General features: G+C 41.5%; 3 protein-coding genes across 10 annotated transcripts in view; 2 read left to right on the forward strand and 1 right to left on the reverse strand.

Annotated features, from left to right (window-relative positions):
• Nucleotides 1–887: 887 nt before the first annotated feature.
• On the forward strand, nucleotides 888–83,527 carry LOC140196296 (protein FAM131A-like). Of its 4 annotated transcripts, none has more exons than XM_072255250.1 (6): nucleotides 888–1,202; nucleotides 5,143–5,282; nucleotides 47,551–47,644; nucleotides 54,407–54,589; nucleotides 74,152–74,280; nucleotides 81,090–83,527. In XM_072255250.1, the coding sequence occupies exons 1-6, from the start codon at nucleotides 1,172–1,174 to the stop codon at nucleotides 81,587–81,589; spliced, it is 1,077 nt and encodes a 358-aa protein (XP_072111351.1). In that variant the 5' UTR covers nucleotides 888–1,171; the 3' UTR covers nucleotides 81,590–83,527. The 4 variants fall into 4 exon arrangements, with proteins under 4 accessions (XP_072111351.1, XP_072111353.1, XP_072111352.1 ...); XM_072255252.1 differs by having other exon boundaries at nucleotides 955–1,018; XM_072255251.1 differs by lacking the exon at nucleotides 888–1,202 and adding an exon at nucleotides 4,841–4,931.
• Nucleotides 83,528–117,642: 34,115 nt separating this feature from the next.
• LOC140196297 (heat shock protein beta-7-like) lies at nucleotides 117,643–123,434 on the forward strand. The gene is made up of 3 exons (XM_072255254.1): nucleotides 117,643–117,920; nucleotides 122,113–122,258; nucleotides 123,188–123,434. The coding sequence occupies exons 1-3, from the start codon at nucleotides 117,728–117,730 to the stop codon at nucleotides 123,371–123,373; spliced, it is 525 nt and encodes a 174-aa protein (XP_072111355.1). The 5' UTR covers nucleotides 117,643–117,727; the 3' UTR covers nucleotides 123,374–123,434.
• Nucleotides 123,435–139,845: 16,411 nt separating this feature from the next.
• Nucleotides 139,846–144,179, reverse strand: part of LOC140196298 (chloride channel protein 2-like) — a 558,437-nt gene continuing 554,103 nt past the window's right edge. For all 5 annotated transcript variants that reach the window (XM_072255256.1, XM_072255259.1, XM_072255257.1 and 2 more), the window contains one exon: nucleotides 139,846–144,179. This exon is cut by the window's right edge and continues 1,624 nt beyond it. The gene's annotated coding sequence lies outside the window, so the exon portion shown is untranslated.

Below are 144,179 nucleotides of genomic sequence, written 5' to 3' on the forward strand. Positions count from 1 at the left end.
TTTGTGGAATGTGACCTTTAGTGGAGTATTAAGTTTGAGGCATGACTGGTAACCAACGAGTAAGAAGCGAATAACTGAGTGAGGCGAATCTACAATATTACGAAAGGAAGACCATACCAAAATATGTTTTAACTAAGCTGTTGTACTGTTGGACACGTTGTGCATCACCTGGACACTTCTCCAGAGCAATTCCACAGGGAGTTGATGCAAAGACTAAAACAAAGCCGAGAAAACCTGGGAGAGGTGTGGCGTGTTCATGAACACCAAGATCTCTCCACTGGGGTGCAGATGGTCACGCTGCCTCCGGAAGTGCTCCATTTCACCTGAGACCTTTTTGCGGATATCAGGAAGTAATGGAAAATCCAGTTTCAGTCACTCTTCGCAATGGGATCCAATTGATTGATTTTCAAACTCCAACATCGCCTTCGTTGTTCAATCCTGGACAAAGGTCTGTTCCAGTAGCAATCTGAGACAGGGAGAGTAGGCGAGAGTTCCTGAGCTTTAGGCTACCTCCAAACGTTCAGAATTTTCGCTCCCTCAAATGATGAAAGTAGTTTCCTCAATTTTTCACTGTGGGCAAGCTTGCTTGAGTTTTTCCATGCATTCCTTGAACTGGAGAGATTTATCAGCCATTTTACTTATCCAATGCAAGACAAAGCATATTAAATAGATAATAAATATCCTTTTATTATTTCAATATGAAATGTTGGCCGGGACGGCACCGTTGGTTACGCGCTCTCGCTGGATGCTGCGTGGGCTTTTGTACTTCCCGCAGACCGCCGGCAGGGACCATCAGCCGCCGCTTTGTCCTCTAACGACGAGATGCAGAAGAACGAGTGAACAGCGGCACCCCCGCCCATCCACCGTCCATAAAAGATCACACCAGCAGCCAGGGCTCCCTTACAGTCCGCCGCACCCCACACAAACCCGCCCGTGTGACGTGCTAAGGTGAATGTCCACGAACGAGAGCCCAAGGGAGCCGAGCCCATCAACCCAAGCTGGAGGCAAACTCATCTAGGTATTCATCGGCGCGTTTGAAAGACTTCAGCGCCGCGATTTCATTGCTACGGAGGCTTAATCGTTCAGATCGGGCGAGTTAATTTCCACGAGGTACTGTGGAAATGTTCCCAGTCTGGAACAAGGGTTAATTTTTCATCTAAAAGCGCCGATTATGGGCTGTATTGGCTCCAAAACAACTATTGGTAAGAAGCTTTGCTTTCTTATTGTGCTCTGGGCTGCGCAGAGTTCAATTGCACGGCCTCTAATCGTAAGCAAATGGTTGTAGGCTGTTGGGATTGGCGTTGAGAGCGAGCAATGAAGCGAGGTTTGGACCGTAAAGCGTGCATCACCCCACACCTTCAGTGGGCCACCGCAGCCCATTTCTGCCAGGGGGCTCTTTCTACACGCAGATTCTTGTCACTTAGTCAGAGGGAGTAATTATCTTATTGTATACGGCAAAATAACTCAGATGGAGCCACACAGCCATTCAATACCCGATCATAATTTTCCAGTACCAATTACACTCAGAAGCATGTTTATTTATGAGCCCCGAAGATGTTCTATGCGAATGGACATTAATTGCCTTTATTTTAAAAGTCATCTTGTAACATTCCTTTCGAAATCGAACGATCTGTTTCTATTTCGATGTCGCCCTAGTCCTCCCGTTCCAATTTTGAAATCTGCCGATTTAGTATCGTATCGACTCTGATTTTCGAACGAAGCAAGCAGCAGAATTTCACTCGCTGCAAATGCAGTGTCACTCTCCGTTTTACTTTGGAACTCAGACTGGAGAGTTTGGCAGCAAGCGAGAGAAAATGATTGGAAACAGGTCTCAGTGTGCTGAAAGAGAGCGGTTTGAAATCCAAGTTAAACGACCAGTTATCTTTCAGAGAAGCGGGCCACAATTTAGGATGAGATGAACAGATACAGTGCACCTCACACGCCCACATTTTATTTTCATTTACTACTTCAAAACCGATGGCACCAGCAAGGAGTCATTTTTGGACTTTGTACTATAGACTCTGTAACCAGCACAGGCGCCAGAATTACATGCGTGTTTATTATACGAGTGTTTAATTAACTTTGCACACGCTGATTCGCAGCATTGGTAGAAGAAATAGCAAGAATAGAATAGGTGGCGGCCACAGCTGGCGACATCTTTCCCTTGGGCGTGGCCCTGCTGGAGCCGTTGATTCTCCCATTGATATTTCTCATTCGCCGCACATCTGCCTGATCTACGCGGTACAGAAATGTACGGCGACTGACAAATGATCCGCGGTGAGTATCCTCCCGGCACCGCCCGCGGCGCCTCCACGTTAGTGGGAAGCGATGGGCTCATCAGATCGAGAGAGCCCCAACCGCTGCGAAGATGAGCCGCGGCCTCAACGCGAATCAATCTTGCTTCATCGATGCCACAACACGATCAATACATTTCACCACATCATTCAAGGACTGTTGAGACAGGCACATGTCCAGTGCGTAGACCACGAGCAGTCCTTATCAGAGCAATCCCTTTTCATTTTAAATTTGACATTTAAACCAGTTTGACATATTTTTGATGCGCACGTGTCTTGACCATTACTGTTGTAGGATAATCAACAAACACCGGGAGTTTCAGACTGTCCTCACGCACAATTCCCGTTTAATGATAAAGAGTTTGGGAGCAGTGATAAACGGCTTATTTTCTCCCCAAGGAACGTCAATAATTTATTTGGATAAGGAATACGTTATCATGAAAGCAGCTTCCCGAGTCTCACCAGAGACATAACATCGTTCCCATCGCTTTTTCAGCTGCTGTCTGATTAATAAGCATTGCAACTATATCCCGGAAGAATATTTCCTATCAGTTGCCTGTTGTGCTCAATGAAGTTTTAAACATCAAGACTGCAGAGAGTGGATGGAAGTCTAGAGAGATATTATATCAGCAAGATGATTTAATGAGCATATATCTCGCCTAGATCCTGTGATTTCAGTTCGCTAGACTTGGGGTTTCAGGTGGCCCGTGGGGCTGATTTAACAGCAGTCGTACTGAGTTTCAGTTTCTCCGGCGATTCGAATGTACCGAAGGATCTGGCGCTCGTTTCTTTCGTTATACCATTAAATACCCATCTTCAGTTCTTTCACACTGTTACCTTTTCCGCCACTCATTTTGGTTAGTAAGACCATAGGATATAGGAGCTGAATTAGGCTATTTGGTCCAGTCTGCTCTGCTATTTCATCATGGCTGATCCAATTTTCCTCTCAGCCCCAGTTTCCTCCCTTCACCCGTATCCCTTCATGCCCTGAAGTAAAAACGACCTGCCTTGAAATGAATTGAAAACTCGCGTCCTGCAAGGGTCTAACCATCTGCTGGTTTTCACGTCTCCCTGTAAACCTTGGCGTTAGTTCCTGATTTTCATCTGCCTGAGTAAAGGTTAGTGGGTCCCCTCTGTGAGGCCTGGCAGATTGATGATCCCTAACCGAACAAAACCAAGTTAGACCTTCGTCCTTAAGTATAAAAACAATCTGAGATTAAACTACTTGTTGAGCTAACTCGCGAACTGCTTCAATGCACAAGTTTGCATTACAGGCTAGGCTAGCCTCCCAGTTACAGCACATAACCTTCACGACCAAGTATGGTTATGAAACAAACAATTAGAGCAGGAACACTGAGATTAATAACCAGTTTGAGATGGAAAGGGTGGGTAAGATCTGATTCCGTGGACAAGTTATGCTCGAGTCACCTCTTGGTGCTGGGTTATCTCTTGGAGATCCCCCAGGATTCGGATTGGACGCGTGTTGTTGCCCTGTTCAATTTGCTAACTGGAACAGTTTAAGATACATTAAAACAAAACAGACCTGAAAAGGCGCCAGTGGTTATTCACTTAAATTCTGCTTTTATTGAAGTTAATTGCATGTGGAGTGAATCCACTATTTGTCCCTGACCTGGTTCGATAGATTATTCCAAACATTGTTTCGTGAGCAAACATTCTTTATACTCATTCCAGCTCGCAACGAAAACCTGCTTTAATGATGTCATTTGAAAGAATAGTTATATATACTGTACTGTAAATACGGGGAAATGATTTCAAAAACGGAGGCAACAATCTTACTAATTTATTTGTTAAATTCAGGCTCATGGAATATTGAACAATCTAAATAGTATCGCTGGCATAATCTTTGGATTGCAATCCAATACAGTATATTTAATTGAACAACGCATACTTATGTACTGTCACGGGTTTTGTCAGCGGTAGCTTTTCTAACGCTTTAACAAGAATGGGAGGCTTATCCGCGTTGTGTATTTCGGCCACAGACTAAATAATTTACCGACTACATCCTACGTTAGAGACAGATTTGATTTCAAGCTGCAAGTAGTAAAATATATTTAATAATAAAATCTGTATTTATTCGACCGTAATTATTGGCCCCCATGGCATTAACAGAAGGCACATTGCCGCCACCGTCGCTGGCTTCCTTCTGAATGACCAGTTAGGACAAATAATATCAACGCAATCGCATTGATAGCTTCAGACTGTCTGGGATAACCGTCCAGCCGCGGCTGATTGTCAAATATTACGATGTAATTCTGAACATAACGCGCAGATTGTAGAGACATCTTTGTCAAGATTCCAATTAGGTATTACTTTAAGCACCCAGCTCCTGCACGTTGAGATTGCTTGCTGCGCCCTTTGCTTCCTTTATGCATTGCCTGCGTAGGAGTTGCAAGCAAAATTGCAAATCGATGCGTTTCCTTGGCAACGTGCACTGCCGTGTCCCAATGTTGTGCTAATCTTCCCTGAATGTCAGCATGCTATTGTGTTCTGGAGAGAGCGAATCAGCGGGGCTGCAGCAGCGACGTGCGCACACAGAGCTGTAGGAGGTGCTGTGATAACCGCGTTCGCTCTGGGATACATAAACATTGATTCATGCACGGCCGGTTAGTTTACAAGGTATTGCATCGAAAGGATTGATAAAGTTCTATGAAATCTGTTTTCCGAAAGCTAGAATGTGGAACGGGCTCGCTCATAATTAATCCTAGCGCGTTAAAGTCGACTCGTAGCTGTCAGTTTTGCCAAGCAGTTAGTTGTGTATTTTGTCGTGGCTAAAGCTAGTATTTATCCAATGTGCTGGATGAATGGAGTGTTGCTTTCTCTTTCACAGTGGCAGTCGATACTACCTTACGCGTGGAGTGGAAGGAAGTCAAGTCGGCCGCAGCTCTCTTTCCGCTGGGAAATACTACGACCTCTCTGGTGCGAAGGCTGGCACACCAGACATCAATCGACAGCCCGGAAACTGCCGAGGTACTGCTCCGTTCCATTTGGATGTGTGTTGATAGAACCAAAGTATAACTCAAGGCATGACTGCAGAACAGGGGGATCAATTTTAAACTGCTCTTTATCAATGTTTGCACAGTGACAGCAAATATTTAAGTATCGGTAGGAAACTAGGTGAGATGTTTTTGAAATATATGCACCTGCATCTATTACAGGTATAAATCTTTCATTTAAGTAAACTTTCATGTTGATGTGGAACCTAGTTAGACGAATGTTGGGATTTGTGCATTTGAGTGATTTTGATGAAGATGTTTTATTTGAATGGAGTTACAGACTTCATTTTAATGGAATTCTCTGAGCAGTTTACACCGGACGGATAACAAGAAGCGGGAACAAAGAACTAGGCAGCGTTTGTGAGAGTAAAACGGTCGATGTTTGACTTTCATTGGAGCTGGAAAAATGAGAAATCAAATGTTTTAAGCTACGGAGAAGGGGAGGGGGCGAAGAGATGGAAGGTCAGCGATAGGGTGGAGACCCAGACAAACAGAGGGACACCTGTGAGGCTGAGAGAACTTGCTGAAGCTGGTTTAGCAAATCTGGTCTGTCCGGCAGAGCTATCAGTAAAACAAAACAAACGCAAACAGAGGCGAAACAGAAAAAAAATTGGACGCAACATACAAAACAGTATCTGTTGTAAAGGAAAAGGGCTAATTATCAGCAGGCGAAGTAGGATCTGTGGAGAGAATATTAATCGTTCAGATTGATGAAAGATTTAAAATCAGGACTGACTAGTTCTGATACAAAGCAGAAAAAGCTGACTATCTGAGATTGTTATTGGAGTCTTGAAGGCTGTAAGATGTTCAGTCAGAAGGTGAGCTTTCCTTCAAGCTTGCGTTGGGCTTTTTAGAACTCGGTGAGAGACGGAAACATAGAGATGTCAAAGGGTGAGAAGGAGGGAGAACTAAAATTTCTGGCAACCGGAAATTTGATCATTTCTACAGACGGAGCAAATGTGTTATGCAAAGTAGTCACCAACGCATGGTAAAGTGCACCACACAGTGAGCACTGAAGGCAGCGTAATACATTGGAGTCAATCACCTGGAAGGAATGTTTGGGTTTCTGGGAGAAGGGAAGTGGTGAAACGGGGTTGCTGCTTCTTCTGCGGTTGTAAGTGTGAACCAGAGAGGTTCTCAATGAAGAGGGGAGGGAAAGTAAGTCTGGTTATAGCTTCATACTGAAGCAAGCAGAAATTGCGGCGGGCGCTCAGTTGAATGAACATCGACCAGTACAGCACAGCACAGGAACCCATGGCTCATGATCTCTGTGGTCATTAATCCCACTTGCCGGCACTTGATGTATTTCCTTCTTTTTCCTGCCCACCCGTGTGCCTGTCCAAGTGCCTCTAAAATATCTATTTTCACTACTTTCCCTGCCGGTGAGTTCCAGGCACCTGCCACTCTTTGCGTAAAAATGCCTCATGAATCTTCTTTAAACTCTCTCCTCTCATCTTAAACCCACACCGAGGGAAACAGACCCTATTCTATCCTTTCTGCGCCTCTCAGAACTTTATATACTTGTATCAGGTCACCCCTCAGCGTTCGATGCTCCAGAGAAACCAGTCCCAGTTTGTCCAACCTTTCCTAATAGTCTGTAGTCTGGGTAACATCCTGGTGATCCTCTCTACACTCTGTCCAAAGGTTCCACATCCTTCCCAAAATGTGAAGATCAGGTCAGCGCTCCAAATGAGGTCTAACTAAAATTTTACACAGTTACAACAGGACTCGTTGACTTTTATACTCATCGCCTCAACTGATGAAGGCAGTATGTTGTATCATTTCTTTACCACCCTATCTACTTGCAATGACACTTTCAGGGGGCTCTGGACGCTCTCCAAGATTCCTCTGTATATCAATGCTCAATGCAGAGGCTGGTGGGGTGGAGGCTGAAGACAAGAGGAACCCATCCCTTGCTCTGGGTGGGAGGAAAGGGCAGTGAGATCAGAGGTGCAGGAACTGGAACAATTGCAGTTGAGAGTTCTGTCAGTTATGATGGTTAAGGTCAAAGAAGGCATCTCCTGAGAGCTTGTGTGGAAGGTGCCATCAGAGCAGAGATGAGAGAGCCAGAGAAACTGGAAGAATGGATTGAGTCTTTATGGGAAAAGGGTGAGAGGAGATGGAATCAAGATAGATGTTTCTGGGCTTGTAATGAATATGGATCACTATTCACTGAGATTGATTTAGGTATTTTTAAACTAGAATGAAAAGATTTAGCACAGTAAATGGCCCTTCTAGCTGAACGAGCCCATGCTGCCCAGTTACACCATGTGACCAGTCATCTTACTCACCCCTATGCCTTGGGAATGTGGGGGAGACCAGCACAGCTTCAGGAGACCATATGGTCATGGGGAAGCCACGCTAACTCCTTGAACCTGGCTTGCTTGTGCTGTAATAATGTTGTGCTAAACGCTATGCTTGAGAAAGAGAATTTGAGAAGGGGAACAGAAAGTCAGAGATAGACCATGTGGAAGGGAGAGATGAGTGGGTATTGGCAACAAGGATAACAAAACCTTTGGTTCAGTATGAAAGCTGGAAGCCGATCAATCATCACTGTATCAAAAGAAGTTTCTCCACTGCTCTAACTCACTGAAACCTAAAACCCCACCCCCCATGAACTTGTGGCATGTCACTCACTGAGGGCTAACCCCTATACCCCTATATTGAGGTAATGGTGTTGTACCTGCTGAATCCAGCACTCTGACACCTCATCATATCTTCCTCGATGTACTATGGTCCTACCACGGAACATCAGGCCATTGATTCCTAAAGTTATTGCTTTATCTTCATCTGGATTGCTGGAGTTATGTCTAACAGGCCAGAAGAAGCATCACAACACAAAAGGTTGAATCTCTATTTCCCGCCATAGATGTTCCCTGACCTGTTGACTCCTCCAGCGCTATTGTTGCTCTTCTTGGTCCTACTCAGTGTTCCTCCCTCACCCCTTTTTCTTGGTACACTCATGACAGTATTGACAATGTTTCCCGTTGCCATACAGAGCTTGTAAAATTTTCCTGCCACTTTCACATGATCTATCTCTAATTCCTTCTTTCCTTTTCTTGACTTATCATATCTATCTTGTGGAGAGTTTAATGACTAAATTCAAGTCCACAGACTCCTGCAGTATCTTGCAAATGCCTCCTAACTTTCTTTGTTTATGAGCACTTTCTATTCTCCCTAACATACATGAGTATATAATGAAGACAATTTCTTTGTCCATGCTGTTGAGACATCTTTAGAAGGCCTGCTCTTTACCTTGATTGACTGGATTCTCATTTGGTTCTTTTCCATTTCCCTCATGTCAGTTTTCAGTCCATCTTATCTCAATCAGAGGAAGGATAATTTTCCCTATAACCTCACTTCCATCCACCAACTTTATTCAATGGACTCTGCTACACTCTTTTTACTCAGATATCACCACTAGATACATTTTTCTCCTCTCGATCATTCTGTACTCTTTGGGACCCTTCTCAACCATGTTCACCTGGCATTATTTACCACAGATGTAGAATTTGAACATTGAAGAGTACAGAACAGGAATTGGCCGTTTGGCCCACCATATCTGAACTGGTCATAATGCCAATCTGAACTAATCCATTTGCCTGCACTTGATCCTTTTCCCTCTGTTCCTTGCCCATTCATGTGTTTATCTTAATGCCTCTTAAATCATCTGATTCCATCACCTCCCCTGGCAATATGTTCCAGACATTTAGCAGCCTCTCTGTAAAAATATACTTGCTTTGCACATCTTTTATCTCCTCCCCCACCTTAAAGCTTTTGTACAGCTGCAACGCGACTTCCTGAGTTTTATATTCATTGCCCTGAACGTTAAGCAGAATGTATTCTTTCTTTACCAACCTATCTTCTGTTTACATTTTCTCCAGTCCGATGGACCATGATTATCAAGTGTTCCCCTCTCATACAGTACCACCACCACATGCATCATTTGATTTCTCAGTCTACACCCTTTTACAAACTTCATGTTTGCCCTCTGCACCCCTCTTTCCACACTCAACTCTCACCTTCTCTGGGGCTTAACACATGCATATTTCCTAGCTTTTCCAAGGCCTGATAGGTTATCAGACCGAAACATTTACTGTCTGCACATGTTGTCTGACTGTAGAATATTTTTAGCATATTCTGTCCTGTATTTGAGCTTAGTTAACAGACTTGAATTAAATGAATCAAACTTTTACCTGTTATGGTGAAAAATGTGTATGTAGCTTCAAAAAGTATAATATAGATTGAACAAGAGTACTTCTGAGGTAATTATTAGGTAGCCGTACACTTGAATAAGCCGCTGCTGGTGCAGTGGTATCTGCATCAGACTTCAAGGTGAGGGGTCCCGGGTTTGAATCTGGCCAGCTTCCTGCACATGTTGCATCTGTGCTGGGTTGAGCATTGAGCTAACAACTCAGCCTCATAAAAACCAGACAAATGCTAAAGAAATGACAAAAAAAAATTGCCACGGCGTGGAGAGAAACAACATTGGATGAATAAATTGAGATATTTGAGTGTGGGTTAAGTGTCATGCAACAGTTCATGATAGACTGTCATTAACAGGTTTTGTAAAGCTGTTAACAGTAATGGTGTTTTACTATTGATTTCATAGGGAAACTTTGCATTTCATTCTTTCCAAATATATTTGTTGTGGCCTTTAGTTGCACATCTATAGATATTAAACAAAGAAGAGCTGACATGGCAAGCGTGGTTCTGTCAGTGTATTAATGGAAAACTAGGAGATGTCTGATGAATTAAACAAGCATTTTTCACCAGGCTACATTACTGAGTATACAAGTACCTTCCTGAAACCAGCTGTGAATTAAATGTAAAAGGGAAGAGGGAAGTCAGGAACACTACACTGATGAGGGGAGTGGTACTGAACAAATTCCTGGTCTCTGAAGTTGCTGGGCCCTAACTGACTTCATTTCAAGGTTTTAAAGGAAATGACTACTGAATAGTTTATTCTTTGGCTTTAATTATTGTCGATTCCCTAGATTTTGGGTAGGTTCCGTTAAGTTGGAAATTGGAAAATGTATTCCTTTACCTAAAAATGAAGGCAGATTGAAGGCAGGAAACAACAGACCAGTGAGTATTTTTCGGTTGTTAGACAACGCACTTGGAAAAATTCAGAGTAAACAGGCAAAGTTGACATGGCATTGTGAAAGGAAAGTCACATTTGCCCAATTTATTGGAGTTCTTGAAGAAGAAATATATGCTGTGAATAAGGAGCATGCATTGAAATTTCTGCAAGTGATTTGATAAACCTGTCAACTGTGGAAAATAAATTCATGATGTAGGGGCCTGGATAAAAGATTGACTTGCTAACAGGACGTGAAGAGCAGGCATAAATTGATCTTTTTTTTTCTGGTTGGTAAGACATAATGAGTTGTGGCCCACAGAGGTCAGTATTGGGACCTCTACTTCTTATAATTTATATTAATAATATGGGTGTAGGCACTGAAGGTATGATTGCTAAATTTACAGAGATGGGTTGGAGCATACAGTGTGAAGGAGGTATAAGGAGGCTACAAAAGAATATAGATAGCTTATGTGAGAGGACAAATGAAGTACAATGTAAGAAAATCTGAATTGCCTCCTTCAGAAAAATTATAAGAAATTATATTTTCTAAATAACAAGTGATTGCAGAGGGACCTGAGTGTCTTAGTGCATGATTTGATAAAAGCTGGTATGCAGGCAAAAGCAGTTAGCAAAGATAACAGAACAACATTGTTTATTGTGACATGAATTGAATACAGAAGTAGCAAAGTTATGGTTCAGGTAAGGACATTGGTGAGACCACAACTGGAGTTCTGTGTACAGTACTGGTCTCTTTATTTAAGGAAGGATCTTCATGCATGGGAAGCATTTAGGAAAAGATTTACAGGTATGATTCCCGGAATGAGTGGGTTGTCTTATTTGGAAAGTTTGGACAGGCTAGAACTGTAATCTCTGGAGGGGGGCTTTATTGAAATAAACAAGATTCTTTGAGGCCCTTATGGTATAAAAAGAGGATGTTTTCTAAAATCAGGGGTCTCTGTTTTAAAATAAGGGATCACCCATTTTAGAAAGTGATGAGATGTAACTTGGCCTCCCACTAAGCTGAGAATCACTGAAGCTCTCTTCCTCAAAGGGTAATGGAAGCAGAGTCTCTGAAAAGTTTGAAGCAGAGGTAGATGCTTGCTTGAGAATCAGAGGAGTGAAGAATTTCTATGGTTAGACAGCAGTGCGGGGTAAGATTACTATCAGATCAGCCATGATTGCACTGAATGACAGAGCGGTACAAAGGGCCGAGTGGCGTACTCGTGCCCTCAATTCGTGTGTTTGTAGGGATATGAGTGTCCTGGTAGGTGTACAGCCTGTGAGTACATGTTTATCCATCCAAAACTGATACATTGATATAACTAATTAAATACTGCTCTAGTAATCTCCCACTCCCCCCGATGCATTATTTTAAGACTTATTCTCGTAAAATGCAAAAGCAAATTTCGTTTTAGTTTAACAATGTGGGTTCCAAACATTTTGGATGTTTTACAAAAGAGTCCCACAGCGCAGTATTTCATTATCTACTGTGACATCAATGTTTATGGATGGAAGAACACTTACTGCATATTTGATGCACACTTCCACTATCTAAAGTTTTTATTACTGTGCAAAGTAACTTTTCTTATGTAGTTTATGTTTAGATGCTTGGTATTTGACTATAATTTTTCTTACCAAGTTTATAAACGTTTTTTGGTAATGCACTCAATAAATATACTTTATATATTCTATTTTAACACAATTGTTAGGCTGTATAATATTATTTTATTCTGTACTGCATTCCCCATATTTCATGAAATTCCGTCAGACTCTGTATTGATCAAAGAAGTTATATGCAATCCAGTCTCATTTTGAAGCCTCTGTTTTTATTATGACAATGCATCAAATATTTCAAAAGCAGCTTAAAATTGCTAAAAGTAGAAGTTGGAAATAACACTTCATCTGTTATGGAGCATCTGGGATCTGAGTGATCAGGGCAAGGACTTGTATATTTCATTAACCAGAGTGTGAGTGGGCCAGTGAAAGAGTGGAGCTTTGAGGCTTTGACTCGAGAGGCTTCGACGAGAAGAGGCGGAGGACAAGCTAGCTCGCAGTTAGTTTTTACGATGTCTCCTGAGATGGTGATGTGTCTCTCATGTGAGCTGTGGCAGTCTTGGGGGAACTCCTCTCTCCCGCAGAGTCACATCTGTCAGAAGTGCATACGGCTGGGCGATCTGGAAGACCGTGTGAGGAATCTGGAGCAGCAGCTGGATGACCTTCGACTGATAAGGGAGAATGAGGCAGTCATAGATGAGAGCTAGTCACACCTAGGCTGTCGGAAGCAGGTTGTTGGGTGACAGTCAGAGGGGGGAAAGCGAAGGTGAGCAGACAGGTAGTGCAGAGCACCCCTGTAGCCGTTCCCCTGAATAATAAGTTTACCATCCTGGATACTGTTGGCGGGGACGACCGACCAGGTGTGAGCCACGGTGGCAGGGCCTCTGGCACTGAGTCTGACCCTGTGGTGCAGAAGGGTGGGACGGAGAAGAGGAGAGCTGTCGTCATTGGAGACTCTATAGTCAGGGGAGCAGACAGGAGATTTTGTGGACGTGAGAAGGACACCCGCATGGTTTGTTGCCTCCCGGGTGCCAGGGTCCGGGATGTCTCTGACCGGGTGCACGACATCCTGGTACGAGAGGGAAAGCAACCAGAAGTCGTGATACATGTTGGGACCAACGACATAGGCAGGAAGAGGGATGAGGTCCTGAAGTGTGAGTTTCAGGAATTAGGCAGAAGGCTGAAGAACAGGACCTCAAGGGTGACGTTCTCAGGATTGCTGCCAGTGCTACGTGACAGAAATGGTAAGAATTGGAGGAAATGGGAGTTGAATGCGTGGCTGAGGAGTTGGTGCAGGGAGCAGGGTTTTAGATTTTTAGATCATTGGGATCTCTTCAGGGGAAGGTGGGACCTGTACAGATTGGATGGCTTGCGCCTGAACTCGAGGGGAAGCAATATCCTTGCAGGTAGGTTTGCTAGCATGGTTCAGGAGGGTTTAAACTAATTTGCGAGGGGGATGGGACCCAGAGCGATAGAGCAGTGAAAGAAGTGCATGGATTAAAGCCAGATCTAACATACAGAGAGGCTTTGAGGAAAGAGAAGCAGAATAAACAGTGTAAAGACAGTAAGGTAGAAGGGCTGAAATGTGTGTACCTCAATGCAAGAAGCATCAGGAACAAAGGTGATGAACTGAGAGCTTGGATACATACATGGAATTATGATGTAGTGGCCATTACAGAGACTTGGCTGGCACCAGGGCAGGAATGGATTCTCAATATTCCTGGATTTCAGTGCTTTAAAAGGGATAGCGAGGGAGGAAAAAGGGGAGGAGGGGTGGTATTACTGGTCAGGGATACTATTACAGCTACAGAAAAGGTGGGTAATGTAGCAGGATCCTCTTTTGAGTCAATATGGGTGGAAGTCAGGAACAGGAAGGGAGCAGTTACTCTACTGGGGGTATTCTATAGGCCCCCCTGGTAGGAGCAGAGATACAGAGGAGGAGATTGGGAGGCCGATTTTGGAAAGGTGCAAAAATAACAGGGTTGTTATCATGGGTGACTTTAACTTCCCTAATATTGATTGGCACCTGATTAGTTCCAAGGGTTTAGATGGGGCAGAATTTGTTAAGTGTGTCCAGGATGGATTCCTGTTACAATATGTGGACAGGCCGACCAGGGGGAATGCCATACTAGATCTAGTACTAGGTAATGAACCGGGTCAGGTCACAGATCTCTCAGTGGGTGAGCATCTGGGGGACAGTGACCACCGCTCCCTGGCCTTTATAATTATCATGGAAAAGGATAGAATCAAAGAGGACAGGAAAATTTTTAATTGGGGAAAGGCAAATTATGAGGCTATAAGGCTAGAACTTGCGGGTGTGAATTGGGATGATGTTTTTGCAGGGAAATGTACTATGGACATGTGGTCGATGTTTAGAGATCTCTTGCGGGATGTTAGGGATAAATTTGTCCCGGTGAGGAAGATAAAGAATGGTAGGGTGAAGGAACCATGGGTGACAAGTGAGGTGGAAAATCTAGTCAGGAGGAAGAAGGCAGCATACATGAGGTTTAGGAAGCAAGGATCAGATGGGTCTATTGAGGAATATAGGGAAGCAAGAAAGGAGCTTAAGAAGGGGCTGAGAAGAGCAAGAAGGGGACATGAGAAGGCTTTGGCGAGTAGGGTAAAGGAAAACCCCAAGGCATTCTTCAATTATGTGAAGAAAAAAAGGATGACAGGAGTGAAGGTAGGACCGATTAGAGATAAAGGTAGGAAGATGTGCCTGGAGGCTGTGGAAGTCAGTGAAGTCCTCAATGAATACTTCTCTTCGGTATTCACCAATGAGAGGGAACTTGATGATGGTGAGGACAATATGAGTGAGGTTGATGTTCTGGAGCATGCTGATATTAAGGGAGAGGAGGTGTTGGAGTTGTTAAAATACATCAGGACAGATAAGTCCCCGGGGCCTGACGGAATATTCCCCCGGCTGCTCCACGAGGCGATAGAAGCGATTGCTGAGCCTCTGGCTAGGATCTTTATGTCCTCGTTGCCCACGGGAATGGTACCGGAGGATTGGAGGGAGGCGAATGTTGTTCCCTTGTTCAAAAAAGGTAGTAGGGATAGTCCGGGTAATTATAGACCAGTGAGCCTTACGTCTGTGGTGGGAAAGCTGTTGGAAAAGCTTCTTAGAGATAGGATCTATAGGCATTTAGAGAATCATGGTCTGATCAGCGACAGTCAGCATGGCTTTGTGAAGGGCAGATCGTGTCTACCAAGCCTGATAGAGTTCTTTGAGGAGGTGACCAGGCATATAGATGAGGGTAGTGCAGTGGATGTGATCTATATGGATTTCAGTAAGGCATTTGACAAGGTTCCACACGGTAGGCTTATTCAGAAAGTTAGAAGGCATGGGATCCAGGGAAGTTTGGCCAGGTGGATTCAGAATTGGCTTGCTTGCAGAAGGAAGAGGGTGGTGGTGGAGGGAGTACATTCAGATTGGAGGATTGTGACTAGTGGTGTCCCACAAGGATCTGTTCTGGGACCACTACTTTTCGTGATTTTTATTAACGACCTGGATGTGGGGGTAGAAGGGTGGGTTGGCAAGTTTGCAGATGACACAAAGGTTGGTGGTGTTGTAGATACTGTAGAGGATTGTCAAAGATTGCAGAGAGACATTGATAGGTTGCAGAAGTGGGCTGAGAAGTGGCAGATGGAGTTCAATCCGGAGAAGTGTGAGGTGGTACACTTTGGAAGGAGAAACTCCAAGGCAGAGTACAAAGTAAATGGCAGGATACTTGGTAGCGTGGAGGAGCAGAAGGATCTCGGGGTACATGTCCACAGATCCCTGAAAGTTGCCTCACAGGTGGATAGGGTAGTTAAGAAAGCTTATGGGGTGTTAGCTTTCATAAGTCGAGGGATAGAGTTTAAGAGTCACAATGTAATGATGCAGCTCTGTAAAACTCTGGTTAGGCCACACTTGGGAGTACTGTGTCCAGTTCTGGTCACCTCACTATAGGAAGGATGTGGAAGCATTGGAAAGGGTACAGAGGAGATTTACCAGGATGCTGCCTGGTTTAGAAAGTATGCATTATGATCAGAGATTAAGGGAGCTAGGGCTTTACTCTTTGGAGAGAAGGAGGATGAGAGGAGACATGATAGAGGTGTACAAGATAATAATAGATAGAGTGGATAGTCAGCGCCTCTTCCCCAGGGCACCACTGCTCAATACAAGAGGACATGGCTTTAAGGTAAGGGGTGGGAAGTTCAAGGGGAATATTAGAGGAAGGTTTTTCACTCAGAGAGTGGTTGGTGCGTGGAATGCACTGGCTGAGTCAGTGGTGGAGGCAGATACACTAGTGAAGTTTAAGAGACTGCTAGACAGGTATATGGAGGAATCTAAGGTGGGGGCTTATATGGGAGGCAGGGTTTAAGGGTCGGCACAACATTGTGGGCCGAAGGGCCTGTACTGTGCTGTACTATTCTATGTTCTATGTTCAATAAAATGGAATGATTGTGCAGCACAGGTCTGAACTGGGAAATCTAAGTTTAAAAAACAGTGAATTCACTTATCAACTTCGAGTTAGGAAGAGAATTGAAAGTTAATTTTGTTTTGTTTTAAATTTAAAAAAAATAAGCACTCAATTCTATTAAAACTTGAAGAGGTGAGACCTCATGGCCAAAGAGTTTGAATGGCAAAACCATGTAATTAGCCTCAAAACTATTTCTTGTGATGAATTTACTTCATATTTATTGTGCAGGTGCAGGGACTGACACTATTCTTTGTACTTGTAACTGTAGACAGGAGCTAGATGATGCCTTTGTGAGGCAGGCTGCCAGGTGATGCATCTTGAACAAACATTTCAATGTTTCAGTTTAATCAGCTTATGTTTGTACCTGTATTTCCTGCAGAATTTGGACATGAAAAAGGCACTTAGACTTGCCATCATTTTGATAGTTTTTTTGGGCCACTTTATGGAAATAGAAATAGAAAACATACAGCACAATAAAGGCCCTGCAGCTCACAAAGCTGTGCCGAGCATGTCCCTACCTTAGAACAACCTAGGCTTTACCATAGCCCTCTATTTTTCTAAGGTCCACATAGCCACCCAAGAGTCTCTTAAAAGACCCTATTGTTTCCACCTCCACCACCACCGTCGGCAGCCCACTCCACGCACTCGCACCTCTCTGCGTAAAAAACTTACCCCTGACATCTGATCTATAATCTACTTCTAAGCACCTTAAAACTATGCCCTCTCATGCTAGCCATTTCAGCCCTGTGGAAAACCCTCTGACTATCCACATGATCAATGCCTCTCATCATCTTGTACACCTCTATCAAGTCACCTCTCGTCCTCTGTTGCTCCAAGGAGAAAAGGCCGAGTTCACTCAACCTATTCTCATAAGGCATGCTCCCCAATCCAGGCAACATCCTTGTAAATCTCCTCGGCACCCTTTCTATGGCTTCCACATCCTTCCTGTAGTGAGGCGACCAGAATTGAGTACAGTACTCCAAGTACTGATGAAGGCCAATGCACCGTATGGCTTCTTAACCACAGAGTCAACCTACACAGCAGCTTTGAGTGTCCTATGGACTCGGACCCCAAGATCCCTCTGATCCTCCACACTGCCAAGAGTCTTACCATTAATACAATATTCTGCCATCATATTTGACCTATCAAAATGAACCACCTCACACTTATCTGGGTTGAACTCCATCTGCCACTTCTCAGCCCAGTTTTGCATCTTATCAATGTCCCATTGTAACCTCTGACAGCCTTCCACATTATCCACAATACCCCTGACCTTTCTGTCATCAGCAAATTTACTAACCCATCCCTCCACTTCCTCGTCCAGGTAATTTATAAAAATCACAAAGAGTAGGGGTTCCAGAACAGATCCCTGAGGCACATCGCTGGTCACTGGCCTCCATGCAGAATATGACCCGTCTACAACCACTCTGCTTTCTGTGGGCAAGCCAGTTCTGGATCCACAAAGCAATATCCCCTTGGATCTCATGCCTCCTTACTTTCTCAATAAGCCTTGCATGGGATACCTTATCAAATGCCTTCCTAAAATCTATACACACTATAAATACGGCTCTACCTTCATCAATGTCCTTAGTCACATCCTCAAAAAATTCAATCAGGCTCGTAAGGCATGACCTTCCTTTGACAAAGCCTTGCTGACTATTCCGAATCATATTATGTCTCTCCAAATGTTCATAAATCCTGCCTCTCAGGATCTTCTCCAACAACTTACCAACTACTGAAGTAAGACTCACTGGCCTATAATTTCCTGGGCTATCCCTACTCCCTTTCTCGAATAAGGGAACAATATCCGCAGCCCTCCAATCCTCTGGAACCTCTCCCATCCTCATTGATGATGCAAAGATCATTGCCAGAGGCTCAGCAATCTCCTCCCTCACTTCCCACAGTAGCCTGGGGTACATCTCGTCCGGTCCTGGTGATGTATCCAACTTGATGCTTTCCAAAAGCTTCAGCACATCCTCTTTCTTAATATCTACATTCTCAAGCTTTTCAGTCCACTGCAAATCATCCCTACAATCGCCAAGATCCTTTTCCATAGTGAATACTGAAGCTAAGTATTCATTAAGTACCTCTGCTATTTCCTCCAGTTCCATACACACTTTTCCATTGTCACACTTGATTGGTCCTATTTTCTCACGTCTTATCTTCTTGCTCTTCACATACTTGTAGAATGCCTTGGAGTTTTCCTTAATCCTGTCCGCCAAGGCCTTCTCATGGCTCCTTCTGGCTCTCCTGATTTCATTCTTAAGCTCTTTCCTGCTTGCCTTATAATCTTCTAGCCTCATATCATTACCTTGTTTTTTGAACCTTTCGTAAGCTCTTCTTTTCTTCTTGACTAGATTTACAACAGCCTTTGTGCACCATGGATCTTGTACCCTACCACCCTTTCCCTGTCTCATTGGAACGTACCTGCTCAGAACCCCACGCAAACATCCCCTGAACATTTGCCACATTTCTTCGGTACATTTCCCTGAGAACATCTGTTTCCAATTTATGTTTCTAAGTTCCTGCCTGATAGCTTCATAGTTCCCCTTTGTTCTATCTGTAAAATTAAAACAAAATGTTGTGTGTACCAGCCCTTTTGGTGGCTTTTATTCAAGCAAAAGTGACTAATTTTGTTGTTGACTTGATAACTAGGGATTGTATGGAAACATTGGAAATTTTATCTTCACGTTGAAGGCTATTATTACAGCAGAATAAATACTGGATTTGTAAATGACGTAGGTGTTTTTTGCTTCTTCTGTTGAGTGAACTGCATAATATCAATAGGACTGTGAATAATCACCACGTGGACTTTGAATTGTTGGAGTGATTATTCGCCTGTTATAGAACAAGATGAATTTTCATTACTTTTATGGGCAAACAGTCTGCTTCATCAACCTATCTTGCTGACCTGTGAATGTGGAAGTGATTGTGTTTGTTCTACCTGCTCTTCTAATGAAACGCCTGCTGCTGTTCCTGCATTTACTGTCAAAATCAGAAGATAAGTTGCATAGATGCCTTCCTGTTTTGGGAACTCTAGTTTTGGGAAACAAATTTGGTTTTGGATTTAAATATAATTATTTTTTCACCTTTAATCTTCAGCCCAAAAATCAAATGTGAAACACCACTTATTTCATTTAACCATGCTTTGTATTATATTGTGTAATTTCTTTGTGGATTTCAGGAAAATATAAAGTATCATAATGAAGACATCAACAAGTGGTTTGAAAAAACATGTTGAAATTTACCAAGTCCAATTTCATTAGATAAATATTCTAGTGGAACTAATATAACTCAACCCCTGTCCTCTTGTTTTCATCTCTTTCCCAAAATATATAGAGTAATTTGTACACCATTCTTATGACAGCAGTAAGCTGAGTGAAAGGTTCTGTTTAGCTGCATTGATCGGTTTGAATTTTGTTGAAGTGATCAATATCTTCTGTAGCAAGCAGATAATCACTCCAGCAATTCAAAGTGCATGTGGTTCTGTTGAAATGCTCATGAATATCAGATTTCAAATTTTGTTGTTTCTTTATTAGTGACATGGCACAATGTAGGCCCTTCTGGTCCTTTTGAGCCATACCACCCCAGTAACCCCCGACAAATTCCGATTAACCCTAACACAGGCAATTTACAAAGACCAATTAACCTACCTCGTACGCCTTTGGACCGTGGGAGAAAACCTGAGCACCCGGGGAAAACTCATGTGTTCCGCGGGGAGGACTCCTTATGGAATGGCTCCAGAATTGAACTCCGAACCCCAGGACATTGTAATAACATTGCACTAACTGCCACACTACCGTGGGGCCAACAATATAGATTGGTGGCGAACAGAAAATATCAACTTCTAATATTAATACAGAGCATCTTAAAAATTAGAAAAGCCCAGAGATGACTATAAAGAAGATGTTTCATAATTTGTTTTGAGTTTTAATGCTTCAACATTTTATATTTGTAGACACTTGTAGTCTGCCAGCTGTCAATACTTAAAATTATTCATGCTTTAGTGAAATCCTGGGATGTATCAGTGCAATAATGGTTAAAGGAGGATGAAAATCTCATAGGAACTCAGCTGTGCACAATGCAAAGTTACAATATACTGTATCATGGAAGCTACCTGAGCACAGTAATTAACTGAATCACATGTCTCCAATATAGTATTGCATGAGATTTCACACATAATGAATGCCTAGGGGATTCAACAGCAGTGTGCAGAACAGATCCTCTGGGACTAATGGCATTGAAATTTGCAGATGAACCACTGAATAAACAAGCAACAAATATGTTAAGTAATAGTGGATTGCATAAATAATCATCTATGTATTGTTGTAATTTGTTTCCCCTACAATTACTAAGCAATCAGAATCTAATTGTTTCATAACCAGAACAACTTTAGAAAGAACTGCATACTTTCCCTCAGTGGCCTTTTGTTGGAAATACCATATTTTAAAGTAATTTTTGCACCAATAAACATTTTTTTTGGCGCGTGCATCTGCGTGTGCATGCGTGCGTCCGTGATGATGTCTTTTTCATGGCTTTTACAAGGCGAGAGAGCGAGAGAGAGAGAGAGAGACCGTGTGGCGCGCCACTCCTCACACAGACATTTTCGCAGTAGTTTTCCCTTTATTTTATGAGGTCGAGTTGCGATCTCGACACTCAACCCGGCACGGCTGGAAAGCGTACTCGGGGGGCGGACCTGACTAGTTTCGAACCCGGGAACCTCCGCTCCCGGGTCCAGCGCTGATGTCATTGCGCCACCAGCTGCTCCCCTATAAACATATTTTAAACCTTTTCTTTTAAAAGTAGTTAATTTTTACTCAACACACTATCAAGAAGTTAGTGGAATTGCAGTTGGATGGTGATAATGAAGAAAATGCAAGTGCAAGTGTTAAGGTTATCACAACATCCAGTCAGCTTTTTTTTTGTTAATAAAAATTTTTTGTCCTATGAAGCCACTGACTTCTGCTAGATCATAATTTTATGGGCTCAGACTTGCATGTGTGTATGAATTTGGATCCTGAGTACCAGCAGACTACTGGATCATAGTATGCTGCTGATGGTTTCATTTCACCTGAAACTTAACTGCTGGGTCCTTCAGTAGTCCTTTACTACTAAATATTTGTGGATCTTTCTTACTACTTGGCTGGCCCTGCAGCAGGATCCAATTTTGCAGTGTCTCCTGTTGTCCCAGCTGAAGTCAGATAGTTGTGTTGTCTGGTTTCACCTTGGGCAGTACATTTACCCATGACTTCTATAGCTGCCGGCTGGTGGTGTAGTGGCATTCACACTGGACTGCGAGACGAGTGGTCCTGGGTTCGAATCCTCCTTGCACACTTTCCATCTGTGCTGGATTGAACGTCGGCCTCATTAAAAAAAAACAGACAAAAAGAGCTAATGAAATGGCAAGGTTTTTACCCAATGTGCCACAAGGCGGGGAAAGGAACGACAACAATTATAGTTAGTGGACAATGACATAGTAGCCTAGTGGTTTACAGTACCAGTGACCCAGGTTTAATTCCCACCATTGCTTGTAAGGAATTCTTCCTGTGACCTGGTGAGTTTTTCACCAGGTGCTCCAGTTTCCTTTCACAGCATACCAAAGACCTACCAATTGCTAGGTTAATTGGTCATTGTAAGTTGTCCCATAATTAAGCTCGGGTTAAATCTGGGGTTGCTAGGTGGCATGGCTGAAAGGGCTGGAATAGCCTATTCTGACCTGTATCTCAATAAACAAACAAACAAATAAATAAATAATTACACGGAGCAGAGAAGAAATATTTTGTACAAAAAAAACTGTTCTGCCATTTGTGGAATAACCACTAGGGGGCCTTTTACACAATGTGGAGCCATCACATATGCTACTGCAATAAAAACTTGTGTTCTACAAGATTAGATTTAACAGCATTGCCTTTCAAGTAATGATCTTACTCTCCCAGTTAGTTTGTGCATCAAAGTGAAAGCCAAGCTAATTTGCTGAAGCCATGAGTATTTAATGTTTCTTGTGATGTTGGTGTAATCACAGGGAGCATTGCTTCATAATTTCTTGTTACTGTGGAAATGCTGTGTTGTAACTGGAAGACCTTTGTAACGAAGGAATTGAAAATATCTTAAAACGGTTTGGATGAAATTGATTGGAGAAAGTAATGTTTTGTTTGGTGGAGTTTTTCCTGCTTTGTAAGTGTCTTTTCCTATCTTAATAAATTGATAGCTGTCGTATGTTAGGAGCTTATTCTCACTTGACCAGTTATTTGCCTGGAATTAAGTTTCAGAAGTTTTATACAATTAAAGTAAAATATAAAATCGGATTTAGGATTCAGATTAGAATTTTAAAATGTGTTATTTTATAATTTATTTTGGCTAAGTTATTGGTTGCACATGCAGATATTTGCTACCCATTTCTGTTCTCACCTCTTGAAGATACCAAATCCTTTTTTCTCTTCCGAAGATATTAGCATTATATTCCACTGCTGTATCTTGAATATATGAGCACTGAATTTCAGAAATCCTAGTATTTAACCATTCATATCCTTTCCAGTAGGAGATGTTCCTTACTAGCATGAAAAGTCAGAGGTAACGTTATAATGCTGCTAACCAGCTGGAGATATACATCATTGATAGTTGTGTGGATATCTGATTGTAAGCACAAATATGATGCCAAATTTGTAAACTGTCTTGTTTATCCTTGGAACAAGGGCCAGGGAGCTGACCTTGCCGTGGGGATTGAACATAATCGAAGTTCAGTGTAAATTTATTATCAAGGTGCATATAAGTTGCGATATATGACCTTGAGATTCATTTTCTTTCAGGCATGTACAGGGGAAAATAAATACAATAGAATTGATGAAAAACTGTACATAAACAGATGAAGACTGACAAACCAAAGTGCATTTTTATTTGATTTATTTAAGGATACAGGGCTGAATAGTCCCTTCCAGCTCTCTGAGCCATGCTGCCCAGCAACCCCTGATTTTAGCCTAGCCTAATCACAGGACAATTTACAATGACCAATTAGCCTACTAACTGGTACGACTTTGGACTGTGGGAGGAAACCGGAGCACCCGGAGGAAACCCATGCGTTTCATGGGCTGGTTGTATGGACTCCTTACAGATGACGTAGGAATTGAACACTGGCTTCCAACGCCCTGAGCTGTAATAGTGTTGCGCTAACTGCTATGCTACTGCGGCACCAATTGAAGGCAAACTGCGAGAATAAAAAGTCATGTTTTGAACATTAATTGCAAAGAGTCTGTAGATTGTAGAATTAGTGGTGAGAAGTATGGGGGAAGTACGTTCTCTGATGATGGATGCTGCTTTCTGGAAGCGGCACTCCGTGTAAATGTATTCAGTGGTGGGGAGAACTTTACCTGTAGTGGGCTGGGATGTCCACCACTTTCTGTAACCTTTTCCATTGCTGGGGACTGGTATTTCCATACTAATGCAACAAGTTAGGATACTCTCCACTGCACATCTACAGAAGTTAGTCAGTCTTTGGTGACATGTCAAATTTATGCAAACTTTTGAGAAAGTAGAGCCTCTATCATGCCTTCTTTGTGATGACAGGTGCTGATTCTAGGACAGATCCTCTGATATGCTGACCCTCTCTGCCTCCATTCCCATTATGAGGCTCAAGAACCTCTGGCTTCTTCCTCTTGTAGTCAATAATCTCTTTGGTTTTGCTGATGTCTGGTGAGATGTTGTTACTGTGACATCCTTCAACCAGACCTTCAATCTGCTTCCCATGTACTGATTCATGTCACCACCTTTGATTTGGCTAGTGACAGTGCTGTCATCAACAAACTCAAATATGAGCTGTACTTAGCTGCACACTGTTAAGTATAGCGTGAGTAGAACAGGGGGCTGTGCATGCAGCCTGTGGTGCACCTGTGCTGATGGTGAGTGTGGAGGAGATGTTGTTGCTAACTCAGTCTTTCCACTGTTTAGTAGGTGGGAATCTCTGTTCATGCTGGATACCAGACACCCTATTGATAAGTTATGATGCAGGTGAGGTGGAATGGAGTGTGGAGGTTGTACCTATAGTTGAAGGACAACATGTAATGGAGAAGTAGGGAGAAGCTAGAATAGACCCTCATGAGCATCAGAATTGCTGTGATCTACACGGGTCTGCTATATTTGATTCTAATGCTCTATAGCTTGTATTCTTGTAAAACGTAATTGACAACAGAAGAAAAAAACGTGAGAGTAAAACATTTATCTTCTAGAGTCTGGTCCTCCAACCGGTAAGATCACCTCATAACCCTCAGTTCCCTTCTTGATCTACCTGTCTTCCTTGCCCACAGTGGCGCTATCTCCACTGCTTTTGGGTTGTGCTTCGTAGATTCATGACCCTCTGAGATAATAAATTCCTCCCCATCTTCATTCTACATCAGCGATGCTCCGATTGCTAAACCACAAGCTGGTACTAGATTTCCCTGCGTTGCCGCTGGTAAACATTTGCTGCTGGCTTAACCCGTCTACACATGTCTTGCACACTCCTTATGCAATGACCTACAGATTGTGAACTGAATATATAATCTATGAAATGTTAAAGGGAAGGCTGAATACAAAATGAAGTTCAAATTCGATATTTGATGTGGAGGCAAATGAATAATATTGGACATGCTTGAATGTTATTGAAGAAAAGCCTCTTCTTTGGTCTAAGGAAAGTGCAATTGATTAACACCCCTGATTTTGCACTCTAAAGAGACTGAAGCTGGAGGGCAGGGCTATGGCAATTATGCTAAATCATGGCTCAGTCAATTCTTGTGTATTTTGTCAAGAGACCAGCAGCAGGAAACCTGAACTTTATAATCTTAACAACAATGTCTGGAAATGGTTAATTTATCCTTTAAATGTATTCCTTCCACAAAACAAAGCACAATTTGTATTGACTGCCCCACTAATGTAATGTGAAAAGTAACGCACATGTTATTTTCTTTTAAAAGAAACCTTGCATGTGTTGATTTGGTGGTTAGTTTAGCAACACCCTATATTACATCTGTCTTTACAATCTGGAAAATTCAGTTTTGACAAGTGAAACATACAGGGTTTTAACATTATAGGCAGATAGAATGTTTCCTCAGCTAATTCTCTATTTAGTGCTGCAATCTCAGTCCTGATCCAAGCCAGATGTTCAACCATTTCCTTTCAAGGTAGTCAATTACCATATAATTAACTGCTTTTGACAAGCTTCACAATTTAATATTTCATATAAAAAGCGAGATTTCCTATTTTGTATTTACATCCACTAGGTCTGTGATAAATAGAAATTGGATGTGTTCAAACTCCATCATGCTTGTTTATGAAACTTTTAGTAACCATTAGCAAAGGGGGTCAGCTTTTTGAGCTTCTCTTCATTGTTTACGTATTCTTATCACGTTTCTTTGAAACCTCTATAAAACACCAATATCCTTTTGAAGACAATTAGACAAAATTATGATGAAAGTGGTGCAAATGTGATGTATTGATTCTTGCACTAATTAAATGAACTGCATTTAGTCATAATTTCTGTTCTTGGTCTGTGGGCTTCTTGGATAAGGCCAGGACATTTGTCATTCTTCCTTTCCCTGACAGGGCAGCGATGGACATTTTTGTGGGGATGGGGGTGGAGGGAAGGTCTTATTATTGGTAGACTTTTAATCCAACTCAATGGCTTGTCCTGCAGAAGACAATCAAGAATGAACCTTAAATGGAATCAGGTATAGGCAAGACTAGTCAAGGGTCAGATGATTTAAAATATATTAATTAACCTCTCCCTTTTTTTCTAATGTTAATCTTGCAGTTTCATGGTTAGCATTACCAGTTTTCTTTTTGTTGTTGCATGTTTCCCTAACTGCTATAGTGGGATCAAAAGTCATTTCTCTAGTTTATTAATTCCTCATGATCCCTCAAGTTGTAATGGAAGTTCTAAACATGCTGCCCAGTTGTTAATTAATCTTCATAGAATATTTATAAAGGCAAATTTAATACTGTTATGATTCACTAACACTGTGAGAAAATTTTAGGAGGCGTCGGGTGTGATATCAGTCCATTGACATTGTATGCTGGTACATAGACCATCTTTAGCATGTGGGAGCAGAGATCTGCTTGTCCTTAGTACCAATGTTTGCTTAAAACCTCAGGTTATGTGCAATTTAAGTGAATGGTTGATACTTTCATTCAAAACTGCGTCACACTCTTGTTCCATAATTGAACACTGATGCAAAATAGGAAAGAAATTATATAAATGATATATAAATGGCCTGAAGAAGGGTCTCTGCCTGAAATGTCGACTATCTATCTACGTCCATAGACGCTGCCTGACCTGCAGAGTTCCTTCAGCATTTTGTGTGTGTTGATATAAATTTTATATTTCATCACTTGTCTAAAATTCATTTTTTTAATGTATCCAAAGCTCTTCCTATGTAATAATCCTGAGTTTAACTGTGGACAGCGGCTCTCTGGTGAGAGTCGAGGCTTCGTCAGTTTTCTAGCTGGATCTGTCGGGAAGCATTGTACATTCTTTCAGAATCAGGCCAATGCAGAAGCAAGTCTGATACTGAAGGGACAGCCAGTAGCATTCAGCAAATTGCTGGGAAGGTGCCTGCAAGATTTCTGATAAGGCGAGGAAGGAAAAGAATGGGGAAAGGAAAGATGTGAACTTCTTTTCGGGCTTGGATGATTACTTCTCTACACAGAAATTTAAGTGTAGGGAATTTTTTTTTCTAGTGGCTCCCCCAGGCTTTAATTCCTGCTGCCAATTTGGCCTGGTGGGAACATTGTAACAGCTCCCTTGTGCGTCCCACTGATTAAAGTCAGTGGTATCTTTGGAACATGATTTGCATAATTAAAGAACAATCTACTTGCTTTGGGCAGGTGTTCTTCCCACATGCTAAGCAGATTGGAATCTGAAAGTTTTCTGCTACGTTGTCTTGGCAGCCTTTTCATTTCTTTTTCAATAAAATTCTTTATATAAGTACTTTAAGCAGCTGGAGGCTTGAAACTGCCCACAGAGGAGCTCTGAGTCACTTGCTTTACACAGAGGCTTATTCAGTTTTGATCAAGTTCCTTGACTTGCATAAATTCGATTCAAAGATGCTGTATGAAGTTGAATTTTCACACAGGTTCTCCTGCTTGTCTTTCAGAAGGGCAAAGACCTTCCTAGGATAACTGTCTCTTCCTCATTTATGCCATTTTTCTGGAACTTCTTGGCCGTTCTGCTGAATTTTAGCTATCTGAAAAGGAGGCATGCATAACTTCACCTCTTGCTCTTTAATGCCCATGACGATTTGTGAAATAAAAGTACTTACGCCAGAAACATGTAGGAGATCTGTTACCGTTTTCAGAAAAAGATGGGGAGCCGTACTGAACGTAGGCAATATAGTTCCTATGCCTTGCAGGAGTTCCCAGTCTTTTCTATACCATGGACCTCTACCATTAGCTGAAGTGTCCATGGAGCCCAAGTTGAGAAGCTCCTGCTTTAGAGGAACATCCTTGTTGAAAATGCTAATTGTGACCTTTTATTTATTTATTTGTCTGTCTATCTAGGAATACAGTACAGAATAGGCATATCCAGCCCAGCAAGCCACACTTCCCAGCAACCCACCCATTTAACCCTAAACCAATTACAGTGACCTACTTACCTACTAGCTGGTACGTCTTCGGACTGTGGGAGGAAACCGGAGCACCCGGAGGAAACCCATGCAGTCATGGGCAGAGCCTACAAACTCCTTACAGGCAGCGTCAGAATTGAACTCTGAACTCCAATGCCTCAAGCTGTAACCGTGTCACGCTAACTGCTGCACTACCATGCTGCACCCAGCCATGGTAATAAGTTTTATTTTGTGAAATATTTTTTATTGGCATTCTTAAAGGCAGCATTGGAAATATCCTAAGAGATTTCAACTTCCACCACAGTGTTTCACATTGTAAATAGATAAACTGCTCTGAATTAATTATAATTCATTCAATATTATTATAATAATATTTTCCCATTTCTTGAGAGCACATTGATACACTCTGAGGCAACATCAGCACCTGTGGTACGTCAGTATCTGTGGTAAAAATTCAAATCTGCATTTCCTTACCCTAGTAAATATTATACCATGGATATTAATTTCAACATGTATGCAATCTATATTGTTCTAAAAAAGAGGACTGAATTCAGAATTCAGGACCAACAGGCTCCGGGACAGCTTTTTCCACCAGGCCATCAGGTTGAATAATTTACGCTGACACAATTGTATTTCTAAGCTAAAATTGACTGTTCTGTTGTATATCTTACTGTACATACTATTTATTGCAAATTACTATAACTTGCACATTGCACATTCAGACAGAGACGTAACATAAAGATATTTACTCGTCATGTATGTGTGAATGTAAGAAATAATGTCAATTCTATTCAATATCTAAGACAAGTCTCTTTAATCAATGTAATGGAAAAAGTTCTGGAAAAGATAATCATGGGTGGAATGAGCAGCCACTTATTCTTATTTCGATTGAGAGGATATAACCAGCATAGATCTGTTAAAGGCAAAGTGTGTTTAACAGACTTGATACTGGTAATTGATGCAGCATCAAGGGTTACTTGATGAGCCCTCGTCATTTCAAGTTCTGGGTGTTGAGATAGTTTTAGCTTTATTGCTTTGGTGGTGACATGTTCCATCTGAGTCAAGTTAGTGCAGGAGTTTTATGTAATGAAGCATTAGGTTGATCCTGGTCACACAGTGAAATGTTGATCCAATACTAAGAGGCATTTAGAGTCCCAGCAACTGTTTGGGTGAAGCAGCACTTTATCTGGACTCTGAGAGTAATTACTGTTGTTATCTGGGATTTGGAGTAGATGAACCAGAAGACCATAAGAGCAGAATTAGGCCTTTCGGCCCATTGAGCCTGCTCGCCGTTCTATCACGGATGATTTATTTTCCCTGCCAACCCATTCTTCTGCCTTCTTCCTGTAACTTTGACACCCTTACTAATCAAGAACTATCAACCCCTACTTTAAATATACCCAGTGACTCGGGCTCCACCACCATCTGTGGAAATGAACTCCACAGATTCACTACCCTCTGAATGAAAAAATCCTCCTCAACTCCATTCTAAAGAGACGTCCTTCTATTCTGAGGCTGCCCTCTGGTCCCAAACTCTTGACATCCACCTACCAGGGCCTTTCAGTATTTGGTAGGTTTCAATGAGACCTCCCCGCCCCCACCTTATTCTTCTAAACTCCAGTGAGGACAGGCCCAGACTCGTCAAATGCACCTTGTATATTAACCCTTTCATTCCCAAGATCATTCTCATAAACCTCCTCTGGTTGCCAGCACATCGATTCTTTGGTAAGGGGCTCAAAACTGCTGACATTACTCCAGATGTGGTCTGACCAATGCCTTAGAAAGCCCTAGCATCACATTCTTGCATTTTTTATTATTATTGTTATTTCTGAAACACAGCATGGAGTAGGCTTTTCCAGCCCTTTGAGCCACGCTGCCCAGCAACCCCCCAATTAATACCAGCCTAATAACCAATTAACCTACCAACTGGGACGTCTTTGGACTATGGGTGGAAACTGGAGCACCTGGAGGAAACCCACGTGGTCACGGGGAGAGTGTACAAACTCCTTACGGGCAGTGGCAGGAAATGAACCCATGCGGCCTGACTGTTAAGCATTGTGCTAACCACTACGCTACCGTGCCAACCGATATCCTTGTCCTCTCGAAATAAATGCAAACATTGCATTTGTCTTCTTTACTAATGACTCAACCTGCAAGTTAACCTTCAGGGAATCCTGAACTAGGATTCCCAAATCCCTTCACACCTCCGATTTCTGAATTCATTCTCTACTTAGAAATTATCTGTGTCTCTTTATTCTTTATTTCTTCTACCAAACTGCATGACCATACACTTCCCTACGCTGTATTCTTTCTGCCATTTCTTTGCCCATTCTCTTAATCTGTCTGAGTCCTACTGCAAACTCCCTGTTTCCTCAACACTGCCTGCCTTTCCACCTATCTTTGTCTCATTTTGGCCACAAAGCCATCAATGCCATCATCCAGGTCTTTAACATAGAACATGAAAAGTAGCAGACCCAACATCGAACTCTGTGGAACACTCCTAGTCACTGGCAGCCAACCGTAAAAGGCCCCCTCTATTCCCACACTTTGCCTGCTGCCAGTCTTCTGCCCATGTAATACCATGGACTCATATCTTGTTTTGCAGCTGACGAGAGATATCTTGTCAAAGGCCTTCTGAAAATCTACTGTCTACGCTACCTGTTATTTCCTTAAAGAATTCCAGCAGATTTTTCAGACAAAATTTCCCGTAAGGAAACCATGCTGACGTCAGCCTATTTTATTATGTTCCTCCAAGTACCTCGAAACTTCATCTAACATTTTGCCAACCATTGTAGTCAGACCATAATTTCCTGGATTGAGACCCTGTTTCTCTAGGTCCTGGGATGGACACAGTTGTTGTTTCTTTGCCACTTCATCACAAAAACAACACACAACCAGTTACAGCATGTAAATCAGGTGTATACACAAAGGATCTGTTGTCATGGTAATGACTTAGCCTGGTTAGGCATGATTAAGCACATGTTCCACCTGTCAAAATGTCACTAGCTAGCAGTATTCAAATGTAATATACCATACTGTAAAAGATAAAATGACATCCTCTCTGTCTCAGATTTCTCTCCCATTGACTCAGAAACCTTTTGCTGCCATTCATTTGTGATCAGTGGATCAGTGTCCCAGACACCCCACCCTTCAATGGCACATTGGAATGAGACAGTAAATGACTTAAAGATCAAGGCAAAGGTGGAGGAGTGCTTTGTAGTGAACTGCTTGATGCACGGAATGAATGAGGTGAAAACACTCATGTGCCTCAACAGACAAGATTAGTAATTTTATCACTGGACGTCCAGACCGAGTAGGAAACAATTTTTAATGCACTGTCAAATATCTTGACTACAAAGGTTTTGAAAAGAAATCAAAAGTCTAAAGTAAAACCACACCATTCAAAAGTGAAAATATTAAATTGATGGACTAGACAATAACTTTCAACAAAATCATGAACGCTTTAAAAAAGCGTTATTTAATTGAGTGCTCAATTGCATAAAAGTTAGTATTCTTTCAAAGGGTGTATTTTCAGGCCAATGGGCCAGGAGCTTCATTAGGGATTCCTTTTTGGTGGAGTCTACCATTTTACACTGGGCTTCATCTGGACAGTCATCATTAAGCTGATAGATGCATGAAGCAGTAAGCACAGAAACAGACCCTTCCGTCCATTTGGCCCATGCTGGACTCACTTATGCCCGATCTAAAATGCTTTTGAAAGAAATATCATGAGTTCCTGATTAGGATCAAATTGATTGTGTTTGCATAATACAAAGCACTCTTTTCAGCTGTCCCTGGTTGCAGTGAGCATGGTGGTTGTTGGCTGTGTATCAGTAAGTCACCTTGTTGTCCCTTGCAGCAGGTTTATAGGGTAGTCTTGTGACTGCTTTGACCCCATCTAGAGCTGGGCGACTGTGCCTTTTCTCTTACATGTACATTGAAATACAAACTTGGGACAAGAGTGGCTGATGCAGTTAGATCTGAATGAGATTTGTGTGACATCATGCAAATAAAATCGCAATACTATGCCAGTTATGTCTCTTTGAACATCTCTCCTGCTGGACGTGTCCTAAGCATCTCAGAAACAGAGTGAGCAGACCATGAAACAGTAATGAGTGTCCTGGAGAGATTTGACTTGATTTTAATGGTCTGATTCCTCATCTTCCCAAGAAAAGATTCTTTTATTAGTAAGTCCCCCCCCCCATACCAGAAGTGTGAAGGGTATTTTGATACTGATGGTTTACGTCTTTAGAACTGTGGATGCCATTGTGACCGGTGATTCAGAAGAAAAAAAACATTTGCATGTGATTACACAAATATGGTTAATGGATATTTCCAAATTCATCAGCACGGATTGGAGTGTCTGTTACACACCCTTCAGTGACTGTATGAAGCCGCGGGCAGAAGCTGAGGAAGAAAACAAGTTAGCTCTGTAAACAATATGTCTCTGTTCCTTTACTGTCAGCGCCACCTGCTCTTGTTCATGTGCACGTCTAGTCTGTTTCCTTCAATCTCAATTTGTCCTGGGTTGCGGTACATGGAATGGTTAACGTTATGTGCTATGACAGGCTATATTGTGAAATATTATTGGGCACACGTAATTTTCCAGTACAGTGCTGCACATACTATGCTCATAACAAGCCTGTGCTCCCCATGGGCTGGTGTTTGATTTCACATGCACTTTCTAATTTACTTTTGCCTTGAGGTTGATTAGAAACCATTGTCATGTTATTAGTTCGGTTGATATGACACACTCCCATCTTTTGATCTCTTAGATTTGGAAAATAAAAGATGAAATATTCTGTCAAAAATGGTAATGTCTACAAACTAAAGATGAGGTTATAAAAAACCATCAGACAAACAATGATATAGACCTTTCGGTTCAGAACTGTTAAAATGTACCCTTTCCATGGGTGTACAAAACTAGTCAGAAATGTTACATTTCATGTACTAATCCTAATGTGTATGACCCACTGTCAACAATACAGAAAACTGATTTGTAAGCATGGTAACTCAACCCCACTCATTTGCAGTACTGTGGTGTGCATACATATAAACACAGTATATTAAACTATTTATATTTGTGACCAAGCATTTTATCCTCATTCGAAAGAATTTGGAAGGAATAAGTGCACAAACTGTGATTGATTTGTACTTGATTTCCAGTCCAAATATGTTGTATTTGAATAATGTCCATAAAGTAAACCTGCCAGCAATGCGCAGTTTCATCAGCCAAGGGAAAGCAAGTCAGCAATAATTAGATTGGGGCAACCTGTCAAGTATCATGTCATAGAAATTAAAAATACATCAACTACTTCATCTGAATTGTCAGATCTACTCTCTGTTAAATTAGGCTTTGGCAGGGATGTTTATAAAAAAAACAGGAAATGGTTCTGAATGTTGTGTTGACACGTTTGCACACTGCTGTGCGGGTATAGAACCAAAGGAAAAGAATACTAGTCAGCTTTCTGCCGTAGAAGTGACATCGACCTTAACTCTGTCTCCAAACTCTACAGTCTCTGGATTTGTGGACCTTGTGCACCCTGGAAGTGTCAAGTTGAAGGAGCTACCTTCCAAGATGGTGATTCCCTCTTGTGCGTCACTTAACCCTCAAATCAGGACTACCTGCTTACTGGGGCGTAGGCCGCTGACAGTGCCTTGCCGCAGTACTCTGTCCTGGGCCAGCCTTTCTCAAGTTAACCCAGGCGTGGCCCATCTTCTCCTTTCTCTCCCCAGGACAAGGTCTTTGCAGCTTCTGTTGGTGTGTCTGTCGCACTGGATTTTAAGGGGTAGGGTTACTCGTCCCATGCCCAACCCTCTTCCTCTTGCAGCCCGGCTTGGACTGTTTATGGCAGAGTTTAAAATCAGGATGGTTGTGTTGGATTGTTCCAAAAAACCCCTCTTGGACTCTGTGCTATACGAAAGGAAGTGGTTAATTATTACATGTACATGTATTTTGCATGTATGTTACAGAATTGTATTTCAAATGCAGATATAGTGGTAGACCTGGTATTAATTGTCAATATGGATGTTTTCTTGTGCTGCTGTGAATCATGATATTGTTTGTGTGCTTGGTTTGCAGGTTGGGTCCATTTGTAACAGATTTAAGAGAAAGCACTCTGACAAGCACTCTCTGCCAATTATACTTGCTAAATAAATCTGCTGGCTAGCCTTACTGTGACAGATTTGCAGTGACTGCTAAGTGCCTTCCTCATCTCGTCCCTGATTTGATACTGGAGGCGGTGATGCAATCTGCTTCACACTGTTACAAGGAGTGTGGCTAGGGCTGCCAGCTTGGAAGTAGCTCATGCCCATTGGCTGTAGGGAGAACATCGCTGAATCTCTTTGTTCATTAATGCCATTGATTCATTAGGTTGCGATGAAAGTCAAGATTTCGACTCCCCCCAACCTCACCCCAAAAGAAGACCATAAGACAGGGGCAGAATTAGGCCATTCAGCCCATCGAGTCTGCTCCGCTTTTCCATCTAGGCTAATTTATTATCCCTCTCAACCACATTCTCCTGATTTCTCCCAATAACCTTTGACACAATTACGAATCTAGATCCTCTCAACCTCTGCTTTAAATATACCCAATCTCTTGGCCTCCACAACCATCTGTACCAATTAATTCCACAGATTCACCACCCTCTGGCTAAAGAAATTCCTCCTCATCTCTGTCCTAGAGGGATACCCTTGTATTCTGAGGCTGTGCCCTCTGGTCCTAGACTTGCCCACTATAGGAAACAACCTCTCCATGTCCACTGTATCTAGGACTTTTCAGTATTTGATAGGTTTCAATGAGATCCTCTCCCTTGTTCTTTTAGACTCCAGCAAGTACAGTCCCAGAGCCACCAAACACTCCTCATACGTTAATCCTTTCATTCCTAGGGTGAATCTCATGAACCTCCCCAGGACCCTCTCTCCAGAAGAACTGCTGTAATACATAATCTTCAGCCTTTATGCGGGGAGCTTGTCACAATTTGCAAGTGTTGGAAGACGGACCACAATAACCATGCCAAAAAAGAGTGGATGCCCACTATGGGTCAGTGCCCTACAAAAGCCCCTATAAAAGTGGGTTTAAGCTTTTTAAGAGCCTGAAAATGCTTATCTGCTCTTCAGGGTATGACTGGCATGGCTGACAGGACTAGCAAGCGGAGCAGGCAAATGGCAGTACTGACACACCCAGGTCCTGTGCCATTCTGATTCGAAGATGTATTTCTTATCCTTAATGACTGGGGTTATTCGGCCTGTTGAATCAGTGCCAGCCACTTCACTCCCTCAGTTCTCTAGTTCATTGTCATTTGCACTGTATTGTCATCTTGCTTCCTCTAAAAGTAAACCATTGGGTAAGGTTAAAAATATTTTCTGACTAATGTTGTAAGAATTGGTACGTTCCAAAATTGCATTTAAGCAACCAGTTAGAGTTTTCAGGTTTTTGCTGCCAGTATCTAAAATAGCCAACTTGTGGTGATTTGCTTTTGGATCACAAGAGATTGTTACAGTTTACTTGTTTACAGCAGTTTTAACCAGAACTTTGTTTGAGCAGTCACCCGCGTTACATCTCGGAATGAGAATCAGGTTTATTATCACTTTTTTTTATATGATAACGTGAAATTTGTTGTTTTGCAGCAGCAGTAGAGCGCAAAGACAAAAATTTCTGTAAATTATAGAATAAATAAATAGTGTAAAAACAAATGAATAAAGAGATAGTATTCACGGACCATTCACTGAACAGCAGATGGGGAGAAGCTGTTTCTGAATCGTTGAATGTGACTGCCTGCTCCGGCACTTCCTCCCTGCTGGTTGTAACGAGAAGAGGACATGCCCAATCGAAACTTGCGCGCAATTGATGGCAACATAGAAAATGGATACAGTACAGTTAGAGGCATTACTTAATTCTTGTTGCCATTGTTAATTTATGATTTTTTGTTGAATATTGTAGGCAAGGCCATTTATTCCCCTTAGCAATGAAACATGGTTACCTGTCCCTCCAAAAAACCCAATAAATAACAAGCTGCACAAGCATTAGTGAAGACTATCACTTACTGCTATTTTAGCATTTATATTCGGTCTGCTCACTTCTTCCTGGCTTCTGGAGATAAACAAAATATACTAAATTAACTACATCAACAATCTTATTTTACTATTATCCTTTATCATGGCCAATGACGAGAAATTTGTTGCGAAACCTATTAAAGTTATTACATACTGTAAATGATCTCATTACACCAATATTGCATTTCCCACAATTTTGAATTTCATATTATTTTATATGTTGTAGTTATTGCTGCGACTGAGCTAGTCTGTATCATTGTCTGTTTATTCCCCTCCATATATGCTATGTGACTCACTGAGTTCCTCTATTTTGTGTGTGTTTCTCTACATCTTTATTTATGAATCTATTAAAATCTCATGCCTAACTACCCAGGTGAAATGCTGCTAAATTAATACCAGTGGTAGTGATGCATATTATTGTAAATATATTTAGCACTTGGAGCTCTGGACTACTGACTCCCACACCGACAGCTGGGAAATTCAAAGTCAAAAATTAAATAAATCTGTAATTTTTGGGGAAGTGAGAACTAATTTCAATATCTGTGAAGTTACCTGATTCGCTAATATCTGCCTTTTTCATCTAGTTTAGATCATGATTCCTTAAGTTTGTCATAGCTGGGGGAGGTAGTGGGGATAAGCTCCAACTACCTATTAAATGCTCCCAATAGTATGTGTCTCAAATGGCCTCCGACAATCAAATCCAGCTTCTGGCTTTCGTGTGTGACTTAACTACTAGGCCCTGGCGGAACCCTGTCTACTGACAGGAGAAGGAGCCAAGGTGGGTTACTGGTGCCTTACAACCAGTCACTTCAGGCGGATGGGGCTTGTAAGCTGTGTTTGGCAGCTCATCTAGGAGAAGGAAAACTCTGATCTCAAACCTCCGCTGCCTTGTGGCTATTCCCATTCATGGGGAAGGCTTCGGGAGTAAAGCCTAAGGGAAAATCCAGAGCTGGAGTCCCTAAGGCAGTTCACCATTGAGTTCAATGCTGACAGGCAACTCCTGTGGTGCCAAACTGTGCCGGTCTCTGCTGTTCCTTTCGATTCATCAGCTGAGTGGAGAGGGAGAGCCTGTTGCCTGGGCAACAGCTTGCTCTCTGTATCGTACTGCCCTGGCTTGCGTATCGCTTAGACAGCTAGGATGCAATATCCTTGATTGACCCTGACCAAAAGAGGACCTCATAGTTTAGAAATGACTCCAGATCAAATGAAGTTGACTCAGAGGGATGGCCAATAAATGCAAGTGTTGCCAGCATCCTGTGTGGGGCTGTCGCTGTTCTCCACTGATCTCTGAATTTCATTTTCACAAACTTTTTCCTTACTCTCTATCGTGAGCTGCTTGCTGGAGCTGACTTGGACCTCCACGGTGAGGCTTTGTAATGTGGTAAACTCTTCTGCTTGTAGTTCTCATCATGGGTATAAAAGCGGGTTTAAGCTTTTTAAGAGCCTGAACATGCTTATCTGCTCTTCAGGGTATGACTGGCATGGCTGACAGGACTAGCAAGCGGAGCAGGCAGATGGCAGTACTGACACACCCAGGTCCTGTGCCATTCTGATTCGAAGATGTTTTTAATGACTGGGGTTATTCAGCTTGTTGAATCAGTGCCAGCCCACGGTAAATCCCACTCACTTCACTCCCTCAGTTCTCTAGTTCATTGTCATTTGCACAAGAATGCATGCACTGAAAAGCTTGCGGGAGCATCAAAGGCTGGTATAGCATCATATATGCAGCACTGATAAGAAAAACAGATTGAATTGTACATTTTTCTACAAGAAAGGACACAATTGTTTCTACACTAGGAGCAATTTACAGAGCTAATGAATCTACCAATCAGCATATCAGCCATGATGGAATGGTGAAGCAGATACGATGGGCTGAATAGCCTCATTCTGTTTCTGTGTCTTATGACTTTATGTGATAGGAACAGAAGAAGCTACGTTCCTGAACGACCTGAAGCTTTGATCAAGAGGACAGCTTGGCTTGGCTAGCTGTAAATTAGTTTTTTAATGTAAAAGCAAAATTGCTGAAAATCTAAAATGAAGTCATAGAATGCAGCATCTAAGGCCCTTTTGACTCTACCGTCAATTTTACTTGTTCACTTAGTGCAAGGTTTCTATTGGAGTCCCTGAACAGCAGTCCGGTCTGGTACTCTGGTTGGTTGCCCAGTGCTGGTGCATGTGTGTGTGTGTGTGTGTGTGTGTGTGTGTGTGTGTGTGAACAACATGTAGTGTGTGTGTGTGTGTGTGTGTGAACAACATGTAGTGTGTGTGTGTGTGTGTGAACAACATGTATTTATAATTGTGGATGCCACTGTCAAGCTGCCATCTGCCCTCATCTGAATCCATCTGCATTGTCAGCTGGGAAGTGGTGTTTCTACATCACAAGATTGTGACTGTGTATAAAATTATGAATTACCTTGTAAATTAGTATTAATTAGTAATGAGTACTGAATAAATAACCAGGCTGGACTTCAGCAGAGAAGATTTAATGATCCCAATAGCATAATGTTACTTAGCTTTCTGAACATCAGTAGGGCCTTGAGATTTAATTAGGGCATTGGATGTTCTCAGTGGCTTTTGCACTTGGCTGTTGCTGCCCCCGAGTGTTGTGAAAAGATAATCAATGAAGTGGTGATATTAGTGTAGACTTTAACAGTGTGAATGAGTAAATTGGCCACAGCACTGTGATGCAAGGTGCATTCAAATTGGTAACGTGACGAGGAACGTGATGGCTGTGAGTGGGGGAATGGTACGGCTATCTCTGTTGGACCGTAGGGAAAATCTGGTTAATGTGGATCATCTGGGAACCACAGATGTAGATGAAACCAAGGACATTCTGCTTAAGGAATATGAATACCCGGTATTAAAAGTAAAAAAAAAACAGAACTACAAAGGTGCAGTGGATAAAGTAGATCAGGGATCAAGGTTAGAAAATTGAATGGTGCAGTTGGTTTACAAACTGAGGGAGTGTGTAGTGGGACTGCTAGCAAGGACAGGCTGATGATAGGGCAAAATTGCAGTCAATGGCATGAGCTGCATTATAAAATGGAGACAAAAATTGAAAAGAGTGAATATGGGACTGAAGGTGTTATATTTGAATGCACACAGTATATGGAATAAGGTAGATGAACTTGTAGCAAAGTTACATATTGGCACTTATAACATAGTGGGCATCACTGAATTGTGGCTGAAAGAAGATTATAGCTAGGAGCTTAATGTCCAAGGATACACATTGTATCAAAAGGACAGGCAGGTAGGCAGAGGGAATGGGGTGGATCTGTGGGTAAAAAATGAAATCAAATAATTAGAAAGAGGTGACATAGGATTGTAAGGTTTAGAATCATCGTGGGTTGAGCTAAGAAACTGCAAAGGTAAAAAGAACTGTTATATACAAACCTCCGTACAGTAGTAAAGATGGGGGCTACAGATCACAATGCAAGATAGAAAATGCACGTCAAAATGGCAATCCTAGGATTGTCACGGGAGATTTCAATATGCAGGTAGGTTGGGAAAATCAGGTTGGTGCTGGATCCCAAGAGGAGGAATTTGTAGAATGCCAACAAGATGGCTTTTTAGAGCAGCTTGTGGTTGAGCCCACTAGGGGATCAGCTGTTCCAAAGTTGACAAGAAGGGTGCACTAGCAGGAATAATGGCAGAGCAGCAATGGCTGGAATTTCTGGGAACAATTTGGAAGTTGCAGGATAGGATCCCACAGAAGAAGTAGCAGTATTCTAAAGGTGAAATGACACAACCGTGGCTGACAAGGGAAGTCAAAGCCACCATAAAAGCCAAAGAGGGGCCATATAGTAAAGTAAAAATTAGTGGGAAGTTAGAAGATTTGGAAGCATTTTAAAAACAAACAGAAGACAACTAAAAAGCCATAAAGAGGGAAAGCATGGAATACAAAGGTAAGCTAGCCAATAATATTAAAAAGGATAACAAAAGTTTCTTCAGATATATAAAGAATTAAAGAGAAGCAAGAGTAGATATTGGACCTCTGGAAAATGATGCTGGAGAAGTAGTAATGCAGGACAAACTGAATAAGTATTTTGCATCAGTCTTCACTGTGGTAGATACTAGCAGCATGCTGGAAGTTCGAAAATATCAGGGAGCAGAAGAAAGCGAAGTTGCCATTACTAAGGAGAAGGTGCCATGGAAACTGGAAAGTCTGAAGGTAGATAAATCACCTGGACCAAATGGCCTTATCAACTTTAGTACACCCCAGGGTTCTGAAAGAAGTGTCTGAAGAGATTGTGGAGGCATTAGTAATTTTTTTTTCAAGAATCAGTAGATTCTGGAGGACTGGAAAATTGTAAATGTCATTCTACTCTTCAAGAAAGGAGAGAGGCAGAAGAAAGAAAATTATAGGCTAGTGAATCTGACCTCAGAGATTGGGAAGATGTTGGAGTCTGTTGTTAAAGGTGAGGTTTCAGGGTACTTGGAGGCACATGATAAAATAGGTCCTAAGTCAGCATCGTTTCCTGAAGGGAAAATCTTGCCTGACAAATTTGTTGGAATTCTTTGACGAAATAATAATAAGCAGGATAGACAAAGGAGAATTGGTTGTGTACTTGGATTTTCAGAAGGCCTTTGACAAGATTCTACATATAAGGCTGCTTAACAAGTTATGAGCCCATGATACTACAGGACATATACTAGCATGGATAGAGTGTTGCTGATTGGTAAGAGGCAAAGAGTGACAATAAAGGGAGCCTTTTCTGGTTTGCTGCCAGTAACTAGTGGTGTTTCATGGGGTCTATGTTGGCACTGCTTTTTATGTTATATGTCAGTGATTTGAATAATAAAATTGATGGCTTTATGACCAAGTTTGTGGATGATACATAGACAGGTGGAGGGGCAGGTATTGAGGAAGCAGAGAGGCTGCAGGAGGACTTAGACAGATTGGGAGAATGGGCAAGGAAGTTGCAGATGGAATACAGTCTAGGGAAGTGTATGATCATGCACTTTGGTAGAAAAAATAAAAGTGTAGACTATTTTCTAAATGGAGAGAAAATTCAAAAATCTCACGTGCCAAGGGACTTGGGACTCCTCATGCAAGATTCCCCAGAGGTTAATCTGCAGGTTGAGTCGGTGATGAGGAAGGCAAATGCAATGTTAGCCTTCACTTCAAAAGGACTAGAATATAAAAGCAAGGATGTAATGTTGAGGCTTCACAAGGCACGGGCCTCACTTGCAGTATTGTGAGCAGTTTTGGGCCCCTTATCAAAGAAGCGATGTGCTGACATTGGAGAGAGTTCAAAGAAGTTTCATGAAAATGATTCCAGGATTGAAAGACTTATCATATGAAGAGAATTTGATGGCTCTGGGCCTGTGTTCACTGGAATTAAGAAGAATGTGTGAGGGATCTCATTGAAACATATCGAATGTTGAAAGGCCTTGATAGAAAAGATGTGGAGAGGATGTTTCCTGTGGTGGGAGATTCCAGGACCAGAGGACACAGCCTCAGAATAGAGGGACGTCCATTTAGAACGGAGATGAGGAGAAATTTCTTTAGCCAGAGAGTGGTGAATCTGTGGAATTTGTTACCACAGGTGACTGTGGAGGCCAAGTCATTGGGTATACTTAAGGAGGAGTTTGATAGATTCTTGATTAGTCAGGGCATGAAGGGATACGGGGAGAAGGAAAGTGATTGGGGCTGAGGGAAAAATGGATCAGCCATGATGAAATGGCAGAATAGACTTGATTGGCCAAATGGCCTATTTCTGCTTCTGTATCTTATGGTCTTAAATATAAGGGTATGTAAAGGTTTACTTCAAATTAAACCCCAAAAGGGGAAAAATAGACTAAAATGCAACTGAATGATCTTTATCTGAATGCTCATAGCATTTGTTAAAAAGATTTGTTAATTAATAGCGTGAATAAAACTATTGGATACGGTCTAACAGCCACTTCAGAAATGTCATTGCAATCTAATTAAATTTCAGGGATACTTGAGATTTTGAAGGGAAAGCAAAATGGAAAGAGAGGTGAGGTAGCCTGATTTTAAAGTACAGGATACGGACTACAGCAACCAAGGATCTTGGCACAGAATATCAAGTAGAATCAATTTGGGTTGAGCTAAGCTAACAGCAAATAAGTTATATGAAGGACCCAGAAATTAAAGGCAATGTAGGATATCGAATAATTTGGGAAATAAGGGTTGGATATTGTAAGGAGATTGCAATAATCATTGGGAACTTTAAACCTGCCTGTAGACTGGAAAGAACAAATAGGAAGTAACAGTATGGAAAATAAACGCGAGACTGGTGCATCAACATATTGAACTAGAAACAGCAAGGGAACACTCTGCTTTATATCTAGTATTATATATTGAGGAAAGCATTATTGATGCTTTGATTGAAGGGGTCCTTAGGAAACTGTGGTAACTGGTTTATTATTGATATAGGGTGAAAAGCTTTGTTTTGCATGCTATCTGGAAAGATCATTCCAAGACATTAGTATGTCGAGGTAGCATGCAGGGAACAGTGTTAACAAAATGCAGGATATAATGTTATATTTACAGGAAAAAGTGCAGTGCAGGTAGGCAAATAAAACGCAAGGACTATGACGAGGTAGACTGAGAGATCAAGAGTTCATCTTTTATCATAACGATAAAGCACTCATCCCGTTTCACCGTGATTAGAATATATTAATATTTCATTAAAAATGGTAGGTGATGTTAGTTCAATCTGAAATCAGAGTTTTAAACTTAAACAAATCAAACCATAAAAGCACAAAATATGAGTTAGTTGCTTAGATTTTGAAGGGTATGGCTCAGAGTGAGAGGAGGAGCAGGAATGTGGGCAAGTTCTGATGCAAAGACTTGACATGAAACATTGCCAAATTATGTTTTGTTGCTTGACCTACTAAGGTCTTCCAGCAGTTACTTTTTGCAATGGATCTATTTGTCTAACAACAATAGTAAGGGAAATCAGGAATCCATATCAAGGAAAGACTAATAGAGGAGCAACATCTTATATTCTCTCCGTGTAGCCTCCAACCTGATGGCATGAACATTGATTTCTCGAACTTCCAGTAATGGCGAATCTTCCTTCATTGTTCCCCAGCCCCTTTTCCCTCTCACCTTATCTCCTTGCTCGCCCTCTCTGATGCTCCTCCCCCTTTTCTTTCTTCCGTGGCCTCCTGTCCTCTCCTGTTAAATTCCCCCTTCTCCAAGTCTGTATCTCTTTCACCAATCAACTTCCCAGCTCTTTTACTTCACCCCTCCCAGTTTCACCTATCACCTTGTGTTTCCTCACCCCCTCCCCCCACCTTCTAATCCTGACTCCTCGTCTTTTTCTCTCCACTCTTGAGGAAGGATGTCGGCCCAAAATGTCGACTGTACTCCTTTCTATAAATGCTACCTGGCCTGCTGAGTTCTTCCAGCATTTTGTGTACGTTGCCTGGATTTCCAGCATCTGCCGGTTTTCTCTTGTTTGTGACTTGGAAAGTAGTGATAGTATTAGGGAGAGTCAACGTGGATTTATGAAAGGGAAATCATGTTTAATAAATGTACTTTACCTCCTTGAGGTGGTAGTAGATAGATAGGTAAAGGCAAACCAATTAAGGTAGTATATTTGGATTCTTAGAAGGCCTTTGATAAGATGTCACAGATGTTATTGTTGATAAACAAATAGAACACATAGTATTGGGTATTAGGGGTAACATACTGGCATGAATTATCTTCAAAATGGGAAGATAGAGCATAGAATAGTACAGCACAGGACAGGCCCTTCAGCCCACAATGTTGTGCTGAACCTAATGAATTAGTCATCACACACAAAACGCTGGAGGAACTCCTGCCAAGGGGTTTCAGCCTGAAACCACGAATGTACTTTTTCCATAGATACTGCCTGGCCTTCTGAGTTCCTCCAGCATTTTGTGTGTGTTGCCTGGATTTCCAGCATCTGCAGATTTTGAACTTAATAGTGTGCTGTCTCTTGACATTTGACTTCCAATATACAACACTTCACACTTGGCCACGTTAAACTCCTTGTTCCATTTCTCTGTCCATTTCTGCAATTGATCTATATCCCGCTGTATTCTTTGCCAGTTATTTACGCTATCCAAAACACCACCAATCTTGGTATCATCTGCAAATTTACTAATCCATCCATGTAAATTTTCATCCAGGTCATTTAGATACATCACAAACAGCAAAGGCCCCAGTAAAGATCCTTGCAGAACACTGCTAATCACAAACCTCTAGCTAGAATAAGTCATTTTAACCACCACCCTCTGTCTTCTATGGGCAAGCAAGTTCTGAATCCAAATGGCCAATTCACCATGGATCCCATGCAATTCTTTTTTAATTCAAATTTTTATTATTATTTATTCTTATTTTACAAAGCAGCACAGCATATCACAGAGCAGATACAGTACAGCATATTTACACAGCCATCCCATGACAGGAAAACAAATAAAACTTAGAGGCAGAAAGAAGCTCTAATTTAAGTTTAAATTAACATACAACCAAAATTGATCCCACGCGTCTTGCTGTTTTCCCTCACTGTTAATTCTTCCCAACATGTGTTCATATGATGAAATCCCATGAATTTTAATCTTCTGGATGAGCTTCCCATGAGTGACCTTGTCAAACTGCTTACTAAAATTCATGTAGACATTATTATCGACAGCTCTACCTCCGTCACGAAACCTATCTCAGGATTGCATATGGTAACATACAGGTATGTGTACTTCGATAATAAATTTACTTTTGATCTTTGAACTTTGATCAATCACCTTTGTCACCTCATCAAAAAACTCAAACAAGTTAGTATGAGACAACGTGTCCTGCACAAAGCCATGCTGGCTCTCCCTAATTAGGTCATGGTTTTCCAAATGCTCATAAATCCTATGCCTAAGAATTCTGTCCAGTAACTTCCCTACCACTGACATGAAGCTCAGCAGCCTGTAGTTTCCAAGACTATTGCTGGTTCCCTTCTTGAACAATGGAATAACATTCGCCACTCTGCAGTCCTCTGGGATCTTGGCTGTAGCTAGAGAAGAGACAAAAGGTATTGGTTAAGGACCCAGTGATCTATTCACTTGCTTCTCTCAATAAGCTGAGGGGTATCCCATCAGGCCCTGTAGACTTATTCACCTGAACACTCTCTGAGAGACCTGACACTACCTCCTCCTTCACCTCAAAATGCCCGAGCATATTAATATGTTCCCTATTGTCCACATCCTCCTTGGTAAATACTGATGTAAAGTGCTCATTAAGGACCTCACCCACATCCTCCACATCCAAGCAAATGTTGCTCCCTTTTATCCTTGAATGGTCCCCCCCTCTTCTTGGTTATCCTCTTGCTTTAGCTTTATGTATAGCATGCCTTGGGATTCTGTTTAATCTTACTTGCCAATGACTTTCCATAGCTCCTCCTGGCTTTCCTAATTCCCTTCTTGAGTTCTTTTCTGGCTTCTTTATAACCCTCAAGGGCTCTGTTTAATTCTGGTTTCTAAGCATTGCATACTTTTCCTTTTTCTTCTTGATTAAATTCATCACCTCTGTCGACATCCGAGGTTCTCTTATCTTGCCATCCTTGTCCGTCCTTCTGACTGGAACATACCTGTCCTGTATTCTCTGCAGTTGGTCTTTAATCACGCTCCACATGCTGGATATGGACTTGCCCTTAAACAGCTGTTCCCAATTATCGCTCCTCAGATCTTGCCAATTGCTCTCATAATTTGCCCTGCTCCGAAATAATACTGTCCCACAAGGCCCATGCTTATCGTTATCCATAACTACTAATAAGTTGTGGTTATTGTTCCCTAACTGCTCACCCACTGAGAGGGTGGTCACTTAGCCAGGCTCATTACCCATCACCAGACCCCATAACAACAACCCTGTTGTTTTTACACCTTTTCTTAATCTGCCTGCATTATCTGTTCCTCAGTGTCCCGGTGGCTACTGGGGTGGGTTGGTCTGTAGTACAGTCCCATTAGAGTATTGCACCCTTCCTGTTTTTGAGTTGTACCCACAGACTCAGCAGGGGAGCCCTCCATCTTGTCCCCTCAGAGTGCAACGATTAGTAGTTCAACCCTGACCATTAATCTCCCTGTCTATCTTTTCTAAAATATTGAAACCCTGAAACATTAAGCATCAATTCCTGTCCCACCCATCTTCCCCTGCACGATTGTTCTGAGTGACCTAGTTGACATTTTTGTGTTAGGTTTTGAGTACAGATCTGTATAAGAACACTACGGAATATTGTGTATAAGTCCAGCCTCCATACTTTTGGAAGGATACGCCCATGATTGAGAGAGCACAGCAAAGAATGGCTGGATTGATTCCTGGGATGAGGGGTTAACTGAACAAGGAAAGATTAAGAGCAGAGGCCTTTATTCCCCAGAGTTTAGAATGAATATGATCTCCTAGGGGGCTTGTTGGTATAGACAAAAAACCGATGTTTTCTCTGATGAGGAAATCCAGATCTATCAGTACCAGTCTCAAGATAAGGGGTTGTCCATTCACGTGAGAAGTTTTTTTTTCATCTAGCTGATGGTGAATCTTTGGAATTTGCTATTCTAGAAAGCTGTGGAGTTGTTTATTAAAATGTCAAGACAGGGTATTAGACATTGGGGAGTTAAGGAAAATGGCACTGTGATGAAAGAATCAACCTTCAGCAAAGATCTGGGGTGAAGGGCTAGCTCCTGCTTCTGGTTGCGTTTCTTGTGTCCTTGCATTTTAGTAATATTTACAAAGATCATTGTATAGAATAAGGAGATGACAGGTTTGTCAAAGCCATGATGACTTGGAAACTTTGCAGCATTTGTGACAGCAGTTGTACCTGACAGTACTGAGTGTGAAGCCATGTGCATGATGCTTGCATAATTTGAAATGATTTTTTTATAGTGGAAGAGCTGCATAATATCAAAACTTCAGGCTCTATTTTCTAATAATATTATGCTTATTTTATCTTACTACACCGCGTGCCTTCTTTCTGACAGTAATGACTTGGAGTTTCACTCTGTTAGTTACTCATACAAATAGTAAAAAGTGAAATCTTAACTGATTGGCTAGCACTTCCTGTTTATACTTCAATCAAGTACGCAGCTTAAACTCTTTCAGATAAAAGTTTTCAATTTTTAAACTGAGCATTGTGGGGAGAAAAATTATGAAATCTTCTGTTTGCTCTATAACTGCTCTGCACTACATCAAAAAGCTAGAATAATATTTTCTACAGAAAACCTGTGCATCCTCAGGGGATCTGAGACCATAGACAGTACATAGAGAGAAAGACACACAGACAGGCAGACCGTAAAGCATGTGTGCACCCCGATGCAGACAGACAGTCCTGGCTGGCATCGGCTATTTTAATTAACTCTAATGTACAATTTTACAGACGATAAAGCATCGCGACCAGAACAGACTATACATTGCTGTCAAGAGCTAGTGCTCTGAATGTAAAAGGACGTTATGTGTAGGTTTTTTTTAAATTGCTGAGAACATTTGAACAACAGCTCAACCTTTGTACCCGATTTCCAATTTTCCAGGTAAATGTTGAAGACACTATTGAAATGTTACCAAAATCAAGACGCGCGCTTACTATTCAGGAGATTGCTGCACTTGCAAGATCATCTTTACATGGTATGTGTGCATTAATAATTAATTGTATTTATATAAACATGCTTTAGAATCCATTGACTTACATTTTGCCAGAAAATACTGGTGATGCTGGAAGAATGAAATTCAAATAAAATGCTGGAAATAGTAGCACTCACAAAAAGAGAAATAAAGGTTCTGACTGTTGACCTTTCATGACATCTGAGAAATTATAACTGAAAGTTGTAGAGAAAGTGGGGAAAGGTGGTGAGGACGAGAGATAGAGGGAGAGAGAGAGAGAGAGAGAGAGAGAGAGAGAGAGAGAAAATAAACACCAGCAGAGACTGAATGATAGAAATTGAGAGAGAGAAAGAAAATAAACACCAACAGAGACTGAATGATAGAAATTGAGGCTGGTAAGGACAAATGAATGACAACCACTAGTCTTGTTTGTGTGGGTGTGAAAAGGAGGACGTGAATGAAATCTCAATATGGGGACAGGGAAAAACTGATTTCTGGAAATGAGAAACAACACTGGAATGGGGACTCATCAGAAAACGTTGAATTCAGCATTGAGGCTGCAACGTGCCTGAATTGAAGAGGAGGTGCGGTACTTGGAGCTTCTACCGAGCTTCAAGGAAGAGCTTGAAGAGGAATGGAGAGTTGAAGTTCCGGGTCACCACTTTACTCTGAATGCAGGCGATGTGCAAAGCAACCAGTCCGTCTGCTTTGGCTACCTTAGGTTTGTGAGCATCAGATGCAGCGTGTAAAATAGAACAAGTTCAAGCACATTAATGTTTCACTTGGACGTGGTATATTTGGATTTTCAAAAGGCTTTTGACAAGGTCCCACACAGGAGATTAGTGAGTAAACTTAAAGCACACTGTATCTGACATTTGACCTCCTGAAGTGAAAAAAGCAAATACATCTTATCTCAGTAATAAGCTATGTTTACACCATGGTGCCCCAGGTGGAAAATGCTCAGTAACCATAACAGGGATGTAAAGTGGACCTGGAGTCACAGCAGAAAGGCAGGGGCAGAAATGGAGCCGGAACAAGTTTCTCTGCAGTGCCTGAGGTCAAGGATTGCAGGTGGAGATCTCGGAGGATAAGGGCTAGTGATGTCTGATGGGGGGGGGGGGGGTGGTGAGGGTAGAACGTGGCTTGCTTCGCTGTTGTTGTGCCTGTTTTTTAGTATGTTGGCTGCGTGTTGTTCTTCTGAACATTGTGGGCATGCTATGTTGGTGCCAAAAGCATGGCTATGCTCGGAGTGTGTTGGTTGATAACAGAAACAATGTGTTTCTTTGTATGCTTCAATGGACATGTGACTAATTAATCTAATCTAATCTAATCTAATCTATGAAGTCAATGCATCTATTTTTCGCTTCAACCCTTCGTCGATCTAACTCATGGGACATGGTGGGCATTGAATGCTGATCCACATCTACACTGTTTGGAAATCTGGGTGTCCCTGGGTTTGTAACGGTTTCTGATAGCCCATCCCCAGTGTGTCAAAGCAGATGTATTTCAACACTGAAACATTGAATAATTGGACGAGTATGTGCAAACAACGGCTCGACTTACCAGACAGAATAGAATACTTATTAAAACATTCCAGGTGTGATTACATCTGAAGCTAATCTCAGAGGATCTACTTTTTCCACTGCCTATATTTGTGCCACATACCTGTAAGGAGAAACTTGGCAATCTCAGAGAAAGCTCTAGAAAAATATATCTTAGTTCCATTTGGATTTTTTTCTGACTTCCATAACTGTCAATGACAGTAATGATATGATGATCAAACAGGAGAAAATCTGCAGATGCTGGAAATCCAAGCAATGCACACAAAATGCTGGAGGAACTCAGCAGGCCAGGCAGCATCTGTGGAAAAGAGTAACCAGTCGATGTTTCAGGCTGCGACCCTTCATCAGGACTGGAAGAGGGGATGAGAAGTCAGAGCAAGAAGGTGGGGGGAAGGGAGGAAGAAATACACAGTCGGAGTTGATAGGTGGAACTGGGAGAAGGGGAGGGGTGAAGTAAAGAGCTGGGAAGTCAATTGAAAGAGATACAAGGCTGGAGAAGGGAGACTCTGATAGGTGAGGACAGAAGACCGTGGAAGAAAGGGAAGGGGGAGGAGCATCAGAGGCAGGAGACGGGCAGGTGAAGAGATAAGGTGAGAGAGTGAAATGGAAATGGGGAATGGGGTGCAATTACCTGAAGTTCAAGAAATCAATATTCATGCCATCAGGTTGGGGGCTGCCCAGACAGAATATATGGTGTTACATAGAAACATAGAAAATAGGTGCAGGAGTAGGCCATTCAGCCCTTCAAACCTGCACCACCATTCAGTATGATCATGGCTGATCATCCAACTCAGAACCCTGTACCTGCCTTCTCTCCATACCCCCTGATCCCTTTAGCCACAAGGGCCATATCTAACTCCCTCTTAAATATAGCCAATGAACTGGCCTCAACTGTTTCTGACAAGGGAAATTAGGGATAGTATCAATTCCAAAGAAGAAGCATACAAATTAGCCAGAAAAAGTGGCTCACCTGAGGACTGGGAGAAATTCAGAGTTCAGCAGAGGAGGACAAAGGGCTTAATTAGGAAGGGGAAAAAAGATTATGAGAGAAAACTGGCAGGGAACATAAAAACTGACTGTAAAAGCTTATATAGATATGTGAAAAGAAAAAGATTGGTTAAGTCAAATGTAGGTCCCCTACAGACAGAAACATGTGAATTGATTATGGGGAGCAGGGACATGGCAGACCAATTGAATAATTACTTTGGTTCTGTCTTCACTAAGGAGGACATAAATAATCTTCCAGAAATAGTAGGGGACAGAGGGTCCAGTGAGATGGAGGAACTGAGGGAAATACATGTTAGTAGGGAAGTGGTGTTAGGTAAATTGAAGGGATTAAAGGCAGATAAATCCCCAGGGCCAGATGGTCTGCATCCCAGAGTGCTTAAGGAAGTAGCTCAAGAAATAGTGATAATTTTTCAAAGCTCTTTAGATTCTGGACTAGTTCCTGAGGATTGGAGGGTGGCTAATGTAACCCCACTTTTTAAAAAAGGAGGGAGAGAGAAACCAGGGAATTATAGACCGGTTAGCCTAACATCGGTGGTGGGGAAACTGCTAGAGTCAGTTATCAAAGATGTGATAAGAGCACATTTGGAAAGCGGTGAAATCATCGGACAAAGTCAGCATGGATTTGTGAAAGGAAAATCATGTCTGACGAATCTCATAGAATTTTTTGAGGATGTAACTAGTAGAGTGGATAGGGGAGAACCAGTGGATGTGGTATATTTGGATTTTCAAAAGGTTTTTGACAAGGTCCCACACAGGAGATTAGTGTGCAAACTTAAAGCACACGGTATTGGGGGTAAGGTATTGATGTGGATAGAGAATTGGTTGGCAGACAGGAAGCAAAGAGTGGGAATAAACGGGACCTTTTCAGAATAGCAGGCAGTGACTAGTGGGGTACCGCAAGGCTCAGTGCTGGGACCCCAGTTGTTTACAATATATATTAATGACTTGGATGAGGGAATTAAATGCAGCATCTCCAAGTTTACGGATGACACGAAGCTGGGCGGCAGTGTTAGCTGTGAGGAGGATGCTAAGAGGATGCAGGGTGACTTGGATAGGTTGGGTGAGTGGGCAAATTCATGGCAGATGCAACTTAATGTGGATAAGTGTGAGGTTATCCACTTTGGTGGCAAAAACAGGAAAACAGATTATTATCTGAATGGTGGCCGATTAGGAAAAGGGGAGGTGCAATGAGACCTGGGTGTCATTATACACCAGTCATTGAAAGTGGGCATGCAGGTACAGCAGGTGGTGAAAAAGGTGAATGGTATGCTGGCATTTATAGCAAGAGGATTCGAATACAGGTGCAGGGAGGTACTACTGCAGTTGTACAAGGCCTTGGTGAGACCACAACTGGAGTACTGTGTGCAGTTTTGGTCCCCTAATCTGAGGAAAGACATTCTTGCCATAGAGGGAGTACAAAGAAGGTTCACCAGATTGATTCCTGGGATGGCAGGACTTTCATATGATGAAAGACTGGATGAACTAGTCTTATACTCGTTGGAATTTAGGAGATTGAGAGGGGATCTGATTGAAACGTATAAAATCCTAAAGGGTTTGGACAGGCTAGATGCAGGAAGATTGTTCCCGATGTTGGGGAAGTCCAGAACGAGGGATCACAGTTTGAGGATAAAGGGGAAGCCTTTTAGGACCGAGATTAGGAAAAACTTCTTCACACAGAGAGTGGTGAATCTGTGGAATTCTCTGCCACAGGAAACAGTTGAGGCCAGTTCATTGGCTATATTTAAGAGGGAGTTAGATATGGCCCTTGTGGCTAAAGGGATCGGGGGTATGGAGGGAAGGCTGGTACAGGGTTCTGAGTTGGATGATCAGCCATGATCATACTGAATGGCGGTGCAGGCTCGAAGGGCCGAATGGCCTACTCCTGCACCTATTTTCTATGTTTCTATGTTTCCTGTGGCAGAGAATTCCACAGATTCACCACTCTCTGGGTGAAGAAGTTTTTCCTCATCTTGGTCCTAAAAGGCTTCCATCCATGCGACCTTTAAATGCTTGCCATTGCATATCCACTGTCAACCCTTTAAGTATCATTTTCCAGTCTATCTTAGGTAATTCACGTCTCATACCTTCAAAGTTACGCTTCTTTAAGTTCAGAACCTTTGTTTCTGAATTAACTATGTCACTCTCCATCTTAATGAAGAATTCCACCATATTATGGTCACTCTTACCCAAGGGACCTCGCACGACAAGATTGTTAACTAATTGCTCATTGCTCAATACCCAGTCTAGAATGGCCTGCTCCCTAGTTGGTTCCTTGATATGTTGGTTCAGAAAACCACCCCGCATACATTCCAAGAAATCCTCTTCCTCAGCACCCTTACCAACTTGGTTCACCCAATCTATATGTAGATTGAAGCCACCCATTATAATTGCTGTTCCTTTATTGCACGCATTTCTAATTTCCTGTTTAATGCCATCCCCAACGTCACTACTACTGTTAGGTGGCCTGTACACAACTCCCATCAGTGATTTCTGCCCCTTAGTATTATGCAGCTCTACCCATATCGATTCCACATCCTCCCGGCTAATGTCCTTCCTTTCTATTGCGTTAATCTCCTCTCTAACCAACAATACTACCCCACCTCCTTTTCTTTCATGGCTATCCCTCCTGAATATTCAATATCCCTGAATGTTGAGCTCCCATCCTTGGTCACCCTGGAGCCATGTGTCTGTGATCCCAACTATATCATATTCATTAATAACTATCTGCACTTTCAATTCATCCACCTTGTTATGAATGCTCCTTGCACTGACACACAAAGCCTTCAGGCTTGCTTTTACAACACTCTTAGCCCTTATACAATTATGTTGAAAAGTGGCCCTTTTTGATTTTTGCCTTGGATTTGCCTGCCTGCCACTTTTACTTTTCACCTTACTACTTTTTGCTTCTACCCTCATTTTACACCCCTCTGTCTCTCTGCACTGGTTCCCATCTCCCGCCACATTAGTTTCCATCCCCCTGCTCCTCCAACCTGATTGTGGCCTCATTGTGACAGTGGAGGAGGCCAGGGACTCACATGTCAGAATTGGAATGGGAGGTAGAATCGGAATAGGTGGCCTCCAGGAGATCACGCTTTTTGTTGGTGAAGTGGTCTCCAAATCTACGCTGCATCTCACTGATATACAGGACGCCACACTAGGAGCACCAAACACAATAGATGAACCCAACAGACTCACAAGTGAAGTGTCACCTCACCTGGAAGGACTGCCTGGGCCCCTGAATGGTAGTGAGGGAGGAGGTGTAGGGGCAGGTGTAGCGCTTGTTCCGCTTGCAAGGATAAGTGCCAGGAGGGAGATCAGTGAGGAGGGACAAATGGAGAAGGGAGTCACATAGGGAGTAATCCCCATGGAAAGCAAAAAGTTGGGTGGGGGAGGGGAAGGATGTGCTTGGTGGTAGGATCCGGTTGGAGATGGTGGAAGTTATGGAGAATTACGTGCTGGATGCAAAGACTGCTCAGGTAGTAGGTGATGGAGTTATGGAGTTTAGCAGTGCACAAATAAAATCAGATTTTATGAATTTAACCAAGATGCTACTTGCTTATCTGTGCTGTAGAGAAGGTTACACCATTAATAAATTTGAACTTAAAATTACCCTATGTTGTTTGAATCAGAATCAGATTTGATACCACTGGCATATGTCATGAAATTTGTTAATATTTCTGCAGTTAATCCAAGAATAAAATCACAGCCCTAACAATTCAGTATTTCTTACTTTCCTGGATCTTGTTGCAACCTTCTGTTACAATATTTGGAGGATTAGCAGGTTTTATTTTCTTTTTCACATCTTTATCATTTATATTTTGGAATTTTTTGTTTCCTGAACTCCAAGCCAAGTTTTACATCTCTCTATTGTGTTTTGTCCATGGTGAAGTCAAGATGCAACTGGGCCTTATGCCTTGCCCTGTTTAAAGGCAACTTATCCTTGTCCTGTATGATTAGAACCTGCTTGCTCTTGATGAATGTGAGGCTTGTTGTACATTTGTAATGATGAACGTAGGTTTGTGTTTAATTCATGTGGATGTTTACATTTTATACCAATTTCTTTATACAACTCTCTGGAATTGCATTAAAAGTGATTAGTTCAGTAATTGAATGTTTAAATCAGGGTCTGTCCTTTCATTGTTTGGTCCATTCATTAAAGATGACCACACTTTCCATGTGTTTATTTTTCTGAACGAGCTTCTTATTGTTCCTCCAGGTTTTTCCCAGGTGGTGAAAGACCATGTAACCAAGCCTACAGCCATGGCTCAGGGTCGAGTTGCTCATCTCATCGAGTGGAAAGGTTGGTGTAAGCCAATGGAGTCGCCGATGACTCTTGAGATTGATTTCAATTCCTACTCCGACTTAAGCGAAGGTGAACAGGAAGCACGATTTGCAGCAGGTAAATCCAGCTCTTAGACAGACACCTGTGCAATGAAATCAATGTAATGCAGCCCGTAGACAGCTCACTTCATGCAATTCAATCTCTTTGGCCCTTAGAGATAAAAATGATATATTTTGAGAATGTGTTGATGAGTGTTCTCAATGATAATTGTATTGTCATCTTATGCTAACTACTATTCTAAATTATCTGTATTATTGGAACTGGTTGTGTCATTAATTCATAGTTTTTTTCTTGTGCAGTAGTGTTAATTTCACACCCTCTTAAATTTATTTGTTTTTAGAGAAGGATTTCATCCTTAAAAAAGTTAATTTTTTCCACGTTTTTTTTTGCACTTTTAATGGTTTCTTGCACCTTAACAGTTTATTAATTTCTGAGTGTTGTACAGTACTGAGTTTCAGCCGAGATTTAAGTTTTTCCATGGGGCTTGAAGTTTCAAACCAGAACAATATAATGACTGCACTTGTGCACTAGAGCAATTAACAAGTAGTAAGCATAGTTCATGCACTAAAGCTGTTCAGCCCATTTTTTCTTGTTTGGAAAGTTGGTGCAAGTATATAAATATTTGCATACCTTTTTTTAGCATATAGACACTTCCTCAGTTGAAGAATGTCCCTTAATGTTGATAAGAAATTCAAATATGTCCATGGGTAGCATTATATCCCAGCTTGTGCATTGGTTTACAAAGGAAATCAATTTTAACGGTTACCAAATTCACATGCAATGAGATCTGTGAAGTTGACATCCCGCTACACAGGTGATAATGAATGCATTTTGTAAATGATAAATTGAATACATTAATGGAGTGTAACCTTACGTTCGATGTATGTGCATTGCACAGAAATTAAATTGCAATTAAATGAAACTGTTGAAGACAGCAGTAACTGAGCTTAGTTTGTGTTCTTTTTCAAATTTCTCTCTTCCCTTTAAGGTAAAATTTTACAATGTTTGCTTCTGTTTGACATAGGGTTGGATAGGTTTTAACTTAGAGGATGGCAGGGTGAAAGTTGTTTTGATAAACAGACTCACGTTTCTTTTTGGATAGGCTGGTGAATAGATCTAATTCTTGTTAATGTGATTGAGAGTCTTTTCTGCTTGCTATCTATTTGCAGAAAAAAATGCTCATATTCCTAATTGTAGTTTGGAGCTGCACCTACAGAATTTCAGGGAAAATACTGAAACATTATTTAAATAAGTTTAGTCCTTCTGGCAACACAAGCATTCCAGAAAATGTACTTGTAATTCAATAGGATAACTTAGAAAGAATGAGTGAGAAGACTAATCAAGAACTTATGAACCGAGGCCTTAAATATACTCTGTGACTTGGCCGCCTGTGGTAAGGAATTCCACAGATTCACCATTCTCTGGAAGTTCCTCCTCATCTCCATTCTAAATGGATATCCCTCTATTCTGAGGCTGTGCCGTCTGGTCCTATGCTCTCCCACCATAGGAAGCATCCTCTCCACATCCACTCCTTTAAGACTTTTCTACATTCGATAGCTTTTAATGAGGCTCCGCACCCCCCATTCTTCTGAATTCAAGTGAATACAGGCCCAGAGTCATAAAATGCTCCTCATTTGATAATGCATTCAATCCTGGAATCATTTTCGTGAACCTCCTTTGAAACCATTCCAAGATCAGCACATCCTTTCTTAGATAAGGGATCCAAAACTGCTCACAATACTCCAAGTGAGGCATCACTTGTGCCTAATAAAGTCTCAACATTACATCCTTGCTTTTATATTCTAGTCCTCTCAAAATGAATGCTAACATTGCATTTGCCTTCCTCACCACTAACTCAACCAGCAAATTAATCATTGGGGAATCCTGCATGAGGATTCACAAATCCTTTTGCACCTGGGAGTTTTGGATTTTCATTTATTTCTATTTGCAAAAGGGTGCTCAGGTTTGTTTAGATGGTGTTGAGAACCATTAGTCACTGGATACACACAGAAGCTTTGTGTAAGGAATGGAGAGAAGCAATGCACCACCTCACCACCTCACAGGATACCTATCTGTCCCCGCAGACACCTCTTTCGTCATCTGTGGAAGAGTTTTGTGGTTTCTAGATTGGCCTCAGCAGCCACCTCAAAACCCACAAAATTGAAGTGGAAGCAAGTTACGCTAGATCCCAAGAAGAAAAATAGATTTGTGGTATCAGTGAAACAAAAGTGAAGCAAAGTAGAACTTGGTGATGGTTGATGGGGAAGTTAAGATAAAGAGACTCAGGTGAGCTGCTTTATAGGTGGTGAAAGATGGGAGATCATGGGATTACATTCAACTCTTTACATAAGAATATTGGCATGGGTTTGAGCAGTGAGCAGGCTAAGCCGAGATGGGCCTAGGTGATTTTATGATAATAGATTTACTGACTTGGAAGCTCTGCACAACGTGAAATTAGTCATTAGCTCTTCCAGTAAGTAGCCAGATGCCATATAGGCAAACACTGAGAAGTGAGAGGGTTGGTGACACCATGTCTTGAGGTGGACTTGTGAGGTAATAGTACTTGCATAACGAAGAAGGTGAGACAAAGCATCAGCCAGTGAGAGAATTCCACAGTGTTCTAAAGATGGGAGAGAAAAAGTGTTTTATTGATATGCTGTACTTGAATTAAATAAGGGGGTGGGGGTGGTACTACCCCAAACAATGGCAGAAGGTTAATGGACCATGGAATGGAAAAAGTATTATATTGACTGCAGAGCAACAAAGGACACTGAGAAGAAAAATAGTCCATTTCAGAGCCCTATGGAGTGGGCTCAGCCAATCACAGTCAGTGCCGGCTGATGCTTACTTGTAGACATTCAATGGACTTCACACTGGAATTAAATGTGATTTAAAAAAAATAACTTTCAGCCCAGCTTCCTTTCTAGAAGATCTTGGACCCGTGTGAAAAAATTGCATCTCCCTAACCAAATCCGATTCTAAAAACGAGTGAAGCATGTAGAGTCTAAACCACAGAATACTGGCCTTGGAAATTACCAGTTTTATTAGGTGACTTAGTTTGTGAGGGTATTGCAGAAAAGTTGGGCACAGATTAGAGATTGCTGAAGACTAGATGGAATGGCATTTTAAAATTAAAAAAGGGGGTCAGGGAATGGGCAATAATATCTGAAGAGGGAGAATCTGTTATATTTCTTCTTTAAAAAGGACACAGTGCGTGCTTAAAAACTCTAGAATATTTTTATTTACAGATTAACTGAATGGCTTTAGCTCGACCACATTTTAGTCAAGACCTTCAGCCCGCCAAAAGTGAGTGTGAGTGTGTGTGTGTGTGTGTGTGTGTATCCCATTCACCATCATTACTTCCAGTTCCGTCTGAGTCACCAGCATTGCACACTGGGAGCTGAATTTCTTTATTGTGTACACATAAAATAACATACCTTACTCCTTTGAAGAAAAACAAACACAATACTGTGTCTCCATAAACCTGCAAGAAGCAATAATGCTTCCCAGCAAAAATATTTACATTAATGTCAATTGTAATGAGCATTCCAACACAGATATTTACATTAACTTCAATTGTAATGAACAAATACAGTCCCTTATTCACTCATCAACTCTCAATTAGTCTCCGAGGTGGTTTAGTGGTCCTTTTTGGTCTGCTGTTTCTCTCCACAGATGTATTGCTTTCACTTGCTGTGTTAATGTTAGTGTCTTTTTGAGTACTCTGAACAACAAGTTTATTTTTCTCATCTGCTGGACCCTTTGGTGTACTGACAGGTGATGTGTCACAGCTAAGGGTTGGAGCTTGTGGTCGTAGAGCCGCATGGTTCTTTCTCAGAGGTGTTCCTCGCTCTGTCTGGATCTGGTAGGAGTATGGAGCAACTTCCGCTTGCACGTGTATACTTGCATGGACCGTGCACCGGTATCGTGATCTCGGATTCGTATTTGATCTCCAGGTTTCAGGACTGGTAGGCTTTTCACAGTCTTGTTGTTATACTGTTTCTGTTTTTCTTTCCCTGTCATTTTAGTTAACTTGACCTTGTGTGCTTCTTCAGGTGTCAACAGGTTTTCATGTATGTGTCGACCCATCAGCATTTGGGCTGGTGAAAGGCCATTCTGCAGTGGCGCACTTCTGTAAATCAACAGAAATCTGTGAGAGTCCTCTCATCCATCTTGCACTTTCTTCATGAGACCCTTCACTATCTTGACCAAAGTCTCTGCTAGGCCATTAAATTTTGGGTGATGTGGGCTTCAAGTCATATGTCACAACCCCCAATCATTAGCAAAGGACTCAAATTCACAGCTCAAGGATTGTGAACCATCTTCTGATACCACTTCCCATGGAACTCCATGCCTCGCAAACTCAGCTTTCAAGAAAGTGATGACCGCTTTTCTGGATGTTGATTGCAGTGTTGCAACCTGTGGGTAATTGGAAAAGTAGTCTGTTACAACAATACGACTCTTCCCATTATAACCAATCAAACCCACTCCAACTTTGAAGTACGGCCTGTCTGGTACAGGGTGTGGTGTAAGCGGTTCTGCTTTCCGCTTTGACCTGTAGGTAAGACCTATCTCACGTGAGGCAGTGGTGTGGCTGATGTCTTGATTCATTCATGGCCAATACATCACTTCACAAACTGTTCGTTTACATTTCTCTTCACTAAGATGCCCTTTATGTATCTTCTGAAGCATTTCCTTGCGTAGCAATACTGGCATCATAAACTTGTTCCCTTTGAAGACAATATCTTCCACTACTGACAGTTCAGCTCTGTGTACGTAGTAACCCTGAATACACATTGGACAGCTATTCTTAGTTGCTGGCCATCCTTTCCGTATAGTCTCTTTGTTTTATCTGTCCCTGCTGCTGTCCTAATCTTCTCTGTTCTATCGGGAGATATTGGAACTGAGCTAACAATCATGAGGTTAATCAGCATTAATCTGTATATCAGTGAGACAATACATCAGCAGCAAACATATATTTTCCCATATATAAATATTTCTGCAATCTTAACAACATGCACTGTGTCCTCATCGGACAGTCATTCAGTGGGTTGGACATAATTGAGATCAGTGGTTTATGGTTTGTCTCTACTTCAAAAGCTTTTCCATAGATGTACTGATGGAATCTTTCACATGCATATGTGCTGGCAGGAAGCTCTTTCCCTATCTTTGCATAGTTCCTTCTGCACTTGTTAAAGTCCTTGATGCACAGGCCACAGGTTGCCATGTGTCATTGTGCTGCTGCAGTAGTACTGCTCCAAGGCCGTACAGGGAAACTTCAGCCGAGATCCTCGTACACCTCTCCGGATCATAAAGTTTCAGAATGGACTCTTCAGTTAAGATTCTTTTCAGTCTCTGGAAACACACTTCTTGCTCCTAAGACCAAATCCACTCATTTCGCTCCTCAAGGAGTAACCTAAGTAGGGCTGACATGTAGACAGTCAAGGGATGAACTTAGCCAGATAAGTCAACATCCCCAGGAAACGTCTTACCTCCTCGTTGTTTCAGGGCCTCTCCAGGTTCTCGATGGCTGACATCTTTCTTGGGTCAGGCTTTACTCCCTCTTCCGATATGACATCTCTTATGAAAGTCAGTGCCTTAACACCAAACTCATCTTTCTCTTTATTTAATTTCAAATTGTCATGACTAGTACCTGTCTCAGTTGTGCATCGTGTTCTTCCTTGGTGGACTCAGCACCAGGCACACCCTTAAGGATCCTGTGGATGGTTTTATGGTGCAGACAGGATCCAATAAGATAACCAAAGAAAGTGATATCCATCCTCTGGTGTGTTAAAAGTACACTGTCTTGGACTTACCGCATCAAGCTTCGTCTGCCAAAACCCAGACAATGCATCGAGTTTGATAAACCACTTGGCACCTGTAAACCGGGACATGATCTCCCCCCATGTTTGCAAGTTAAAATGCTCCCTTTGGATGGCTTTATTGAGATCTCTTGGTCTAGACATATCCACAATGCTCCATTTTCTTTTTACACAATGACAATAAGCTCACCCAATCCGTTGGTTCTTCAGTTTTCTGTATAACATTTATCCGTTCCATGTGAGCTTGTTCTTGTATGTAAGTAAAAACAGAACTTTCCGTCATGCACGGACAACAGGAGCTACTGTCTCATCTGCATGAATTTTGTGTACACGAGGTAAGCCCCTCTAAGACAACTGCATACTCTTCCATGAGTGAAGTGTGGACATCTACGGTCTGTGAAGCCACTATGAAAACCCTTTCACCAGGTCGAGGCTTTTAACATGCACTCATACCTAATATTGGCTGTACTCACTTTTCTGCAACCAGTAGCTGTGCTTTTAGATGTGGCTCCTTCTGCTTGATGGTCACCATACAGCCCCCCCTTTACTGGAATGTTCTCCCCAATATAGCCTGTCACTTTTAACTTCTCTGGGTACTTGTTCTTTACTTTGACAGTCTTGTAATCATCTATTGATAACTGATTCACCTTAGCTCCAGTGTCAAGCTTGAATGGAATTACTGTCTCATTCACACTCACTGGAACAATGCATTCTGTTTTACCAGCACCAACAGTCTAGAGAATCTACAAAGATTTCTTCCATTTCCTCATCAACCATATGCACCTTTTTCATGGTAGCCCCAGCTTTCCAGCACTTTGCAAAATCATTCTTCTTCCCACAATTATTACAGGATTTTCCATAAGCAGTACACTTCTTTGGAATGTGCTTACCTCCACATTTGCTGTTGGAGCCTATCTCTTTGCTATACTGTTGCTTTGGGAAACACCTTGGGCTCTTCCCCTCGGTTTTCACAGCATGCATTGTTGGTTCTGCTCTGTGCAGCTCCTTAGCTTGTGCTCGTGTGGTCTCTACTGTCCTACACATATTCCAGTCTTCACTAGTGTTAATTCTTTTTCACAGAGCAGGCTTTCTCTAAATCCATTATCTGAGTTTCAGCAGACTATTCTGTCTCTAATTAGTGCGTCCGTCAAATCTGCAAACTCACAGCACTTACTCAGTGTGTGAAGTTCAGTTAAATATTTGTCAAAGCTAACACCCTGTTTCTATTCACAGGCAAGGAATTTGTATCTTTCAAATGTGATGATTTTACTTAGGACAAAATATTCCTCAAATCTTATCACCAGAGTGTCCAATGTCAAGACCATCTCATCAATTTGAAAGCTGTTATAGTTGTTCAAAACATCTTTGCCAATTATGTGTAGAAAGATAGACACATTCAATTTTTCATCTGTGCCTTTGGCTCTACTCACTGTTAAATAAGACCATAAGATATAGAAGCAGAATCAGGCCATTTGGCGCATTGAGTCTGCTCCAATATTTCATCATAGTGGATACAATTTTCCTTCTAGCCCAAACCTCCTGCCTTCTCCCCGTATCCCTACCAGCCCTGACCAATCAGGAATCTATCAACCTCTGCCTTAAATATACATAAAAACTAGGCCTCCACAGCTGGCTATGGAAAAGAATTCCTCATATTCACCACTCTGGCTAAAGAAATTCCTCCTCAGCTCTATTCTGAGACTGTGTCCTCTGGTCTTAAACTCTCCCACCATAGGAAACATCCTTTCCACATCCACTCCATCAAGGCCTTTTGCTATTCAATAGATTTCAATGAGGTCACCTCTCATTCTTCTGAATTCTAGTGGGTACAGGCCCAAAACCATCAAATGCTCTTCATATGACAAGCCATTCAATCCTGGAATCGTTTTAGTGAACCTCCTTTGAATCCTCTTCTGTTTCAGCACATCCTTTCTAAGTTAAGGGGCTCAAACCTGCTCACAATTCTCCAAGTGAGGCCTCACTGGTGCTTTATAGTTTCAACGTTACATTCTTGCTTTTATATTCTAGTCCTCTTGAAATGAATGCTAATATCACATTTGCCTTCCTCACCACAGACTCAACCTGCAAATTAATCTTTAGGAAATCCTGCACAAAGGCTCCCAAATCTCTTTCCACCTCAGTTTTTTGTACTTTCTCTCTATTTATTTAGAAAATAGTCAACCCTTTCATTTCTTCTACCAAAGTGCATGACCATACACTTCCCAGCACCGTATTCCACCTGCCATTTCTTCTCCCGTTCTCTGAATCTATCTAAGTCCTTTTGTAGCCTCTCTACTTCATCAATTCTTCACCAGTCTTCATATCGTCTGCAAACTTCGCAACAAAGCCATCAATTCCATCATCCAAATCATTGACATATAACGTAAAAAGCATTGGTCCCAATACAGTCCCCTGTGGAACACCACTAGTCACCGGCACCCAGCCAGGAAAGACTCCCTTTATTTCCACTCTTTGCCTCCTGCCAATTAGCCATTGCTTTATCCATGCTATAATCTTTCCTGTAATACCATGGGCTTGTAGCTTGTTAAGCAACCTTAAGTGCGGCACCTTGTCCAAGGCTTTCTGAAAATCCCAAGTTCACAACATCAGCTGATTCTTCTTTGTCTATCCTACTTGTTACTTGTTTCAAAGAATTCCAACGGATTTGTCAAGCAAGATTTTCCCTTGAGGAAACCATGCTGACTATGGTCTATTTTATTATGTGTCTCCTAGAACCCTGAGACATCATCCTTAATAATCGACTCCACCATCTTCCCGACCGCTGAGGTCAGACTAAGTTTCCTTCTTACTTTAGTTGCCTCTGTCCCTTCTTGAAGAGTGGAGTGACATTTGCAATTTTCCAGACTTCCAGAACCATTCCAAAATCTACTGATTCTTGAAAGATCATTAATAATGCCTCCACAATCTTTTCAGCCACCCCTTTCAGAACTCTGGAGCATACACCATCTGGTCCAGATGACTTATTTACCTTCAGACCTTTCAGTTTCCCAAGAGGCTTCTCTTTAGTTAGGGTAACTTCACACACTTCACACACCTAGAACTTCCAGCATACTGGTAGTGTCTTCCACAGTGAAGGCTAATGCAAAATATTTATTCAGTTCGTCTGCAATTTCATTGCCCCTAATTACTACCTCTCCAGCATCATTTTCCAGCAGTTCGATATCCACTCTGGCCTCTCTTTTACACTTCATGTATCTGAATAAACTTTTGGTATCCTCTTGAATATTACTGATTATCTTAATTTTGTATTCCATTTTTACTTTCTTAATGAATTTTTTAGTTGGTATTTGAAAGCTTCCCAATCCCACTTCCCACTAAGTTTTGCTTATTATATGCCTTCTCTTTGACTTTTATGTTGGCCATGACATCTCTTGTTAGCCACGGTTGTGTCATCTTTGCTTTAGAATACTTCTTCTTCTTCGGGATTTATATATCCTTTGCCTTCTGAATTGCTTCCAGAAATTCCAGTGCTTTTTTCCAATCAATTCTGACCAACCCTCCTCTCATGCCTTTGTAATTCCTTCTTCTCTACTGTAAAACTGGTACATCTAACTCTAGTTTCTCCTTCTCAAATTTCCTGGTGAATTTGATCATATTGTGGTCACTTGCCCCTAAAGTTCTTTTACCTGAAGCTCTCTAATCAATTCTGGTTCATTGCACAGTACCTAATCTGGAACAGCCGATCCTGTAGTGAGCTCAATCATGAGTTGCTCTAAAAAACTATTTCGTAGGCACTCTAGAAATACCCCGTACCATCCAGAACCAACCTGATTTTCCCAATCTACCTGCATATTGAAGTACCCCATGACTATTACAACATTGCCATTTTGGCATGTATTTTCTATCTCCCATTGTAATTTGTAGGCCACACCATTACTACTGTCTGGGGGGTTTGTATACAACTTCAGTCAGGGTCTCTTTACCTTTGCAGTTCCTTAGCTCTATCCACAATGATTCAACACTTTCTGACCCTATCTCACCTCTTTCTAATGATTTGATTTCATTTTTTACCAACAGAGCAACACTGCCCCCTCTGCCTTCCTACCCATCCTTTCGATACAATGTGTATCCTTGGACATTAAGGTCCTAGCTATAGTCTTCTTTCAGCCATGATTCAGTGATGCCCACAACATCATACCTACCAATCTGCAGCTGTGCTTCAAGTTCATCTACCTTATTTCATATACTCAGTGCCTTCAAATACAACACTTACAGTCCTGTGTTCACCCTTTTCGATTTTGTCCACCTTTTACATTGCAACTCATCCTGTTGCCTACAATTTTGACCAACCAACATTGTCTTCTCACTACACATTGCCTCTGTTTGTAAATCAGCTACCTCATCTTCAGCACTATTATCTGCTCTTCCTATGATATTGCTTGCATTTAAATATACACACCCCAGGACACGAGTCACACCATGCTTAACCTTTTGATTCGTAACTTTGTCTGAGGTCTTACCAATATCAAGCTCTCCACTAACTGTTCTGGCACTCTGGTTCTCTAGTTTAAACTCCACTGTGCAGCATTAACAAACTTTCCTGCTAGGATATTAGATGCCTCCAGTTCAGGTGCAAACCATCCCTTCTGTACAGGTCCAAACTTCCCTGGAAGACAGTCCAATGATCCAAATATCTAATGCCCTCCCTACACCTACTCCTTAGCCACGTATTAAACTGTATAATCTTCCAAGTTGTGGCCTTCCAAGTTCATCTAGTTCCAGCTCCTGCTCCTTAACGTGGATTGTTAGAAGCTGCTGCTAGGTGTGCTTCTCGCAGTTGTAGTCATCAGAAACACTACAGGTCTCCCTGCCTTCCCACGTCCCACAAGAGGAGCACTTCACTATCCTGCCTGGCATCCTTACTGTCCCTAGCTGGGCAGATATAAAGTGAACAAAAAAACTTAAAACTTTTCTTTCCTTTGCTTTCTCTGACTGAAACCTCTCTTCGATGAAGCCGCGAAGAGCTGAAGCCTCAAGATCACCACTCTGACTCTGCCCACTCAGATGATGGATGCTGCAACAATGGCCACTGCACTTGCCCCGCCTTCCTTTCATTTGCTGTCACTAATCAATCCCAAACCCAGCCGAATGGCCGTTGATCAAAGCTCTAGTACGCTTTGAATATATATTGAATTGATGTTTGAAGCGTTTCCAGATCATCAGCTAGATTGCTGGTAAACTGCATAGCTTCGGGAAGACTTGGGTTGTCCACTACAGAATTTTTTGGGCTTCTCTCACCTGGTATTCTCTTGGTGAATCCGGTAAACTTCAGCAGCTTCAAGACACAATGTGCTCTCTGGGTAGCAGCTTCACTAGAAACATAGAAAACCTACAGCACAATACAGGCCCTTCGGCCCACAATGCTGTGCCGAACATGTACCTACTTTAGAAATTACCTAGGGTTACCTGTAGCCCTCTATTTTGCTAAGCTCCATGTACCTATCCAGGAGTTTCTGAAAAGACTCTTTCTCAGTTGCTCACAATATTCAGTTACACTTTGTATATAGACTTCACGCTGACTTCTGTCACCATGTTATGTTCACTCTTTTACAAGACAAACTTGCACGGGTAAAACAGCTAGAACTATTTTATTTACAGATTTACAGAATGGCTTCAGTTTGACCACATTTTACTCATGACCTTCAGCCTGCCGAGAGAGAGAGCGAGAGAGAGAGAGAGAGTGTGTGTGTGTGTCCCTTTCACCAGTGTCACTGCCTGCATTGCACACTGGGAACTGAATTTCTTTATTACGTATACCACGTACACACATAACAACACAACATCTTGCAGGGGTCGCAGCAAAAGTTTAGTAGAAACATGGTCATATTAGAGGGAGGTGGATCTCGTATACAATATAAGCTGGGGAGAGCGGGTAGGTAGATAGGAGAGCAGCTGGAGACAACAGACTCAAGAACTGTGAGCCTACTGGGGCGGTTTAGTGGCAAATGACAGGTGGATCAAACACAAGAGCCTGTTGAGAGGATGGCCTTGATCATCAGATAAAGGAAGTTCATGACTTCTTTAGCTTGCTGGCGGGTGGACTATGAGGAGCAGAGGAGACTAGGAACATGGTAATGAAGAAGTCAGGCAATATCTTAGTTCTCCTGGATAAACCATAAGTAATGTCTGGCTTTGTACTAAGAGATTGAGTTCCACTATTTTTTGATGTGGCCTCATCAGTTCTTGTGGTGGAATGTTCAACCAATTATGTATTCTTCAGAGGTAAGGGAGGAAGGTCCTATAGGGAATGACATGCGGTGGAGGAGCAGTGTAAGGGTATTAGTGGGCACAAAAGCAACAGTTTGGTAGGCAAGAGTGAAGCATGCTAGGTCTCCACTTGGCTCTTTTTGCTTTTGTTGAAACTGTCTCAGTTATCTTAGACTTTCCTCCTTCAGTATTGAACTGGAATAGTTTTTCATTACGTCTAAAATTTAAATACATTTAAATCTGAAAATCAGTATCTGCATTCTATATTAACATATGAAAATGTGCAATAATTCTGAGCTTTGGTGCTTTACATATTGAGGATCGAAAGCAGAGATTATAAACGTCACTTATTGTGGCCTTTAAACAGTGAAAGATGAGTGATACTATCGAAGTGTTGCTTTGATACTTTACACCTAAGTATCAAACTTCTGAACATGAATCAGATAAGTTCAGACAACGCTCAGACAAGTGAATAAAATAAAATCTTAGACATGGAATTCTCAGATGGAAGTTTAAGTTATAAACTAAAGTTTAATCTAGAAATTCTGTCATGTATGAAAGTATTTGTGTACCTTTTTTTGGAAAAATAATTTACATGAAAACTTCTCAGAAAAGATAACATACTCTGTCAACTGGGTAATTGTCCTTGTCTACTTTCTGTCTCCACCATTCATTCCCCTCACAGCACTCTCCTACGGAATCACAGGAGGTGCCATGTTCTTCTGTCTCATCATCCATCGACCTAAGCAGTCCTTCAAAGTGATGCAGCAATTCATTTGCTCTTCTTGCAAACATACTGCACTTGTTGTTCACAATGTGTTCTCTAAATTTGTAAATTCAAATGCAGAGTGGATAATCGCTTTGGAGACCACCTGAGTTCATCCACAGACACTCAAGCTCTCTTTTGTTTGCAATTTCAATTTTCAATCCCATTTCTTTTCTGATCTATCTCCATGGTTCATTGCACGATAATAGGAAGGCTACAGATAGGATGGGGGCATGAAGAGCTAGACCAGTGATTCCCAACAGGGATGGTACTGCCCCCCCAGGGGGCGTTTAGACGTCCTAAGTGTGCGTCAGGGGTCATTTAAGATTCTTGGGGGGGTGGTAAGTGGCACTCTAACTTGAGGCACGAGACCTGACTGACCGTTAGTAGAGCAGGCACTTCCAAAAAAAAGGATGAGGCACTGGAACACCGGAAGAATCACGGCTCTGCAGGCAGTGAGCACTCATCATCATAACGTCTGAAACTAGGCAGTCTCATTCAGCCTTACCAACCAGACATTATTGGGAATGTATATATTAGCAACCAGGGTGCCCAACAGTTCCCCTTGATTTGCAGCACAGAACGAGTTCATGCAATTTAACAATTGGTAAGTCAAGTACACCCTCTCAACTTTCTCTACAGATCTACAGAAAACAGGTCACCCAATGATACAGTGCTAGCCAAAACCAAATGGTGATAGCAAAGTGTGGAAAATCTCATACAGTTGGTGAAAGGTCAATAATGCCTGCTGTATCACAAGTGCTCACCACTGTTCTCAAAATGGATACCAGTATTTTAAAATCATTTCCTTTGTAGCTAGTCGTATTGATGAAATGAGTGAAGACATTGAGTATCAAGTATGCAGAGAGCTACAAAAAGCAGAATTTGGGATACAATTTGATGCGTCAACTGTGTGAGACAACGAGGCTTTGCTGATGGTATATGTACAGTTTTTTAAAAATGGAAAAATTTAAGAAGAGATTCTCTTCTGTAAAAAGTTAAAAAACAACTATCAATGGAGAATCAACCTACAGCAAACTTGAAATGTATATCGAGGATACAAGTATTCCGATTAAGAACATGATTTCTTGTGCAACAAGATGGAGCATTATATATGACAGGTTGCCATGCTGGTTTAATGGCATTTATGAACAAAGAAAAACCAAGACTGTTTTCAATCCAGCAGGTCGGGCAGCATCAGTGGAAAAGATTGGTCGACGTTTCGGGCTGGAATTCCAGGGATGCTGCTCGACCTGCTGAGTTCCTCCAGCGTGTTATGAGTGTTGCTTTGACCCCAGCATCTGCAGATTATTTTGTGTTTACTGTTTTCAATCCATTATGTAATTCATCATCAACATCTCGCAGCCAAAAATCTCAGCCAGTGACTTTTTTCAAGCAAGACTCATGTAATGTTTGTTATCAACAAAATTAAAACTCATCCATTAATTAGCAGCATATTTCACCAGTTATGCCAAGATAATGATGAAGAGTTTGAACATTTGCTTCTTCATACTGAAATGCTTTGGCTGTCAAAAGGCTGTTGCTTAAAGTGTTTCTTTGATCTTTTTGACACTGTGGTTGAAATTTTGTTCAAAGTCGACAAGAGCTTGGGAAACAAGATTGAACTTCTAAGTGGAGATGTGGCACACCTGGCCAATCTGTATGAAAAACTGAACATTCTAAATATGAAACTGCAGGGTGACAATATCAATTTAATCCAGGCAAAAAGTGCAGTGTCCACTTTCATTGGAAATTTGGAAATATATAAGCAAAACACTGGGAGAAGAATGATCTCACAATTTCCCTGCATGGAAAGTATTGCACTCTCTTTCACAGATGGTGATTTACAAGAGTACTGCTTATGCCTGCAGTCACTAAAGAAGGATTTTCAGAAGCAATTCAAGGATTTGAATGATCTGGAAATTCTGGATTGGGTAATTAACCCATTTCTCTGCAAGGTGGAAGAACAAAAAGAGAGATTGCAAGAAGAAATTATCAAAATTCAGAATGATGAAGAAGCAAAAACACTTTGCAAAAATGTTGGCTTTTGTAATATGTGGCTACACTGTCATATGAAGTTTCTGGTCTTTGGGGAAGAGCCAGACTGCTCTTCTTTGCATTTCCATCCTCCTACCTTGTTGAAATGAGGCTTCAGTGCAGTGAACCACATACTCACAAGAAACAGAAACCGCATGGACATTGTTACACTGGGGACTTAAGGCTTTTATTGTCACAACTTGAACCAGATTTTTCAACTCTTGCTAAAAACCATCAAGCTCAAGGATCATATTGATATTGAAGCTGCTGTCCAGTGCACAGGTACTGTGTAAGCTAGGTCTAAAGACAAACAAAAATTTTAAAGCAGAATAATTTTTCCCATGTTAGCATATGGTAGACATATTTTTACACTATGGGGGCGCCACAAAGTACGAAGGTGTATTGTTCCTAAGAGAGGCATCGGCAAGTTTGAAGGTGCTTTAGGGGGGACATTAGCAAGTATGAAGGAGCTCAGAAAGGTTGGGAAATACTGAACTATACCAAGTTGGCTGCAACTTTGAATTTTACACTTTGAGTTAATTCTCCTTTTCTACCTGTGTCAAAACTGGCTATTTCCACTGCATTTCATCAATTTATGATATTGGCTCAGTTTTGCTCTCTCCATTAACACAGCCTGACCCACTGTACCCTACTGCACTTCATCAACCAGGAGCTAAAGGGAGGTAGTCATCCCTAGGCTACAGGGGTCAGAAAACTGGGTGACTGTCAGGAGAGGGAAGGAAAATGCCCAGATAGTGGAGAGCACCCCTGTGGCTGTCCCCCTCAGCACAAGTATCTTGTTCTGGATGCTGTTGAGGGGGTTGACCTGACAGGGGACGCCCACGGTGATCGGGTCTCTGTCACTGAGCCTGGCGCTGTTGTGTGGGACGGAAGGAGGGAGAAGAGGAATGCGGTAGTCACAGGGGATTCCATAGGGGAACAGACAGGAGATTCTGTGAGCCTGATAGAGATACCCGCATGGCGTATTACCTCCCAGGTGCCAGGGTACGGGATGTCTCGGATTGGGTCCAGAATATTCTGAAGGGAGAGGGTGAGCAGCCAGTTGTCTTGGTACATGTTGGTACCAGTGACATAGACAGGAGAAGGGAGCAGGTCCTGAAGAGAGATTTCCAGGAGTTAGGAAGGAAGCTGAGAAGCAGGACCTCCAGAATAGTAATCTCGGGATTGCTACCTGTGTGAGGGCAAGAATAGTAGGATCAGGCAGATGAATGCGCGGCTGAGAGACTGGTGCAGGGGGCAGGGCTTCAGATTCTTGGATCATTGGGATCTCTTCTGGGGAAAGTATGACCTGTTCAAAAAGGACAGGTTACACCTGAACCTGAAGGGGACCAATATCCTGGCGGGAAGGTTTAATAGAGCTATTAGGGAGGGTTTAAACTAATTTGGCAGGGGGATGGGAACCGGAATGATAGAGCAAGGAAGGGGAAAACAGAAATAAATCTAAGATAGTGAGCAGTAAAGATGTCAGGAAGGACAGGCAGGTGATGGGGCAAATTTGCAGCCACTGGGATGAGTTGCAGTGCAGTCAAAGCAAAAAGTACTAAATACTGGTCTTAAGGTGATTTAATTAAATGCACGCAGCATAAGGAATAAGGTGGATGATCTTGTCGCATAGCTACAGATCGGCAGGTATGATATTGTGGCCATTGCTGAGACCTGGCTAAAGGATGCATATCTCTGGGAGCTGAACGTCCAAGGATACACGGTGTATCGGAAGGATAGGAAGGTAGGCAGAGGGGGTGACGTGGCTTTATTGGTAAGAAATGATATCAAATCATTAGAAAGAGGTGACATAGGATCGGAAGGTGCAGAATCTTTATGGGTTGAGCTAAGAAATCGCAGGGGTAAAAGGACCCTGATGGCAGTTATATACAGGCCTCCAAACAGCTGCAGTGATGTGGACAACAGGAAATAGAAAAGGCTTGTCAGAAGGGAAGTGTTATGATAATATTGGGGGATTTTAACATGCGAGTGGATTGGGAAAATCAGGTCGGCACTGGATCTCAAGAGAGAGAATTTGTAGAATGTCTGTGAGATGGCTTTTTAGAACAGCTTGTTGTTGAGCCCACTAGGGGATCGGCTGTACTGGATTGGGTATTGTGTAATGAACCGGAGGTGATTAGAGAGACTGAGGTGAAGGAACCCTTAGGAGGCAGTGATCATAACATGATTGAGTTCACTGTGAATTTGAAAAAGAGAAGCTGAAATCCGATGTGTCGGTATTTCAGTGGAGTAAAGGAAATTACAGTGGCATGAGAGAGGAACTGGTTGACTGGAAGGGGACACTGGTGGGAAGGACGGCAGAGCAGCAGTGGCTGGAGTTTATGCGAGAAGTGAGGAAAGTGCAAGACAGATATATTCCAAAAAAGAAGAAATTTTTGAATGGAAAAAGGATGCAACAGTGGCTGACAAGAGAAGTCAAAGCCAAAGTTAAAGCAAAGGAGAGGGCATACAAGGAAGCAAAAATTAGTGGGAAGACAGAAGATTGGGAAGTTTTTAAAAGCTTACAAAAGGAAATTAAGAAGGTCATTAAGAGGGAAAAGATGAACTATGAAAGGAAGCTAGCAAATAATATCAAAGAGGATATTAAAGGCTTTTTCAAGTATATAAAGAGTAACAGACAGGTGAGAGTAGATATAGGACCGATAGAAAATGATGCTGGAGAAATTGTAATGGGAGATAAGGAGATGGCAGAGGAACTGAATGAGTATTTTGCATCAATCTTCACTGAGGAAGACATCAGCAGTATACCGGACACTCAAAGGTGGCAGGGAAGAGAAATGTGCGCAGTCACAATTACGACAGAGAAAGTACTCAGGAAGCTGAATAGTCTAAAGGTAGATAAATCTCCCGGACCAGATGGAATGCACCCTCATGTTCTGAAGGAAGTAGCTGTGGAGATTGTGGAGGCATTAGCAATGATCTTTCAAAAGTCGATAGATGGTTCCGGAGGACTGGAAGATTGCAAATGTCACTCCGTTATTTAATAAGGGGGCAAGGAAGCAAAAAGGAAATTATAGACCTGTTAACTTGACATTGGTGGTTGGGAAGTTGTTGATGAGGTCAAGGATGAGGTTACGGAGTACCTGGAGGCATATGACAAATTAGGCAGAACTCAGCATGGTTTCCTTAAAGGAAAATCCTGCCTGACAAACCTATTACAATTTTTTGAGGAAATTGCAAGTAAGCTAGACAAGGGAGATGCAGTGGATGTTGTATATTTGGATTTTCAGAAGGCCTTTTACAAGGTGCCACACATGAGGCTACTTAACAAGATAAGAGGCCATGGAATTATAGGGAAGTTACATACGTGGATAGGGTGTTGGCTGATTGGCAGTAAACAGAGAGTGGGAATAAAGGGATCCTATTCTGGTTGGCTGCCGGTTACCAGTGGTGTTCCACAGGGGTCCGTGTTGGGGCTACTTCTTTTTACGTTGTACATCAACGATTTGGATTATGGAATAGATGGCTTTGTGGCTAATTTTGCTGACGATACGAAGATAGGTGGAGGGGCCGGTAGTGCTGAGGAAACAGAGAGTCTGCAGGGAGACTTGGATAGATTGGAAGAATGGGCAAAGAAGCGGCAAATGAAATACAATGTTGGAAAGTTTATGGTTCTGCACTTTGGCAGAAGAAATAAACGGGCAGACTATTATTTAAATGGGGAGAGAATTCAAAGTCCTGAGATGCAACGGGACTTGGGAGTCCTCGTGCAGGATACCCTTAAGGTTAACCTCCAGGTTGAGTCGGTAGTGAAGAAGGCGAATGCAATGTTGGCATTCATTTCTAGAGGAATAGAGTATAGGAGCAGGGATGTGATGTTGAGGCTCTATAAGGCACTGGTAAGACCTCACTTGGAATACTGTAGGCAGTTTTGGTCTCCTTATTTAAGAAAGGATGTGCTGACGTTGGAGAGGGTACAGAGAAGATTCACTAGAATGATTCCGGGAATGAGAGGGTTAACATATGAGGAACGTTTGTCCGCTCTTGGACTGTATTCCTTGCAGTTTAGAAGAATGAGGGGGGACCTCATAGAAACATTTCAAATGTTGAAATGTATGGACAGAGTGGATGTGGCAAAGTTGTTTCCCATGATGGGGGAGTCTACTATGAGAGGGCATGACTAAGGATTGAAGGGCGCCCATTCAGAACAGAGATGCGAAGAAATTTTTTTAGCCAGAGGGTGATGAATCTATGGAATTTGTTGCCACGGGTGACAGTGGAGGCCAACTCATTGCGTGTATTTAAGGCAGAGATTGATAGGTATCTGAATAGCCAGGGCATCAAAGGTTATGGTGAGAAGGTGGGGGAGTAGGACTAAATGGGAGAATGGATCAGGTTATGATAAAATGCCGGAGCAGACTCGATGGGCTGAATGGCCGACTTCTGCTCCTTTGTCTTATGGTTTTATGGTCTTATGGACCTCTGACTTCACATTCTCTGTAACTTAAAATTAACTTGTATTGTCTTTCCCAAATTTGTTGAAGCGTCTTTAGCCTGAAACACTGTGTTCCTCTCCACAGATGCTGTTTAACCCACTGGTTCCAGCATTTTACAATTTTATTCTTTGTAAATGCAAATTGTTGTTGCTCTTCTCCCATTGAGGAATGAGTTGCAGTTCAGAGAGTAATTGTAATGCATCTTCTTCCAGACTGTTGAAACTTTTGACTGGGTAACTTTTTTTTTGGTTTTGTTTCACTAATCTGTTTACACAGTAGTTTTACATGATATTAGTTGTATTTCAGGTGTGGCGGAACAGTTTGAAATTGCAGAGGCTAAACTGAAAGCATGGTCATCTGTCGATGGTGATGAGTCGAATGATGATTCGTATGATGAAGATTTTGTACCAACTACTGACAGCACACAACCAGCTGGTAATGGTGACCTTTACAAGCATTTCTGTGGTATTTATAATCAGTCTGCAACTATAGAATCACTGCAGGAGTGTTGCTATAGAAATTATTATTTATAAGCTATCCTGTTTTTTTTGTTAATGGTCCTTGTGCATATTTCCTTTAGCTCACTCCAGTGTAAAAATGGTAAAAAGTATGAAAAAATAGTGTTATTATAAGATGTCAAAAGTTTATAAGTAACAATAACAATAAACTCAAGAGATTCTTCAGATACTGGAAATCCGGAATAAAATGCTGGAGGAACACAGCAGGTCAGGCAGCATCTATGGAGAGGAATAAACAGTTGATATTTTGTGATCCTTCATCAGTGTTATAAGTAATAATGTTACTTAAGACTTGAATTTTGTGTTCCTTCTTTCTCTCTTTCCCAGTAGATTTTTTTAGTTCTAAAATTCCAAAAGGAACATTACTAGTCATTGCAAATTTGCTAACCTCACACCACATCATCACTTTTTAAATATTTTAGCATTAATTTACTTTTTAGCCTCCTTCTGATGTTTTCTCTCTGGGCCATGATCTCTTGGCTGGTTATCACTCCATTAATCATGTGTGATCCTTGCCTGTGGCTGTTATGCAGTCTTAAATTGGCAGAGTTCATAACCAGAGCCATTCTTTCACTTGTCTGATCTCCACTTATAGGCATCTCTTATTTGGGGGGCAGTTTCTAATATAAGGAGTGGACACTGCCCAGCTTTTTCATCTTAGATCTTGGAATTTGAGATCAGTTGTACAGTGGAAGAGCAATGATATTGTGGGATGAGCATCTGATTGCTCTGTTCCTGCCATCAGAAGCACTCAGGGACTCGTATGGAAATCACTGCCATGGCAATGCAGGTTGCCAGAATCTAACAGATGTCCCTGACATATGGTGTTGTTATGGACAATTCAAATGCATTTGAAAATTTAAATGCCAACAGTAATACTTCTGGAAGTACTTTCTTTGGTTTATCACTATCAGGTGCTTCCACATGATGTACTTTTGAAGCTACTTGATGGTTGCATTGAATACAATTTAGTGGCTAATCTTTAAGCAGAAAGACTTCAAGCTATTGAAAAGCAAAACCTGAAGATGCTTGAGATCTGAAATAATCACAGGAAATGCTGGGAAAGCTCAAACAGTGAGGCAGGTTTCTATCTTTCATGTCGAAGACCCTTCATTAACACATTGAAGGTGATTTTGTTTTGCTAGTCCTGTTAACTTGACTTCCTTGGAATTTCATGTACCTTCACCTCTAGGATGAGCAAAATATTTGCAGCTTCAATGTTTCTACCTCTTATTATTGAGAAAAGGTTTTCGGGAGCTAGTGGATCATCAGAAGAATATCCCCATGGGTAATATGTTTCCAGAAAAGAAACACATCAAGGCTCCTTCTTGGGAATTCACACCAACATTTTGAACAGCTGGTGTCTTCCAAGAAAATGACTATGCTTAAACTCCTTCTCAAACTTGAGAAGATGGCTGCTGCTACAACAACCACACAAGAACCAGAAACATTGCAGGTAGATTGGAAAAATCTGGTTGGTGCTGGATTCCAAGAGGGAGAAATTTCTAGAATGCCTACGAGATGGCTTTTTAGAGCAGTTCATGGTTGAGTCCACTAGGGTATTAGCTGATGGGTGTTGTGCAATTAACCAGAATTGATTAGAGCGCTTAATCCTAACAGCACTGTGGGTGTATTTACACCTCAGAGACTGTAGCAGTTCAAGAAGGCAGCTCATCATTACCTTCTCAAGGGCAACTAGGGGTGGGCAATAAATGCCGGCTTAGCTGGCAACACCCACATCCCTAAATGAATTAAAAAATGTAAAAGAGCCCTTAGGGGCAAGTGATCATAATATGATCAAATTCACCCAGAAATTTCAGAAGGAAAAGCTAAAGCCTGATGTATCAATTTTATAGTGAAGTAAAGGGAATTACAGAGGCATGAGAGAGGAGTTGGCCGCAATTAATTGGAAAAGAACACTGGCAGGGATGATGGCAGAGCAACAATGGCTAGAATTACTGGAAGCAATTTGAAAGACACAGGGTGTATACATCCCAAAGAAGAAGAAGTATTCTAAAGGCAAGATGACACAACCATGGCTAACAAGAGAAGTCAAAGCCAAAATAAAAGCCAAAGAGAGGGCATAGAGCAAAAATTAGTAGGAAGTTAGAGGATTGGGAAGCTTTCAAAAACCAACAGAAGGCAACTAAAAAAGTCATTAAGAAGGTAAAGATGGAATACGAAAGTAAAATAGCCAATAATATTAAAGAGGATACCAAAAGTTTCTCCAGATACATAAAGTGTAAAAGAGAGATGAGAGTGGATATCAGACCACTGAAAAATGATGCATGAGGGGTAGTAATGGGACAATGAAATGGTGGATGTACTGGATAAGTATTTTGCACCAGTCTTCACGGTGGAAGACACTAGCACTATGGTGGAAGTTCCAGGTGTCAGGGGTCATGAAGTGTGTGAAGTTACCATAACTAGAGAGAAGGCTCTTGGGAAAATAAAAGGTCTGAAGGTAGATAAATCACCTGGATTAGATGGGTACACCCCAGGGTTCTGAAAGAGGTGGCTGAAGAAATTGTGGAGGCATTAGTAATGATCTTTCAAGGATCACTAGATTCTGGAAGGATTCTGGAAGACTGGAAAATTGCAAATGCCACTCTACTCTTCAAGAACGGAGAGAAGCAGAAGAAAGAAAACTGTAAGCTGGTTAGTTTGACCTCAGTGGTTGTGAAATTGTTGTAGTTAATTATTAAGATTGTGGTCTCAGGGTACTTGGAGGCACAAGACAAAATAGACCATAGTCATCATGGTTTCCTCAGCTTGCCTGACAAAGCTGTTGGAATTCTTTGAAGAAATAACAAGCAAGATAGACAAAGGAGAATTGATTGATGTTGTGTATTTGGATTTTCAGAAGGCCTTTGACAAGGTGCCACACATGAGGCTGCTTAACAAGCTATGACCATGGTATTACAGGAAAGATTCTAACATGGATAAAGCAGTGGCTGATTGGCAGGAGGCAAAGAGTGGGAATAAAGGGAGCCTTATCTGGTTGGCTGCTGGTGACTAGTGGTGTTCCACAGCGGTCTGTGTTGGGACCAATGCTTTTTACATTATATGTCAATGATTTGGATGATGGGATGGATGGCTTTCTTGCAGAGTTTGCAAATGATATGAAGGTTGATGGAGGGGCAGATAATTTTGATGAAGTAGAGAGGCTACAGAATGACTTAGATTAGGAGAATGGGCAAAGAAAATGCAGATTGAATACTTTGGCGGTGTATCGTCATGCACTTTGGTAGAAGAAATGAAGAGGTTGACTTTTTTTAAGTGGAGAGAAAATACAAAAAACTGAGGTGCAAAGGGACTTAGGAATCCTTGTGGTGGATTCTGTAAGGGCTCATTTTCAGGTTGAGTATGTGGTGAGGAAGGCAAATGCAATGTTAGCATTCATTTCAAGAGGACTAGAATATGAAAGCAAGACATAATGTTGAGACTTTATAAAGCACTGGTGAGGCCTCATTTGGAGTATTATGAGCAGTTTTGGGCCCCTTAGAAATGATGAGCTGAAACTGGAGAGGGTTCAAAAGAAGTTCACAAAAATGATTCCAGGATTGAATGGCTTGTCATATGAAAAGTGTTTGATGGCTCTGGGCCAGTGTTCACTGGAATTCAGAAGAATGATTGGTGACCTCATTGAAACCTATAGAATGGTGAAAGGCCTCGATACTGTGGATGTGGAGAGGATGTTTCCTATGTTGGGCGTGTCTAAGACAGAGGACACAGCCTCAGAATAGAGGGGCGTCATTTTAGAATGGAGATGAAGAGAGTGGTGAATCTGTGGAAATCTTTGCCACAGGCAGATGTGGAGGCCAAGCCTTTATGAATACTTAAGGCAGTGGTTGATAGATTCTTGATTGGTCAGGGCATGAAGGGACAAGGCAAGAAGGCTAAAGATTGGGGCTGAGAGGAAAATTGGATCAGCCATGATCAATGGAAGGGAAGACTGGATGGGCCAGATGGTCTAATTCTGATCCTATATCTTATGGTCCTATTGCAGAAAGCAGCACTGGTGCTCAAAAACAATGGTTCCAGTACCTGCAGTAGTTGAGGGTGAACTGCACCATACACAGGCACAGAGACCTTTTCAGTGGGACGCTGCATACTCCATAACCTGCCTTCTGAAGGAAGAGAAAGAATGACAAAGAGATCTCTTTTTTCAGTTAGTCCTGACGAAGGGTCCCGGCCCGAAACGTCGACTGTTCCTCTTCCTATAGATGCTGCCTGGCCTGCTGCGTTCACCAGCATTTTTTGTGTGTGTTGACAAAGAGATCTAATGCTTTAGGCAGAGCCTGAAGAGTGGCAGGTGCAGGAAGCAGAAGGTGGCAGCCAGAAGGATAAATGAACTCAGTCGCCTAGGTTCTTTTACCAGCAGAGTAGAGGGAATGAAGCATTGTTTGCCTGGGATACGAGGGACTTCTTGATAGAGAAAATGCTTCCGGCAAGGAGTCTGCAAAATCATGATGCCCAAAGTGAACCAAATTATTCTATCAATGGTTCAGACCTGTCCATTTGATTATAAATTGTCATACCTGACAACTATAGATACTTGTCACCAGACTCTACTCAGCACAGCCTCAGAGATCCCCTGGCATTCAGACCCACCTGGGTGTTTACACAGGACAATAAATTTTTTCAAAACTGTTACTTCCTCAGAATATTTTTTTGTTTTGATAGATCACTTGAAGCTGAACACCAATATAATTTCAGACTAGTGTATCATATAGGAATTTGGAGAAACAAGAAATTAACTTTTGTTGACTTAATGCATTTAATTGCATAATGGTGCTGACACTTTGCAATAGTTCAACTAAGCTAAGAATGTTTTGTTGATGACTTTCATTCGTACTCAGTGTCTGAGGCTTCTCGCTTATGTGTCCAAAAATAATCAGACAACATTGATGGATTCCAGTTGCCCTGATACCATTTTTTTCTGCCATGTCCTGGTGAAACCTTTCACCATCCTCGTCACTGACAGCGCCAAGATTTGCAGGGAAGAATTCTAAACGGGAATGCAGAAAATGAATCTTTAGTGACATGTTGTACTTCATGGTTTTGTATGCTTGAAACATGTTGTCAACCAGCTGCATATAGTCTGGTGCCAAGAAAACTTTCAACAACATTCTTGAATGCCTTCCATGCAATTTTCTCTAGTCCCACTAGAAGTTCTTCGAATTGCCTGTCATTGATGACCTGTTTGATTTCTGGACTAACAAAAATGCCTTCCTTCAACTTGGAATCAGTTATTCTGACTTGAATTATGAATTGAAATAACAAATATAGGTGATTTCAAAAAAGTGGTGTGTGATAGGAAATTTTTATGGCAATTTTCATGATTAGCAGCCAAAATTTCATAAGATACACCCAAAACTATTCAGGAAACAAAAGCTTTGTTGTCCCGTGTTATCTTTCTGATGGGAATGACAACATTTGGGGCCTTTACCTCTCCTTACAGTATGTGATACTGTCTGGTTGCCATGGGGAGTGGCTGCTGCCATCGGGCAGGAGGTACTGGAGCCTTAGCTCTCACTCCAGCAGGCTCAGAAACTGTTGTTACCCTTCAAGCATCAGACTCCTGAACCAGCATGGATAACTTTACTCACCTCAACACTGAACTGATTATACAACCATTAGACTCGCTTTCAAGGGCTCTACAACTTGTTCTCATTATTATTTATTCATTTGTTGGTTTAATTATTATTAACTTTATGTTGTATTTGCTAGTTTATTTTCTTTTGCACATTGGTAGTGTGTCAGTCTTTGTTCGCATGCAGTTTGTCATTGATTCTATTGCATTTCTTTCTTCTACTGTGAATGTCCACAAGCAAATGAAAATCAGGGTAGTGTATGGTGACATATAAATAATTGATAATAAATTTACTTTGAAGTTGAAAGACTGAAGCTCTGCCAAAATGAGTGCTTAATGAATTGTCAGAACCGTGTTCAACTGAGTGATCGCACAGGGAATGGCACCACTCTCACTTTAGAGTAACTTCACACCCTGATACCGAGTATTTACCACCCTAATGCTATTTCAAATGTCCTTTTGGCCAGCTTTGTGATTTAAGCCATGGAGATGAATGGGCATAAGCACGAAGTACATTGATTTGATGCACAAATTTATGTGGAGACCAGTATTTGGCCACATCTTCCTTTTCTAGCTGGAGGGCTGTGGGAAGAGAAGCTTTAATAGGAATGTAGGAATGGCTATAGATCCTATTCAGTACTTTGTTTTTTGTTTTGATGATGCTTTAAATAAAAGCATGGTGTATCCTATTTAGATTTTACTTGAATGCAATGAATCTTAATCTGCTGTTAAGAATAATTCTTGGGTAAATGGATTTGGTTGGCGAATTGATGTCTTTCTTTTATGGAAGCTTGTATGGCATATAGCTCCGGGTTTGTGCTCCAAATGTTTTTTTTTTGTTTTTTTTTTGTTAGTTTTTTTTTGTTTTAGTTAGTAGGGGTTCTTTTTCCTTCTTTCTTTTTTTCCAAAAAAAATAGCTTTAACATTTTGTTTTTTCTTATTATTATTGATATATTGTTTAACTTGGTTGATAGTTTTATTGTACATATTGATATGTTGACTTGATTATTTTAATGTATTTTCTTTGTTGTTGATTTTCAATAATAATTAATAAAAGATTTAAAAAAGGAATAATTACCAATAATCAGTAAATGTGCCTCTATTCACGAGATACCATGTTCTTGTTTCAGATCCAGCAGGACAGCACCCACAAGTGAATTATTCAAGAGACAGGCTGCACAGTCATTTGTGCCAACTTACAGTGCGGCAGACATCATGCGAACAGGAGAGTGAGTCCTCCCAGACTGTCTCCCCAGAGACCCTTTGTTCAAGTCTGTGCAGTCTGGAGGACCATCCTTTGCTTAAAATGGAGCTGGGGACCCCGACCGAATTAGCTGCAAAACTGTTTGGCCAGATCGGTGTTATGTCCGGTCATCAGGATGTGATTTCTCAGCTGCACCCAAACGGAAACACTGAATGTGCCTTTAGGAACCTTATCTGCGAGGACTCCTCTTATTCTGTGTCTTATGCTGAATCTTGTTTTACTCCAGAAGAAGACGATATGTCATGCCAAGACTACAAAAGCATTTCTAAGAAGGAGGATGGGGAATACGAAGGGCGGAGGAAGGTATCAGACGTTGCTTCCTCGGGTGTAGTATCTCTGGAAGAGGACGATGCTGAAGATCAATAAACCCTTGTAACCCTGGCATGCATTTCATTCTTTGATACTGGTCTTTAGGCGTCCACACAATCGCTCTGTATTTTGTAAAAGACTACCCTTCGCACAAGTAATAGCCTGAGATTTGGTGCAAAAGTCCAAGCACTTCACAGGTTTGCATGCTATGAGGTGCCGAAAGGAACTGTTTGCTGAAATGTTCTTAGCACGGTATGTAGCTCAAGCTTTGAGAACTTTTCGTACTGGATCTTTAAATTACATGCTACGTTACTTTTTCTTGCTGGAAAGCACTCTGCAGTCTCAACGGCATGGCTACGTCTTGTGTTAAAATGGCCAAATTATAATCTTCATACAAGATTAAACAGCTGCTGGAATGTTCTTAAAAACAGACATGCAATGTCTTTTTAAAAATATTTCACCTGAGAGGTATTTGCTTTTAACCTACTAGTTTTCTACCATTCAACATACTATAATCTGACAAATAATTAATTTTCAATGGTCTAATGAAACACATGGAAGTGTCTAAATCTTTTAAATTCCCACAGTTGAATCCTCTAATTTTGGATAAAATAGTTTCCACTGATGCAGTAAAGGAAAAGTGCATTATGGTTCAAATTTTATATTTTTGTATTTGTGTCTGCATCTTGTGAGGTATTGCTGTAAATTGGATTGCACGGGGCTTCAGTGCTGTTGCTGTAGGATATTTCTTTGTTATCACTGTGTGATATCGTCTACAAACAAAAATACTGTGGTATTACTGACTTTCATAATCATGCTGTTTAAATTGCAAGTGTTTCAACAAACATCTGCATAAAACTAATACAGAAATCCTCCCACTCCAAAAAAAGCCACCTCACAGCCTGAAATACTGATCGGTGAGACTCGCACTCACTTTCTGTAAAAGTCAGAAAATTCACCGGTAAGCTCTCTCTTGACGTGACTTGCTGTGAAAACTCTTAACAATGAAACATGCAGTTTTTTCTTTACCACTCCATTCAGAAAGGTCCACTATTACAGTATCCAGGGCTCTCATTTTCAGATCACATACTTGCATGTAAGGAAGACTTTAGTTGATGACAGTCCTCTGCCTGTAGCTTTTTTGTGTTGTTGATGCTCCCTTGGCATGATAATGGATTGGCTATGGAAAGAAAACTCCCCATGCAATGTTTTTTCTTGCTTATGGCTGTTTTCCTGCAATTTGCTTCAGTCATGGCTTTGCTAGACCTCATAAGCAAAAGTTCTGTTATTTGACTGGGTCTAGCATTTTATTTGGATATGTTTGTAGATATTCTAATTTTCACAAGAAACATCATCTGCTTCGATTATGTACTAAAATGTTTCCATGACCTCATGTGCTCTCTGAATATACTTCAATCTTCTCCAGAATACTGAAATAACATGTTTAGTTTCTGTTCTTGCTTGAAAAACACTTTAAGAGAAGTGTATGGTACCATCTGGGAAAAACATAAAAACTGAACAACATTAAAAGATCAGTCTCTACAATTAGGAAAACTGTTAATCAATCACTTTTCAGTCATGGATATTTGATGATATTGCCTGTTTGTTTTGGATGTGTTTGAGTCTGCAGCTAAGGATATGCTAGTCTTTGTTAAAGTCTTTGGATTTAGCACGGGGCACTTATGCTTTGTGCATCTCAGAAACCTTGCTGAATAAACCACTTCAAATGATTTTTCACACTGATTAGCATAGGATGCAGACCTCTCCCATTACAAGCTTTGCCAAAATATTTTCATCTCTCTGAAAGTTTTAAAAATTCCCAGTTTAATGGAAGATGCCACTGTGAATGTTCTGATGAAATCTATTTGCACTCATTTATTTTGTAAAATTGTACATGTATGATGCGGTACTGTTCTTTAGAAAATAATGTCTTCTTTTGTCTATCATTTTCTTTGTTATAGCAACAATTAAGAATTCCAAATAAACTATCAGTGAAGTTCCTTTGTTTGCTTCAAACAGCTTGTGGACTTTTATTCTTGGACCTTGCAATAGATTCATATTCTCCAATCTTCTGTCAATGTCTAGAATTCATAGACTATAGAAATTGCCATTGCAGTTTTTGCACTAATAAATATATCGCATTGAAAATGGTAAATTCCTTAATGGTAGGGTTCCATGGTCCATATTCTGATGTGAGGGAGATTAAACCAGAGCTTCCAATATTGGGCAAGCTCTGTGCAGATACCAACAAAAGTTGCAATAGTTCAAAGTCTGTAAAGGTTGGGAATGTCATGTGTGATTAAGGTAGAAGCTGAATTGATATAAAGTAATTTACTATAGATAACTATACATTATTATGGATTTCAATATAGGTTATTGCAATTCACAAAGTTTTGTGTGTTTATTTTTAATCAGAGTTTGCTGCACAGTAATTATTCTTGTATTATTAAAACTCATGGACCAAAGAAGGCAGGACATCTTTGGATTATTTTACAACAGAAGTCAAAGCCAACATCAAAGGCAAAGTGAGGGCATACAATAGAGCAAAAATTAGTTGGGAGGTAGAGGATTGGGAAGTTTTTGAAAACTAACAGTCTTCTTTTTCTTCTTCGGTTGTCCATCGAAATCCGATGACGAAATCCACTCCTTTAACTAACAGTAAGCAACTAAAAACATCAAAGAAGGAAAAGATGGAATACAAAGGTAAGCTAGCCAATAATATTAAAGAGGATACTGAAATTTCCTACAGATGTATAAAGTATAAAAGAGAGGCAAGGTAAGTACCAGACTGCTAGATAATGATGCTGGAGAAGTAGTAATAGGGGGTCAAGGAAATGGCGGATGAACTGAATAAATAATTTGTATCAGTCTTCACTGTGGAAGATGCTAACAGTATTCCAGAAGTGTGAGAGTGTCAGGAGGCTGAAATGTGTCAAGGTGCATTACTAGGGAGAAGGTACTTGGGAAACTGAAAGGTCTGAAGGTAGATAAGTCACCTAGAACAGATGGTGTGCACCCCAAGGTTCTAAGAAGATGGCTGAAGAGATTGTGGAGGGATTTGTAATAATCTTTCAAGAATCAATGTATTCTGGCATGGTCCAGAGGACTGGAAAATTGCAAATGTCACTCCACTTCAAGAAGGGAGAGAGGCAAGAGAAAAGAAATTACAGGCTGGTTAGTCTGACCTCAGTGGTCGGGAAGATGTTGGGAGTTGATTGCTGAGGATGTGGTTTCAGTGTACTTGGAGGCACATGATAAAATAGGCCAAAGTCAACATGGTTTCTTCAAGGGAAAATGTTGCCTGACAAATTATTGGAATTCTTTGAAGAAATAACAAGAATGGTAGACAAAGGAGAATCATGTGGAGGTTGTGCAGCTGGATTTTGAGGTGGCCTTTGGCAAGGTATCACACTTGAGGCTGTTTAACAAAATAAGGGCCTGATGGTGTTAGAGGAAAGATCCTAGCATGGACAGAGCATTGCGTGACTGTAGGAGGCAAAAGGAGACTTTTCTGGTTGGCGGCCGGTGACTAGTGGCGTTCCACACGGGTCTGCGTTGGGACTGCTCTTTATGTTATATGTCAGTGCCTGGGATGACAAAATTGATGGCTTGGTGGCCAAGTTTGTAGACGATATGAAGGTTGGTGGAGGGGTAGGTAGAGAGGCTGCAGAAGTACTTTGACAGATTAGGAGAAGGGGCAAAGAGCTGGCAGATGGACTACAGTGTCGGGAAGTGTATGGTCATGCACTTTGGTAGGAGAAATAAAAGCGTAGACTATTTTCTAAATGGAGAGAAAATTAAAAAATCAGAAGTGCAAGGGACTTTCCCTAAAGGTTAACTTACAGGTTGAGTCTGTGATGAGGAAGGCAAATGCAATGTTAGCATTCATTTCCGAGGACTAGAATATAAAAGCAAGGATGTAATCCAGACATCCCACCCTGCAAAAACCCATTTCAGGGAGGTAGCACCATCAATTTGCAGGAGACATCTGGGAGAGGTGGGATGTCTGCAACAGAGTAGCCCCTTAGCAGCTGGCCAGCTAGTTTAAATAACGTTAGCTATGCTAATGAATGAATGACACCTGTTAAACTCACCTCAACATGTCTTTTACAGTCTTAACCCACCATGGGCAATAGAAAAGTCACTGTTGCAAACAGCGCAGCGAGCAACACTCATTATTTTGTCCCCTATTAGGCAGGGGTACACTTTAGTGTAGTCTGGGGTGAAGTACGTTTTATATTTTTTTGGAACACTTTGCCATGGCGCTCTCTCTCTCTCGTGATCGCTTGCACGCTCTCAAGCGCTTTCGCTTGTTTTCTCGCTCTCTCGCTCGCGTGCGTGCTCTCTCTCGTCACTCTCGCACTCTCTCTTGCTTTTCTCTCGCTCGCTGTCAAAAAAATTGATTTCCGTGATATTGTATATGATTTGCGGGCATCAGGGAGCCACTATTAATATGCGGGAGACTCCTGGAAGTTCCGGGAGAGGTGGGATGTCTGGTAATGTTGAGGCTTTATAAGGCAATGGTAAGGCTTCACTTGGAGTGTTGTGAGTAGTTTGGTCCCCTTATCTAAGAAAGGATGTGCTGACATTGAAGGGGATTCAAAGGAGGTTCACGAGAATGCTTCTGGAATTGAAAGGCTTATCATATGAGGTGCGATGATAGCTCTGGGCCTATGTTCACTGGAATTCAGAAGAACGAGGGGGGGACGTCATTGCAACCTATCAAATGTTGAAAGACCTGGATAAAGTGGGTGCGGAGAGAATGTTTCCTATGGTGGGTGAGTCTAAGACCGGGGCAAACAGCCTCAGAATAAAGAGAAATCTGTTTAGAACAGAAATGAGGAATTTCTTTAGGCAGAGATTGGTGAGTCTGTGGAATTCATTGCCACCAGCGGCTGTGGAGGCTAAGTCATCTGGTATATTTAAGGCAGAGGTTGGAGGATTCTTGATTAGTCAGGGTGTGAAGCGATACAGGGAGAAGGCTGGAGACTGGGGATGAGAGGGCATTGGATCAGCCATGAAGAAGTGGTGGAGCAGACTTGATGACCCAAGCTGCCTAATTCTCCTTTTATTTATCTTATGGTCTTACTTTACATGCTAGTTCATCACCATGTTAGATTTTTGGCAATTTGTTTATTTTGGTTGTGGTAGAGATGCCTGAAAACAGCACAGCATGTTGTGGAGGCAACTAAGATCCTCACCACTGACCACAAGTTTGGTATTTACACTTTAAACTATACATGTACCCGTGAAAAATAAAAGATACTGACCAGGGTAGAGTTTGTAATGTACATGCACTAATCTTGCATAGAATGCACATTTGTTCTGATCAGATCTTTGACCTCAAAAGAAGTTACATAAACAGGATCCATGTAAAACTGTGATGGTATTGGGTTCACTGTCTGCAAAGCCCTAAACTCTAAAGGAAATTTTAAGCCCCATCCAATATAGATATCTATGGGTACCCTCACTATAGGAAGATTATACTGTATCAACATACTGTTTATACTGTCCCTTGTCCATTTGTCCCTCCCCACTGATCTCCCTCCTGACACTTATCCTTGCAAGTGGAACAAGTACCACACCTGCCCCTACTCCTCCTCCCTCACTACCATTCAGGGCCCTAGCAGTCCTTCCAGGTGAGGCGACACTTCACTTGTGAGACTGCTGGGGTCATCTACTCTATCTGGTACTCTGGGTGTGGCCTCCTGCATATTGAAGAGACCTGATGTAGACTGGGAGACCACTTCGCTGAGCATCTACACTCTGTCCGCCAGAAAAATGTGATATCCCAGTGGCCACCTATTTCAATTCCACTTCCCATTCCAATATGTCAGCCTACTGCCATGATGAGACCACACAGTTTGGAGGAGCAATACCTCATATTCTGTCTGGGTGGCCTTCAACCTGATGGCATGAACTTTGATTTCTTAAACCTCCAGTATTTGCCCTCCCTCTCCATCACCATTCCCCTTTCCTATTTCCCTACCCATCACCTCCCTCTGGTGCTCCTCCACCTTCCCTTTCTTCCATGGTCCTCTACCCACTCCTATCAGAATCTCCCTTCTCCAGTTCTTTATCTCTTTCTTCACCCCATCCCCTCTCCCAGTTTCACGTATCAACTTGTACTTCTTCCTCCTCTCGCTCCACTTTCTTACTCTCGACTTCTCATCTTTTTTTTCCCAGTCCTGATGAAGGGTCTTGGCCAGTAATGTCGACTGTTTACTCTTTTCCACAGATGGACCCCGGCCAGCTGAGTTCCTCCAGCATTTTGTGTGTGTTGCTTTGATTTCCAGCATCTGCAGATTTTCTCTTGTTTGTGGTTTTCCTGTTCAAAGACTAGTTTACTTTCAGGTGGTGAGGTCCAGCTGCCAATACTCACTACTTGTACTTCGCCCTCAACACCACCCCCCCCAAACAAGGACGGTACTTCCAGCTAACAAAATAGTCTATTTTCATTTTGATTTAAAACATTTTAATTTAGAGAAATAGTTCTTCAAACACATTTAAAACTCACAGAGGATTTCTGATTTATAAGTTTTCCAAATTACAAAAGACTTACAAACTACAAAGGATTTCCAAGCACAGGAACAATTCTTAAGAATTAAAAGAACATACCAATGAGCTGCAGAATCTGAAGCTTGAGGAATGAATTCTAGTTTTTCTTTCTATCACCCCATCTTTCTCTCACTCTCCTTGTCATTCCTAACAAACCCCAATGCTTTTCAACATCTATATTGTTTTGCTACCAGTTGACATTATTCACATGTGCATTTTTCAGATACCTTTGCTGGGACAAAGTAATTCACACAGATGGTTTAAAAGCTTCTGGGGACAGAAACCCCAGGCACCCAAAATTAATGTCTTGAGGGCTGACTCTCTGACTACACGGTATTAGACCATAAGGCATAGGAGCTGACAACACGCATCAAAGTTGCTGGTGAACGCAGCAGGCCAGGCAGCATCTCTAGGAAGAGGTACAGTCGACGTTTTGGGCCGAGACCCTTCGTCAGGACTAACTGAAGGAAGAGCTAGTAAGAGATTTAAAAGTGGGAGGGGGAGGGGGAGATCTGAAATGATAAGAGAAGACAGGAGGGGGAGGGATGGAGCCAAGAGCTGGACAGTTGATTGGCAGAAGGGATATGAGAGGATCTTGGGACAAGAGGCCTAGGGAGAAAGAAAGGGGGAGGGGGGAAGTCTAGAGGATGGGCAAGGGGTATAGTGAGAGGGACGGAGGGAGAAAAAGGAGAGAGAGAAAAAGAGAAAGAAAAAGAATGTGTGTATAAAAATAAGTAACAGATGGGGTACGAGGGGGAGGTGGGGCATTAGCAGAAGTTTGAGAAGTCAATGTTCATGCCATCAGGTTGGAGGCTACCCAGATGGAACATAAGGTGTTGTTCCTCCAACCTGAGTGTGGCTTCATCTTTACAGTAGAGGAGGCCGTGGATAGACATGTCAGAATGGGAATGGAACGTGGAATTAAAATGTGTGGCCACTGGGAAATCCTGCTTTCTCTGGCGGACAGAGTTGAATTAGGCCAGTCAGCCTATTGAGTCTGCTCCACCGTTTCATCGTGGCTGACTTATTATCCCTCTCAACCCCATTCTCCTGCTTTCTCCCTAACCAAGAACCTATTAACATCTGTGTTAAATATACTCAATGACTTGGCCTCCACAGCCATCCGTGGAAAGAATCCCACAGATACGTCACACTCTGGCTAAAGAAATTCCCTCTCATCTTTGTTCTAAATGGTCATCCTTTTATTCTGAGGTTGTGCCTGCTGGTCATAGGCTCTCCCACTATAGAAAATGTCCTCTACACATCCACTCTTTCTAGGCCTTTCAATATTTGATAGATTTCAATGAGATCCCCCCCCCCCCCCATTCTACTAAACTCCAGCGGGGCAACACAGTAGCATAGTGGTTAGCACAATGCTTTATAGTACATGTGACCTGTGTTCAATTGGGCTGCAGCCTGCAAGGAGTTTGTATATTCTCCCCATGACCGCATGGGTTTCCTCCAGGTGCTCTGGTTTCCTCCCATCATCCAAAGACATACTGGTTGGTAGATTGATTGGTCATTGCAAATTGTCCCGTCACCAGGCTAGCATTAAGTTGGAGGATTAAGGGCCGTGCAGCTCCAAGGGCTGGAAAGGCCTAAACTCACTGTATCCCTATAAAATAAAATACAAAAGGAGCTTTGACGAGCGACCAGTCGGGCGATCGGCAGCTTGAGAGGACGTCATTCACTCAGGTCTGCTGAGCGAGTATAAAGGGAACAACTTGTGGCAGTCTTTTGGAGCTTTGACCAGCGTCCAATCGAAGTTTGGGGTTGATTAGCAAAAACAAATTAACGGAAGGTGGGGCAGGCGCAGCGACCATCGTTGTAGTGGACAGAGTTAGATTTTGAGGCTTTAGCTCTTCAAAGCTTCAGTCAGAGAAGGCAGAAAAGAAGAAAAAATAAGCTGTAATAGTCTTTTTATTCCCCCTCCCCTTTCTTTACATTTTACATTTGCTCAGTTAGAACAGTAGAGGATAGTGGAATGCCCCTCTTGCAGGAACGAAATTGTAATGAGATTGCAGAGTGTTGCAAGAAACGTAAGGTTGTTACAGTAGGTGATTTTAACTTTTCACATATTGACTGCGACACCCATAATGTTTAGCACTAGATGGGATAGAGTTTGTCAAGTGTGTTCAGGAAAGTTTCTTTCACCAGTACGTAGAAGTCCCAACGAGAGTGTGTGATACTAGATCTGTTATTAGGGAACGAGGCAGGTCAGCTATCAGAAGTTCGTGTAGGGGAACACTTTGCATGTAGTGACCACAATACCATTAGTTCCTAAGTAAATATGCAAAAAGGTAAGTCTGATCCGCAGGTTGAGATTCTAAATTGGAGAAAGGCCAATTTTGATGGTATCAGAAATGATCTGGCAAGTGTGGATTGGGAGAGGCTGTTTTTTACTTGGTAAGTGGGAGGCCTTCAAAAGTGAAATTTGGAGAATACAAAGCTTGTATGTGCCTGTCAGAATTAAAGGTAAAGGTAACAAGTGTAAGGAGCCTTGGGGTTAAGTGGGATCCAGAATCAGCAATGATGGAATAGCAGAGCAGACTCGATGGGCTGAATGGCCTAATTCTGCTCCTATATCTTATGGCTTTAAGAGATAATAAGGCCCTTGTTAAAATTTAAAAAAAGGAGATACATAGCAGGTATAAGCAGGTAGGAGCAAATGAGGTGCTTATGGAGTATAAGAAATGTAAGAGATCAAAAGGGATAAAAGAAGGCATGAAGTTGCTCTAGCAGATGAGGTGAAGGAGATTCCTAAGGGATTCTGCAGGTATGTTAAGAGTAAAGGGATTTCAAGGGATGAAATTGGTTGTCTGGAAGACCATAATGGTAATCCATTTGTGGAGCTAAAGCAGATGGGGGAGGTCTTAAATACATTTTTTGAATCTGTATTTACTCTGGAGATGGACACAGTCATAGAAGTGAGGCAAAGCAGCATCAATTTCGTGGACCCTATACAGATTACAGAGGAGGAGGAGTTTGCTATCCTGAGGCAAATTGGGGTGGATAAATGTCCAGGGCCTGATAAGGCAAGTGCAGAAATTGCTGGGGCCCTAGCAGAGATATTTAAATCATCCTTAGTGACAGGTGATGTACCAGAGGATTGGAGGATAGTCAATGTTGTTACGCTGTTTTAAAAAGGCTCTAAAAAGAAGCCAGGAAATTGTAGCCCAGTGAGCCTGACATCAGTAGTGGGAAAGTTATTGGAAGGTCTTCTAAAGGACCAGATATACTGTATAAGTATTTGGCTAGACATGGACTGATTAAGGATAGTCAGCATGGCTTTATGCATGGTAGGTCTTGTCTAACCAATCTTATAGAGTTTTCTGAGGAAGTTTCCTGGGAAGTGGATGAAGGTAAGGCAGTGCAAAGGGTCTTTAGCAAAGCATTTAACAAGGTCCTGTCTGGGAGGTTGGTCACGAATGTTCTGTCTCTTGGCATTCAAGATGAGGTAGTAAATTGTATTAGACATTGGCTTTGTGGGAGAAGCCAGGGACTGGTAGTAGATGGCTACCTCTCTGACTGGAGGCCTGTGACTAGTGGTGTCCTGCTGCAGGGATCAGTGCTGGGTCCTTTGTTGTCTGTCATCTATATCAATGATCTGGATGATAATGAGTTTAACTGGATAAGCAAATTTGCAGATGACCAAGAAGTGCAGTGGACAGTGAGGAAGGCTATCTTGGCTTGCAGAGGGATTTGCATCAGCTAGAAATATGGGCTGAAAAATGGTAGCTAGAATTTAATACAGACAAGGCAAGGTTTTGCACTTCGGTATGACCAACCAGGATAGGTTTTACACAGTGAATGGTGGGACACTGAGGAGTATGTAGAACAAAGGGGTCTGGCAATACAGGTCCATAATTCATTGAAAGTGGCATCACAGGTAAATAAGGTTGTAAAGAAAGATTTTTGGCACATTGGCCTTCAAAAATCAATGTATTGAGTACAGGAGATGGGATGTTGAAGGTATATAAGACGTTGATGTGGCATAATTTGGAGTACTGTGTGTGGTTTTGGTCACCTACCTACAGGAAAGATGTAAATAAGTTTGAAAGAATACAGAGAAAATTTACAAGGACGTTGCTGGGTCTGGAGGACCTGAGTTATAAGGAGAGATTGAATAGGTTAAGACTGTATTCTTTAAGATGTAGAAGATTGAGGGGAGATTTGATAGAGGTATACAAAATTATGAGGGATATAGATAGGGTAAATGCAAATAGGCTTTTTCCACGGAGGTCTTGTGGGTCTACAACCAGATGTTATGGGTTTAGGGTGAAAGGTGAAACGTTTAAAGGGAACATGAGGGGAAACTTCTTCATTCAAAGGGTCGTGAGAGTGTGGAATGAGCTGCCAGCACAAGTGGTGCATGTGAGCACAATTTCAACATCTAAGCAAAGTATGGATAGGTACGTAGATGGTAGGGGTATGGGGGACTATGGGGCTGGTGAAGATTGATGAAGTAGGCAGTTTAATTGGATTTGGCATGGACTAGATGGGTCTAAGGTTCTGTTTCTGTGGTGTACTTCTCTATGACTCTATATGCCCAGAGCCATCAAGCACTCCTCGTACATTAACACTTTCATTCCCAGAATCATTCTCATGAACCTCTTCTGGACCCCTGCTAGTGCCAGCACATCATTTCTTAGATAAGGAGCCCAAACCTGCTCATAATACTCCAAGTGAGGTCTGAGAAATGCCTTATAAAGGTTCAACATCACATCCTTGCTCTTATATTCTAGTCCGCTTGAAATGAATGCTAACATTGCATTTAGCTTCCTTCCCACTGACTCAACTTGCAAGTTAACGTTTAGGTAATCCTGTACAAGGATTCCCAGGTCCTTTTGCACCTCTGATTTTTGAATTTTCTCCCCATTTAGAAAATAGTCTATCCATCCACAAAAGTGCATGACTACTTCTGCCACTCCTTTGCCCATTCTTCCAATCTGACCAAGTCCTTCTGTAGATTCCCTACTTCATCAAAGTAGCTTGTCCCTCCAACTAGCTCTATATCATCCACAAACTTGGCCACAAAGCCATCAATTCTGTCATTGAAATCGTTGACATATAACGTGAAAAGAAGCGGTCCCAATACCATCTCCTGTGTAACTTGTCTGGTAGCTACCAGAGTAGGCCCGTGATATTCCAACTCTTTGTCTCCTGCCAATCAATCAATCTTCTACCCAGCTAGTATCTTTCTTGTAATACCCTGTGTCCTTATCATGTTAAGCAGCCTCATGTACAGTACCTTGTCAAAAGCCTTTTGAAAATCCAAGTAAGCAACATCTACTGATTCTCTTTTGTCAATCCTATCCATTATTTCCTCAAAAAATTCCAACAGATTTACCAAGCAACCTTTCTCCTTAAGGAAACCATGCTGACTTTAGCCTATTTATCATGCAACTCTAAGTACTCCAAAACCTCATTCTTAATAATGGACTCCAACAGCTTCCCAACTACTGAGGTCTGGCTAACTGGCCTATAATTCCTTTCTCCTGCCTGCCTCCCTTCTTTAAGAGTGGAGTGATATTTGGAATTTTCCAGTCCTCTGGAACCATTCCAGAATCTAGTGATTCTTGGAAGATCATTAATAATGCCTCCACAATCTCTTCAGCTACTTCTTTCAGAACCTTGGGTTGTAGTCCATCTGGTCCAGGCGACTTATCTACTTTTGGACCTTTCAGCTTCCCAAGCACCTTCTCCTTAGTAATAGCAACTGCACTCACTTCTGTCCTCTGACATTCTCAAATTTTGGGCATGCAAAATACATATTAAGTTCACCTGCCATTTTTTTGCACCACATTACTATCTCTCTCCAGCAGTCCGATATCTACTCTGACCTCTCTTTTACTCCTGATAAACTTTTGTGTATCCTCTAATATTTTGGGCTAGCATTCTTCATAGTTCATCTTTTCTATCCTCATGGATTGAAAGTTCAAAGTTCAAAATAAATTTATTATCTAAGTATATATATGTCATTGTATACAACCCTGAGATTCATTTTCTCGCAGTCCTACTCAATCAATCCAATTAGCATAATAGAGTCAATGAAAGATCACACCAACGGAGCAGACAACCAATCTGCAAAAGACAACAAGAATAAAAAAGAAATAATAATCAGAATAATAAATAAATAAATGTGCAATAAATATTGAGAGCACGAGATGAAGAGTTCTTCAAAGTGAGTCCATAGGTTGTGGGAACAGTTCAGTGATGGGGCAAGTGAAGTTGAATAAGGTTATCCCCTTTGGTTCTGGAGCCTGATGGTTGAGGGGTCTAATGGTTCCAGAACCTGGCAGTGTGGATTCTGAGACTTCTGTACCTTCTTCCTGATGGCAGCAGCAAGAGGAGAGCATGTCCCAGGTGGTAGGTCATCAATCTCTCAGAAACATTTTATCACCGTGGACGTAGGTACTGATTTAGGCGGGTTACCAAGCTCTTCTTGGGCACCAGTACTATTGAAACCTGGTTGAAGCAGGTGGGTACCTCAGATTCTTGAAGTGCGAGGTTAAAGATCTGATTGAACACTCCAGCCAGTTGACCAGCATGGGGCTTTAGTACACGGCCAGGTACCTCATCTGGACTGGATGCTTTCTGTGTCTTCACCGTTGTGAAGGATGCTCTCAGATCAGCCTCAGACACTGAAATCACAGGATCTTTGGGGGCTGTGGGAGCTTGTGATGGTTTCTTCATGTTTTGACAATCAAAGCAAGCATAGAAGGCAATGAGCCCATCTGGAAGCAAAGCCCTGTTGTGGACTATGACGTTTGATTTCACTTTGTAAAAGGTGATAGCATTCAAGACCTGTCATAGCTCTCAAATATCCTTCATTGATTCAAGTTTAGGCCAGAATTGCCACTTCACCTGTGAGATGGTTTTTCAGAAATCGTACCTGGACGTCTTGTAACTTTCTTGGTCACCAAACTTGAATGCAACTGATCTGGCCCTCAGCAGATTGTGGATCTTATGGTTCATCCACAGCTTCTGAGTGAGGAAGGCTCTGAATGATTTCGTGGGGACACACTCGTCTACAACTGTTTTTATAATGTCCGTTACAACCATGGTGTATTCACTCAAATCCACAGATAGTCCTTCAACACGGCCCAGTCAAGCGACTCGAAGCAATCCTGTAGCTGCTGCTCTGCCTCCCATGACCACCTCTTTGTTGTCCTTATCTCTGGAGCCTTGCCCTTTAGCCTCTGCCTGTGTGCAGGTAGAGGAATGGCTGACAAGTGATCTGATTTCCCATCGTGCAGTTTGGGGGATGGAAGAGTAGGCATCCCTTACCTTAGTATAGCAATGGTCTAGTGATCAATACTATTATCCCCTCAAAACTGATCAATTATCTCCAAGACCTGGGCCTCTGTACCTCTTTGTGCAAGTGGATCCTTGATCTGCTCACTTGCAGACCCCAGTCTGTTTGGATTGGCAACAACATATCTCCATCAGCACAGGTGCGCTACGAGGCTGTGTGCTTAGTCCCCTGCTCTACTCACTTTATGCTTATGACTATGAGGCTAAGCCCACTCTAAAGCCATATTTAAGTTTGCTGACGACACCACTGTTGGTGGCCGAATCAGAATTGCTAATGAATCAGCATATAGGAGGGAGGTTGAAAATCTGGCTGAGTGGTGCCTCAGCAGCAACCTCTCACTCAATGTCAGCAAGACCAAGGAGCTGATTATAAACGACAGGAGTAGGAAACCCGAGGTCCATGAGTCTATACTCATCAAAGAATCAGAGGTGGAGAGGGTCAACTAGTTTAAATTCCTCGGTGTTATCTCTTCAGAGGATCTGTCCTGGGTCCTGTAAGTGCTAATACTAAGAAAGCATAGCAGCATCTCTACTTTCTTAAAAGTTTGTGAAAATTTGACATATCAGCTAGAACTTTGACAAACTTCTATAGATGTCCAGTGTAGAGTATATGGAGTATGTCTGCATCATGGCCTGGCATGGAAAGACGAAATCCCTTGAATGGAAAAGCCTACAATGGCACAGCCCAGCTTATCACAGGTAAACCATTCCCAACCATTGGGCACATCTACAAGGAATGCTGTCGCAGGAGAGCAGCATCCATCAACAAGGATTCCCAGCATCCAGGCCGTGCTCTCTTCTCACTGCTGCCATTAGGATGGAGGCACAAGGGCCTCAGGACCCATACCAGCAGGTTCAAGAATAGTTATGCCTCAACAGTTATTACCGCTCAATCATCAGGCTCATAAGCCAGAAGGGATAGCTTCACTCAAATTTACTCACTCCAGTACTTAACTGTTCCCTCAAGTCTGGCACTCACTTTAAAGGACTCTTCATCTTATGTTCTCAATATTTATTGTTTATTTATTTATTATTGTTATTTTGCTTTCCTTTTTTGTTTTTGCGCAGTTTGTTGTCTTTTGTACATTGGTTCTTTGCCTTGTTGGGTGTGGTAATTCACCAATTCTATTGTATTTCTTTACAATTACTGTGAATGCCTGCAAGAAAATAAATCTCCAGGTTGCATACTGTTGGCATAAATGTACTTTGATAATAACTTTACTTTGAACTTTGAACAAAAAGCTGTGCAAGAAATATTGGTTACAAGTTTAACTTTTTCACAACCAACTCTGTCCCTTTGGAAAGGTAATGCTAAGGCTGGAAATCTGAGCTCATCAATGAGCCTGTCAGGCCCTGGAAGCTGAATATCCATCACAAAACACTGTCTAATTCGCTATTCGATAGACTGCCTCTGACTGCAATAAAAGCTGAACCTTTATAATGAATAGTTATTGGTGCATTCCCATTTGCTGCACAAGTAAAATTATTTTCTTTTTGTGTAGAGTAAACAAACTTATGGAAATATTTAAGCAAATTTTTCTTTTAGTAATGATTGTTTGCTAAACTGAAGTATGTTATTAACCACTAGGTCTACCACTACAGTTTAAATGATTTGTATCCAGAAATTAGAGTAACATAGCACATGACGGTGCTGTAACACTGGAAATTGACTTTTCCACCTTCCACGCCCCAACCCCTACATTCTAGTGAAATGTAATTGACAACTATTTTTGGGGTATTTCATTTACTGGGGATTTCCAGGTCTGAGTCACCCTTGTGTACCTGATGTGATTTCTGCGTTGATGCTTGTGGGAGGTAAATTGGTAAATAGGTTTATTAAAGTCAAATGGACCGAGATGCAGTGAAAAACTTATGTTGCATACTGTTCATACTGATCAGTTGATTACAACAGGGCATTGAAGTGGTACAAGGTAAAGCAATAACAGAATGCAGAATACAGTTACAGAGAAAGTATGGTGGAGGTAGACATTGAGGCGCAATGTCATAATGAAGTAGATTGTGAAGTCTATTGTACTAGGGAACTATTCAATAGTCTTATAACGGTGGGGTAGAATTTGTCCTTAAGTCTAGTGGTATGTGCTTTCGGGGTTTGTGATCTCCTGCCTGATGGGACGGGAGAAGGGAGAATATCTGGTGTTTGATTATGCTATCTGCTTTACCGAGGCAGGGAGAAGTGTACACAGAGTGCATGGAGGGGAGGCATCTTTTCATGGCATGCTGAACGGTGTCCATGATTCCGTTCAGTTTCTTCCATTCATGGGCAGAGCGGCTGCTGTACCGAGCCACGATACATCCAGATAGGATGCTTTCTGAAGTTGCTGAGGGTCAATGTGAGACGTGCCAAATTTCCTTAGCCTCCTGAGGAAGTAGAAGGACTGGTGAACTTTCCTGGTCTTGGCATAATGTGGTTGGAGCAGGACAGGTGATACTCGCCCCTAGGAATCATTGAGGAACATGGGCATTGCCTCCTTTCCTGAAGTCAACAACATTTTGCTGACACTAACATAAAGGTTGTTGCCATGATGCTATCTTTAGGATCGCTATATCCCTTCTGTACTTTGACTCGTCGTTATTTGAGATGCTGCCCATTACAGTGGTATCACCTCCAAACTCTAGGTAGGGCTGGAGCAGAATTTGGCCACGCAGTGATGAGTGCACAAGGAGTAGAGTGGAGGGCTGAGGATCAATTCTTTTAGGGCATCAGCGTTTTCTCCTAACAATGGACCTTTTGTGGGGGAGTCTTGAACCAAGTTGTCCTGGGACATCATTGGTTCTCCCTGGGCTCAACATACTGCTGGACTTGAAATAAATCCCTTCATCTTCTCAGCATCAGACTCTACCATTCCAGCTCATCTCCCCTCAGTCTCGAACATGCTGCAGATCTTCCGAGCCTGCAGTTCTTCTCCTCCCCTCACCCCCACCCCCATCAATTCAAATGACAAATGGCCAGTCTTGATCCCCCTGAATGATTGCCCACCACTGCTTTCTGAATCCACCTAACCAGACTGTTGGTCTCCTCTACACCAGCCTTTCAATCTGCAGGACCCTGACGTTCTTGCAGTATACCCTGATCCTCCATTACCTTCAACCCTCTGTTCTCGGACTCCAGGTATGTGCAGCGCCCAGTCCGTTACACCCAAGGCATTTTACTTCAGAAACAGCACGAGGTCAGCTACTTGTTACCCTGTTACCAGTGCAGCTAGTCCTATTTCTAGGCAAAGATCGCTGTCAAAAATACACAGAAACTGAAAACACTTTGGGCAGCCATTCACTAGCTGCATGCTTTGGCCCATCCTGTTACGTCCAATGTGGTTGAGGGGCCAAGACAACATGGTGACCAGTGGCTGTCTGCACACACACACAAGGGTTGCAACCGTAGGTGTGGTCCTGTTCTCCAGTTCGCTAGCTGTCAGAGCTACTAGTTCAGTTGGCTGCTCGTGAATGTTCCAAAACTCACAAAAGAATATTGAAAATCAGTTGTACACTTAGGGAGAATATCTATGCTTAAACTAGCTGAATTAAATAAATAGAATGCTTGGTGGGCAGAGTTGCTGGATCTTCTGCTGAAGTCTGTGTGAGCCGAGAGAAGTTCACTAGCCCAGTGCAGCTGCAGCTTACAGCAGTTCAGCAAAGTAAAGGGTCCGACTGGATGTAAGGCGAGTTTGCTGGCAGCAGATTCACTACTTCATCAATTTCGGGCTATTACATGGCACTTAATGAAATCAAAACAATTTTCCAATTGAAGGTCACAAATTTTCATGTTCCATCCACCAACAGGATGTAGTCATTTAAAAACCATGATTTTATACTTTAGAAGGAACATTTAAGCTTCTCAGGGTGACGGGGGTAGCAGGAAAAGTGAATATTCAAAATCTATACCTTCACAGACAAGCAACTAAAGAAAATCTGAAACAAGTTTTCAATTACATTCACACATCTCTGACCAAAGGAAGACATTCATTTACACACAATCATTGGCATCAAAAACAACATATGCAATCAAAAAGCCAATGCAATTTACATAAGGCCTTCCACCATTTCCACAGATAACATGGTGAAAATAATCACAAATCGGCACTCCTCTAATTAACCAGTTTTGCACGAGGCCAGGAAATGCTTGGCAGTGGACTGCATGCACATATATTCTACAATATGTTCTACTCTGTATTTTAACTGCAAGATTTGTAAGAATATTTTTCCTTTTAATACACTATTTTATTTCTTTCCTGCTGTACTCCTGCCCAATTGTCGCAAGGTGCTGTACAATTCTACAGCTCATTCCATTTTCAGGATGAAGTGAATGACATTATCTCCACAGGAACAACTTTAAAGCAACTTCTAAAAAATATTTATGTACAAACAGTACATCAAATGCTCCAGATAGACGTCCTGAGTAGATGAAACAAAAGATAATCTTTGAAAATCGTTTGGCAACAGAAAGTCACCTGGAAATAACTGAGGAATAAATGTCAAAAGAGAACATTTGATGGTTTATAATTAATGCAGAATAATTTGGGAATACAGTCTGAATATCAGCAACAGTTACTAACATTGTCAGTTCATTTTTGAACAAGATTTTCACGTTTTCCAGCACATTTTCCTATTGTGGTACACGAGGTATATGAGTGCAGTATATGGCTGACTAACAGGAAAGAAACACAGTGTAGGCATAAATGTGTCCTTTTCTGGTTGGCAAGATATAATGAGTGTTTCACCATGGAAGTTGGTTCTGGTGCCTTAACTTTTACAATTTACACTTCAATACACTTGGATGAAGGGACTGGACTTTGTTGTTAAATTTGCCAATGCCACAAAGTTAGGTAGAAGATTAAGTAGTAAGAAAGATATGAGGAAGCTACAAGAAGATACAAATCGGTTTAACTGAGTAGGCAAAGATCTGCTAAAGCAGCGAGAGCAAGAAATGTGAACACTCATTTTGGTAGGAAAACAAAACAGGAACATCATCTAAATGAGGAGAGATTGCAGAGTGCTGAGACACACAGAGTATTGCTATTGTAGTTCATGATTTGCTGAAGTATGAAGATATATTTTATTAATAAAGTACACACAATATTTTTGTGAGTTGAATGCAAAAGTAGGGAGGCTTTTGTTTAATGTCAGGGGTGAGAGGAAATCTGAAATATGATTTACAGTATTGGCCTATTTGAAGAAGGATGTAACTGCCTTGAAAGCAGTGCAGAGAAACTTGACAGCCTAACATCTAGAATGGACAGGCTGTCTTTTGAGGACATATTGGACAAGCTAAACTTGCATCTATTCAAGGAGAGTGAGAGGAGACGTGATTAAATCATAAAAGAGTGTGAGTGGGTTTGACGGGTGGAACTGGATGTGCAGAAATGGTTTACCTGTTGCCAGAGAATCATTGTTCAAAAGTAAGTTTTGTACATTCAAGGTAGAGATGATATAAAATCTTTTCTCTCATTTAGCTGTGAGCTCTTGGAACTCTCTCTATCTCAAGGAGTGGTGGAAGCCAGGTTTTAAATGTTTTTAACGCAGAGGTAGATAGATTCTTCATAAGATAGTTTCTTCCAGAAGGAGGGGTCACAGTTTGAGGATAAAGGGGAAGCCTTTTAGGACCAAGATTAGGAAAAACTTCTTCACACAGAGAGTGGTGAATCTGTGGAATTCTCTGCCACAGGAAACAGTTGAGGCCAGTTCATTGGCTATATTTAAGAGGGAGTTAGATATGGCCCTTGTGGCTAAAGGGATCAGGGGGTATGGAGGGAAGGCTGGTACAGGGTTCTGAGTTGGATGATCAGCCATGATCATACTGAATGGCAGTGCAGGCTCGAAGGGCCAAATGGCCTACTCCTGCACCTATTTTCTATGTTTCTATGTTAAGCGAGAGAGTGTAGGTTTACCACAGGTCAGCAGAGAGAGCAAGGTTAATTTGCAGACAGATCAGCGATGGTGGAACAGGTTCTCGGAACTGAGTGAACTAACTCCCACTCCTAATTCCTATCTCCATAAATATATACTTAAATGACACATTAATGAAAAGGAAGAGTTCATGTTCACTCACAGGAGAACCAGATTTTACTAACACTGGTGTCTCAAAAATATTCCCATTCTACGGCCATCCACGGTGGACCTGCATTCAGAGTCAGACTGATGATCAAGAAGTGCACTCAGCAGCCTTATAGAGAACGGGCTGAGATTTCAGTCAGGACCATTTGACATCTCTGTCTATTCAATTACAGATCCGACAGCCAAATGTGGTTTCTATGCTCCCACAAAGCCTCCTAACAAAGTGGCTGGAGTTGAGAAATGATGCACAGTAGTTCAAAGAAGATGCACCTGTCTCTGTACTTCTCCCAATGATAATTCTTGAATGACAGCCATCCTGCAAACAGTAGGACATGAAGCCTAGTCCCTCCCACTCCTCCCCCTTTTCTGATAAATGGCATCTGTCATTGTCACCAGCACTGAGCTCATCCGAAGTTGTTTATGTCACTGGCTAGTGATTCTGCCCCTGGGTCCTACTCAACATGACATCACTAGGTATTACAATAGAATTTCTGAGGAAACTCCTTGTCTCAGGCAAGCACCTGAACCACTGTTACTTGCTACAATAGAAATCATTGTGCTGTACTGGAGTCTAGCAGCAGCAGACTCTGAGCCTCGGTACCTGAACTCATGGCATTGTACCATAGATTAAGATAAGCTTAGCTTTATTTATCACATGTACATCGAAACATACCAACAAACATGTCATTTACATCGGATCAAATCAACAAGGATTGTGCATGTTTTGCCGCAGTTCTGGTGCCAATATAGTATGACCACAACTTAGTAACCCAAACCATGCATCTTTGGGAGGAAACCAGAGCACCCGGATGAAACTCATGTGACCACAGGAAGAATGTACAAGCTCCTTACAGGCAGCGGCAGAAATCGAACCCTGATCTTACAGCTGGAGATGTAATCGCATTGCTCTAACCACTACACTACCATGCCGTCCCATGTTGGCTTTCCACTGTGAGGCACAATGTCCTCTCTACTGAATAGTGCATGATGTTGCTCAGGGAAAGGGCAGGAGACACGTAAGGGAGGAAGCTTATACTCCAACAGGACATGGGATTGATTGAGAAAGGCGCTTGTGATCTGTGGTGACAGCTGCAGAAATGCTCCAGTGATGCACCCAGCTGAACTACCTTGGTTAAGAAAGTTTTGAGAGCTGAGGGGCACAAAGGATGAGCAGAATCTGCAGTCAGTTAACTGACTTCACTCAGCATGAAGTGTACAGAGGGAAAACCAACTTTAAAAGGAAAAACACACACAAGATGCTGGAGGAACTCAACAAGTCAGGTAGCATCTATGGAGGGGAATATACATGCAACATTTCAGGACAAGACCCGAAATGTAGACTGTTTGTTTCCCTCCGCATAGATGCTGCCCAACTTACTGAGCTTCTCCAGCATTTTGTGTGTGTTGCTCAAGATTTTCAGGATCTCTTTTATTTATTTAATGGATCAACATATCCAGTTGATAAGCTAACTTGCTGAAACAATTGTTTCTGTGAGGCAGTGTGTCAAAACCCACTCACTTAGCACCTTTGTCACGTTTTCCATGTGACTTGGAAATGTTGTGTTTTGCTGAGCATTGTGGGCATGCTATGTTGGCGCTGGAATGCGTGATGACACTTGCGGGCTGCCCCTAGCACATCCATAGGCTGTGTTGGTTATTTATGCAAATTGATGCATTGCACGGTATGTGTCAACACATGTGTTGATAGATAGATAAATAAATAAATAAATAAATAAGAATCTGAATCTGAAATGCAACCACTGCACAATGGTCGCTGGCTTTGATGATGGCCAGGATGAGTGTGTGTCCTTGCTCCAGATGAGGAGATATCAGGTTGGGATGCACTGACAGTTCTTGAGAGCTTGCCGTTGTAGGAGGGATTGTGCACCTCAGTGACATTAAGGGTCTGGTTTCCCACTGCCGTCACGTACTTCAGGGCAGACAAAAGTGTGCAAAGCCGGTGCTGATCAGATGTCAATGTAGTCTCCAGAGCTCTGGTGAGGCAGCAGAGGTCAGTGGATCACAGCCGTCTGCTTGCTGATAGTGGCACTGAGGTACAGCAACGCCATTTGCAGCTCTCCGCCCCTCCCTTCCTCCCCCCGATTAATCCACAGCTGGTTCGTAAGACATTGGAGCAGTATTAGGCCACTGGGCTCAATAAAGCCAAACAGAGTTTCATTGTACCTATGTATAATGACAATAAAGATCATTCAATTCAATTCATCAAGCCTGCTCCTCCACTCAAACATGGCTGACCCTTTTTTCCGGGTCAGGCTCAGCACAGCTCTGAAGGACCAGGACGACCAGGATCGTTCCTCAGCAGGGAGTGTAGGCTCTTCCCTCAGCAGCTGTGTTCCCAGGCACTGTCATTGTTAGGCACGGACTCATCTCTCCACGGGGCAAGGGGCGTTCCCCTGATTCTGCACCAGCTCTGGAGATAATGAAGATGTGGAATCTTCCACACTCCTACATCTCATGGGGCTGGTCTGACAGGACAGGTGCTTTTCCATATGTTTGAGAATATCTGCCCAACAGCCTGCCCCTAAATGGCTCCCAATATAGGGGCTGGGCTGGCGGAGTCAGCACCACTGACTGGGCACAGTTTCCAAGGAACTGAGACAATGGGTCCCTTCTCCTGACTGACTACCCGCTACTACTGCCTGATGTCATTACTTGGGCAGTGCACCCCTCTGATCCCTTCCCTCAGGGTGCCAGTGTGTAAGGGCTTAAGTTCAGCAGAAACAAAGTGCACGAGATTAATCGACTGCCACTGTGGAAAATCCTCCTGACCTGTGGCGGGCTGCAGCTACTCCTCTGGGGCAGCTGCTCACGAGCCAGGTCTCCCTCTCCTGCCTCCCTGTGGAGAGCGTGAAGGGCGAAAGGGACGCGTCTGTGTGGTGCTGCAACCATGCTGAGCAACGTGCTGTATCTTATCACCAAGAATGCCTCTTAACGGCAGTGAGAGCACTTGTGATACACTGGAGCTGGCATCATTTTGCACACGTCAGTCTCTGTGCATTCAAACGTACAGTTCCTTAAACGTGTCTGAAAGATGAGTTCATGCTGAAGCTAATGTCCCAAGATGGCCTGCCACCACAGGACACAAGCCAAGTGTTTCTAAATAAAGTCTTGCAAATGACTCTCTAACATTATGAGTGTGCACTAATTACAAGCTGTGACCTCACATCTACAAGGCATCCTGATAAGGAGTTCTCATAGTATAATAATCCTACACTTCCTTTGTCTCTAGTGGAGTGACATAAGCATCTTTAGCTGGTACTGTCTCTGAATAAATGAGCAACGTAAATTAAAGCAACACACACAAAATGCTGGTGAATGCAGCAGGCCAGGCAGCATCTATTGAAAGAAGTACAGTTGATGTTTCGGGCCGAGACCCTTCATCAGGGTCTGCTGCGTTCCATCAGCATTTTGTGTGTGTTGCTTGTATTTCCAGCATCGGCAGATTTTCTTGTGTTTGCGAATGTAAATTAAAGCGAGTTGGCGTGGATTAAGGAGAAGTTGAGCAAGACACAAAATGGAATGGGGCAGGCAGGGCAGCAGGACCTATAGCTAGGAAGGGGGGGGGGAATAGAAATTTTAAAAAAAGCAGGCAGAATCAACTTGTGCGTAGAAGTGACAGGCAGAGTGAGCCTGTTGTCGAGAAAGGAATGAAGGAGAAGGCAAGGTCTGCAAGTCTCAAATGCAGATACTGGCAACCTTGAGCAACAAACACAAAATGTTGGAGGAACTCAGCAGGCCAGGTAGCACCTATGGATGGTAACAAACAGTCGATGTTTTGGGCTGAGACTCTTCATCACGATTCAATGGTAAACATAAGGGGGTGTTGCTCCTAACGGAAGCTCCTCTACCTTGAGATGACGTCAGTTTAGCAGTCTCCGGATCTCTTGTAACCAGTTGACATTATTCCTGATCCACAGCCTCCAAGGTCCTTCTCACTAATCCTGACAACACAGTCCTTGCCCTCAGTGACAGCTGGTGCAGCCACCTTCAAGTTAGCAGCACTGTTCAGTGTGTGGAAGAGTGCTGGTGGTGTGATGAGTGTGTATGTATAATGAGGTATTGGCTGTCTTCCACAAAAAAGAATTTTGGGTGGCACTTCTTATAACACCCGCTGTTTGTGAAGACGTGGCAGTCACTGCACAAGAAAGACAAAAGAAAACACACTGCAGCATGCAACATCAGGATACTTTTGTATCAATGTGAGGGAGATGTGTAACTATGTTTCAAAGTTAAGTAAACAGAGCAATAAACTTCTGGCCTTGGTTTTCAAACAGCAGAGAGCTCTCTCTGGCAAGTGCTGAGTGTTTAGAAATTATTTTATTTTTGGTAAGCAATTGAATAAAAGTTGAGAAAAAAATGAGTAAAGGAAAACTCCTGCACTATTGTGCCTTTGCATCCCAAATGGAAGAAATCCATGGACGGATAGTTGTATCCATGTAAGATCGGGCTATGAACAATTTCAAGAGGTGTTGATTTAATCTTTCTAATTAGGCAGACTGTTATCACACAGCCCTGATTTAAATTATTACAAGGTACAAATGATTTGCCAAGTTCTGATTTGTCTCTGTGGGTTATGTTGTTGCTTAATTCATTGTCTGAAGTTAAATGTGGGTTCTTAATAGCATCTTGCTGGCACACTGTGTTCAAAAGAATCTGGACAATTATTGTCTGATTGATGGGACAGAACCAGTGACCTAGGGAGGTATTGTAACAATCAAAACTGTGCACAGGAAGAAAATGTAGCCCAGCAGCATCTAAAAAATATTTACCACATTTTGATAAATATTGAAGTAGTTACGCAATAGATCACAAGGCGATTTTTAAAAGGTGACATAACTATTTGACTGTGATGATATCAGAGACAATGGCACACACTGTAGCTGGTAGAGTCACTGCCTCTCAGCACTAGAAACCAGGTTGGGTTTACCCCTGTCCTCGGATACTGTCTGTGTGGCATTTGCACGTTCTCCCTGTGGCAGCACGAGCTTCCCCTGGGTTCTCTGATTTTCCCCCCACATCCCAACGATGTGTAGGTTGCTCGGTGAATTAGTCACTGTTAAATGCTCCACCTTGAGTCGCTGCCCTCGGAGGGGCCACTGGTTTGATTTGCTGCCCTCAGAGGGGCCACTAGATTGAGTCGCTGCCCTCGGAGGGGCCATTAGATTGAGTCGCTGCCCTCAGAGGGGCCACTGGTTTGAGTCGCTGCCCTCAGAGGGGCCACTGATTTGAGTCGCTGCCCTCAAAGGGGCCACTGGTTTGAGTCGCTGCCCTTGAAGGGGCCACTGGTTTGAGTCGCTGCCTCGGAGCAGCGAGATGCTATTGAAATTCTGAGATTTACGGACTGGATTGTAGTTCATATTGGTCTCTTTCAGTTCTATGTTTTTTTTTCCATGTTCTTGCCCTTTCTTTCTTGTTGTGGATTGGTGGGTTGGGTGGTATGGATGTCCTGTTAGTTTTTGTGCAAGGGAGGGGTTGGGGGGGGTGCTTGGAGTTTGTGAGTTTTTGTTTCTTTTTCTTTTCGTGGTGGGGGAGGGAATTGATATCTTTCCTTCAACTAATATTGTTTTCTGTAATCTATGGCTATCTGGAGAAGACAAATCTCAGAGTTGTATTCCGCCTACATACCTCAATAATAAAATGAACCTTTGAACCTTTTGAATCTTCATTTAGGGTTAATGTAGGACTTATTTAAAATGTAGTAGTAGTGTTTTAAATGGATGATTATATTGGATAAAATAGCTGGTATGGACTTGGAGGGCTAAAGGACTGCTTCCATGTTTTATATCTCAATGACTCAAATTGTAATCATTCTATCCTGAAGATAGCACTGAATCATGTACAGTTCAGGAGAGGTTTAGAATATACAGTGGGCTTCTAGGCATTTGAAAAAAGACAAGGTTTTATGTGCTGATTTCTTTCCCATTCCTGAAGAATGGTCTGCCAAAGAAATATAAATCGCTTTAGTTTATTTCCATTATATCAAGGAAACACAAGGACATCCTTTAGAACAGAGATGAGGTGGGATTTCTTTAGGCAGAGGGTGGGGAATCAGTGGAATTCATTGCCACAGACAGCTGTGGAGGCCAAATCATTGGGGATATTTAAAGTGGAGGTTGATAGGTTCTTGATTAGTCAGGGTGTCAAAGGTTATGTGGAGAAAGCAGGAGAATGGAGTTGAGAGGGATAATAACAGAGCAGACTTGATGGGCCATATGGCCTAATTCTGCTCCTATGTCATATGCTCTTATATCCTATCTTGATAATCTTGCAGTTTTTATTCCTTCTTTTAAAATGTGAATCCTTACTACTTCAGAACATGAGCTTGCATCAAAATGTGTATATTAAAGTGCATTCAATAAATCTAACCGCTTGGAACCCATTATGGTAAGATTTCTTGGTTGTAGTCAGTATTTTAAGTTAGTTTGTTCCTGCTATATACTGACTTTATATAATTCAAAGCATTCTAGATTGCACTTTCTACGGACGTGCCAATAGCTCCGCCAACGTTAGTATTGCTTGTCCTTAGGAAATGGTGAGAACGCATCTTCTCAAACCACTGTGGTACTGTGCTGAAAATAACATTCCAGTGAAAGGTCCAGGCATGAAACATTAACTGCTTCTCCCTCACAGATATTTTGTCTGACGTGCTGAGTTTGTTTGGCATTTCCTGTTTTAATTTCATGATCTGGAGATAGTATTCAAACGTGATGATAAATGGCAGGTAATATTCATGCCCTGCAGTTATTGTTCAAGCACCACCATCCTCAGCGGCCTGTGGTGACAATTGATCAAAACTGAACTCAATCAGTCACATACTGAATAATATGATTACAGATGCATATCAGGGTCATCGAGCAACACACGCCGGAAAATAGCCCTTGCTAACCACAGTCCTATCTTCCTACCAGTCCCAAATTCCTGCATTCAGCCATTATTCTCCAAGCCCCTCCTCTCCAGGTACCTATCCTAAGGCCTCTAAAATGTTGCATTTGTATCTGTCTCAACCACTTCCTCTGGCAGCTCATTCCAGGTACTCACCACCCTCTGTGTGAAGAAGTTACCTCACAGGTCTCTTGTAAATAGAAACATAGAAAATAGGTGCAGGAGTAGGCCATTCGACCCTTTGAGCCTGCACCGCCATTCAGTATGATCATGGATGATCATCTAACTCAGAACCCTGTACCTGCCTTCTCTCCATACCCCCTGATCCCTTTAGCCACAAGGGCCATATCTAACTCCCTCTTAAATATAGCCAATGACTGGCCGCAACTGTTTCCTGTGGCAGAGAATTCCACAGATTCACCACTATCTGTGTGAAGAAGTTTTTCCTCATCTCGGTCCTAATAGGCTTCCCCTTTATCCTCAAACTGTGACCCCTTGTTCTGCACTTCCCCAACATCGGGAACAATCTTCCTGCATCTAGCCTGTCCAATCCCTTTAGAATTTTATACGTTTCAATCAGATGCCCCTTCAATCTTCTAAATTCCAGGGAGTATAAGCCTAATTGATCCAGTCTTTCATCTTATGAAAGCCCTGCCATCCCAGGAATCAATCTGGTGAACCTTCTTTGTACTCCCTCTATGGCAAGAATGTCTTTCCTCAGATTAGGGGACCAAAACTGCACACAATACTGCAGGTGTGGTCTCACCAAGGCCTTGTACAACTGCAGTAGAACCTCCCTGCTCCTGTACTCGAATCCTCTTGCTATGAATGCCAGCATACCATTCGCCTTTTTCACCACCTGCTGTACCTGCATGCCCACTTTCAATGACTGGTGTATAATGACACCCAGGTCTCGTTGCACCTCCCCTTTTCCTAATCGGCCACCATTCAGATAATAATCTGTCTTCCTGTTCTTGCCATCGAGGTGGATAACCTCACATTTATCCACATTAAACTGCATCTGCCATGAATTTGCCCACTCACCCAACCTATCCAAGTCACCCTGCATCCTCTTGGCATCCTCCTCACAGCTAATACTGCCGCCCAGCTTCATGTCATCCGCAAACTTGGAGATGCTGCATTTAATTCCCTTGTCTAAGTCATTAATATATATTGTAAACAACTGGGGTCCCAGCACTGAGCCTTGCGGTACCCCACTAGTCACTGCCTGCCATTCTGAAAAGGTCCTGTTTATTCCCACTCTTTGCTTCCTGTTTGCCAACCAGTTCTCTATCCACATCAATACCATACCCCCAATACCGTGTGCTTTAAGTTTGCACACTAATCTCCTGTGTGGGACCTTGTCAAAAGCCTTTTGAAAATCCAAATATACCACATCCACTGGTTCTCCCCTATCCACTCTACTAGTCACATCCTCAAAAAATTCTATGAGATTCGTCAGACATGATTTTCCTTTCACAAATCCATGCTGACTTTGTCCAATAATTTCACCACTTTCCAAATATGCTGTTATCACATCTTTGATAACTGACTCTAGCATTTTCCCCATCACCAATGTCAGGCTTACTGGTCCGTAATTCCCCAGTTTCTCTCTCCCTCCTTTTTTAAAAAGTGGGGTTACATTAGCCACCCTCCAATCCTCAGGAACTAATCCAGAATCTAAAGAGTTTTGAAAAGTTATCACTAATGCATCCATTATTTCTTGGGCTACTTCCTTAAGCACTCTGGGATGCAGACCATCTGGCCTTGGGGATTTATCTGCCTTTAATCCCTTCAATTTACCTAACACCACTTCCCTACTAACATGTATTTCCTTCAGTTCCTCCATCTCACTAGACCCTCGGTCCCCTACTATTTCCGGAAGATTATTTATGTCCTCCTTAGTGAAGACAGAACCAAAGTAGTTATTCAATTGGTCAGCCATGTCCTTGTTCCCCATGATCAATTCACCTGTTTCTGTCTGTAGGGGACCTACATTTGTCTTAACCAATCTTTTTCTTTTCACATATCTATAAAAGCTTTTACAGTCAGTTTTTATGTTCCCTGCCAGTTTTCTCTCATAATCTTTTTTCCCTGTCCTAATTAAGCCCTTTGTCCTCCTCTGCTGGACTCTGAATTTCTCCCAGTCCTCAGGTGAGCGGCTTTTTCTGGCTAATTTGTATGTATCTTCTTTGGAATTGATACTATCCCTAATTTCCCTTGTCAGCCACGAGTGCACTACCTTCCCTGGTTTATTCTTTTGCCAAACTGGGATGAACAATTGTTGTAGTTCATTCATGCGATCTTTAAATGCTTCCCATTGCATATCCACCGTCAACCCTTTAAGTATCATTTGCCAGTCTGTCTTAGCTAATTCAGGTCTCATACCTTCAAAGTTACCCTTCTTTAAGTTCAGAACCTTTGTTACTTAATTAACTATATCACTCTCCATCTTAATGAAGAATTCCACCATCTCTCACCTCTTATCTTTTATCTGTACCCTCTAGTTTTACACTCCCCTGCTCCTCCACCTCATGCATTTCTCTCATAATTTTATAAACTTTTACCTTTCATTCTCCTGCACTCCAAGGAGTAAAGATCCAGTGTGGCCAGTCTCTCTCTATAACTCAGGCCCTCTGGTCCAGGCAATATTTTTGTAAACCTCTTCTGTATTCTCTCCAGTTTGACAATTTTTTAAAATATCCTACAACAGGGTGACCGAAACTGTACACAATACACCACATTCAGCCTCACCAGTAACTTATAAAACTGTAACATAATGTCCTCACTCCTAAACTCGCTGTACTGATTAATGAAGGTCAGCATACTGCTAGATGCCTTCTTAACCACCTTTGACCACTATCAGCAAATTGTGTACTTGTACTCTCCGGTCCCTCTGTTCCGCAATACTCATAGATCCCCTGCTTTCCACTGGATAGGTTCACCCTGGTTTGCTTGTCCAAGGTCCATTATCTCACACTTTTCTAAGTTGAAATCGATTTGCCATTCCTCAGCTCATCTCCGTAACTGATCAAGGTTGGCAGTACCATTCATACTTGAGGAAAATCGATATAAATAATTTAAAATGTAGTATTATCACAAGCAAGATTGAATTAGTTTATACTGGCTTTGGTGGGGCTCAGAGTCATTGGCTGTCTTGTCCAGCCTTTTTGATTTATAAAACTTCAGTTAACAAAATTTTTCTCAGAATGGTATCAATTACTTAAGTGGAGCTTGGATCGACTTTTTCATGATGTGACCCTCCCCAGCTGACAGCATCTGATGAGCAAGAGTGGGATCCGTACGTGTGTAGTCCTCAGGTCTCAGGTCCTGGTCCTGTCCACATCTCAAAGTCTGTAAACATTTTTTAACAGTTTATAAACGTCTCCATTTCAATGTTTCCTTTATTTTTTTTTAACGGCTGCACAGACCAACCATTGCTTTGAGCAGGAAATTTTTACATGGCCTGAAAACTGTGCAGCACTCTACTAAAGCATTATTGAAAAGAAAATTCCAGCTCCAACAAAGGCAATGTACGCGGGAGCATTTCAGTTATTGCATGGCCACGCACCTGTACTACTTAGAGGGTACAGTGCCCCAATTGTCAGAGATATTTAAAAACTACCAAAATAGTTTAAAATAATCAAAACATTAAAATTTATCAAACTATTTCAACAAATATAATAGTATAACTTATTATAATACCGCAAGTAATAAGGATGTTAAATTAAAATAAAACGAGGTTAGTGATTCCAGTCAGACAGGTGACTTGGGACCCTCTCTTCAGGAGGTCTATGTTCCACCACTGGGCCCAATGGTAAATTCAGCACTGGAGCAGACCGTCAAATGCCTCAGCATCTCGCCTGCAGAAATTTTCAAGCTTCTATGTTTAGCCACACAAACCTGGAAGTCTGAGTCTCCTTATAGCGTGAAAAACTGATAGCTGGCAGATCCCTTTGGAAATCTTGGTCATCAGTTGGTAAAATCAGGCCCCCCATAGTTTGACCACTGCATTGGAGGAAAGAGCTTCAGCAGCCCCTCTTCTGACAAGTAAAAAATAGAAGCCCAGATTTTTAACAAAGTAACAATGATTGGCCCAGGATTCTGATTTAGGCTAAATTCTTGATTGTTTTCTTAACTATAGAAGATATGACATTTCTCTTCTAAGTGTAAATTAGAAAATCTCAATACTTCCTACATTTGTTTTTATGGACCTAACAATATATATGAAGAGAAGAGTGGTGATGACTGGATACAGAAACTGAAACACATAATCTACACATTTTTTATGCAGAAATAAACATTCAGCAAATGAAAGTGTCAAGCAGTACCGTGTAATGATAAAAGATAAATTATTGCAGGATTAGGCGTTTGTTCTTTGATAAATAGCAGAAAATATACAATGACAACAAACATAGGGAAAAATAAGAACGATGGAAAATATGTGCAGGTACTTTACATTTAAATTTGTGACATTTTTGGCTTGATAGAGATAGTTTGCTGTCAGTGTCAGAGTTTTTCTTCCAGCAAAGCCTAAAGTTGTATCTGGAAATATTTATGCATATGTGGTCCCTTAGATTAAAAAAAATTCAAAATTTAGGCATCATGGCAGTGTCAACATTAATGCTTGACCCCAATTCCTCGAGAAGGCAGCAATAAGCCACCTTGTAAAGTCGCTGCAGTTCGGATGAGGGTTTCTCCTTAATGCTACTAGAATAGGGACTGCTAGGACTTAGAGTCAAAAAAAGATTGGCAATATTTTTCATAGTCGACATTGTGTGTAACTCAGAGGAGAAACTGCTGGCTGTGGCTCTCCGAAATGCCTACTGTTCTTGTCTTTCTTGGAGTTAGAGGTCATTAGTTTGGGGGGTACCGTATGAGTAGCTGCAGTGAATTTTGTTCATGGTACTGTAGGCATAATGTATCTGGAGTGAGTGAATAGACCCCTAAGGGTGTTGAAGGGAATGGTCTCAATCAGAAATGTCATCTGTCATGTGCCTCCAAAGACACTACCTCATCCACTGACTTCCTCCAGCAGTTGTTTTTTTTTGCTAGTCACTCCAGGATGTTACTTGTGGGGACAGTTAACACCTCTGAATATCAAGAATTTGTGTCATGAGTGAACGTGTGACACAGGACGTCCAAGGATGTCAGGCTGCCCCATGTCAATGTGCCCTGGGATGTGAGCAGGAGGCATGAGAGCCAGTCAGTCGGTACACTTGGAGTTTGAGTCCGGAGTTCCGGGCCCTGCCTTTGGCTAGTCTGGAGGGGGTGGGGGGGGTGATTGAAACCAAAGGCTGAATGGAAGTCTGGAAGTCAAAGCCCAGTGTCCAAAGCCTTGAGACTGGAGGCCTCTCCTGGAGTTGGAGGTAGTGTCCGTGTGTGTGGGTGGGAGAGAGGGAGAAAAGGACCTTGTTCTGCTGATATTGCTTGTTGCTGGAATGTATGGCCACACTTGCAGCCTGCTGTCAGGGAATGGTCTGGTTTCCTCTTGCAGTCCAAAGACGTACTGTTATTAGATTAATTGGTCATTGTAGATTGCCCCATGATTAGGTTAGGGCTAAAACGAGGGTTGCTAGGTGGAGTAGCTTGAAGTGCCAGAAAGGCCTATTCTGCACTCTATCTCTAAATCAATCAATCAATCAATAAAATTCTCAGCTGAGTTGGTTGTTGATGCAAATGACACATTTCACTGGATGTTTCGATGTACATGTGATAAATAAAGCTGAATCTGAATTACCTGCCACGTTTGTAGTGTGACTACTACCTGTCATGTATCAGTGGGCATCTGAAAGCTGTCTTGTTCTTGCTGCACACCGGGATGGACTGGACTGCATTGTTATCATGAACACCATGCAATCATCAGTGAACAGCCCCACCTCTGACCTTGTGAAGGAAGGAAGTGTTATTGACAAAGCAGCTGAACACATCAGCAAGAACACTCCTGAGGTGACATTTCATACTTCATGACATTGAAGTATGCCATTTGGCCCTTCAAACCTATGCTGGCTTAAACAATTTTTTCCTTGTAATCTATTTTACCTCATTCCCATAAACTCCCCTTAGATTCTGGAACTTTCCTACTTTAACTACTGAGCTCTATTACATGTTCAATATGTATGACGTTCTGTGCTGAAGATTCACTTGATTTTTCACCTCATTTTCAAGCACATCTGGTACTGCTCCCAGCATGCCCCTTGGACCCTGGTTTGAGAATTAATTTTAGTGGAATTATAACAGAGGGAAGTGGTTTCTTCATGTTTTGTCTAATAAATGAGTGTTTTTAGGAAGTAATTTTTACTTGCTTATGGAGGAACCCCATTAATACAATATAAAAAAGAGGCCATTCCCACTCTCAGCAGAGCCATCCCATGAATCCAAATTCATTTTGTCTTGTTCCCCTTTAGTCCTGCATCTTACTCTCACGTACTTTTCTGTTTTATTTCTCTCCGCCAACCGATACTAAAGGTCAGTTCACAGTGACTAGTTACTAACAGCACTTTTTAGGATGTGCAAGGTAACAGAATCCTCTGTGAAATTATCCCACTTTGATTGTTTGATCATAAGTTTCAAAAAAAGTCTCTTGTGTTCTGAACTATCTCATAGTTTCTTCTACTAATGCAGACATCCTATAAATTTTGAGGTTGCTAGCTAATATTACCTTCAAACTCTCAATTAATCCCAATTGTTCACCTTCCCCATTGCCCATTGGACCATTTTCTCACTAATCATCCCATTACCCTTGAGGAGCACTGCCAGTAAGACCAAAGAGCTGACTGTGGATTTCAGGAAGGGTAAGATGAGGGAACACAAACCAGTCCTCATAGAGAGATCAGAAGTGGAGAGAGTGAGCAATTGCAAGTTCCTGGGTGTCAAGATCTCTGAGGATCTAACTTGGTCCCAACATATCAATGCAGCTATAAAGAAGGCAAGACAGTGGTTATATTTCAATAGCAGTTTGAAGAGATTTGGTATGTCAACTAAGTCACTCAAAAGCTTCTATAGATGTACCTTGGAGAGCATTCTGACAGGCTGCATCACTGTCTGGCATGGAGGGGGGCTACTGCACAGGACTGAAAGAAACTATAGAAAGTTGTAAGATTAGTCGGCTCCATCTTGGGTAATATCCTCTGTAGTTTTCAAGGAGCAGTGCCTCAGAAAGGCGACATCCCTTATTAAGGATCCCGATCACCCAGGACATGCCTGCTTTTCATTTATGCCAACAGGAAGGAGGTACAGAAGTTTGAAGCACACACTCAGCAATTCCGGAACAGCTTTTCCCCTCTGCCATATGATTCCTAAATGGACATTGGACCCATGAACACTACCTTATGTTTTTATATATTACTTCTGCTTTTGCACTATTTTTAATCTATTCAATATATAAATAATATACACACAATATATTTACTGTAATTGATATATTTATTTTTTCCTTTCGATGTTATTATTCATTGCATTGTACTGCTGCTGCTAAGTTAGCAAATTTCATGAGACATGCTGGTGATAATAAAGCTGATTCTGATACACCTTATCACCCATTGCTCTGATCCTTGAAGACCGTTCTTTGATTCTGGATCACAGGATCCTTCCTCTGAGTGCTGTTAGACAATAGCACTGTTCCACTTCACAAACACCACCCTGGCCTAACATCCCCAACCACCTTGCGGTCTTATCACAATTGGCTGTCTTTGAACATCCTACATGGTATTTCACATGTCATCTTTCATTCTTCACACATATGCCTCCTCTTACAAATATTCCAAAACAGCCAATACAACAGTGGGTCTGGCAGAAAATTCAAATAATTTCCAGTAGAGTTAATTTAATAAGCACTTCAATAATTTAAGAAATGCAATTCCTTGTATGAAGCATAAATGCATCTATAGCTTTGGAACTATTCACTGGAGTATTTTTGCAGTGTTGGTGAAGGTAAGTTAATGAGATCAAGTGTACAGGGAAGTGTGGCAGCTGGTCTCTCTTCTCTCTCTGAGGGATGGTCACATCAATCTACGATTTCCCTCTACTAAATTCTGCATGTGCAAAACCTGAAGTATCCTAGGAGACAAATCTTGCTGGCTGTGAAATGAGAGTCCAATAGGAACTGTCAATGGTCGGCCATTCAAACAAAGCACAGTTGGAGATCCAGTCTTGCTGGGATTCATCAACATTACATTGTAGAATGTCTTCTCAGCATCTGTGCCAGTTGGAGCTGCCATAGGATCCAAAATCCCATTCAGTCAGTGGGCATTGTACGTCAGAAGATTGTTACATATTGGGAAGGTAAGGCTTTTTTCTTAATTATATTTTTAATTTTAATGTACTTTAATTAACTTTTCATCTTTAGATTTTTTAAACAATCATTTAGCATCAGAAGCGTTTGATGGAAGGCAAGCCTCTGCTCCATTCCCAGGTCTGCTGGCTGTCAGTGGTTGTCAGGGGCTTTTCAGGGTAAGACTTTGCATTTTACTATCAGTCACTTAGTTATCATCTGGACCTCACAATCTAACTTGAGACAGCCCCAGGTACAATATAAGTCTGCACTCAGGGGCAATTCCAAGAAGTAGGTTCAATCCAATGTGATCCAGCCCCCTTCCTTCACCTACTAATACTTCAATTGAATTGGAAGTCTCAATACTTCACTGCCTTTTAGTTTTCCTCCCCTGTGAAGATTTGGAACAAGAATCCTTTTCCAAACCAAAGCTAAATGGTTAACCAGAGGTTGTAACTCATTTTGTATGGTTTGACATTCTTAAAGGCTATTCTGTTGTTTAATATTCCTGAACTTTGATTTCTTCAACAAGATTTCTTAGAAGCACCTTCTGTTTGCACATGAATGAGGCTATATTATAAACACAGATTTCAACTTCTGTGCTCAAGATGGACAGGAACATTTATATCCATCTACTATTTTCAATGACCCGGGCAGTCCACAACTCTCAATAAGTTTGTTATTTTACAAAAAATACATGAAGTATAATTGAATCTCCTCTTACACTATCGTTTCTTTCTAAACTTAATGTTTGCAGTGTCTTTATAAAATCCTCACGGACTATCTGTCCAATGGAATTTTGCTGATATCAGAGAAAGCCGTCCTATCTCACATTCCACGAACACTATTCCTTTTTTGTTATCATCAGTCAAGTACTTTGAATCCTTATGCTTATTTGTATTGGAAACTATTGATAGCTCCTATTTATGGTAACAATTGAAGGTTTATTATTGGCTGATGAGGTGGTCTTTCAGATTATTAAGAATACTTTGGCTTTCAGCCAGAACCTGTGAGGTTTGCTGCTATTGTCTCAGATACCGCCACACTCGCTCTTCTCCTGCTTTGCTACACATACAATGTCATCCCGTAGTTCTTCCTCAACTTTCAGATCCGAGTGTTACAGCAACTATAGCCGGCGATCGTCGGGTGACCCCTGTTTCGATCAATACATAGATGCAGCACGGAACATATTCGAGGAAGAAATGGAAAAATCCTCCTTCGGGAATGGCCATTTTGCAAGGCCTAGGAATGAATCCTTTGGATACACAGGTTTGGTCTTTAATGCCTGAATTCTTTTGTCTTTGACTTCATAGTTAATTGGAATCTTCTTACGTAGCCTTTGCTTTTGAACTATAAATAAATCAAAATATAATTTGTTTCTTAATGTTGATATATTAATTAAAAACTAATCCAACATCAAATCCTCCTTTATCACCATATATGTCTAATGGGGAAGTATTAGTTAACTATCAGTGTTTGCTATATTGTAAAGGTTAGGATTGTTTAAATTACCGGTTTGCAAAATAATTCTTGACTAGTTGTAATTAGAATGTTGTAGCAAGAGTTTCTTTTGTTGCTCAGATGCTGGTATTTTCCAGATATGTGCAAACTCTGTGGTCCCCAATAGCAGATCATGCCACAGCTAGCTAACATTGAAATTTGTGGGATTTTTGCTGGAGTTTGGACTGCAACACAACACTTGTTCTAGCTGTGATAATAAAAATGTCAAAGGCTACTCATGGTAATTGCCACAAATACATTAATTAAAAATTGCTTAATTGGTCACAAGTCACACCTTTGCTTTAATGTTGCAACATGTCTGTTTACTCATTATATGAAAGAGAAGCTAAAATAAGGTAGAACAAAATCAAAGTCAACAGTTCAACTATCTTCCATCCTTGTGAAGAGTCTTTGCTGTTGGCTGCCACTCTAGCAGTGAAGGGAATTTCAGGCAACCTCAAACCAGTTCCACACAAATCTAAGATAACAGTACAAAGCTGACCATCATTTGCAATCTCAATCTGGGAGAGAATTAAACTGCTTGCTATGGAGTAAACCCACTATTTCAAGATCGGCACAGCTCCGTCGGAATATAGAGAAGTTTATTTTGTACATAATCCTTAACCTTCTTTGACATAAAATGTGAACAAAAGCTATGACAATGAGTTTAGGACAATTTTGTGAAAGGGCAAAAGCTAGATGGTTGACCTGAATATTAATACAAACTATTGGAAGACATTTCATTTCTAATAACCAAATTCCCCCATTTTGAAAAGTATGAAACAAGATGATAAAAAATTAACGAGAACAATGCGTTGTTGCTTTTTGATCCAAACACCCTTTCAATCAGTTTTAAATTTATTTTGCTTTGCACATTTTTCCCAATTTTTTAATACTTGTCATCCTTTGATTCATCGATTACTTTGTTTTTAGTTTTTTACATTCTTTCCTCTGCAATTTGCATTCCATCCATCTTTCCCTTCCTGGTGTGGGACATGTTCTTGCTTTTTGCTTAACTTTTAAGTGTATCATGACCTGAAGAACATTTCACATTTTTTTTGTGCCATGTACAAAGCGTCTCTCTCCATACTTTTAAAAAAAGGATTGGGTAACTAGATCTATAAGAAAAGAAATCTCAAAGAACATATCTTTACTTTAACACTAGTGACCTGTTATAAATGTAATTGTAGCTGCAAAATTTATGAGCAACAAAATATTTCCAAATTAAAACGTTTGATCAACTTTTGATGCTGGTTTCTCTATCTATTGATTGATTGATTGAGATACAGCATGGAATAGGCCCTTCCGGCCCTTCAAGCCATGCCACCCATTAAACCCCTTTGTTGTCCTGGCCTAATCACGGGACAATTTCCAATGGCCAAGTAACCTACCGACCGGTATGTCTTTGGACTGTGGGAGAAAACTGGAGAACCCGTGGTCAGGGGGTGAATGTACAAACTCCTGACAGACAGCAGCGGGAAGTGAACCTGAGTTGCTGGTACTGCAAAGCGTGGTGCTAGCCACTACAGTACCATGTCATCCTAAGTTAAACACAGATGTTGCTGGAACAGAATACTGTCATGTTGGAAATCAGGAAAACATTGGACAATACTGGAATTACTCAGCAGCCAGACAGGAGAATGGTTGGCAGAGATAGAACATTGAACCAGAGGTTTGAAGAGAGAATGGTCCCGTCAAAATGCTGAAAAGAAGAGAAAAGTAATTTGCATTTGCTGATGGGATCCCTTAGGAGGTATTGGAAATTATAGCGGATGATCCACCGAAGCTGGAGGCTGGAAGGGTGGATAGTGGGAACCCTATTTGTGGACAACACACTCAAAATGCTGCAGGAACTCAGCAGGCCAGGCAGCATCTACGGAAAAGAGTAAACAGTTGACGTTTCAGGCAGAGACCCTTCGTTAGGACTGTAAAAAAGATGTGTCCCTGGGGAGAGGGGGTGAGAGTGGAAGTGGTGGAAATGGAAAAGATGCAGCTGGGCGTCCTGTCAGGGACAATCATGGACAAGCAAGACATCTTAAAGACACTAGTGTGGAAAGTCTCATCAGCAGAGGAGCTACAATGGAGACAGCGAAATAGAAAATCTGGGAGTTGCTGGGCATTGAAGGAACTTTGGAATCTCAGAACAACCTGGGATACCAATCGAGACGTGGTTGATGTCAGTCAGTTTGATCCAGAGTATCACAATATATAACTACTACAGTTAGTGAGGCAGAAAGTGCGCAAACGATTATTCTTTACATAAACACAAGAGATTCTGCAGATACTGGAAATACAGAGCAACACACACAACATTCTGGAGAAACTCAGCAGGTCAGACAGCTTCTATGGAAAGGAATAAGCACTCGATGCTTTGGGCCGAGACTCTTCATCAGGACTGGAATGAAAAGGGGAAGGAGCCAGAATAAGAAGGCGGGGGGAGAGGAAGGAATACAGTAAAAGGTTGCTGGTGATAGGTGAAACCAGGTGAGGCAGGGAAAGGGGGATGAAGTGAGAAGTTGGGAAGTGATAGGTGGTAAAGGGTTGACGAAAAAGAAATCTGAAAGGAGAGGAGAGCAGGCTATGTGAGAAAGGGAAGGACAAGGGGTACCAGAGGGAGATGCTGAGCAGGTGGTGTAAAGAAAAAGGGTAAAAGGGGAACCAGCATGAGGAATGAAAAAAGAGAAGGGGGGGGGGGAAATTACCAGAAGTTAAGGAAATCGGTGTTTCTGCCGTCAGATTGGAGGCCATCCAGAAGGAATATAAGCTATTGCTTCTCCACCTGATAGCGGCCTCTTTATAGCAGCAGAGGAGACCATGGACTGTCATGCCGGAATGGGAATGGGAAGTAGAATTGGGAAATCCCACTTGTTGTGGAGAATGGAATGTAGGTTCTTGATGAAGCTGTCTCCCAATCTAGGTCGTGTCTCACTGATGCAGAGGAGGCCACACCAGGAGTACTGATGCAGCAGACGTCCCTGATAGACTAGCCTCACCTGGAAGGACTTCTTGGGGCCATAATGGTGGTGAAGGGTTAGGTGTAGCACTTGTCTCGCTTGCAGAGATAAGTGCCATGAGGGAGATCAAAGGGTAAGGCAGTCACATGGAGAGCGATCCCTGCAGAAAGCAAAGAACGAGAGGGAGGGAGTAGTGAAAGACATGTTTCATGGCAGGATCTCATTGGAGATGTTGGAATTTGCAGAGAATGATGTGCTGTTGTTCCTTATACAGTATTGCTATTTATGTTGCTGTTTATAAAAAAGTCAACAGAAGATTTTGTTTGTTGTTATATTCTTGTTGTTAATCAGGACCAGGCTCTCCTGGTCAATGAAACTGCCTTGCTAGCTAAGTAGACTGAAGGAGAGTTAAAACTTAAGAATTCTTTCAGAACTCTATCCAGTGGTAGAACATCTGTTCAGAGATACTCTGGAATGTCCACTTGATGAAATATGTAAATCCTGAGCCCACAGACAAAATTATACAGCCCAATCATACCACAATCTATGAACTCGATACTGGTCTTGGTTATTCCCTGGCGTCTGGGGTGAAGACTTAATGTAGATTTTCCTGCTCATTTGTCCCATATCTCAGGAAATACTCTCCCCCCGTATTGCACACTGATGAGAAACGAAAGACAAAAATGAAAGGTGAAACTAAAAGAAGAAGTGCTGGAAATACCGTGCAGGTCAAGTAGCACCTAAGGTGGGAGAAACAGTGTTTTAGGTCTATGATTGTGAAATGATGGTACTTCTATTTGAACAATTTTTTCTATACGATAACCGGAAATGGCAGCTCGATGACTGGCCAATCAAACCTCAGTGACACCTCAGTCTGGCACAACTCTTTCCGCGTTATGTTATATTGAGTTATTTTAATCAGCCTATCTTAGACAGAATTATATGCCTGCGTAATATAAATAAGAATCCATTTTTGCTTTTCACTATGTTTTGTTTTATTTATCTAGCTCCAGTATCTGGGCATCCAGGAAGCCTTGGAAATGTCAGAACTATTGGGGATACTTACCAAGTTACAGCTGATGTCAGTCAGTTTGATCCAGAAGAGATCATTGTCACCATGTACAACTACCACATAGTCATCAAAGCAGAGAAGGTCCAAATGACTCATCCTTACTTTGCTGTGTACAAAATAGCAAAAACAAATATTTAAAAGATTAACAGTTCATTTCCAGATGATAGGTGGTTTATTTAAACTGAGTTTAAGTAGTCTCTTTCATAACCGCACATTACTTGTCATCATTTGTCACATGAGGAGGTATCACACACCTTCCACCGATTACTGTAGGATGTAATTAGTATCAGTACAGTCTGCTCGTATCATATGTAAAATGGCTCTCAAAAGGCAGGACTGGAGAAGCAGAACATTCGTATCAATGACTGAAATAAAGGGATTTCAGACCGCAGACACAAGAACTGAATTTATGGATCAGGATTATGGAGTCCTTTGTAAAACAAAATGAGTACAGAGAAATACAGTTGATGGTTAGTTAGTTAGTCTTCAGTTTCCCTTATTCAAATATAACCTTTTGCTGTCTCAAGGCTGCTGTAATGCATTGCAATTAGACTTAATGAAAATCTCATTTGTTGCACGTGAAATTTGGAGCATTATTGTGCTTTCAGCACAGAACTCTGTAAATTAAAATGTTCTTTTACTACAAATATATTGCAGAATTAGTCTTTACAGATCAATGATGTTTAACAAATGATGTTTTAAAAATCTATTTGGTTTAGTATTATTTTCACATTCTAATTCAGGTACCTTAAATAACATTTTGCTATATAGGTTTAAAAATGGAGGGAATCGAATGCACACTATTGAGAAATGTAAGGCACAAAATGCCAATGTTGTAAATATGAAATTAAAACAAAAATGCTGGAAATTCCGAGCAAGACAAGTAGCACCTGCGGTGGGAGTAATGGTGTTTAGGTCTAGGATTGTGAAATTAAGAGGCTTCTATTGGAACAATTATTTCTATACCATAAACCTCAAATATTAACAAGAGTTTGCTTTCATTTCTCCAGATGGCTGAAGATGGGACTGTCATAAATACCTTCACTCATAAGTGTCAGCTCCCTGAAGACATGGACCCTCTATCTGTGAGCTGTTCACGGACAGATGTTGGTATTCTGACAATCAATGTAAGAAGGAGCCGATTGAAACCAGCAGAATCTCCACAACCGGTTTATCGGAGTGAAGTTCAGTTATAGATGTATTAACTCATACTGGTTCAGTAATGTTGCCTAAAAATACATGAACATTTCTGTACAACCTTTGCATTTTTTTTTAACTTTAGAGTTATTGTAAAGGTCCTAATTGTGTAGACAATTCACAGGCTGCTTGACATTTGGGGGGAAATACTGAATTACTTCAAAAATATCATGCAGAAATAATTTAATTTTCTACTAAATCAAACCAAATTTGTACAAATTCACATTTTGCAGAAATATATAAAGCTGCATAACAAGTACTAGGCTAAATTTCAAACTCTTAGGTAATATTAAACATTATTGCTACTACAGCGCTTATAAAATATTTCATTTTATGTTTTCTGCTACTTGAACTGGTCTGCAATATATGTTTAGCTCTAAACTCCTGCTGTTTTTATTGCAGTTTGAGCTAAAGGACAAATAAATTCCAACTTCAACAAATTTCAGAAATTCCAAAACTAACTTGACACAACCTATTCTGGTATCTGTCCCCCACTTATCCTTTGCTACATCGACGACTGCATTGGCGCTGCTTCCTGCACGCATGCTGAGCTCGTTGACTTCATTAACTTTGCCTCCAACTTTCATCCTGCCCTCATGTTTACCTGGTCCATTTCCGACACCTCCCTCCCCTTTCTAGATCTTTCTGTCTCTATCTCTAGAGACAGCTTGTGTACTGATGTCCACTATAAGCCTACTGAGTGTCACAGCTATCTGGACTATTCCTCTTCTCACCTTGTCTCTTGCAAAACTGCCATCCCCTTCTCGCAATTCCTCTGTCTCTGCCGCATCTGCTCTCAGGATGAGGCTTTTCATTCCAGGACGAGGGAGATGTCCTCCTTTTTTAAAGAAAGGGGCCTCCCTTCCTCCACCATCAACTCTGCTCTCAAATACAGCTCCCCCATTTCACGCACATCTGCTCTCACTCCATCCTCCTGCCACCCCAGTAGGAATAGGGTTCCCCTTGTTCTCATCTACCACCCCACCAGCCTCCAGGTCCAACATATAATTCTCCGTAACTTCCGCCACGTCCAGTGGGATCCCACCACTAAGCACATTTCCCCCCCCCCCCTGCTTTCTGCAGGGATCGCTCCCTATGCGACTCCCTTGTCCATTCGTCGCCCCCATCCATCCCCGCTGATCTCCCTCCTGGCACTTATCCTTGTAAGCGGAACAAGTACTACACATGCCCTTTCACTTCCTCCCTCACCACCATTCAGGGCCCCAGACAGTCCTTCCAGGTGAGGCGACACTTCACCTGTGAGCCGGCTGGGGTGATATACTGCGTCCGGTGCTCCCGATGTGGCCTTCTATATATTGGCGAGACCTGACACAAACTGGGAGATCGCTTCGCTGAACACCTACGCTCTGTCTGCCAGAGAAAGCAGGATCTCCCAGTTGCCACACATTTTAATTCCACGTCCCATTCCCATTCTGATATGTCTATCCAGGGCCTCCTCTACTGTAAAGATGAAGCCACACTCAGGTTGGAGGAACAACACCTTATATTCCGTTTGGGTAGCCTCCAACCTGATGGCATGAACGTTGACTTCTCAAACTTCCACTAATATCCCACCTCCCCCTCGTACCCCAGCTGTTATTTATTTATATACACACATTCTTTCTCTCTCTCTCCTTTTTCTCCCTCTGTCCCTCTCACTATACTCCTTGCCCATCCTCTGGGTTTTCCCCCCCTCCCCCTTTTCTTTCTCCCTGGGCCTCCTGTCCCATGATCCCCTCGTATCCCTTTTGCCAATCACCTGTCCAGCTCTTGGCTCCATCCCTCCCCCTCCTGTCTTATATCATTTTGGATCTCCCCCTCCCCCTCCCACTTTCAAATCTCTTACTAGCTCTTCCTTCAGTTAGTCCTGACGAAGGGTCTCAGCCCAAAATGTCGACTGTACCTCTTCCTAGAGATGCTGCCTAGCCTGCTGCGTTCACCAGCAACTTTGATGTGTGTTGCTTGAATTTCCAGCATCTGCAGAATTCCTCGTGTTTGCATTTCCTACAGTCGCTTCTGTATTCAAGCAACAAGGAGAAGGACAGCTCCTGACTTCCTAGATGCTTTCAGAAAAATAATCATGTAAACATGAAAATATCCAGAGAACTAGTTAAACCTCAAAATACATCAGGGTAGGATGCAACGCTCTCTAATTGCTGATGACTTGCGCAATAAATCATAGTAAATTGCTGCGGCTCCTTCCCCCTTCTGCTATTTCTTTACCAATCTTGCCGGGAAAACTAGTAAAAGTTGTCCAGGACGTGGCAATCTCTGGTTCCTCTCAGAACATTTCCACAGCTCTGTGTTGAACCGGGAAACTACTGAAGTAAGAAGCAGAATATACTTTCTAGCACAGACAGCCCATCCCTTGATAGTGCCCCCTTGACTGACCTCCACCTTGACCAGGTTAATTTTCAAGCTCCCTGCAATGAGGCTCAAAGTCCTCTAATCACCCAGAGGCTTGATCTCCCAGTACTTGACCATCCTTTCTCCCAGGTCTATGATCTTCCTATAATGAGTTCCTGAATCCACAACGCTGCTGATAGATCTCTCAGACTCCAACTTTTACCCTCTCCTTGCCCTCATGCTGATCATTGGCCACCCCATCCTACCTCAACCCAATTACATCCTGTGACCCAATGGCCGACCTTTACTGTTTCATTTCCAGATCCCAACTACTTAGTTGTCCATCAAACTCCTTGGTTTGCAAATTGCTTTGAGTCAATCACAAGGGATAAGAACTATATGAGAAAAATCGTTTTATTAATACCACTTCTTTAAAAGTCCCAGATCTCAGCAGCTCAGTAATTAACAGCAAAATAGTACACACTGTGCCAGTGTACCACCTTGGATCCAATGACATTCCTCACTACCAAAGATCACTCGTTCAAATTACCATCAAAGCTGAGGTTATCTCTCCTTGCTGTGTGCAGAGGAAAATGAATATTTGGTGGGTGGGGGTGGAGAGGGCTGGTGCACAGCAGCCAGCACTGGTGCTGTCACACAGCTTCTGTTCTGACTTTGGATCGTGTCTGTGCTGATTTTGCATGCTCTCCCCGGAAATGTGAGTGTTTCCCCCTCAGTCTGCTCTCACAAGCCAAAGGCATATCAGTTGGGAGGCTAATTGTCTACGGAAAATGCTCCTTCAGAAGGTGGTTGGCAAGATCAGTGGCCAGAGAGAAGCAGGGGTTGGAGTCGATGAAGGTGTGGAAGGAAAACAGGATTACTTTTGGTGGGGTTTGATGGCTGAAGGACTCTTTCCCATACTATATGACTTGGCTGGCGAGGAGCAGGCACTCTGTCTGGACACAGCTGATGTTAGAAAGACCCTAGCCAGGGTCAACCCATGTAAAGCTGCAGAGCCTGATAATGTACTTGGTCAAGTGCTGAGGGACTGTGCAGGCCAATTCACTTAGGTTCTAACAGAGATCTTTAACATCTCTCTGGAACAGTACACTGTCCCCTCAGACCTCAAGGTGGCCACCATCGTTCTGGTGCCCAAAAGGATGTCAGTAATCTGCCTCAGTGACTACTGTCCAATGACACTGACCTCAACAACAGTGAAGTACTTTGAGTGGCTGTTTATGGATTGCATTAAATACCATCTGCCTGCTACACTGAATCGTTTTCTAGTTCTCATATCACTCCAATTAGTTCACTGATGATACCATAGCTTTTGCACTCCACTCCGTCCTGTCCTACCTGAAAAATGGTGCCTCTTATGCCAGGATGCTGTTTAATGACTTCATCTCGGCATTTAATATGGTATCTCTCTAAAGCCGGTGAATAAACTGTTCTCATTGAGTCTCAACGCCTGTCTCTGTAACTGGATCTTGGATTTTTTGGTAGAAAGGTTGTGTTGGCAGAAACATCTCTAGCTCCATCACACTGAGTACCGGCACTCCCCAGGGCTGTGTGTTCTGCCCACTGCTGATGCATGACTGCACAGCTAGGTCCCGTTCAAACCCAATCTGACGACACAACAATGGCTGGCCTCGTCAACGACGACGACAAGCCGGCGTACAGGGGGAGGGTAGAGCAGCTGCTGAGGCGGAGTGAGCACGGCGACTTGAGCCTCAATGCCAAAAGACCAAAGATATGATTGTGGACCTTCAGAAGGTGCAGGCCGACCACTGCTCACTGCACATACTTGGCTCTTCTCAGCAGAAAGTTAGAAGCACCAAGTTTCTGGGAGTGCACAGAAACAAAGATCTTACCTGATCCCTCAGCCCCAGTTCTTTGGTCAAGAAAGCATAGCAGCATCTCCACTTCCTGAGAAGATTGAGCTGAATGAGGCTCCCCCCACTTCCCATTTTAACCAATTTTTACAGGAGCACCATTGAGAGTGTCCTAATCAGCTGCATCACCGGCAGGTACGGGAACTGCACGGCATCTGACCGCAAGTCCCTATGAAGGATTGTGAGGACTGCTGGGAGGATCATCTCCCAGCCATTAGAGATATTAATCAGGAGCGCTGCATACACTGGGCCCTTAGCATTGTCAATGATCCCTCCCATCTGTGCAACAATATCTTTGACCCCCTACCGTCAGGCTGGAGGTACCACAGCATTAGGACAAGAACAGTCAGGAAAGGAAGCAGCTTCTTCCCCCAGGCCATGAACCTACTGAACTCCCTGTCACCACCCAGATCTCATCACATATGAAGCACCAGTAGCCTTACATCATTTTCTTTTTAAATTTGTATTGCAAGTACACTTTACTATTTGTTATTTTTGGTAATATTACTTTATGTGTTATGTGTGTAAGTTATATGTACTGTGTTGTGCACCTTGGCCCAGATGAACACTGTTTCGTTTGGTGTTTGAAGGACAATAATCTGAACTTGAACTTTACAGGTGGTATATGACCTAATCCCCAAGTCACTGAGAATATGGATGTTACAATTCTGGTTTTCTTTCAAGTTTTAATTATATTTTCAGAAATGAAAGAAAATTTCCAACAAATGATTTGACCCTATCAATAAAAAATTATGTCTTTCTCTGTAATGCAACAACTGAATGTTTCTACCAGGGAACAGATGGGATATGCAGAATGTTCCCAGACTCCAGACTCCCTCAAACAACATTCAGTGTAACAAGGTCAGATTGAAACATTCAGGCCAAAACAAATGATTTTTTTTAAAACCAGCAAGTTAATCATACAGAAGCAGAGACTCTGAACAGGAAACTGGCAGCCTTTAAATTATTGAATGCACTGAAAACAACATAAGAGTGCTGAATCTTTAAGTCTAATCCAAAAACATTTGCACGTTTGTCTCCAATGACATTACATATATTAACAAAATGGTTGTTTATCATCTCAAAGCAGAAACAGCTAAAACTGAGAAAACGAGATACATAAAAAGTTTGTTTAAAAATCAAAGGCAAACTTCAATACGCAAAATTATGTTGTTATGTAAGTATCAGCATTGAACGTTAACATCTGATTCTAATTCTATCTGTGACATGTCAAGATCTAAATCCATATTAAAATATTGACCATAGTGAAATTCAGCAATAGGAGTTAATGACTTTCATCTGCTGTGTCTGTAAATCTGCATATATTAATGTTTCAAAGCAGTAATTTCTGAAGCATTTAATGGGCGGTCACTGTCGAGACCTGACTAGGTCAGATGTGGATGACAACCTGAACATTGTAAAGAAACAATGGAGCACATGTCTTAGCCATCTTTATCTTGAAAGAAGTTGCTCTGAGTATTTCAAAGTAATTTTTGAAAAAACCTACATATTAAATACATTTGCCTTTTGGGGATAGATTGGCATGACAGTGGGGAAGTGGACAAGGCAATCAATGTAAAAGAGCTAAACTGTATTTTCTCCTTCACAAAGTATATTTAATAATTACACGTGAATAGGATTGGAAGCAGTAAGTTAGGTCACCAAGATTCTGATGTTAGCTATTAGATGCCGAGTAACTAAGACAACATAGTTACTTCCTTCATCTTCAATACATAACACACACAGTACGTATAAATCTTGTTGTAGAAATGCAACATTTAGAATTGATCTGAATTCTTCCAACCTCAGATAAATTGAACTTCCATGGAATTGAAGTATTTGAGGTAAATTGTGATGTGAAATTAGTAACCACTCAGATCTACAGGTAATCTCATTTTCATAACTTGAAAACTGTTACCAAGGGAAGATTCTGGATTTACTTCAGGAATACAGAATGTACACTTCTGCAAGAATAATTGATTCAGCATTTACAGAGTAAGGTACAACTTGTTCTGGTTATGGATAGGGAATTAATTTCCAGCCCATACTGAAAGGTGTGTAATGCTTTCTTCCATTATGGTCACCAGTCGCAGTTATGTTCACCTTATGTTGACTGCTGGAGCAGTCCGTTGACTCAAAGAAGGAACTTATTACTGAGATATGTAAGATCCTGTAGTTTATAGGACTTGGATTCTGACAGTGCACTGAATTATGTGGACTGTGCACTCAATCAGCTGTTTTGTTGCTGAAATATAATCCCCAAATTTGTTACATTAAATTTAGTAGGGGGCTTATGGTAATCCAATGGTTTTTTTTGTTCTCATTATTAGCATTACCCCTTTATTCCTTTTTTTAAAAAAATTAACCGAATTTAAATTCTCTAGTTGGCACACTTATATCTTTGGATCCTTGGTTAAGTCTCAGGCTTGCAAGCCCAGTAACAACCACCATGCTACGGCATGTGTCCATGTACAGGGTGAGTGGGTTATTGGAACACGAGCAGGCCATTCAGCCCCACAGGCTGATTCTGCTGCTGAGCTAGATTATGACATATCCAATATATTAATTCTGATAGACTTGATCCTGTAACCCAGGGGTTCCCAACCTTTTTTGCACTGCAGACCGGTTTAATATTGACAATATTCTTGCGGACCGGACGACCCGGGGGGGGGGGGTATGGTTGCCAACGGACAAGAGTAGCAGTCAAATACATTGTGTTTACCCCAGAAAGACTACCATGACCATGAAGCCTTGCGCGGGCACCTGTGTGCGCATGCGTGTATGTGCCGATATTTTTTCTACAAATCGTTTTTGGCCATTCAGTTCCGGGGGTGGGGGTTGGGGGTTAATCACGACCAGAGTATAGGTGATAAGTGGCTAATACACTCAATTTCATTTCCAAAAGGGTTTATCTAACGAATTTAATATTAAACACACAGCGCATATTTTCCTCACATGAATATAGTGAAAAGTCAATTATCAGGGGAGGACAGGGGAGCTTGACGTAAGTGTTGAATGAACTTCCAGTAGAAGTGGTAGAGGCAGGTTCGATATTATCATTTAAAGAAAAATTGGATAGGTATATGGACAGGAAAGGAATGGAGGGTTATGGGCTGAGTGCAGGTCGGTGGGACTAGGTCAGAGTAGCGTTCGGCATGGACTAGAAGGGCAGAGATGGCCTGTTTCTGTGCTGTAATTGTTATATGGTTATATAAGTCACTTATAAGTCAATAGGTTCATAACATTTTAAGTAATGTTTGGATATTAAACACACAGCACATATTTTCCCCGTATGAACATATAAAATCATTGCAACACACCAATATCGCTGAATCGGTGGGAGCCCTGGGCTTGTTTCCCTGCAACAAGATGGTCCCATCGAAGGGTGATGGGAGACAGCAATACTCGAAGGGGTTCCTTATGTCCAGTCTATTCCGCAATATAGTTTTCGTTGCATTCATTGCAGAGATATGTTGAAAATGGAAGCAACGTTTTCAGTGCTTTCGTGGCTATCTCAGAATATTCAGCCTTGACTTTGATCCAGAATGCTGGCATAGATGTTCTGTCAAGCATACTTTACAGCCCGCTGTCATTTGCAAGTTTGAGGAGTTGATTTTCTTCCTGCACTGACATGGATGACGCGCGGGTAATGACCTCGCATGTGTAATGACTCAATAGTGGGCGTGACAGGGAATGAGGAAAGGTTTCCTTGCAGCCCTGTAGCATATGCTGTGGTTGGGGACCTCTGCTGTAACCCTTTAAGCCTTGGCCTCCCAAAAGTTAAGTTAATTCAATTCTAAAAAATTCAATTTACCTTTTCTCATTTTAGGGCTTATTTCACCAAATTATGAGCATGCACTGTGTAGGACTGGGCTTTAAACTTTTTTTGACATGTTGGTTCTAATGCATGTGTCACTTTCAGCCATTGCACTGATGTGGTCATAAATTTATCCACCCATATAGTAAGGCTCATTTGGGAGCAGTCATTCTACATTAGACACTTAACATAATTACAGATGTAATGTTGACATAAAATCCCAACATAAGAGCAAAATGGAAAAGTGGTGAAGCAGAGACGATGCACCATCTTATTTTACTCACCTACATCAGTTATTAAGAATCCTGGAATATCTCAGGCCCATTTTGTTGATGTTGTTTAGAATTAATGGCATTAATATTGATGGTACGAAATGATGTGAAATCAAAATCGACAAATGTCTCAGAGAAACCATAATGTAAGTGCAAGCACCAATTGGTTGCAGACACTGGAGGGATTTTAAAAAGAGATATGTTTGTATTTAAAAGAACACATCCTGTAATAGGATCTGCATCTTCAGCATCCTTCACATTGGTATAACAAACCCTCGAACAAACATAACTCTCAACAGCATTGTAGTAGATAAATGATTTCTGCAACGTAGTGTAGTGATCACAGCAATTCTTCTCAAAGCAAACAATTATTTGTACCATAATCAATTCCTGCTCTAGAAATGCTTCGACCCTTCCTCTTGAGAAAGCCAGAAAGTTCCTTTTTTTAAGACATGAAAAGTTTACAATAGTGCTTTAACAATTATGAGAATGCTTGGAAGATGCAGCAAAAATTGTTTTCTCCACAAGCAACTTAATCTATCTTGGAATAACTTGATGACAGGTAAAACGTGGAAATCTCGGAAGGGGAAGCACTAGATGAAAATGCTGGCAGCCCTCCTAAAGCAATCTCCCAATTCTCTTAAGTACCATTAAGCAATATCATCAAGTTGTTTTCTTCTGTCTGTAACAGAGTTAGCACTGATTGCACTTCACATTTGTAGATAGCTTAATTCTTCAGAATATAGTACTTGCATTTTGTTCTAAGCCACTTGGACTGTGCTACAAAAGGTGAATGAAAATCATTAGGTAAGATATTACATGCTTGGGATTTTGAGCCATATCAACCATACAGATAATGGTGACATGGCAAATACTTATGATAACAAAATTAATTTTAATTTTAAACTTTTTCTCTGTGCACAGTGCAAACATTGTCATGCTGATGGGTAATTTAGTGGTCAGCCAACTTGAGAAACTGCCAAAATAAAAAATGGCAAGGAACATTTATTCTTCTGATCCCCAGGCTGAAGTTTTGCTTAGAATCGTACAATTGTTACAGTCCAAAAGAAGGTCATTCACCCTTTGTGCCTATGCCTGTCTCTTAGAGCAATCCTATAACCTTTCTCTTTCTCCATAACCCTGCAAATTATTCCTTCTTAAATGCTTTGTCATTCTCTTTTGAAGGCAGTAATTTATTCTGTTTCTTTCATGGGACAATTTCCCTTTGCCAGTGACATCAGCAACCTGAAAATAAACGCTTTGAATATTTTTAATTAGGTGACAGAATCTAACAAATTTAGACACCAGCATATCTCTAGAGTTACAGTAAAAATGTGTTCTGCCAGAGGGTCAATAAAGTATGCAAACAGTTTTAATTAGTGTTGGTTTTTATTTGCAAAAATCAATGCAACTGCTGACATTCATTCACGTCAGGTACTCATACTTCCAGTAATCCAGAGACCTAGACTAAAAATAAAGAGATACAAGTTCAAACCCCACAATGGCCATTGGAAAATTCAGTTAAATAATATCTTGCTCTTAACTTCCTAAAATGCAACACTTCCACTTGTCATGGAGTCATAGAAAAGTACAGCACAGAAACTGGTCCTTTAGCCCATCTAGTCCATGCTGAAACCATTTAAATTGCATTCTCCCATCAACCTGCTCTGGTACCATAGCCCTCCAAACCCCTACCTATCCAAACTTTGCTTAAATGTTGAAATCAAGCTTGCATGCACCACTTGTGCTCCAGTTGTAGTCCCATCCAACTTCAGTGGAAAACCCCTATCCAAACCCCTGATAATTTAGTATACCTCTATCAATTCTCCTCTCTATCTTCTACGTTCTTGGGAATTAAGTCCTAACCTGTTCATTCTTTCCTTATAACTCAGGTTCTCCAGACCTGGCAACATCCTTGTAAATTTTCTCTATACTCTTTCAACCTTACTTTCCTGTAAGTAGGTGACTAAAACTACACACAACACTCTGAGCTAGGCTTCACCAATGTCTTATAAAACTTCAAAATAAAAACCCATCTCCTGTACTCAATGCCTTGATTTATGAAGGTCAATGTGCCAAAAGTTTTTTTTATGACCCTATCTACATGTGATGCCACTTTCAATGAATTATAAACCTCTATTCCCAGATCCCTTTGTTCAACAACACTTCCCGGTGTCCTCCCGTTCACTGTGAAAGACCTACCCTGGATGATCGTACCGAAGTGTAACACCTCGCACATGTCTGCATTAAATTCCATCTGCCATTTCTCAGCCCAAATTTCCATCTGATGCAGATCCCTTTACAAGCCATGATAGTCTTCCTCGCTGTCCACTACACCCCCAATCTTGGTGTCACCTGCAAATTTGCTGATCCAGTTAACCACATTATCATCTAGTTCGTTAATACAGATGACAAACAACAACAGACCCAATACCGATCCCTACGGCACACCACTAGTTATGGGCCTCCAGTTAGAGAGGCAAACCTCCACTATAACTCTCTGGCTTCTCTCACAAAGCCAACGTCGAACCCAATTTGCTACCTCATCTTGAATGCCAAGTGACTGAACATACTTGACCAACTTCCCATGTGGGACCTTGTCAAATGCCTTCTAAAGTCCAGGTAGACAACATCCACTGCCTTGCCTTTATTCACTTTCCTGGTAACTTCCTCGAAAACTCTAAGACTGACTAGACATGACCTACCACGCACGAAGCCATCAGTCATTGTCTATCCAAATACTTATACATCCAATCCCTTAGAATACCTTCTAAAAACTTTCCCACAGCTGATGTCAGACTTACCAGCCTATAATTTCCTGGTTTTAGAGTCTTTCATAAACAGCAGTACATGATTGGCAATCTTCCAATCCTCTGGTACCTCTCCTGACACTAGGGATGATTGAAATATCTCTGCTAGGCAATTTCTGCACTTGTTTCCGCAGAGTCCAAGGGAATACCTTGTCAGGCCTTCCTTGTCTGTAATCTCTATGGGGTCCATGAACCTGGTGCCGCTTTGCCTCACTTCTAAGACCCTGTGTCCATTTCCTGAGTAAATACTGATGAAAAAATAATTATTTAAGATCTCCCCCATCTTTTTTGACCCCACACATGGATCACCATTTTGATCTCCCAGAGGACCAATTTTGTCTATTGCAATCCTTTTGCTCTCAACATATCTGTAGGATCTCTTACAGTTCTCCTTCACCTTGTCCACTAGGGCAGCTTCATGCCTTCTTTTAGCCCTCCTGATTTCTTTCTTTAGTGTTCTCTGGCATGTCTTATGCTCCATAAGCACCTCATTTGTTCCTCCCAACTATACCTGCTATGCACCTCCTTTTTTCTCTTAACCAGACCATGTTCCTTCTATTGCTCCTTCACTCTTTTTTTTCCGCTTGATCTGGATCCTTTGTAAATTTAGACAACCTTTTTCACTATCCATCACACCACCAATTTTGGGGTCAAGCATAAACATGCAAATGAAGTCATGAACATTCTCATTCAAGTCATTGGCAAATATCCCTTTGGCACATCACTGGTCACAAATAAAGAAAGATCCTTGACTTCCTGACCAACGGACCACAATCAGTAAGGCTAGGCAGCAAATCCTCTGCCATGATTATTCTAAATACTGGTATTCCACAGGTTGCATCCTCAGCCCTTACTCTACTCCCTGTACAGTCAAGACTGTGTGGCCAGATTCAGCTCCAACTCCATCTCCAAGTCTGGAGATGATACCATCATAGTGGGCTGTATCTCAAATAACGATGAGTCAGAGCACAGGAAGGAGATAGAGAGTTTAGTGACATGGTGTCACAGCATTCTTTCCCTAAACATCAATGTAAGAGCTGGTCATTGACTTCAGGAGAGGGCAATGCACACACACAGTGTTAAGGTTGAGAGCTTCAAGTTCGAAGGAGTGAACATGACCAACAGCCTGCCCTGGTCCAACCACATAGACACCACAGCCAAGCAAGCTCACCAACACCTCTACTTGCACAGGAGGTTAAAGAAATGTCTCCATCCACTGTTACCAATTTTAATCAAAGTACCACGGAAAGGATCCGGTCTGTCTGCATCATTGCTTGGTACGGCAACTGCTCTGCACGTGACTGCAAGAAACTCTGGAGAATCGTGGGTGCAGTTATGCACATTATGGAAACCAGCCAGCCCATGATAGACTGTGTCTTCACCTCTAACTGCAATGGTAAAGCAACCAACACAATCAAAGACCCCACCCCGCCCTGGATATTCTCTCTTCTATTGGGGCAAGGATACAAAAGCCTGAAAACATGTACCACCAGGGCTCAAGGACAGCTTCCATCCCGCTGTAATAAGACTAGCAAATGGTTGCCTAATACAATAAAAAGGTCTTTTCATGTTACAATCCATTTCTTATGATCTTGCACTTTATTAATTACTTTATTCTGCAGTGTTGTTTTACCTTGTTTGGCTCAATGCACTATGCAAATTACTTTAACCTGTATAAGTATGCAAGAGAAGCTTTTTACTGTATCATGGCATGAGGCACTGACGCCAATAGGACGATGGCATTGAAGGGGTAAGGACGAGCATGGGAAGCAGATGTAAGAATGGAAATGGGAGTGAGCAGGGGGTGTTTTATGCGAGAGAGAATGGTGGTTGGAGAGAAAGTGTGAGAGAGGTAGGGAGGAAAAGAGCAAAAGGTTAGATTGGGAGAGTCAAGGAGGCACGGCAGAGTCATGTGAATGGGAGAGATGGTTGAAAGAAGGAGATACAGTGGTGCTAGAAAGCTTGTGAACTCTGCAAAAATTTCTCTGTTTCTGCATAAACACGACCTAAAATGTGATCAGATCTTCATGCAAGTCCTAAAACGAGATGAAGAGACCCCAATTAAATAAATGACACAAAAACATTATACTTGTTCATTTATTTATTGAGAAAAATGATTCAATATTACATGTATTTGTTAGAAAAAGTACGTGAGCCTTTGGTTTCAGTAACAAGTGTGACCCCTTTGTAGAGTAGTGACTTCAACCAAACATTTCCGGTAACTATTGATCAGTCCTGCACATCAGCTTGGAGGAATTGTGGGTTCAATAGGTTCAACAGGTGTTTTTAATGTCAGAGAAATGGATACAATACACATCCTGAAATTCTTTTTCTTTGCAGACATCCACAAAAACAGAGGAGTGCCCCAAAGGATGAATGAGTTAAAATGTTAGAACCCCAAACCACCCCTCCATCTCCCCCCTCCCACGCACAAGCAGCAGCAAAGCAACAGCACACCCACCGCCCCGACCAGCAAAAAAGCATTGGCGCCCTCCACTGAGCACTCAAGTGTGCAGCAAAGCATCAATAAAGGCAGCTTGCAGTATCCCAACAACTACTCATTCCCCCGATAATGTGACATACCACAGGCTCTCTCTCTCCCTAATAAGGGAAAAAGAGATGTCTCTGTTTCACAGTGAGAGGGGAGACATAACAAACAACGCGCTGATTTATGATGTTAAAAGTTTGTTGCATCATTCTTTCTGAGCTCTGCGTCCAGAGAGTCAGCACCAAAAAGGCGCAGCTGTCCTGGCAGCTAACCCCCTGCTCCTGATGTTCTGTGTTCTCCCGCGACATCAGGGGCACCGGCCAAGAATCAGCACGTCCCCAGAGCCACAAAATCCTGGAACCCTGAAGGCGCACTCGTCATCCAGGCCACGTCCTTGGGATATCAAAAAACGACCCTGAGGTCCTGACAGCGGGTCCCATTCCCACAAAGAACTGAAGTCAGAATGTAACTCCAGGTCAGGGTCTTCAAAGCCATTCCTCCTTACAAAACCACTTCAACTCTGGGATGTTGGTGGACCTCCTTGCATGAACTGCTTGCTTCAGATCCTTCCACAACATTTCTATAGGATTAAGGTCAGGACTTTGACTCAGCCATTCCAAAACAGGAAGTTTCTTCTTTTTAAACCATTCTGCTGTTGATTACTCGTCTTTCAGATCATTGTCTTGTTGCATCATCCAACTTCAATCAAGCTTCAAGTGATAGACAGCTACCCTAACATTCTCCTGTAAAATATCTTGAAACAATTTTGAATCCATTGTTCCCTCAATGATTGCAAGATGTCCAGACCCTGAGGCAGCAAAGCAACCCAAAACCATGATGTTCCTTCCACCATGCTTCACAGTTGGGATGAGGTTTTGCTGTTGGTCTGCAGTACCCCCTTCCATTCAAATATAACAATGAGCATTTCAGTCAAAAAGTTCAACTTTTGTCTCAACTGTCCACAGAACATTGTCCCAGTAGCACTGTAGAACATCCAGGTGGTCTTTTGCAAACTTGAGAAGTGCAGCAATGTTTTTTTGGAGAGCAGTGGTTTCCTTTGTGGTGTCCTTCCATGAACACCATTCTTGTTCAGTATTTCCCTTATAGCGGACACATGAAGAGACTTTAGCAAGTTCTAGAGATTTCTGCAGGTCTTTTGCTGTTACCCTTGGGTTCTTTTTCACCTCCTGCAGCATTGCACGTTGTGCTGTTAGTGTGATCTTTGCAGGATGCCCACTCCTTGGTAACAACAGTACCGAGTTTCCTCTGTTTGTAGACAATTTGTCTTGCTGTGGACTGATGAATACTCAGGTCTTTAGAAATGTTTTTGTAGCCTTTTCCAGCTTCATGCCAGTCTTCTAAGATCCTCTGAAAGCTGTTTTGATCGAGGTATGGTGCACATAAAGAAATCTTTCTTGAGAAGAGTAGGCTCGGTCAGTGACCTGACTTGTGAGTCTTTTTTATAGGGCAGGGCACCCCTACAACCGACACCTCCAATTTCAATCTGACTCCAAATAGATTTTGTAGAAGGCATTACTCTGGAGGTTCACCTACTTTTTCCAACAAATACATGTAATAATCAATCATTTTTCTCAATAAATAAATGAACAAGTATAATGTTTTTGTGTTATTTATTTAATTGGTTTCTCTTTATCTAGTTTAACGACATGTGAAGATCTGATCACATTTTAGGTCATATTTATGCAGAAATAGAGAAAATTCTGCAGAGTTCACAGACTTTCTAGCACCACTGTAAGGATGTAGGTAGAGAGGGAGGAAACGTTGCTATCACATCAATTTTGAGTTACGGTATGTAGGTGATGATTGCATCTTTGTACACCCGCAGCCTGCATTCAAACCGTCATCAAGTCATTTATCACTATGTCTGAGAGGATGGGTCTCACATGAAAGTCTGGAAGACCAAAGCCCTTCACCTTCCCCTCTGCAGAGCACCAACACCACCAATATGTTATAAGTGATTCTGATGCATTTGACCATTATTCTCAGCAATCTTTTCCCCCCACCTCAGAGTAATTAAAAATGTGGACAGGCTTGCTAGTCTCAAAGGGGAAACTAGATTGTACGATACTACCATCTACTCCAGTGCCCCAATGAGTGGCAGAAAAACCTTTGGCACACTGACCTTTTGCTTAGCCATTTCTTAATCAGCTTCTTGTGACCAGAACATATCTTTCATTTAAGAGGGTGCAACTGCTTTTTTGTAGCAACCCCTACTCCCAAAATAGTTCCACTCCTGGTAGTTAATAGATGCGCTGCCAGTGTATAAAATGACCCACTCTGGTGTAAGCAGAAATCATCCTAGTCATCAGAACAAATCATCATAGATGTTGTGAACTGCCCGTATTTGTTGTAAATTGCTTTGTTAGTTTCACCCTTAATCTCTGAAGCCTATCTTTGATACCATTTTCAGGCGTCAAATTTTCAATTATCATGCCAAAAATTTAATTTTCTCTGAATAGGTTAGTAAATGTTATATCAGTTGAGGCGGCATTTTTTTAAACAGACCAGCTATATTACAATATTCCCTAAATATTTTAAGAATATTATCATAACGTGTTTTGTTTCTTTCAAGGGTCACAGATTAACATATGTAAAGTTAATCTTGTATCACATAAAGGAATTCCAGTTCTAAGTACTCTACCAACAATTATCATCATCTTATATTATGGCTTACTACAGCATTCATTGATCAACACTGATGAGAATCAATTTTCTCAAGCAAGACTCCAACAGCAGTAAACATTGGTTAAAAATTTATTATTCCTTGTAGTTTCAAGATAAACAAATTATTTTTTTAAATAACACTGAAATTTGTTAAACTCTGAGTTCACTCTAATATACAGAAATTATTTTACATAAGATTTAACACAGATCAGAAATAATCTGAATGTAGCACAACAGAAATTAATGGTGGAAGTTTGATCAATTGATATAAAAATGAAGTTAATTGAATTAATTCCATATATAGAACTGAATGACAAAATCTGCCATTCAAAAATTTATTGCACAAGTAGTGATTCTGAGGCTAATATCAACATGAAGTACCCATATGGTTTTATAATCGTGAAAAACTGCACAAGTATCTAAATAGAGCACATTATCATATTATATAGAAAATATGTTCAAATTAAATTAAAGGATAATTCAAATATTAAAATGCAATTCAATCATTATATTTTAGGTCAATTATTACAGCGATTTTCAAAATCAGATTGTTATTTAGTGTTCTCAGTATTTCATTGATATTGTTTCTAAATTGATACCTCACTTCAGAATCACATTTTTGTTCCACTGTTAGAAAGAATCACAACAAATATAACAGAATGTATTTTACACAGACCGCACATTAGTGAGTGGTCCCATAATATGTAGCATTTGATTTTGAATTCTTACGCAAACCCTACAGATTGCAAAACTTTTCACAGTATGTCAAATCTCATAAATCAATGTAAAAATATTATTATAGTTTGCAGACAGGTGTTTGCTTGAATTTAATGACTACAGACATATTGCTTAAGATTTTAGAATGTTTGGAATGCTCAAAAATCCAAGCTATAATTATGGTTTCCAATCATCTCAGTGTTTACAAAGCTGCAAATGTTATATTTTTGTAGATTATTTAATTCTCCAGAATATCACCATTAATATCTTGCAAATCAACTTCTAAACGATGTTCATTGTTCTGAATATAATTTAGCTCCTGAACCATGTCATTACAGGAAGAATCCTGAAAGACAGCTGCACTTCTGTGACATTTTAACTTTCATCTCACCATGGAAAGTTCTTACACAGTCAAGAATTGAAAAAGCAAATCAAATGAAAGATCAACAGAAATAAATTATATTGCAGAAACAGTATTTTGTCTTTTGAGAATAAAATATGTATAATAAACATTATTTTAGGATTGTTTCCTTAGAGTGATATACATTGCTGCAAGAACACCCAAGGCTAACAGGCTAAGTAATATGTTGTACTCCAGGCTTGTTTTGAGCTCTACTTGCATAATGCCTAAACATTTTTCTATGCAATCAATAAAACTTTTGAGAAGGAGCTAAATAATTGCTATAAAATAGCCTGCTATTACACAATGCAATTTTAAGCCAAGAATGAATCTTGCAGAATAAGTTATCGTTATAATTTGAGGTCAAAAATATGAGTAGCCAACTTATCAAAGATTTAATCGAAGGGCTCCCATAAGCCAGTGGTAAAAACAAATTCAAGTTTAATCCCAGACAATATATTCAGAAAATTTTTGAAAAAATGCATAAAGTAGCTTGGTTTAGATTTCGATATTAATGACGTCCCACGCAGTGAATAGGAAGCTTACATAGCCAATAAAATCCGTGGAAGTGACAGTCAAACCAGATGATAAGCAGGGACAAGGTTCCTGGATGTAAGTTTGTCCTAGTGCTTGCAGTGCCTATTACCAGGTTAAATCCTGAGAACAAACAGGACCAATCTCTTATTGGGAACCAACAATTAGAGATGGTGAAGGCGTAACAGTTGGGGTCTAATTCAAACCAATAATTGTGAAGAACATGAGTTTTGATACACTGATAAAAAAGCAAAGGTACAATGGTTCATCGTAGTTTTACCAAAAGTAATGACCAAAAATTACCTTGCCTTTTTTTCAAAAATTACTGAACTGGTTGTTGGATTGGAATGAGAATATAGATGAAGTAGAGCTATTTGCATTATATTTCTTACATATAGAGTAAAAGCAAAATAAACCTGACCAGGAAAATCACAGGTACTCAGATAATACTCTAGTTTGGAAGGTCAGTTAAAAAAAAAATCTAACCTGGGCACTACCGATTCAGTAGTTAAAGGATCTTGACAAACATCCATTGCAAGATTCCTTATTTCAGTGCGATCATGATTAAACCAAGTGTATGAAGATTCTGCTCATGAGCTACCTGCACTTCTTAAGGAAAGGACGTGGAAGTTGGAATTTAAAGAAAATACAAAAAATAATAAAACTTAGAAGTGGTGATTTGTTCAAATATCACTCACTATCAGGCTCAAGGGACAGAACAGCCCACCCCTGCTTTTATTTCCTATGGTTCATTTCTCATAGGTGACCGCCAAGAAAAACGTGATAACAGGTCAGGAAAGATCACTGAGACTGCAAAACAATGATGATATACATACACACTAAATACAACGTACAATATCTTTACTTTTCACTTACAAATCTCAATCTACATATGGCGTACCCATCTTTAACTTGGGCAGTTCATCTTGCAATGTTCTTTCCTCATAGATATACTTCTATTTTATATATTATCTGACACACTTTGATGCAGAGTTGGGTATCTGATTTTTATTTAGCTTACTTAAGGCAATAACTACTGTACATTAATATCATTCAATTTTGAAAAGATAAATTGCCTTTGGAATGTTTTAAATAAGCTAAATGACCTGTCATGATTTTGCAAATAACTAATCAAGCCTAAACTATTTCCTTGGCACACGCCAACAAGCACTCACAGACAACCAAACAAAGAAGGTCCTCAATATGGAAACTGTCAATAAATACAGAGGCTATGACAGACTTCAATCAGAACAGAACTGTAGCAAGAACAAGCAGGGATGGGATGAAGAAAAAAGGAAAGATTGCCTATCAAGTGCTTGGAAGTCAGTTTTGAGAAGAAATTATCAAGAGGCATAAGATCACTTCTACAGAGAACTGACGCAGAATAAAACTATTGACAGTATATTTGCAAAATTCCAGCACTAGCTCAGTAGTGTTGCACTGCATCCATTTTGCCTGCTCCATAAAAATACAAACATGCAGTTTTAAACATTTCTTTCACATGTGAATTCCACAACTGAGAAGCATCCATAAAATGTTAAAGAATGAACAAACAAATTGTAGACGTGCTGTTAGTTCACAGGAAGAACAGATGATCCTATAACAGTTGCCAATCAGGGTAATTATATTACTCTAAAAAAAGATAGGAAGAGACAGAACCACTGAAATCAATTCTCCAAAAAAGGTCTAGAAATTGAGAATATGACATTTCAAGAAGGAAGGATATGGCTAGGTTACTATTTCAATGTGCACTGTATTTGTGACCGATATTGAAGATCTATGCCAAAGTTCAGTCTTTATGCATGGACACTGCCTCCCAAATGAGTCCCTGATTGTAATAAATGAAGAATTGTTGTGGAGGTAAAGCACTGCCACTGATTCAACTCGTTAAATTCAAGAGTCCCTTTAAAAAACTCAATGCAAGTTAGTAAGGCACCAAACTGAAAACTGATTTTTAACATTCTTACTTACACAGTAAGGCTCAGAGCCTTGATGGATGATGCTTGAACAAGAATCAAATTGCCTGTCATTTGTTTAAAAGATAAAATGTAACATTTGTGCATTATAATTTTTGATTGGTTTCACGCTCACTACCTCTAATTCCCTTTGTGTTACATTTTTTAAATGGAATTATGAATACACAAAGTGACTATCTGTTACTTGCATTGAGAGTGTCAAGCTATGGCCTGGATTTGAATGCTGAGCTTGTTTGGTAGCTACAGTATCAAAGTATGTGAGTTTGAGTTTTTATATTTTAGAGATGCATACAAATTCATTATCTTACACAGATATTAAAGCAGACTTTCTTGTTCTTCATCTTTGGTCCCATTTGTTTGCAAACCTGAGCTCAGAAAGGATAACTTTGGACCTGTCATAGCAAATTACCTTCTTTTCTACCAATAGTTTTAATAATTTGTCGACTAATTATATTCTTTATTGTCTGCACCACTCGCTTACATTGCCTTGGAAATTCAGTGCATTATTTCATATTATATCTGATAATTTAACTCAGCTCGAATACAATAATCTGATGGTGTTTAATCTTTCACCTGCTGCGGAACTAGTCACCAGTATGTAACACTTTAGGGATACCATAAATACCAAGGCATTACTATTCTAATCACATTCAGCAAAAGGATGCAGGTTTCTATTTCCATGAAACGTGATCCATTTATGACCTGGCCTGGCCTGTGGTTCTAAACAGAAGTTTAAAACATTGGCAGAAAGCCAACGTAAAAGATAAACATAAATAATATTGAACTGATATTTGACCTTAAAATCTTTGATCTAAAGTGGGATCTCATTTGTAAATAATGAGTTTTGCTTAGCTTGATCTTACGTTTG

The sequence above is a fragment of the Mobula birostris genome, chromosome 4 (genome assembly GCF_030028105.1).
Source record: "Mobula birostris isolate sMobBir1 chromosome 4, sMobBir1.hap1, whole genome shotgun sequence".
Classification (NCBI taxonomy): Eukaryota; Metazoa; Chordata; class Chondrichthyes; order Myliobatiformes; family Myliobatidae; genus Mobula; species Mobula birostris.

Coding starts and splice junctions, on each gene's coding strand:
- LOC140196296 (XM_072255249.1), top strand. CDS start 4,962: ATGAAATCTGTTTTCCGAAAGCTAGAATGTGGAACGGGCTCGCTCATA. Junction 5,283..47,550: donor ACAGCCCGGAAACTGCCGAG/GTACTGCTCCGT, acceptor CCAATTTTCCAG/GTAAATGTTGAAGACACTAT. Junction 47,645..54,406: donor TGCAAGATCATCTTTACATG/GTATGTGTGCAT, acceptor TTGTTCCTCCAG/GTTTTTCCCAGGTGGTGAAA.
- LOC140196297 (XM_072255254.1), top strand. CDS start 117,728: ATGTCATCCCGTAGTTCTTCCTCAACTTTCAGATCCGAGTGTTACAGC. Junction 117,921..122,112: donor TGAATCCTTTGGATACACAG/GTTTGGTCTTTA, acceptor TTATTTATCTAG/CTCCAGTATCTGGGCATCCA. Junction 122,259..123,187: donor TAGTCATCAAAGCAGAGAAG/GTCCAAATGACT, acceptor TCATTTCTCCAG/ATGGCTGAAGATGGGACTGT.